The 109,415-nt window shown below is 33.7% G+C and overlaps 8 protein-coding genes across 12 annotated transcripts; 4 read left to right on the top strand and 4 right to left on the bottom strand.

Annotated features, from left to right (window-relative positions):
• Positions 1 to 1,895: 1,895 nt before the first annotated feature.
• LOC125060174 (charged multivesicular body protein 1b) lies at positions 1,896 to 4,080 on the bottom strand. The gene is made up of 4 exons (XM_047664941.1): positions 3,831 to 4,080; positions 3,457 to 3,701; positions 2,957 to 3,177; positions 1,896 to 2,398 (listed from the first exon to the last, which is right to left on the bottom strand). The coding sequence occupies exons 1-4, from the start codon at positions 3,850 to 3,852 to the stop codon at positions 2,275 to 2,277; spliced, it is 612 nt and encodes a 203-aa protein (XP_047520897.1). The 5' UTR covers positions 3,853 to 4,080; the 3' UTR covers positions 1,896 to 2,274.
• Positions 4,081 to 11,924: 7,844 nt separating this feature from the next.
• LOC125060245 (akirin-like) lies at positions 11,925 to 17,731 on the top strand. The gene is made up of 5 exons (XM_047665040.1): positions 11,925 to 12,354; positions 13,655 to 13,845; positions 14,064 to 14,189; positions 14,726 to 14,810; positions 16,372 to 17,731. Exons 1-5 carry the CDS (start codon positions 12,180 to 12,182, stop codon positions 16,380 to 16,382), a joined length of 588 nt encoding a protein of 195 aa, XP_047520996.1. The 5' UTR covers positions 11,925 to 12,179; the 3' UTR covers positions 16,383 to 17,731.
• Positions 17,732 to 19,021: 1,290 nt separating this feature from the next.
• LOC125060309 (glucose-induced degradation protein 8 homolog) lies at positions 19,022 to 20,697 on the top strand. The gene is made up of 5 exons (XM_047665160.1): positions 19,022 to 19,135; positions 19,251 to 19,396; positions 19,495 to 19,691; positions 19,987 to 20,184; positions 20,423 to 20,697. The coding sequence occupies exons 2-5, from the start codon at positions 19,264 to 19,266 to the stop codon at positions 20,597 to 20,599; spliced, it is 705 nt and encodes a 234-aa protein (XP_047521116.1). The 5' UTR covers positions 19,022 to 19,135; positions 19,251 to 19,263; the 3' UTR covers positions 20,600 to 20,697.
• A 145-nt stretch (positions 20,698 to 20,842) lies between these two features.
• LOC125060308 (nucleoporin Nup35) lies at positions 20,843 to 23,200 on the bottom strand. The gene is made up of 4 exons (XM_047665159.1): positions 22,925 to 23,200; positions 22,414 to 22,842; positions 21,825 to 22,002; positions 20,843 to 21,364 (listed from the first exon to the last, which is right to left on the bottom strand). The coding sequence occupies exons 1-4, from the start codon at positions 23,076 to 23,078 to the stop codon at positions 21,253 to 21,255; spliced, it is 873 nt and encodes a 290-aa protein (XP_047521115.1). The 5' UTR covers positions 23,079 to 23,200; the 3' UTR covers positions 20,843 to 21,252.
• A 445-nt stretch (positions 23,201 to 23,645) lies between these two features.
• On the top strand, positions 23,646 to 36,038 carry LOC125060233. The gene is made up of 11 exons (XM_047665028.1): positions 23,646 to 23,834; positions 24,006 to 24,217; positions 24,389 to 24,538; positions 24,809 to 24,900; positions 25,304 to 26,389; positions 26,934 to 27,087; positions 27,716 to 27,851; positions 29,270 to 29,395; positions 31,962 to 32,049; positions 32,586 to 32,678; positions 33,414 to 36,038. Exons 1-11 carry the CDS (start codon positions 23,709 to 23,711, stop codon positions 33,536 to 33,538), a joined length of 2,388 nt encoding a protein of 795 aa, XP_047520984.1. The 5' UTR covers positions 23,646 to 23,708; the 3' UTR covers positions 33,539 to 36,038.
• A 4,266-nt stretch (positions 36,039 to 40,304) lies between these two features.
• Positions 40,305 to 68,770, top strand: LOC125060110 (transcription factor RFX3). 5 transcript variants are annotated; one of them, XM_047664830.1, is made up of 16 exons: positions 40,305 to 40,511; positions 42,511 to 42,599; positions 45,117 to 45,212; positions 46,100 to 46,187; positions 47,033 to 47,086; positions 53,840 to 53,921; positions 58,574 to 58,794; positions 61,147 to 61,394; positions 62,274 to 62,434; positions 63,456 to 63,696; positions 64,223 to 64,414; positions 65,058 to 65,168; positions 65,835 to 66,007; positions 67,352 to 67,508; positions 67,627 to 67,766; positions 67,864 to 68,770. In XM_047664830.1, exons 2-15 carry the CDS (start codon positions 42,570 to 42,572, stop codon positions 67,759 to 67,761), a joined length of 1,989 nt encoding a protein of 662 aa, XP_047520786.1. In that variant the 5' UTR covers positions 40,305 to 40,511; positions 42,511 to 42,569; the 3' UTR covers positions 67,762 to 67,766; positions 67,864 to 68,770. The 5 variants fall into 5 exon arrangements, with proteins under 5 accessions (XP_047520786.1, XP_047520782.1, XP_047520784.1 ...); XM_047664826.1 differs by lacking the exon at positions 40,305 to 40,511 and adding an exon at positions 40,713 to 41,130; XM_047664828.1 differs by lacking the exon at positions 40,305 to 40,511 and adding an exon at positions 40,717 to 41,130 and having other exon boundaries at positions 67,379 to 67,508.
• Positions 68,771 to 74,857: 6,087 nt separating this feature from the next.
• LOC125060112 (interferon-related developmental regulator 2) lies at positions 74,858 to 85,269 on the bottom strand. Its single transcript, XM_047664831.1, has 9 exons — positions 84,988 to 85,269; positions 84,112 to 84,231; positions 82,579 to 82,826; positions 81,433 to 81,531; positions 80,259 to 80,366; positions 78,498 to 78,680; positions 77,887 to 78,084; positions 77,305 to 77,532; positions 74,858 to 76,935 (listed from the first exon to the last, which is right to left on the bottom strand). Exons 1-9 carry the CDS (start codon positions 85,016 to 85,018, stop codon positions 76,849 to 76,851), a joined length of 1,302 nt encoding a protein of 433 aa, XP_047520787.1. The 5' UTR covers positions 85,019 to 85,269; the 3' UTR covers positions 74,858 to 76,848.
• A 1,124-nt stretch (positions 85,270 to 86,393) lies between these two features.
• Positions 86,394 to 87,327, bottom strand: LOC125060113. Its single transcript, XM_047664833.1, has one exon. It carries the CDS (start codon positions 87,263 to 87,265, stop codon positions 86,501 to 86,503), a length of 765 nt encoding a protein of 254 aa, XP_047520789.1. The 5' UTR covers positions 87,266 to 87,327; the 3' UTR covers positions 86,394 to 86,500.
• Between the last annotated feature and the right edge of the window lie 22,088 nt (positions 87,328 to 109,415).

Raw genomic sequence — 109,415 nt, 5'->3', positions numbered from 1 at the left:
TCTATCATAAAATCAGACTTGCTTCTAATTAGATCCAAATATAATTTGCCACGCAGGTGAAAAAAGATATTCCATTATCGAATATAAATATCTATCGAAGTTAAAAAATGAGAACCATAGCTCAGTTTTCAGAGTATTATTAAGTGCAAATAGCTATTTAATGGCGTGTTTCCTAACAGTATTTTGAATACAAGTCAAAAGAGATCTTAATTTAGTATTAGCATTGTCTACATCACACATTTAGTCATTTGGTTTTAGGACAAAAACTAAGGAATTTATACAAACGATTAGGAAATCTATACAGACTATAATTTATAAAATTTAGTCTATGATTTATGTTTTCTAAATTTATTCAAAATTAACCTCTAATTATTCGTGTTTAATTCGGAGGTTGATGATAAAGGAATGCCATATTAGGTTGATTTGAATGTTAGGTTAAGATTAAAAAACGATGGCGCGAACTATGACTAGTGTGAAACCCAATACGTTTTTGACATCACTTAGCACTAAGTCTCGTTTTGAATCTCCTAAACTTGTAAAAACAAGCTTTAAAAATATGTATAGCATAGTTTTCTGTTCGGTTACCAAAGATCTAACCCTAATATTCAGAGTAGAGACTGCGTTAAGTTTGACACACGGAGTCATAGGTACTTCGCGATAATTCTAGACTCTCAACCTTTACCCTTAGTAAAATAAGTTCCAGCTTAACTTTCCAATAGTATTATCCAATTGAATAAGATTTTAAATATTAATGGTCGACAGTCCATGATTTTACACAAAATGTTTTACTTGTCTATAAAAAATTCACATTCAAAAGATTATTGGAAAGTTGAGCGTAAGTTCCTTCGTGACGATACTGCCATTAAACCATCTGTGCTCCTCTTACCATTGTAATTTGTTGTTTATTCATGTTATTATAATTATATCATCCAAATTGTGTTTTATTTTATGAAAATATCAAATCACTTTTGAGTGCTTATATAAGAACAAATTAGACAGCTGAAACCGGCGATTATGTCTGCGAAAGGCGCTAAAGGCTGATTTACACGTATTAAGTTGCCAAGTCTTAACTAAATTTCAAGTGATTTAATTTTAAGTAACCGTTTACACGTAAAAATACTAAATAATTAGTTAAACTCATTTATTCGCTCAAGATGGACGACCACAGAACAAAATATTATAGGATTTTCTCTTCCTGATTGGGGATTTACTGTATTGTATGCTCCAATACATGATTGTGAAGGTTCTGGGGACTCAACGTAATACGTATTTGAAGAAGGCGAAGGAGTAAAACGGCTACTATTATTCATTGGCGAAGGGGTTCTACTACTGTTCATTAATTGTTGTATACGCATTTCGGACAAATAGTTTTGGATATGTTTTTGAGCTTCCAGCGCCGAAAGCAAAAGCATAGCTTTGCAATGACTCCGCCAGCTTATGCTTTTCACTTAAATTTAACTAAATTTTGCCTGTCCAAACGTGTCAAGTGATTAGCCACGCCCACCAACTTAACCGAAAAATAGACAAAATTCTATTCTACCTTGTTTAGTTGCAACTAAATTTTAACTTGCAACTTCTTACTAAATTCACTGTCTACACGGGTCAAGTTACTTAAAATTAAGTTAATATTTAGTAAATTTTTAGTCAACTTAATACGTGTAAATCGGCCATAACACAATACTTAACTATTATTGTCATCCAAAATTGCTCTGGAATCGCGAACATAGGTCGTCGACTAACTTCCATGTAGTTACTAAACTATTATATCCTACATTTTACTGCAGCAAACTCTCGAAATATTTGTGCCTGATGATAATCACCTCCTGGGTGACACTAACCTAGTGCCAAATGTCAACTATTTTTGAATAATGATTTAGTGAATAAAACAATTCAAATAACTCAAAAGCTTTTAATTGCATATAAATAGAACCCTTTCATAATATTATAATACACTTATTACAAAAGGAAAATAACAAAATAATATCTTTTAATTCTATTAAGTTTTTATGTATAATCAGTAATGTGGAATGAAGTCATTTTAGATAATTGTACAAGGACTTTACTCAATTGAACTGAACTTTCAGAAGTCCAAATTAGTTGATTTTAGAATAGGTTAAGGATTATTATATACACTGTTAAAAAATTTATAAATAGGTAGTTTGCTCCAAATTCAACATGGTGTAGTCCAAATGGTAATTTGGGTCTATTGTAGACTTCATATGTTTATTGCCTGTATCACATAGTGGACTTATAAAAGATCTGTACAAGTATATATTATTCAGCCTGTCTTAATCTAGCAAGTCTCTGTGTTAACTCATCTTGTTCCTGTGACACAACTGTTGCTGTTCCAATAGAGGTACTTGGTATTCCAGAAGGCAGTTCCATGTTGAGCTCCAAACTAAAATGAAATGGTTTTAGTACAAACAATAAATATAGGGCAAACAATGTTTAGTATTTTGGAAATGATTTTTCTTCCCTATAGTATAGTTATTTAATACAAAATTAATATATTAAGTATAGTAATAAGCATAAAGGGGGACCACAAAAGAAGTTGATTGTTTTGACATAAATTCTGATAAGATAGTGTCTTATTTTTGTACTTGTGAGTCATTGTGCCCATATAATTAGAAGCCTAATGATCAGAAAAATTTGATTGATCATAGGTTAGTCCAAAAGGCTGTCTAGTCAAGGATCTATTCCAGCCCTACAAACACTGCACCCCATTCATGGTTACAAAGGTAAATGAGTGGGCCTCTCATTAGATGAACTAAATTTTTTTTTATTGTAAGTTGATGCGGGGACTTTTAACTACCACACATTAGAGGTTGCGTGACCTTGCAGGATTTTGCACAATGGAATGGTGTGTGAATTTACTAAGATTGTACATAAAAATAACTACCGAGAACATAAGACTTTAAAAAGAAAAAGAGGATGATGGAAATCTAAAAAGGCATACCCAGCTTCATCAGCCACTTGCTGCAAAAGATTATCAACATCACCCTGAGGCACTGTAGTTGTTGTGGTTTGTGACATAGCATTCTCCATGTATGATGATTGTACATCAAGATCCTCAAACTGACTCTCAAATTTGTCCATTAGGTTTGAAATTTTTTCCAAATTCATTGATTTCATTGCTGCATCCATTGCTTTAACAACACCCGCCATTGATGTTGTGACCTACAATAAAAAAGAAAATGTTACATTATAATCAAAGTTAAGCAGGACAAATTAAAATTGAATATATATTATCATACAATATGTGGTACAGACTATTTTGTGATTATATGTGTACATTTATTATTTGAAAAAAAGTTAATTAGTAAAAAAAATAGTTCATAAAACAGAATAAGAAGAATAAAAAAAGTATATATGGTCTTATTACTATATCTGATTTCAGTCTTAGTCAAATCAGAAATTTGAATTAGTAGAACTTTAATAAGTTCTTCTCCATCATACCTTTCTAGTAGTAAGAGCTGTCTGCACTCTACTTGATACAGCATCAACTCTTGCAGACATGCGTAGATAATTAAGAGCCTGATTCTTTTGACGTATTGCGTTCTCTGCATGAATTCTTGCACCCTCCATATTACCTTTTTGTATAGCCTTCTTCGCCTTCTCTTTTTCAATTTTTTCTTCCTTTTCACATTTTTTTGAATTTCGTTCTAACTCTTTCACAGCAAATTTTAAATTAAATAAATGTTCTGTTTATGCGCGTTAAGGAATCAATAACTGTAGGATAGATTTAAACTAGGATCAAAACATATGACTTACCTTTACCTATACCTCAACAATAAGTATAAAACTAAATAATACTACTTTAAAAAGGATACTTTCCATAGCGGATGAAGACATTTCGTTCCCCAGTTTGACGGCTTTATAATAACTTTGGACAAAAAAAATTAGGGCTCAAAGCCTTTTAGTGTGTAAAATACTAATAACTATGCTTTAATAAATTATTAGTTGTTTAAGTTTGATTACTTTAATCAACGAGAAATGAGTCACAATTCACATAAATATCGTAATTCGTAATTGGCAAGTGTAAAAAGTAACTTCTATGAATTGTTGAACAACAATGACAACTGTCAAATCGTTTGTCGACCACAAACAACAAACATTTGAATAAAACTGTAAAAATGATATATGTATATAAATAAATTAATGGAAATTGGAAAGGCTGTGTTAATGGAGGTCGGAGGAACGCAAAGCTAATTGCAGATGTCGCTATCATCGCTTGACCCATAACAATACGCTCTCAGTTTTCAGCAATTCTTACTTTAATCTTCAATACGATTTCGTAAATCTTAAAAAGTGTTTACAAGTGAAAACTGTATGTATGTATTCGACATGGACTGTTCCATAATATAAAGCAGAATTGAAGACTCGGGGCGCTTCTTCAAAAGGAAGAAAGGCAGATCTTGTCACGTTCTCATTCGACTCACATTGGATATTTTTAAAAATTCATTGAACATTTTTTATGAGGATAGGGATGAAGAATTTTATCAATCATATGTTAAAAGTATTGGACAAATTTTATGTAAAATATTTTAAAAAGGCCATACTTCATAAATATATTTATAACAATAACTTAGATACAATAAACCCACTGATAACTTTGGACTTTTATTCTACAATTCCTTCTTTAAAATTACATAGCATAACACAATTGAATAATTGCATCTTTTTCATCACTAACAGCTAAAAGGGAACTTCTTTCAGTTATTTGATGGTCACCGGTAGAGCACTGAACAAATGCCACCAGATTTAGCGCCCACCCATAATTTTATAGTGTTGTGGTGTTCGTAGCTACTAAATGTTAATTGTTGCCCTGTAGGGTAAAAAACCCTTGATATGGCTTGACTTTGATATGGGTATTTCTGTACCATCTATTATCACTCTGGTAGCTGGATGATATTGCTTAAATAAATCAGGCATATAATAATCAACCAGTGAGCGAAATATATATTCTTTCCATAATTCATAAACAAAATAAACTCATGTAACAAATGTATTCCCAACAGCCGAAGTACTAATGCCAAAAAAAATTGTCATCTCAAAAAGGTTTATTTCTTCTTAATTTAACTAACATCAAAATTCCACTGATGTTAATGACTTGGCTGCCCCTATAATTATATTATTACGATACTTGCTGTGGTAGTGGGTTCTTCCATGCGAAAACAGTTGGGATTGCAGTATTTTTCAAACATCTATGAACTTGTGGTCAACCTAAAATGAATGCACAATAATCAGTAGGTACTTGTTACATACCTTAGTACCTATACCATATTCATCATAATTTAATAGTAGTTTATGCAAACCTGTAGAGGAGCTTACATTTTTGGAGAAAATAAATGTTTTATCTTGTGTTATAATAATAAAGTAGGAGATTTGACGTTTGTTTTTTTTTTTTTTTTTTTTTTTTTTTAATATTATGGCAACAGCTTTAACTTTATGCCAGTTTCAAGTAAAAGGTTGGGAAACTACACGCGAAAAAAAATAAAGGGATAAGCTGGTTAAAAATAAAATATGTACATAAACATATTACATCTTAATATTATTATAGATTATGAAAGAAGATAATACATTATAATACAATAAAGGATAAAGCAAAAGGCAGGAGATTTTAGTCGGAAACGGAACATGAAGTGATTGTAAAGAATTCAGAAAGGAGGTACGGTCATATTGGGAACAAGAAAAGAAAATATGGTCAAGGTCACCAATATCTTCTCCACACTCACAAATATTACTATCAATAATACGAAGCCTTGCTAAATGATGAGGTGTACAAACATGTCCTAAACGCATTCTGGAAATGATAGAAGTGACAGTTTTAGAACTTTTAACCTCAAAGAACCATGGTCTACTGGGGATCCTGGGTTGAATTTCAGCATAATGTTTGCCTTTGAACTTGCTGCTTCTCAACCAAACATCATTCCATGACTCCCAAAGATGGGTTTTCGGAAGAGCAGCTAAATCATGACAATAATTAATGTATGGGACTATGTCTCCATCCTTTATAGCTTCTTTAGCAAGCTCATCGGCTTTCTCGTTTCCTTTAATTCCACTGTGACTTGGAATCCATGCAAAGATAACGGTGTAATTTCTTTGAGAACATATTAAAAGCTTATCACGTATTTCGCAAATAATAGGATAACAAAGTTTCATTTGGAAAGGAAATTTTTCAAGAGATTGTAGTGCACTTTTTGAGTCTGAAAATATGATTGTACTTTTAGATTTTAATAAAATAACTAGTTCTAAAGCTTTTAAAAGAGCAAAACACTCTCCAGTAAAAACCGAGGATTCAGGAGGAAGTTTAATCTTTTGAATTATTTTATGTTGCCAATGAATTAGACCAACTCCAACACAATCATCAACAGAGATTTTAGAGGCATCTGTAAAAATATAATCCCAACCTTCCCAATTTTGTTCCTCAACGCTACTCATGAAACGAATATTTGTTTCCAGAATATCTTGCTTACGGACGCCTATATTATATCTTATATCCGGATCAAGAATTAAAGAATTGAATTGTGTCATAAATATGGGTAATGATGGAGATCGATGAATGCGGCTGTGTAATGTTAAAAATTTACGAAAACTTATTATTAGACATGGTAATGATTTGTGACGCCAGTAACGGGATGTATAAATAATATTGTTCAATTCATGCAGCCTTCCATGTAGAGGGTGGTTAGAAAACTGCATAGATTTGAACAAGAATCGATCACTTAAAAATTGCCTTCTTAATTTTAAAGGAGGATCGCAGCATTCTACTTGTAAAGCATTGGATGGGCTTGATTTCATTACTCCTGTCACAATTCTCAAAGCTTTTGACTGAATGACATCAAGTTTTTGACTTCCCAAGACACTTCCTCCATCTAAGAGAAATGTGCCATAATCTAAAACAGATCTTATAAGAGCGTTATACACAAGTTTCATAGAAAACGGATGAGCACCCCACCATACACCTGAAAGGCATTTCATGATGTTAAGCAGCTGTGCACATTTCATAACAACATGTTCATAATGGGCAAGTCCAGACAATTTTGAATCCAATATAACTCCTAAAAATTTAATTTTCGTTTGGAGTGGCAAAGATTGACCATTGAAGGTCACATTTATTATAGGAGTTGTGCGTTTTTTGGAAAATACGACTATAGAACTTTTGGAAACTGATAGATCTAGGTCATTTTTAACTAACCAGATATTAAGACAATTAAGTGAACTAGACATGGAATTGCAAGCCTTAACCACAGATTTATCAACGGAATAAAAAAGAAGATCATCTGCATATTGTAGCACATTTATATGGGAATTTATAGATAGTTCTAAATCATACGTGTAAATATTATATAAAAGTGGGCTTAGTACCGAACCTTGGGGAAGGCCTTTAAAAACTGTACGCTTTAACTCGGTAATATTACCATCTTTCTGAACGATTAATGATATGTATCTGCATGATAGTAAATTGATGATAAAACGTATTAATAACGTAGGAACCTGTAGCTCTAATAATTTGCGTTGTAGAATAGAAATGTTCACATTATCATAGGCGGCAGAGATGTCCAAAAAGGCAGCAACAATATCTTCATCACGCGAAAAAGCTATGCGAATATCTGTGGTCAATATAGCTAAATTGTCTATTGTAGATTTTGACTTCCGAAAACCGTATTGACTATTGGCTATTAAATTATTGTTTTCTATAAACCATTCCAAACGATTCTTCACAAGGTGTTCAGCAATTTTAGTTAAAACGGAGGACAACGCAATAGGCCTATATGAGGCAACATCATTGGTAGGTTTGTTAGGTTTTTTAATCGCTATAACTTCTTGAGACTTCCATGTTTCAGGAATATTACCTGTGACCATGACGGAGTTTATTAAATTTAAAAAATACATTAAGGCAGTATCACCAAGATGAGATAAAAATGAGTACATAATACCATCCTGACCAGGAGATGAATCTTTAACATGTGAAAGCACACCTTTCAATTCATGTAATGAAAAAGGAGAGTTTAAAGAGGAAGTGTCATCTATCAAAGACGATTCCAAAGGAAAGTAGATCGATTCAGCAGCTGATGGAGGAGCTAATCTGTCTAAAAAGGCATTTGTTAAAAAAGGGGGAAGTGAAGACGATGATAAAGATTCTTTGAAAGCAGATCGAAAACGTTTAATACTTGTCCAAACTTCTGAAGGGCACGTAGAAGGAGATAAAGAAGTACAAAATTTTTTCCAGCCTGCCTGCTTTTTATCTCTGAGGAATTTACGTGTGGTACTAATAACTTCATTGAGAATATCTAAATTTTCATTGGACATGTCCTCAGCATAGACTCTCTCAGCTTCCTTTCTTCTGCTTACAGCAACCATACATTCTCTATCCCACCATGGAGGAAAAGGAATCTTATTAGACGGATTTCGTTTGACAGAAAAAATCTGATCGGCAGATTCTATTAAACATGTAGCCAAAGCTTTAGAGGAATTGGTCTCACCACCGCTAACTAATTCAGGCAAATCATTTATTTTAGATTCGACAAGGATTTTAAATGCAAGCCAATCAGCATTATTTAATTTATATTTCACACGAGGTTGTCGTTTTTGATAAGGAGAGCGTCTAATAGGTGAGGATATGATAATCGGGAAATGATCACTGCCAAAAGTAGATGATGAAGTGTACCAAGAACGAGAAGAAGCAAGATCTGGAGTACAAATTGATAAGTCAACCGCGCTAAGCTTTTCATTAGGCTTTGTACGTCTGGTTGGTGAGCCAGTATTAAGTAAACACAAATTATGTAAATCTAATATTTCAACTAAACGTACACCATTGGAGTCAGTAGTGCCACAACCAAACATTTGGTGATGAGAGTTAAAGTCACCCAATAGAAGGAATGGACGACTAAGTGAAGAAAGTAAATTATTAACGCTATTGAGAATAACAAAAGAGGAACGAGCTAGGTAAATGGAAACTATAGAAATATTATCAATTTTTATGCCGACAATATTAATGGCATCATTAGAGATTAATGAAGAAAACGCTATTTCAGAAAAATTAATTGAGTTCCTGACAAGTAACGCTACGCCACCATGGCCATCAAATCTATCATCACGCAAGCAGGTATATCCTGGGATCCTTAATAGGTACCCTGGCTTCAACCACGTTTCAGATAACGCGACAACAACGGGAGAATGTTTATTTATCAAATATATCAAATCATGTTTCTTTGGAACAACACTCCTGCAATTCCATTGAATTATCTTGGAATCCATTATTTTTAATAACATTAACTGATTTAATTTTTTCATTAATAGAGGCAACGTGGGACGGTTTCAATAAGTTTGAGTTTATTAAACTAGTTAATAATGCTAGTATCATTTCTAATACATCAGATTTTTCTTCTTCTTTATTTTTGTGTCCAACCAGAGCACTGCCATTTTTAGGCTCTGGAACTTGGAAATCTTTTAAAACATTATAATGAGCAACACGATCATAACCATGTTGTGGTTTACGAGGAGAGCGAGGTTTTAAGAATATTGTCTTTTTATTTGAGGCATTAGTAGAATTATTACGAGATACAGACTTCGCTGCGGAAGAATATACGGGTTTTGGTACTTCCGGAATTGTTGAACTTAATGCATCTGCGTATGAAGGCTTAATAGAAGAAAAATATTTACTGGCTTCGGCATAAGACATGCAGCTCTGAGCCATTTTAACTTTGATTTCTGTCTGTCTCACAAATTCTGGACATGACTTATCTATCGCTGAATGGGACCCTTCGACTTCACACATTACACAGTACAGAGGATCTTTATCTGACCTGTCACATGATACACCTGCATGTTGACCTCCACAGTTATAACATATTGGAGTCTTAGAACGACATTGAACTTTGGTATGACCATAACGGCAGCATTTATAGCATTGTATGGTAGGATAAATATATATTTCTACTGGAAGAGCATTATAGCACATGAAAATCCTTTTTGGTAAAACTTGCCCATCAAATGTTATTACAACTGATTCAGAGGGTTTCCAAGAAACCGAGTCATTAATTTTTACCTTGCGATTCAAACGTCTTATTTTAAGTATTTTGCCGCAGCCTATAGGTACGGATACATTTTGTTGAACTTCCTCTACACTCCAATCTACAGGGACCCCGCGAACTAGACCCATTCTTGTTACGCTGAAAGTGGGAATGAAGGCTTTTAACTTTTTCGTTTCCAAAAGATTGCAGTTAAGAAAATTATTGGCGTCTTTATAATCGGAAAAGCCAACTACGCACCTGTTTCTTCCTATACGCTTTACACTTCCGGGAATAATATTATTAAATTTGTTCTGCTTTAAAAAATTGCCAAATGTTATTGGATGGAGAATGGTCCCGTCGTCAGGTGAACTTTGAATACGTTGAACATGTATAAAATAAGGGGAAACATCGGTAGAAACATATTCAGTACGGCCAATCGAACGGGGGTCCGTATTGGTTACTGAAGTTGTGGTGTTGTTTAAATTTCCCGCGTTAGAGTCTTGAGAGATATTTGAATTTTCCGTGTAAGATGTTGATGGTCGAGAGGATGTGCTATGTGAATTATTATTATTTTGCAAGTGTGGAGATGACGTGGATTGAGATATAGGTTTTGAAGTAACCTTTTTAATTAACATTGACTCATCTTCTACATTGCATAAGCTTTCGCACTGACAGTAATCACCGCTAGAACCACTACCTTTCTTTTTCTTAATTTTCGTACATTGCCGACAAAGGCGCAAATAACGTGTTCGTTTACGACTTCCTTCACCTGTTTGAGATGATACCGAACAATCGGTATCCATTTTGTCAAATTCATCTTGTGAACCAACAGATACATTTGATCCCACAGGGAGATTCAAGCCAACAAGGCCATCATCCCCCCGACCTAGATCGGGGGGCTTGTTCATACAATATTTACAGAAATTACAAAAACTTACCGACTACACGATGACACTATACACAAATATGATATAAAGATTACATATAATACAAAAATTAAAACTACCAGCTTATCCTCTGCGTTTTAACTAGTAAAATTAAATTAAATATTCAACACCGTGAAAAATACGTCTACCATGAACGAAGTTTCCCGCGCTTTTTTCTGACGTTTGTTTGCATTTGTTATGAGTCAAGCGATACCAGCGCTCCTAGTGGCAAAATTTGACAGTTTTCTCCTCTATTATTTGAAAACTTACGGATGGCAACACAGAATGTCATTGAATTTCTTAGACTTTTAATTCTATATTTGTGCCAAAGGACTTTGTATTTTGGCTTATAAATAAATTTAAAAAAAAATGAATTTCTTAGTTTAGAATATGCTTCTTTTTTTTTCTATTATATATTTTTTCCGAATATTATCAGCCTAAGCATTGTTTTATTTGATAGAATATTTCGTTGCTTTCGCAGAAAATCTGGAGGATGTAGAAAGAGTCGATGCAATAGTGAGAACTATTGGTAAGCTCACTGATTTAGAGCAGAAAGATAGAATAAAATCCCAGAATCAATCGCAATTTTTTTGGAATCTGATTTTTATTATTACGAATAAAGTTGTGTTTTATAATAAATATAGTTTTAGTTATCCATGCATTGCTAGTCATTTTAAGTATCAATAGTAAAAGACTAAATACATGTAGTATTTAATTTCATAGAAATACAGTTACTATAAATGTAAAAATAATAAAATAAAATCAGTATCAAGTAAGTTTAATCCACAAAATATATCAAACTTTTAGGGATACCATATTAATTTTTTTTTAGATTTTGCCGCACTTTTTCGTTATTTTCTTTCATTAGCCAGACTCTATTATACTTGTACAACGTCTATGGTTATTATCTGTCTTTTATGTAGGTATGCTTATCTCAATTCTCAACTGATGTCTATGGTCCCCGTCGCTGTAAATTATGACGTTGACGTAAGCTGTGAAGATTGTTTTGGATTTTTGGATCTCGAGAATACAAGAAGGGAGCTGTGTTAAATTTTGTTCAAAAATCCGAAATATCAATTCGAATCCTTTATAATATTGTTTTAATCTTAGTTATTTTCAAATTTTGTTAAAGTTTTTTGTTAGGATATTACTATATTTTTGTAGAAATCTCTTATTGTGATAAATATAAATTAAACCGTATAGTCATTAGTCAAAGTACGTTGGGCGTAAAAAGAAAATGGCGTGTGCAACTCTTAAAAGGAACTTGGAGTGGGAAGCTCAGCCTGCTAAAAGGCGTAGATGTTCCCCTTTGGCTGCAAGCTCAAGTACAAGTCCTAGTACAAGTGTACGAGTTGAGTCTAAAACCGGAGTATTTGGAGAAACACTTAGTGCATCTGTGAAAATGACTCCAGGTTTGTTTATTTTTGTTAACGTTTTTGGAACTCAACGACTTATTTCTTTCCATGAATGCGTAAGTTTGAGTGTTAGCTTAAAATTATATCTAAGGAATCAGCTGTAATATTATCGATGTTATTATTCATGTTTTTTTTATCGTGAAAGAGTGAGACAGGTAGCAATGACCGTTGGGCGTTTTGCCCGTATTGTTTTTTTATTAAGTGAAAAGTTTGATCTAACAAAGAATGTTTGAAAAAATCTTGCAATGCTTAATATTAAACTGGTTTTCTCAATTATTGCTTTTAGTATTGACACCTAATCGCTTTCAACCTTTATTGTGCATTTTAATTATCAATTCTGTAGTTAAGCCTTGACCATCTTAATTTCTCTGGGTGATTTGTTGTTTAGATTTACTGAATGGACTAGTAACAGCAATAGCTATTTGGCATACTTGTTCAGCAAACCAGCTGAAAGAATTTGTAGTTGTTCTTTGTTGAGAAATTTTAAGAGGCTAGTAATTTCTTAGTACTAGTGTATAAATCATTTAAAATTGCCTTAGTATATAAATATTTTGTCATATTGAACATATTAAGGTTTTAAAGTAACAATATAAGATAATTTCTTTTTGCAAAAGATGCACAAAATGTCTGCCCCTCAGCATTGTGTGACTGTCAGTTTTGTGGTATTTTTTAGTGTCTTATACACTTAGTGATTTACTACTACTAAATACTGTAGAGAATGGTTAATTTAAAAGCAAAGGAAAATAGTAAGGTTAAACATTACTAATTTATACTTTTTAATGGGACCTTGTAAAATTTCTCTGTACTGTTGCAATCATTTTATGGAATGAATTCTTAATAAAACCTTTATAATGAAAGTTTGCTAGAATATATTTCATTTTCTACTATCATTAATACATAACTATTATCATTAGTCTAAAAAAATTTCATGGTTATCTACCTATAATACTTCCAAGTATAATGTTTGTGTGTATTTAATAAAGTGTCATATTTTTTTACCCAAAACAGAAAAGAAGAAATCAATAACTCATTTTCATGGTTGAAATTGTCTCAGTTGTGCTAAATATGATGTAGAATATTGATTTTACAAACTTTTAGGGTTTTACTTTATTAGTTACAGTTTCACCTAAATGTCTTAGCATTAACATTTCAAACCATACTTTGCTTACACAATTGAGAAGTTTTTGTATTATACAAGATTAAAACTCATCTGAATTAACTCTTGAATTTACCATGTTTTCATATTTTTGTGTGGGGTGGTTTTATGTAAAATTTGTGGTAACAACTGTTATTTCAGAGCGTATGGCGCAGGAGATTTACGATGAGATTATTCGCTTACATCGTCGTCGCCAACTGCGTATGGTATCTGGCGCTGCTGCCTGCTCAAGCTCCAGTGGCAGCGAGGGAGATGCTTCTCCACCACATGGATCTGCTCATTCCGAGAAGGGACGCACCATTAAACACAGAGCACTATTCACATTCAAACAAGTAAGTTTATAGCTGTGCTGTACTCAATATTCAAAATATTTTTTAGCGTGACCAATGTTTTATATTGTTCCCTGTAGTATTTTAAGTTTACTAACTCACATCATTGCTTCTTGTGCAGCTATAGTGATTATGGTATCTAATATATTCTCAGTACTCAAGCAATATCTTAATATTGTGAGATATGAAAATTTAACTTTTATTTTCTTGATAACCCACAGGTGCGTATGATTTGCGAGCGCATGCTCCGCGAGCAGGAGGCGGCTCTCCGCGCCGAGTACGAGTCTGCTCTGAGTACTAAGCTTCACGAGCAGTACCAGGCCTTTGTGTGCTTTAACCTGGATCAGGTGAGTACTTTAAGTAAAAATAACAAATATATTAAACGTAACAGAGACCTACGAGTTTCGACTGCTTTTATGTGACAAGATGTGAACTATAATACTATTAAAGAAGTAGGGATTGAATAAACCAAAAATCTAACATCTTTTAAGAAATATGCATCAAGGTACTAAAACTAAACCAAGATTCTGCACAATTAAATTTATGTTTTATAGAACAATAAAGATTTGAACTGTTACATTTAATTGAATCGAGCAAGCTTTTAAAGAGTATGAAGCCCCACAACCTTGCAATCATTGTGTTTGACTGCAACTTATCTTGTAATTTGCAGCAAATCCAAAGCAGTACTATCTTGTCAGACCAAAAAGGTCTTCAAAGTTTATTATGTTGTATGTTCAAAGAAATCTTTCCACTGGCGTTTAATGAAACTGATCAAGGACACACAATGCGCATAGCGAGCATAACGCTTCAAGAAATTTTTAAAGGATACTAAAGGATCTCCATAGCACTGTGGAGTAGAGTTAAATTGAATATGTCGTAACAGGTGCAGAGCCGACCGCCGCCTGCCACGTGCATGCCGCTCGGGATGGACGCCGAACATCACATGCATCAAGATCTTGTGCCCAGCTGTGAGTTATTACTATTATTCTTTTTATCTATGCACAAACAGTCGGTTCACAATACACAAATACTGAAAATATCATAATACCATTATACACACTAGTAATGGTGCCCGCGACTTCGTCTGCCTATGATTAATATTTCGTGTCGTAGAAAAAAGCTTTGACTATTTAAGATAAACATTTCCATCATACATTACGTACATGTGACTCTGGCGGTTTTGGTAACGCACGCCAGAATAGCTTGCAGGTGGTAGATATTATCCCACTTGATATTTTGGACAATTCACGCAATAACTTTATAAATTGTAGCCTATGTGTTATTATGATGTATAAGCTATATTATTGTAAAGTTTCATTAATCCATTCAGAAGTTTTTACATGAAATAGTAACAAACATCCATCCATTCTTACAAACTTTCGCGTTTATAGTATTAATAGGATAAAGTACAGATATTACAAATAAAAAGGAAGTCAATAAATAATAACATTCATCATATCCATATAAATAAAATAAAATTGTAAAACCAGTTTTTATCACCGAGAACCCTTTGCTGCTTACTAAGATTTCTAAGCAGCCTCATGTTTTAAGCTGAGATATGCAGCTTTGTGACAGTCTAAGCAATGTGTGCTACTAGAAACTAAAGTCCTATCCAGATTATCAAAATTGGTTCAGTAGTTTGTGGATATAATACAGGTATCTAATCAATAAAATTAACATCTATTTGAAGTCAGTTTAATTGTTAATTTTTTATGAAATAATTGTAATTTAATTGGAGTCATGGGACTGGTATTTTCAATTAACCAATACTTGTGTACGATAAACATTGTTTATAAAAATATGCAAATAGTTTAAATCAAAAAGCTAAGATTAAAAGATAAAAGCTTTTGTAATCTTTATTTATAAAAATGAAACCCGTTTTCCGTTGTCACGACATAACATGAAAACGGCTTGACCGATTTGTCTGATTCTTTTTTTATAATATTCCTTGAAGTACGAGGATGGTTCTTACGGAGAGAAAAATTAAAAAAATTGAGTGAAAAAGTCTAAAAACAACACTTTTCTATATTCCCATACAAAATATTCGTAATAATATTTAAAGGCAATTTGAACTTTAATACCATATCATAAAGTTCAAGTGTTAGTGGAGGGGTTCCGGGAAGGTAATTTTTTATTTCTTGACATAATGTTTTTGTTGTATTATCAACTTTCTTTTTTTTATCTTACTAGCTAGACCGATGTCCCGAATAGTATAATAAGTATTTAAAAAAAATAAAGAATCGACTGTTAGGCGGTACGATGTTCGCCAGGCCAGCTAGTATATTATAAATATATACCACAATACTTAACTTGAATTGTTATTCCAATTCGACTCTACAAATCGAAAAATACACTTAGAAAGCGTGCCTCTGTAAGTCGAGATTTAAACAGTTTAAGTGTTGAAATCTCGTTATCTCTCATATGTATCTCGAAGTTCTTGTTAAGTCGAGAACTCGAATTTTTTGCATTTCCCTTGACATTCGAGTTTTAAAGAGTCCACTGTATATACATAATGTATTTTTGTTTCAGATCTGTCCTAATAACACGAGCCATTGAGGGCTGCAGTTATATCAAGACAAACATATTTTGGTATATGTGAATATTATGGGTTATCATAACGATAGCCGTTTAAGACTTGTGATTGCTAGCGGAACTCGCCTGCCTTTAACTCGCCATGTCCACAGTATTATCTTCATTTCCTTTAGAAACATTGTCATGATTTATTCAAAAACATCTCTTAATTACTAAGACATTGTTAACTTTGAACATGATTTTCAAGTGTCCTGATGGAAATATATTAAATTTTGATGTTCATATTTGTTGCCATGGCAACGACGTGATTTCATCGTCGCTGGAGGATGATAACCTCGTTTGTCCCGAAAACCAAACATTACAGGAGACGAAAAAATGTTTCATTTCGTCAAATGTTCATTAAAATATTATTGTGTTTTTGTCTATAGTTTTGGATGGTAAAAAGGACTTATTTATTAATTAACATAAATAAGTCCTAAGAATGTACCAGTTAACAAGAGTCTAAGAATAAAAATAACGGTTTTTTGATGCGGTTATCATTCTACAGTGACGATATAAAAATGGTAACAAACACCATACTAACTTTATTCCAAATTTAAATTTTCTGTTAAAGCTGTCTAAATCGGATTAGTCCTCAGCAGCCGAGTTCTGTAGCTAACTTCATGCCACATACATAAATTAGCTTATAATGCTTTAGGTAAGATTTGCTGCGTAATTGTGTTCATAGACTGACGAGCGATAATTTGGATTGTTTAAAACAGTGGTAGACATTTGTTTGCCGATAGCCTTAGTACACAAAATTCACACAGAGTGCCTCGAACCCTTCTCCCTTCATTGTTAGCCATCATTTTTGTTAATTATAGTCTGGCGATAGTTCTGCTGTTGATCCGACTTAATTCAGCCCCGACTCGATTTGTGATTAGTCAATTCTGTTTGAAACACCAGAAGTATCGCCATTACGTCGAAATATAGTTATAGTTCTTAAATTAATTTTTTTTTCGTGAACGACAAATGCGTCGGATGGTCCGTCGCCGGCGCATTGGGATTTCTGAAGATCTATGAAGTTTGGTTCACCTCCTTAACGAAGGCTTTAGATTATTTGACTTAGCTTTATTTATATAAGTTATTCTCGATAATGTAATATGTGAAGATGAAACGCACTACGTTATTGGGCTTCTTTTCTACATTATTGTTTAGTTAGTAACAATTCATTGAATACGAAAAGGATTTAATTTGTTACCAAGCATGTTCAATAAAAATTAGGATAGGTCTTTTTTAAATTGTATTATCCGCTCATTACTAGTAGATTATTGGCGTTTAAGAACTGAAGAAAATAAACTAGCTAAACACCAATAAATTGTTTTTTATTTATCATAACCACTCCTTATAATATTTGTGTATCTAACAAGACAAAAAAAATTAATTTTATGTGTTTGGGTTAAAGTTAATTTAGTTTAAATCTTAGGTAGTAGAAAAATAAGTGATTTTTTAATTGCTTAAGATATTCCATCTTAAATTTAGGATATACAGTTTTTGTATGTTGTATTTCGTGTCTGAATAAACACATCGAAAATAGAGAGTTAGAGACTTGCGATTTCCTTCCCTCATCCAATGCGCGATGCACGACACAATGAACACAAATAAAGTTGCCACCGACATGAGTAACTCAATCTTATCGACTTCGGGGCCGGCGTCATTCGGCAAGCCGGTCTTCCTATTCCTTACTGAGACCAAGATATTTATTCCGAAAGACATCTTTTTCCCTTACTATACTGGTTATAAATTGTAACACAATTTTGTACCACGGGCCGGAATGTGTGTATATGTCCGAGATGACATTTGCTCTCGTCGCCTCTCGATGCTTGAAGGCTCTATACCTATCACGCCGACTGGCTTTCCTCAGCTACCACCAATTATGACGGAAAATCCTTTCACGAGTATTGGCCTGATACAAATGGTTCTTCGATCACGAGAATGTGGAACGGTCACGCTATAGGTCTGAAGATTAGGACAGGATGCATTATTTATTTGTCTCCTATCTATGGCGGCCGATATGTTTTAGACGGATTATTTTGATGTTGTTGCCCTTCGTCTTCGAGGTACGATGTGGAGTGTAGATTAGAGGTTAATAGTTATGATGAAGACGAACAAATATGCATTAGCCGTTAGAAAGTAATACGACTCTTCCTACGTGGAAGAGGAGTAGTAGCTCGATAGACGGGACTCTTCGACCCTGGAGCGCAAGCTGTATATGGGAGACTTCAAATATAGGATTTGAAAAATATTTTATACCTGTATGAATTCTCACCTGGCAAAATATACCAGATAGGTAGTTATATGTTTTTTTCATTCGTACAATTTTGGAAATTCTAGGAGGAATCTAAATACGGGAAAAAAATATTAAAATTTAAGCTCTCTAATTTCAACGTGAAAATTTCGAATTGTTATATTTTTTAAACAATAAAGCAATTTAAAATAATAATTATATTAATTCGCTTATTTATCGACTGCCTATGATTTTTTTAGTTATCTAATGCCGAAAATTATTTACAAATTCATTTGACTTTACTGTGTAGTAAAGTAAAGGTACAAGTAAAGGAAAACGGTCACAGATTAGTGCCTATTCGTTTCTTTAGAGCATTCATAACCGAGAGTGTGCAACACTACTGTGAGTTGTGACATCACTCATAATATTAATTATTATAGTCTTTGAATGTCATTGTGTGAATACAGTGTATTGTGATTTGTGAAAACTGAAAAGGTATACAAAACAAAAATTAGAGATTGAAGATAGTCCTTTCGTTGATAAATCGTTTTTAGATTATTAAGCTTTCGACGTTTTTATTACCATTGATTTTGTTTTATAATTTTGATAGCTTTTATTGAACGATGAGTTTTGATACTACAACCACCAATGGAAACGACAAATCCGAACGCAAATACTATGATCGCACAAAATCAGACGATTTGCAAATATCGAGGACAGATATGAATATGTTGATAATGAATTATTTGGTCACAGGTGAGAATTTTGTTAAGAGAAACCTTTAACCTTGGCTTATTGTTGAACTACTTTACATGAATGCATAATATTAATGTGCATATTTTTTCTTTGTTAAGAGGGGTTTAAAGAAGCTGCTTTGAAGTTTCAACAAGAAGCAGGTCTGCAAGAGCCTGCCCTATGTAGCTCATTAGATGAGAGGATAATGATTAGAGAGGCAGTTCAAGGAGGTCGTATATCAGAAGCCATTGCTTTGGTTAATGCTTTACACCCAGAGCTGCTAGACAATGACCGCTATCTATATTTCCACTTACAGGTACAATAAAAAATTAAAATTGTATGAGAATATAAAATGCACTAAAACACTAAGTTTCACTAAGGTGTTATTTTGTCAAAATCCTATTTTTTATTATACCATATACTGAGAATAACTTACATAAAATGTACCTTGATAATTATCCTGAACAATTTGATAGTTTTGTAATTAAGTATATACCTATTTTTATACATGCTCTGTTGACTTAAAAATAATAATATTTTTAATAATTAACTTCACTATCTTCCATTTATTTTGTATACAAGGTTATCAACTTGTGATTTAATTTTTACAGCAACTGCAGCTTCTGGAACTGATTCGGGCAGGTCGAGCAGAAGAAGCTTTAGCATTTGCTAGTGCAACATTAGCTGAGGCTGGGGCAAATGACCGTAATGCTCTGACTGAACTTGAGCGGTCACTAGCTTTATTAGCATTCCCTGACCCTCATGCTTCTCCCTTTGCCGACTTACTGCTACCATCTCACAGCCAAAAAGTATGATTATATGTTTTAATTCTCACTTATCCAGGTATTCTGTAACTATATAATGACAGACACAGATAGAATGACACACTTATTCATTTATTCAAAGTATATTTGTTACCCTCGGTGTGATATCAAAGAAAAATATAGAAACATAATAACAATTTACGTAATTATGACAACTCACTACACACATGATGACAAATTTGAAATATATTTAATTTGTATAATTAAATGTGTATGTTTTCAGATTGCCAGTGAATTAAATGCAGCAATTCTGAAAATGGAAAACCAAGAATACACAAATCCAAAATTATGCAGTCTTTTAAGAATGATTCTTTGGTCTCAAAGTGAACTGGACAAGCACAATGTTAAATATCCAAAAATGACAGACCTCGCTAATGCTACTATTGAACAACCTAAATGAAATAATAATAAGGATCATCATAATATGTATGTGGATGTAATCAGTGTTATGTTTTTGTATGAATGTTTATTTAAGGTAAATAAAAATTTAGATATTTATTTTAGTTTTCTTTATTTCAAATATGTTTATTTTAATTTGCATGGTTAAATAAAATAAAATATTAATACATCTTGTTAAGAGTTTGTCATAATAGAATGTAACATGGTAGTCTAATACAATAAAAAATCGTTATTTAAAGTTTAAAAATTTAAATTTTCTAGGTTTAACTAATTTATGTCTGATTTTCATGAAGTAGGATTTAAGTTGTTCCATATTAAATTGAATTTTGTAACTAACTATTTGTTTTCTTGTATCAGTAGGGTTCCTGTCCCTAAAGTATAAAGACTTTTATCATGAAAGCCAGTCAAATGACTTTAATCCAAAATTATGACAACCCAAAATGAAAGATATCACAAAATTTGGTTATTAGCAACTAATTCATATTGTCAATAATAAATACTTTTTAATTGAAATGAAAATATTTAAATTTATTTGAAATTCCCATATTCTTGAATAAACCTAAAAAGCTACTTACAACCTAACTTTTTTTCTGTTCAGGGTTGTTTTTTTAAGACTGGTTAATGTATAGTAAAGACTTCCATTTTGATTATATGTCACCAACTGAGAACATAGTCCAATGCTTTGGATATCAGTCCACTTGACCTTTGTGGCACTGGGGCTTGTGACATTGGAGTAGGACAGAGAGATCTTGCTTGAGTTGATTGTCTGTAACAATTGCATTTACATTTAGTTACAATTCAAAAACCTGACATCTTCTAAGATCCGAACCCCTGGATTATTAAAGAGATTATATTTTAAGGAATATTTTAAGTGCACTTTAGTCTCTGACCTTTTAGCATACTTTGAGTTGCAGTACATATTCTTTAATAGACTATTTATTAAGTATGAATTTATTTATGGCCTCATGTTGCTGTGTTTCGTGATAAAAAAGATTCTTAATAGGTGAGGAGCCTTCTAAGCCTGTACTTCTTTACTTTTTGAGGGTAAGGCTTGCTGGTTTGCTTCACTGTATGAGCATGTGTTATGTAATGCACACATAGAATGTTGAGTCCATTAGTGCATAGCCAGGGTTCAAACTAATGACCTCAGGGATGAGAGTTGCAACACTGCTAAATGAACATTAATTTATGTAGTCTATAAAAAAATAGAAATTTCCTCTAAGTACCTTTCTGGGAATGCACCAGGGCTTGGAGCACTTATCCTCGGTGGATCTTTACATTCAACAACTCCCACCATGATACCAGGTAATATTTGTCTCCCATTTAAAGCTAGTGATCTCTCTTTCTCTGCTCTAGTAGCATACCTGATGTGCGCCCAGTTGCCCTGAGTTGGGTATTGCTTATCTGTTAAGGTATCATAATGTATTAATTTCACATTTGTATGTACTTACAATTTTCTTACTTTCATATCTAAAATAATATATTGTAGGGCAAAGACAAAATAATATACTGATTAAGCAAGCTTTAATAAACAAGTCCTGCATTTTAAGCCCAGTACATTAGTAATTCTGGCTGAAATTAAGATACTTATGAGGAAATGCATGGCTTAATCTTACAGATGAGAGCCATACACTAAAGGCTAATCACCATTTTCATTGTAAAGAAAAATAATAAATGAACAAAAACAAAATCTAAGGAGATAATTTTGGCCTTCCAAAACACTATGAAACCAATAAAATATGTTTATTATGGCATATAAGATACAGGTATCACTTATTGTTATTCATTAAAAATCCTACTAACCTAATAACTCACCTAAAATAGCTCCACAATTGCTAAATCTGGCTAGTACAGTATTTGCAGCATTTGGAGGAAAACCAAACACTGTGATCCAATATTCATCTATTTCTTGACATCCATCTTGCCATTGTGACGTCAAAGAATGATTATTTAATGAAGCATTATTTACATTTGAGTTCTGTAGAAATGAATTGTTGTTACCATAACCAACAAAGCTGTGATCTTGAAAAAGTGACTTATTGATTGACGGTTCAGACTTTATAGTATCAAATAGGTCTTCAATAGGAGGTCCACTTGGTTTGGTAGAGAATGAAACATTGGGTGAGGATGGAATGTTTGAAAATACGTGTTGTTGATTATATATTGCTTGTTGGTGCATTAACATACTCTGACGATAAACTTTTTGATCGGGCGTGGAAGTCTGAGATGGACTTGTTGGTGAACCTAAAAAATGGTTAAAACAAGTTAAATATTTAAGAATCATTTCAATTACGAAATTAGAACATAGATAATAAGAAAAGCATACCAAAAGCAAGACTTCTTCCCTTTGTTGGTGATAAGCTGTTCGTTCGAGGTGTAGTTGGGGGATTTATTTCACCTAACAAAAAAGGAGGCAAGTAGCCCACGTTTGGACTTCCTGAAGGAGAATGTGTGGGGCTACCCAAAGCCATAGGTTCCATAGCTAATAGTAAAAGTTTATATAAAAATCCACAATTATCTTGTTTGAAATTTTAAATTCTACGCTCGTTTACCGGACAACTCTAGCAGTTCAAGCATCGACTTCTGACATTTAATTTAAAGCATAAATCCACAGATCCTAGCTAGATAACAGATCAAATATTGCCATTGTAAATATTGTAATTGAGATTTTGCAACAATCCTCACCTATTCACAATGGGAAACGTACAAAAAACTTACTTCTAGATTTACTTACTTATTTACCCACCAACTAATTGCAGAATTACTAATAGCAATATAAAATTTGGATCATAACAATACTATCTGAATACCACAAGTCACGATACCTGCTTGCTACGGAGATTAATCTTTCTGAATGAACAAGGAAGAGAATTTTTGATGGGCCGATAAAACACCACTCATAATAATGAGTAATAACTCATACTGTGTTTTTAGGATAATTTACAAGATTGATTTCGTCGATCTTGTAAATTTTTGTCTAATCTTTGTTATTTGACTAATAAACTAGTAATATTTATTATCTATGAATTTAAGAGCCATATGTCAAAACAAAAATATGAAGATCGAGTTCTCAAATCTCAATAAAAATTAAAAAACTCAAACAATAGAAAATGGATTCTTCAGAAGCGGAGGAGTCTGAAAATTTAAATTTTAAGCATGGTTTTTCTAATTTTAATAATCAAACATCAATCACAAATAGTAAAAATAATATTATACATAAGTTATTTAATAGAGAGGTACGTTAAAATTACTATCATGTTTAGTGTTCTAGAATTTTGTTTTCATCTTAATTTGTAAGTGATATTTACTTTAAAATACACTTTAAGCACAATAAAATTCTTCTGTAACTATGAAAAGATTCTAACCGTTAAAATACTGTTTTATTACAAGTCTCATTTATTTTTTAGGTATATGGTAGTACATCTAAAAAGTCGAATGAAAGACATCGTAAGGTATTAGACAGGATACCAGCGCGCCTGCGGTTCTGTCTGATGGACATTGTTCCTATAGAATGTTTAAGAAACCACATATTCATGGGATTTTCGCAATGTGGACAGTTCCTTCTTAGTTTCACGTTTAGCAGTAGAACACGAGGATTTGAAGAGAGTACCAAGTACACGTAAGTTTTTAAAACACAAATATACTTCTATGTTCAGCAGTTATTATCAGCAGCAGTTTTGAGAAGAGAAGTAAATATGTTTAGTGACTTAGGACTTCACTTGATCCATTGTTTTTAAGTATTACTATTGGTAATGATATCATAATTTAACTGTTTTGTTTGTATAAACAGATTACATTTCCTCTCATGGGTGCCTGGGAAGTTAGTGAAGCCAGTACATAGTGTGCCTCTTTTTGGAGACGAATGTGTGGACAGCAACATCACAATATCTATGGCTCAGTGGAGGCATAATACTAGTGTTTTAGTTGTCTATGGCATTGCGTAAGTTTTCTAATTTTCCTTTTTCTAAAATTCTAGATTTAGATAGTATTCTAGATCCTAGATAAAGAAAACCCCCATTTTACATTTTAGTGTTTCTTACAATATAAGCATGTTATCAGTTGTCTTTAAAGTGGAAAATGCAGTGTTTTATTGGGCATCAATCACAAGATGTTATACATATAAGTTACCATCTAAACCACACCAACTTTAAAGGGTCAAAAGAAAATTTAAACTGAAATAAATCATTATTAATTAATATTATTCTTACAGGAAACATGATTTATGTTCTGATAGATCCTACCTCAGTGTTATTGGAGTACCTCAATTAGGATGTAGGAAATGTTCATCTATGTCTAAAGAAGGTAAAGTAGATTTATATTTTCTTCCTTTTAGATCAAAAAATTATTGCCTGAGCAATCTTGCCTTCTGTAAAAATTAAGCAGCTATCATCAGTGTTTGATAGGCTTTAGATTAAACAACTGAACTAAATATATTTTGTTATTAAGATTGACACAATTTGGCTTCTCTTATGAAACTATAAATTTAGCCACTTGCCACATATTTAAATTCCATAATAAAATTTGAAATAAAAGTATAATTAAAATATACATACAGGCAAATGCAAGTTTGAATGTTTATACCTAAACCAAACTAGAATTTCCTTATTAAATATGTATGCAGACTATAAAACAAAATTATTAAATTATTATTGTATGTTTATAGGTATTTAATTAAATATGTAAAATAAAAGAACAATTATTACAGATGACCTCAGCTGGGGTCAACGTTGCTTAGAACACAACTTTGCCATTCACACAAAATTCTTTTGCACATCGGATAGTAATATATATGAACCAGTAGTACACCTAGCATATTCAAATCAAATTGTGATATACACAGACTTTATACATGTTCTAGAAATAGACTTTGTTAAGCCGGACCATGATAAAATAGATAACCTTGAAGAGAGAGTTGCTGTAGATAGAGAAGAAAATAGTTTGGTGGATAGTAATCCTGCTACACCACCTTCTGATTTTTCTGCTCCGTTCCTCTCTCCGAAATACCAGACCAACGTAGTGCAGAATATACTGGCAGATTTTTCCGACTTAGAAATGGAGCCAAATCAAATATCACGGCCGGTTTATCTACCTGATATGATGGGCCAAGAACTTTGCATACAAGCATCTTCAATATCACACTATCTAATGGAGGAATGGGAGGGACCCTCACCATCTATCAGGACCTTAATAAGCCCCCCATTACGGTCCCCAAGAAGGAACCCAGCCGAGAGTATGTCCAGGTTTAACGAGTCTCATAGAGTTATAGCTGATAAGGCATATGAATTTGTAGAAGATACAGAAAAGTGCGAGAAACTTAGTATGTTTAGGAAACGACGGCTAGCAGATAAGAAATATGAATTTTCAGAGGATAACAACGAGAATATCATTCCGTTTAGAGTTTTAAGAAGTAATAGAAAGTATTTCACTGGTTCAACGAGTAAGATTAGGAGGGCAAAGTCGCCATCAGTGGAAAGTGTGGTGTTAAGGGCTCACAACCAAATCAGTAGACCGCCATCTCCAACGACAAGTACAGATCTAAAGAATCCCAATATATTGATGGAATCTGACAGAAATAGTGAATCGGAGTATAGAGTCACCGAGATGTTGGACGATGGTTCTCTGAAAACAGTGTCTGTGCATGATAATACCTCAAAGACATTATCGGACTGCCCAGTTAGTGCTCAAGATCCATATTTAGTGCATTCAGGGAATTCTAAGTGTAGTAAACTGTTTACGCGGTATTTTGTTGAAAGTGACGATGAGATAACTTCAATTTTAACGGATTCTGATGGTAAGGATTTTTTCTATAATTTTTCGAAATTAATTTATTAATAGCAATACTAAAGTCTATGGGTCCATGAAGTGGTAGGTGATATTTACTTTTACCATTTTGCAGTTACATGTTTAAAGAGTTTGGTAAAGGAAAAATCGAAAATAGAGCTAAAATCTTTATATTTCTACAACTTGATACATTAGTAGTTTTTTAGTCAGGAACACGGCATATCTTATCTAATCTAATATGGAAACGTATAGAAGCAGACACAGAAATGTGTCTCCGTCTACAACCTTTAGAGAGCCCCAGATTTCTGTCGTAAAAGAGTGAACCAATTCTTAAAAAGCCGGCAACGCATTTGCGAGCCTTCTGGCAATGTGAGTGTCCATGGGCGGTGGTAATACTTAATATCAGGGTGCCTCTTTTCCGTGTTAAATAAAAAAAAGCTGATCTACCTACGTTTTTCGGTCTAATTCATTTAAATGCATAACGTTCCTCACGATGTTTTCGCGCACACCTCAACTCTTACATAAACTGAATTATTAGATCCTTATATTTCCAGACGATTGTATATCCGGGTACCACGTAGCGTTACCGCTGACGGGCCATGGAGCCAGCTATACCCCCCTACAGGCCATCAGCTCTGGGGCATGGGACAGATTAAAAAGCAGTTCACCCCCTGCCTTACCACCACTCACCTTGAGGGCGCAACAAAGGTAAGTTCAAAAATTTCATTTTAAGTATGTCTGTATGAACGCGGTTTACTTAAAAACTACCTTATTTTTGATAGTCTGATGAAGCTTTAGTTATAGTTTTATGTAAATTATCTGACAATTTATTATATTACTTAATTACGTAGGTGGAAACTAATATTTAGAAAAAAATATATTCAAAATCGTTTGTACTGAAGTTTTAAAACTAAATTCCTTTCCGCTGAACCGCTAAATATGCGGTATCTCGAAATATTTAGACTTTGTTACTCGAACAAAATGTTATTTCCCTACGAAGTATTGATAATACATATTTATACTTTAAAACTCGAATTTCAAAAAGGAGACTCCGTAAGTCGTAGTACAGTTTACTTCATTAATATAAAATTCGTTTTAATATGTAAAAAATATATACTACAAAACTTAAGTTGAATTGCTATTCAAATTCGACATTACAAATCGAAAAATACACTTAAAAAATCGCTCTGTACGTCGATATTTCAGCATTATCTTACGTATCTCGAAGTTCTTGTTAAGTCGAAAACTCGTTAACTCGATTTTTTTTTGCATTTCCCTTGACAATCGAGTTATAGAGATTCCACTGTATTTGTATTTAATTACTCAAATCTTGCAGATCGTTGGACACCGAGTTACTTTGCAACGAAGTATGCGGTAGACTATGTAAGATCTCGGGCAAGAAGTTCATATACTGCTTCGATTGGGGCTGTCATGTGATTGACGTGTGCCAATCTAGTGGCTGTCTTTCTGGGGTGAGTACCACTCGGTCAGCAGAGTTACTCTATAATCTCAATTGACTATATTTTATATCGTTAAAACAGACTTACGTATAAAAATATTAAAAAGCCATCCCTATAATGTGAAAATATTCGGTTAGAATTAAAACAAAATATCGATTGCAATAGAAAGGATTACATACAACTTTCACACTCCGAATTCCCGTTACTAAGGTTTTAAAAAGGAATTATTGTTATTAGGGCCTGTAAAAAGTCAATCGTGTGTTTGTTTATTAGAAGATGTTAAACGGATGTACAGTCACATCGATATATCTGCGAACCTGGCTTAATGACGTCATACAAACTGGAGAGATAGCAAAAAAATTGAAGATGTAAAAATAAAAAATATTTTATTTGTGTACTTATTTTTATTGATACTCGTACCTACTTGAAATTTACAAAAACTTATTATTTACATTATTTAAAGCAGAAACGCAGAATTATTTAAAGAAGCGCATTCCAGCGAGGTTCGCAGATATTTCCGACGGCTTGTATGTGATATTGGTGGAAATTATTGAGATGATCCATTTAATTTATACTGGTATTATAGCCGCACCAACAAGGCACACATAAGAAAAGTAACACACACTATAACTAATGTGTGGCCTACAATTTATTTATTCACAAAAATTGTGAATATACTATCCTTAAAGTGCGAAGCCAATACGATAATGTCGGATTAAAAATTAAATACATAGGATAATTGGTGCGGATAGCTCACAAATAATGCTTATTTTACTTAGATTTTTGAATCTGTTTCATGTTCATTGTCAATCTAATAGCAAGTAGGTGATCAGCCTCCTGTGCCTGACACACCATATACGTTTTGGTCAAAGGCAAGCCGGGTTCCTCACGATGTTTTCCTTCACCGTTTGAGCGAATGTTAAATGCGCACATAGATAAAACAAAAGTTACGAAAAAAAACAAAAGAGCCTCGTGTTACTAGAAAGTCCTTCCTATAATCGGATTCCAGATCGTACAGGCCATCCATCTATCCATAACATTCATAGGAATTATTCTAAGTTGCTTATTACTTAAATGTTATTTACCTTTTTATTAATTTTACTATACACAAGACTTCATTACGTACACTGGTAACTTTTTTTTTGTCTACAAGTATTTATTACATTCCTGTTCATATATTTTATGACTGAGGCGCAAACTAGCTGCTGTGCTCTCTGGCAGAATGACCAGCGCTGTGGGAACATTCTGCTCCTCAGCATAATGCTGAGCCAGGGCCAATTACACACGCATTACACATTTCAAACGAACCGAATGGGAAAAGGGATTTTTTTTATTGTTTTTGATGTTCTATTTTTTATTTTTTCTCTTTAATTATTATTATTTTGTGTGTTTATGTGTGTTGTTTGTAATTAAGTCTAGTTCTATTATAGCTTTGCGCCATGTGGTTGTGGGCGAGTGACCCGCGCGAAAGGGGCGAAGAGGACGAGGGCTGGTGCGAGGCCTGTAAGGATGCCGCAGGGGGTTGCGTCATGCATCGCAGGCAGTACACTGCTGAGGTACTATCGCCAACATATAAAGGCCGATTTACATTATCTTAGTGTTTAGGAGAGTGCTTTATTACAACTTGAAAGGCAAGTTCTTTAGCGTAGCGTTTACTAAAGCAAGTAGCGTTTACATGTTTCAACTAAAGTACTATCCTAAAGCACTCTCCTAAACACTAATGATAATGTAAATCGGCCTTTAGTAAAAGCATGGTCCATTATTGTCTAGTTCAGTTTTTGAAGTTATACTTCTTTAGGCGCGTTATGAAAAATTGATGAGAGTGAAATTTTACGATGCGCGCGCAACGTGACACAAAATTAACAGAATGAAGTTGCCCACGGAAGATGCTACGGCATTGGACATAATTTAAAAACAACATTCGAATAATAATAGAATTTATGTTACACTTAAATGTAAGAGAATAATAATATTTATTTATTAAATTTTTCAAATGTAAACTGAACTTTATTGACTATAGTGACTCCTTTTCCAGTCTTTGATTACTTAATTGTAATTAATTATTTGCATGCAATCAAAAACTATTTTTAATAATGCCAAAGAAGTATAACTTCTTACGTGCATACATAAGTACACGCACCCTTTTTATTTTTATAGAATTTGTTAGAAAATAAGGTGTAAAAACTTGCTGTAGCAATCCCGATTCTACTAAAGTTCTTTATTGATGAATTTAAATCTAACTTCCGTCGCTTATAAAAGAAGACGATAGTTTGTAAGAAACCAGCAGGGTTCAACAGATTTCTGTATCTGTTTCGAGATCTTTTTCCAATAGGCCTCCTTTCCTATATATGATAAATGCCTTGGGGTAATTTTTTTCTTAAGAAAAAAATTTTTTGTCGAACGCCGTAGAATACAAACAAGTGTTAAATGCGTACGTACACAGTCTATTGTCAAATCTACGACGGGATGATAGTCGCACGCTCGAGACACTATAGTCGTATTTTTAATTAGACGAAGTCAACTGACGTTTACGGTGTTGTCGGTTTTTAATTAAATAAAAATAGTGTTGTGACAAAGTAAAAATCCCTGAATTAATGATCGGTGATGGCACTAGTCGCCGCGCCGCGCTTTGTAATAAGCCGTCAAAAAACTGATTGTAGTTACATAGTACTAGTACCTAACTTATATCAGAGCACTTTTATACAATTTTCAAATAGAAATAATATTCTTTTATAGTTTGAAATGATTAACTATTCACACTCATTGTTCATTCATCTGATTGAACAAGAACTGAACGCAGCACTATTACTTTAAGGGTCGATTAGACCAAACTTCAATTTATACACGAGTAACTATACCGAGAATAATCTATTCCATGATTTTAATCTCGAGTAAATCCATAGTCGTTTGTCCACGTAATCGATAGTATAATTGTGCTTGGAATAACAATACGCGAATAGCAAGAGAATGGTGAACGAAAATAAAACTCGGCAAATAAATGTTGTTCCACAACGGGACAGTGTAAGAGCATACATCATGTCAACTCGATTTTGCCGTATTATAGTGTGAAAAAGTAGCTTTTAACAGGTGTCAAACGACAACAAAAAGTTTTTATTTCTTGTGTGTTTGAGGCTTTCGTCTAAAAAGGAACTTCTGTTGAGCCCAGTTGAATTTCATTCTAATATTATAGAAAATAAAAAATCTAAAAACAAATAAATAAATAATACATTGTTTAAACGTTTCATTATACAATGCTAGACTATTAATTTAGTGCGTTGCGTTGACTTGAAATTAAAACACAGAATACATATTTGTGAAATGACAGAAATCAGCTGATTGGACTGACTGACGCCATTAAATTATTCTAGGAATAGCTGTTATTCCGTGCGAAACGGCGGTATAGTAGCAATTCCCGAATAAGCCCACTATTCTTAGAATTTGTAGTTGGTAAAACGTAAAATTGATTTACTCTCGATTAACTGACGATTTATTCTAAGATTAAGATTTACTCTTGTTTGGTCGAATCGACCCTAAATATGGCAACATTATTTTACAAAGTGACATTAGCTACTGTCAGTTGGCTTCGTCTAATTAAAAATACGACTATAGGACTACAGGTCTGTATTCACTTTGATTACTAATCACTTGCACTCGCACTTATCAAAGTGAATACAGGCTTTACTGCGTAATATTTATCTCTTAGGCCGTTCATCGGGAAATAATAACTATATGCTCATAGATAATAAAAATAAAACGTAGATTGATGCAAACAAGTTTAAGTTAATTTTCAAGATTGTATTTAAGATAATTAGAGTACAATTTTAGGTTCCAACACCCGACATTTGCGTTGTTTTTACGCTTATCTTAATTAACACTACTAAAATCGAGCCCGTGTTTGTTTGTTCATATTTAATGATAAAATCACAAGATTCGCTTAGAAAAAATTAACTTTACGAACTAAAAAAAAATTTAAACGTAGACATGCATTTTATGTGATAAGAATAGGACGGAACTTATGGTTGTACTTTTGTCTCTACTCGCATTCTCGTACATTGCGATTATGGTAATTCTTAATAGAGATAAGAGAGTCGAGAGAATATTATGAAGTTAAATTAATTTCAGTGCCTATTCACATACAACCTGGTGAGTGGCGAATATCTGACTGAGAAAGTGGCCATGACAGAAGATAACAGCCAGGAAGGTTGTCGAGGTACGATTAACCTATTTCTATAAAGAGGTTATATAATTCGATTTTAGCTTAATAGTTTTATCAATTAAAAATAAATTAGAAAAAGAATTCATTACAAGGCCGGCAACGCATTTGCGATTCTGGAGAGGCTCCGATTTACCCCATGGTCTATAAAAAATACATTATAACCAGTGTGTGTAACGTCAATTTTCAATTCTGACACATACTAATGTATAAGTTAACGATTATCTAGTCGATAAAAGGGCCTGGGACTAGTGCTAGATAGGCTACCTCTAATTAATTTGCGATATTTGTTTTAAAATAAGTGTTGTTTGATGATTTGCTATTTTAAAAGAGTACCGAGAGTTTTTTACGCCGGCTTTTTCTCTCGGCCTACACCCTCTGTCTTCTTTGCTGATGAGTAGGGATTAATAATTTAATGAAGTGGAATAAGTGATACATGTATCTTATGTTCCATAATAAACATATTTTATTTTTTATTTATTTTATTGAAGGTAGAACTTAAAAATGTATTAAAAACTCTCTGTAATCCCCAGTATCGGGCGCGGTGCGCGCTCGTGAACTTGCAAAGGAACTTGGACCGATAAATTTCCCACCTCATGAGAACCGGCTTCTTTCGACGCTTACTGGTAAATATATATGTATTTTGTTTCAATTAAAAGTACATACTTGTTTTTAGGGCACATTTAAAAGAGATATTTATTTTCCATTTAAAATAAAGTTCACTTATACGAAAGTTGATAATAATGCTAAAGTATAGTAAAGGCTGGCTTGCAGTCAGACGTAAGTCATATAATTTAAAAAAACATTTCTAAATCTATACTAATATTGTAAAGGGAAAAGATTCATGTTTATAATGAAAAAAACCTGATTATATCATTACAATGCTACATTGTCTAGACATAAGATATATTTAATTCCAAAGCAATTTAAACGATAAGAGCGCGGTCACACGATGCGGTAATGGTGCGGTCCGCGCCGGAGCGGTGCCGCAACGTCATCCTACATACAAATTACTATACCATGTCACACCGGAGTTGTGACCTGCGAGACGAGGCGGGGAGGGGTAAAATATATTGCCACACCGCAACGCCCGTATGGTACCCCTATAGCTCGAGTAATTGCGGTACGGCGCCGCACCGCACCGTTACCGCATCGTGTGGCCGCGCTCTAACATTGAAAATCAACTACATATCTGATTGCACTCTTTTAAGTAATCTTTCGTCTCTTTTTGTCACATTGTGTTTACGCTGTGATGAAAAGAGAGGCGAGTACGGGGTTATATTTGTACATACAGAACATATTTACCATAGATTGGTTATCCTATAATATTAGAAATGTCTTTATTTATACAACAATTCTAGGCAACAAATCCCTCAGGAGATTAACAGATTTTGACAATTGTGTGGAAATAACGAAAAACCACGATGACAGCTCGGAATCGGAATCCTCTTCAGACGAAATCTCTCCCTCTGATGACGAAGACTGAACTTAGTGTTTAGGAACATTCAAATTGTATTGTATTTTTTACCGATTTTTATGTTTTGACTATGAGTTTGACATTGACACAAAGGAGCCAAACAGTAAATGAAAAACAATATACATTATGGGTATATAATTTCATTAATTACTAGAAATAGGAAAACGTATGGTTTTTATCCGGTAGAAGAGTCATTGTTATGAATTTGTTCTTTTGTTTTATTAATGTCATACTTTTTGCATCATAGATCTCTTTAGTGTCTAGTTCTGTATAATAAATAAATACCAGATGTGTTTAGAAATATAAAACGATAAATCAGAAATGATTACCGTTTTCTCATCCATTTTGTTTGTGGTATACTCAGAAATAAATACTTCTTGAAAACGTTTATTTTTGAAGTCTCTTAGTAATTACGTGAAATTTTTAATTAATTTTAATTACATTGGTATGTAATGTGATGAAAATTGGTGTATGTAATAAATAATTATATCACTAATTTTAGATAAAAGGAAATATGAAGGATATTGACAACAAACCCAACATTGTCGTTGGAAATGTTTACACACATATCTATAAGTATGATATCCTAAACACGATATCTTTATCTTTATTCAACGTTACCTTAAAGAAAGAGACGACATATCTAAATTTAAACAACTTATACCACATTCTAAATGTAAACAAAATATTTGTTTAATCTGTCAAATTGACATATTAATATTACACTTTCTTTCTGAGCATTTTATGGCACTTTTTGCCGCGCCATGTTAATCCTTTGAAGTATTTCCGAACCATTTGACATAGGTTTTCTTTTTTTAAAAAGTGCTTAGCAACTCTTTCAGATTGACAATGCACTCGAGAGACTTCTGGCGTTGTTCATGGGCGGTATCACTTAACATCACATCAACTGAGCCTCCTGACCGTTTGCCCTCTGTTCTATAAATAATACCACCATAAACAAGCTTAAATCATTTAGTATTCGGACCTTAGTTGGCTGTGACTTCTAACAAATTGTAAAACAGGACTCGAATGATATTTTTTTAAACTGGATAACTTGCTCTCAAAATAAGACTGATATAACATAAAGCAATAAATACGTCATAACAATTCATCCGTATTCAACGTAGTAATAATGAGAAAATCTTGAGGATACTGTTTATGAAAACAATTTCACTAAACCTTATCAAAATTTCAAGATAATATAACAAATTTAATAGACATATTTGATTTAATGACTAAAAATAATATTTAAAAAATTTTGTTGTATGATGTTCTACTTTTGATTAAACAGCTCTCATGCACTATATTGGATTTATAAGTAAAATAATAATGCTCAGTGCGTTTATTATTTGAAAGGGTGATAACCTTAGTTCGCATAATACATTTATCACAAAGTTATAAATTAGTGTTTTAAAAATTAATTATATACAGCATATAACATCACAAATATTGCTAGAAATGCAAATTTAATAACAGTTTATAAATAAGTACAAGAAATAATACGCTTGCTTAATAGTAATATAAAATCTCTGAAAATGTTATTGCCATACAATTTAATTTATAGCAATGCTCTTAGTATTAAAATGGTATTATAAGATTTTGACTTTCAGATATTTTGTCAAATAAAACCCAAGTTATACCGTATATTAGCAATATTTAGAGTGTAAATGGACAACGAAAATCTTACCTGATAGTAAACTTCTCGTATATTTTTGTCCTTGCCCGCATAAATATACTTTAAACACCAAGTTGCCATATATAAGAATTTGACCCTTATCACTCTAGGGCCTAGGCCGTTAAATAACATCACTAAAAGGTTTTTCTATTATAGATTTAAAGTATGTTTATAAAGTGGTAAATATGAATTTTGTTTACATTGATGTCAGACAATTAAAATGTATTAAACAATTTGATGTAAAAATGTTTTGTAAAGAAACAATAAAGGTTGTGTGTTTTGATACTGGTTATGTGTTTAATGATAGTAAGTTGTAAATAGCCTTGATCATCTACAATTTTGAGGTTCTTACTAGTCATTTAAAAAAGAAATATTGAAATTAACTCTTAATGCCAAAGCAACTAGCAGTTCAATGATGTTTTTGTGTACTTTTTTCAAATTAATATGAGGAATAAGTGAGTTTGTGGCTGTGGCTATGCAAAGCCTTTTAACATACCTATTGTAGACTCCTAAACTTATGTCATAAAAGTTTATTAACATACACCATTTTGTAGTAATGTGTCTGCTCCAGTGACACCTGGGTTCTCTATTGATAATCCTAATCATAATTACCGTGAACTGTATTTAACTGGCATATTTTTAATTTGCTAATTCTATAAGAAACAAGTCACAATTTTGTAGATGATCTAAATGTATGGAATTTAATTATTAAAATCTACTCAGCAATCCCTCAATGGATTAAGATATTGCATTTAATATTATTATGTAGTCGCAATATAAAATTGACTTGCCATTGATTGTATAAATAGTAATTGTAATAAATATTGAAATTATTTTAAGTTGTATTATTTGAAAATACAAAGTCCTTAATGTTTTTAATACGGTTTTAATAACTAAAATCTTACATAATATAATACATTACACTAAAACAACATAGGTATCATTTACTAAAACAATACAAATTATTGTGAGTTACTTATTGATTAGTGAGATTTGACACCTTGTGTACTACATATCAATTGAAATATATACAATTTGCACACATCATACCAGCACACTACATTTTAGACAAATGGTTGATGTTGATCCTCAAAAGACTAGCTGTAGGGTTTAACGTTAATTTGAACTGAATAATTACATAATATTAGCACAATTAAAATAGAAAAGTTTTTTACATATTAAAAATTTTGCAAATTTATTATTTGGAGCAAGCCATATTTTTTGGTCTTTATGGAATACACACCTAGCCTTAGACATCACTTTGTAAATTAAAAAACTATATTATACATTGAATTAAGATTTAAGTAATTTATAAATGAGCCCTCATGTTGATTCAAAATTTATTATGTAAATCCCCAATTTCTGCATATAGAGATCTAGTTACATCTATATTTTCATAAGCCAATATGTTACATGCAAGCCTTTCAATATCATCCCATGACATTTTGTCAAATGTTTCTTTTGCTACCACTTGCAAACGATTTCCGAGGCGGTTGGCTTTTTCATCTGACATACCCTTTTCCTTAAAATACCTTGCTGCTGCCTCTAGACCTTCGGGCTTGATAATTAATAGATGTATCTTGGCACCATCCTTAATATTAGGATATGTACTGATTGTTTCGTCATCAAGTAACGCCCTACCCATGTACAATAATTTCTGTGTTGAAACCCTTTGCTTGCCCTTAAGCGCAATATTACGTTTAATATCTATAATTTTCGTAGAAGGTTCAACCTTAAACAGAAAACGTAACGTAATCTAAAATTATTTAATGCAAAAATTTATACCTAATTATAACGAAGTTTTCAACTATATTTTTTTATCATAGTTATCACTTTCTGGCAAGGCTAAAGTCTGATGAACATACAACCTACAGATTTTCTAAATGACAACAATCTCGTGGTAAAATAAGATTTATTAAAATGCTATTTGTTGAGTCACTCAGGTTACAATAGGGACTTACATCAAAATTGAACTCTTCTTGAGTTTGCAACTTCTTAATTGTAATTTTCATATTGATATGAAATATGGACTAAATTAAATAAAGTTTTCGTCAAATCGTTATTTTAAATGTAAAGACTTATGATAAATTGGAAATTAAGAATATATTTATTATTTAATGCGACGAACACAGATTTAGTGATGCCATTAATTTATGCCAGCCCAAATCCTACAGATAACAGACAGAATATTCCGGCCTAGGGAGTAGGGGCTAGGACCAACTTCAAATACCCTTCCTTTTTAAAAATCAATTAAAAACCCTTAAAGTTTTTGCTGTACATTCGGTTTGAGAGATAATTTCAATGCATTGAAAATACATTCAAATAGTATATAAAAGAGATGTTATTTCGATTTTTATATCTTTTTAATATTACATTGGTTGGGTTTGAGGCTTCATATAAATATTATAGAATCGAGCCTTATTTAAGTAAAACTAAATAATACTTAAATAAAGTACCCCCTAAATAAATATTCTCACTATAGAACCCACTAGACATTTTAATTCACCCTAAATTTGGGAAGAACACTCCCAAGTTGGCATTACAGAACAGATTTAGTAGACATTGAACGACCAATGTGATATTTGACAGTTGTCACAAAATATAAATTTGTCTACAAAAAGCAGTATTTTTAACCACAGACGAAATTAAGGTAGAAAATATAAACTACATTCGACACTTAATAATTAGAAACAACAACAAGATACCAAAAAGCGCGGCATATTCAAAAAAACTTAGTATGGTATCCCTAAAAGTTTGATATATTTTGTGGCTTAAACTTACTTGATACTTGATTTTATTTTATTATTTTTTTAATTGATAGTAACTGTATTTCTATGAAATTAAATACAATATGTATTTAGTCTTTTACTATTGATACTTAAAATGACTAGCGTTGCATGGAAAACTAAAACTATATTTATTATAAAACACAACTTTATTCGGAATAATCAAAATCAGAATCCAAAGAATCAATATGCACAAATTCATCAGAGCCAATGCTGTTATCACTGTCTCTCACATTGATTATGAAACTTTCTAAATGTTCTTCTGTAGTCTTGTACCTTTCTTTATATTTATTTTCCTCATATACAACATGATCAGTCACTTTCTTCCACTCTTCTGATGTTACATTTTCAAATGACTCTTTAATCACTTGTTCTAACTGCTCTGTAGTAAATTTTTTCTTTCGTTTCTTTTTCAAAAATTTCCTGCGAAAGAAACGAAATATTCTATCAAATAAAACAAATACACGCAACCTTTTTTTTATTGATGTATAGTGACACCTACGTTCTATGGCTACAATAACTGCGACGACGTCATACCCTAAATCGCGCTAACCAATACAACTTCTCGACCTTAGCCTCGGGGGCCTTCGGTCGGGTGTGTCTTTTCGATCCTTTTCTTTACACAAATATTTCCTTAGAAAATCATTGGTAACTTGCCTTCTCTTAATGAATCTACTGCTTTGCGCCGCTAATTTTTCTTAAATTTGCAAGGAAGAGTTTACTGAGAGAAAGTCTTTGAAGAGTATGGCACTTCCAACATCCAATTACACATTACGTTTTATCAGAACTTACACTAAGTAAGATAAAGTCCGTGGAACAAACTTTTCTAAAGCAGTGGCGTAACTTCCTTCAGTGAGGTTCTATTGACCTTTAAATAAAATTAATTTATTGTACAAGATTCAGACTTTATCACTTTTTTCGCTAGGTTTTTTAGTTGCATAATGAATTCGAACTTTGGGTTATTTTAAAATTATAGCCTTTATTATGTAATTCAAGAAATGTTTGGTTATTAAAGTGCGATACGTTATAAAATAAGTTTAGACTTTCCTGCATTGGTAAAATAAGAAGATCTTTTTTATTAAGACTTCTATTTTTTACAAAATATTTTCTCACGAATTTCGCAAATTTTTATAACATCTTTTAATGGGTAACATAATCCCCCTTTGTCTTTTTAAGTTGTAAGGTAGAGTGAAAAAGTCGAAAATTTATTCAAGTGCTGGTAGCCCCAACGAGTTATAATCCAACTATTCACAAAAGACACGAAGAGTGGCAACTACTTGACGTAGGTAACATGATTCGCAATTTAGTCGGTTAGCACTGAAGACATTGTTTAAAATTGTCGCATTTACAGTTTTAATTCATTGAATATTGCTTATTATTGACCAAAATACACATTCGAATGAATAATCCTTGAACAAAGTTACTGAGTCGTGACAAAATAAGCTACTTACCGATGAAAGGTTATGTTTGGTTCTAAGGATATAAGGATAAAGTCTTAAAATATGGGTTTGGCTTGGGTTTCACAGATTTATCAGTAAGCGGTGAAAACTTATTTGCCACCAAGGGCTCGGTGGCATACAAATAAAACCCGATACGCAAATAGAGACAGACAAACTGATATTCTGTTTTGCTCGCACTTAAGTATTTCACGGCAAGGCATAAAGCCTCTTTAGTTATTATTGTTATTTTACAAGCTCATCTAGTTCTATACTCTTTCAACGGTGACACCTTTTATTTTTTACACGGTTTGCTTCAGTTCTTCTTAGTTCAAAACTTAAAGTAAATGTATTTAGAATTCATATAAAATTATTTTTGTAAGCGGTGTAAGGCCACATAGATTTTGACATTAAAAAAAATATTTTAATGCCATCACTTTGAAATAATTTATGAAAGGATAAATAAAATTAATTACCTAGGAGATACTACGAACAACCAAAAAACGATCATTAATTTAACGAGATGGATTTCAAAATTAATTCATTGTCACCATATCAAGACGATAAAGTAAATAATAACTACTTTGAACTTAATAAACCATTCGACTGTGATGTAATTTACTATTTCGATGAGAAGGGAAGTAAAGGTAAACAAACAGATTAATCTTACATTAGATATGTTATTTAGAGATCCTAAATAATAAATGAAATATAAATTTAATTAATTAAAATCAAGATAACAAACTCGTACGTTTTTGCAAGTATTACAAAGGCGGGAAAAATTGAATTCTGAAGTCTGGATCAATAGTTTAGGTAGAAGTTTTAAGCAAATTTGCCCAAGCGCCATCTCTTAGCATGTAATAACTGATATTTTTTTTCACTTTTCCGTGTGATATATCCGTCCGTAGCCTAGGAAACGGGTGTAGCTACAACAACATACCTTGTGTTACATAAAAAGTTAATATTCCACAAATTTTCTGTTAATTGTAAATTAATTATTCTTTAAAAAAAAGGATAGTCAACGCTCGTTTATAAAAACGTCTTTCTCGGTGGCAAATATATTGGAATAATAGTATGGCTGGCAGGTTGGTTTTCTTTACAATAATTTAGATATAAATTTTTTAAATCAATTATATTAGTCTTATGTAAGTAATGTGGTTGTTAAAATGCACTATCCCTAAAAAGCAAAGAGATTACATATTATCTACGCTATCGAAAAAGAGGGGTGATATAGTACCTGGCACCGACCGTTCTTATCACGCACACATCGAATAAAATATTTTCAATGGGGCGTCACATCAGTGATAATTAAGCATAGTTTTATCCTAAACAATATAGTCCAATATTGCTGGTGTAAAATAAATTAACCTATTGAAACAAATGACAATTTGCAATACCAATCATAAATAATTTACAAACATATAAGCTAATTACATATTACAGGAACTCAATAACATTTAAGCAATAAAATCAACATATGTATAGTTAGCCATGCATGTAGAACAGAGACAGGTGGTGTCACTGAAGCATAACACACCTGCACAACCCCACCATCACCGCGGTACACTAATCAGCAATGCAGTAACATAGGAACTGTTGTTTGATCAATATTGTTATAATCTAGCTTACCATGTACACTTGTGTATAACATTATTGTGTTGAAGATGTCTGAAATGGGTCTGGAGAATGTGTTTTATCTCGAAAGTGAGTTGATTTACCTGTGTAAAGGTGCGGAGGGATGGTGTTGCTTGGAAACACTCCCCGGATACTGGGCTCTTAGCCGGAGACAGATCAATAACATCTCCATCCGTCAGGATGGTGTTATGCAAAACATCTGCCTGTATAGTTTTAACTGCTTTATTTTAATAGTATGCATGTTCCTCTAACATTATTTGACTTAAAAATTAATTGCATGCTGTATTCTGATTTAAGTAATTTTATGATTTGCTTGAATTACATTCACTCCTTTTTTAAACGTATATATATACTTTTTTCTGTAGTATTCTTTTTTATATTGTCTATGTGAGTGTAATACAATGCAGGTGTATTATAAAGAGGGTTGTAAGCCCCAATTAATTAGTTTTGCTCTTAAGGGTATGTTGTCAGTTGCAATTTAATTTCCAACTCAAATTGCACATTATTAAAAGGCAAACACTATTCATATATTGTTACTAATTGTAATGAAGAATACACATAATTTAATTTGAATGTCTATGAATTAAAAAAAACTTAACAATTCATTATTAATAAAAATATTAAACATTTTGAATAATCATAATTTTGTCTTTAGAATACTACTTTCTCATGTAATGTAATTTGCAAATAATTTAAAAAATGAAATAATGCCATTGATTTTTTTAAATGTGTTTAAAATTTTGCAATTGGATAATATAAATTTTGTCATTCATAAAAGTCCGACGGCTTTTGAAGCTACTTATTTGTGTTCCCTCTAAAGTTTAGCCCCATAATTGAAAACATTGTTATATTGTCAAGTGCCGTTTAACTACAACATATATTTGAGATTTATCACTATGCCTATGTTTACACACGTAACTAAAACTTTATCGCATCGTCAAGTTTCCGTCCCTATATGAGTTTTATCTATACCATAGTATGAGTTCTACTTTCATATATATTTCGGAATTATTAAAATGTTATTGTTTATATATATTTACAAGTGCTTATGTAGCAAATTACGCTAAACATAGCGAAGTAACCAGCAGTTAAGAAATAAAAAAATGGTTATTTATGATTAATGAATTTGTTGACAACAGTTAAGAAACTCAGCTGGGTTAGGAATTTAAATAAAATATGAACTTTAACTGGATGACGGACGTGTCCAAGGTCCAATTGTGACAAATCACAATCAAACGATGGCGACATCGTCATATTTTGTTTTACATTCTCACCCCTTGATAGTACCTATTCTTTATATATCAATGTTCAAGAAAGGTTTAAGAGGCGATTCCGAATGGAATTTAAAACAAAAGACGATGCTTTATCGTCATTTGTTTGAACGGCTGAACAAGTTGGTAAATAATTTTACCTAGTATTTAAGCGATACATTGAAGTTGTGAATTGCAGGTTTTGATTGCGCGGGCGACGAGGTGCTTGTGGAGTCTTCGCCGCCCGCCTCTCCCGTCATGGCGGCACAGCTGGCACAACCCACACAGGTTACTTTTCATACAAATTATTTAAAATATATATTTTTAACACTTTGGTGAGTAGGGATACATGTTCTTCTGTCACACTACACTCAAATCCTTACTTTTTTGGGCTTTCTCTTATGTCGGTATTATCAATGTTTTTATAAGGGATAGTTCTATATATATATTCTATATGCTACATATGCTACATGCTGGTAACGTGAATAAGAGTGCGACTAGCGCTATTCAGATTTCAATAGGGAAATTAAATTATTTATGTGTTATATTTTTGTGTAACATTTGTCTCTCGTATCTCGTGTACTTATTATACTAGATTTATTCATTTATTAACACTTCGTTGCATACAGAAGTATAATACAGTTGACATAATTAAATTAAAAGGAGGGCAACTGGCGGCCTTATCGCTTTCGAGCGACCGCTTCCAGGCAACCAATGTGAGAAAAAAATCGACGGCTTGCACTCTGGGAGTGCCGACAGAAGTGAAAACTGAATTAGTTGAATATTAACGTTGTGCATTTTTGATATTTTGGAATGGTTAGGGAATAATTTTGCACGAATTGCTTTAATTATCAGTATAAAAGTACTATCATTTATGTGGTAGAATACAATATTTATTTATTGTGCTATCGTACATAAACATGACAATTTATACAGTGAAACCTGGTTAAGTGAGACATCAAGGGACCTGCAATGTCATTTCACTTATAGAGGTATTCCACTTACCCAGTGTCTCAGATATACAGGTATAAATAAATATCTGTCTCATTTACAGAGGGTTCTAGTTTTCCTTGTCCTTCAGAACATTGAGATTCAATTTTATGTTTACTCTGAATTATTCTACAAAGAGTAGATTTTGGCATATTAAATTCAGCACAAACTTCTTCGCTTCACTTTAATAAACGGATATTAACTTCAGTTTTTCACGTAATGATAACGATTGTAGCTTTCGTTTTGGCATTTTTCAAATAAACATCTGTATGATAGTAAAGCGAAACTAAAACTGAAGGTAACTGAAGCTCAAAATTACTTACGTACTTGGAATTACGTGTGGAATTTGTGAGTAGAATAAGAATGAGTAAACAAACAATGTTATCTCAGTTACAGAGGTTTATGCATATAAAATTTACTCGCTGTCTCAGTTATAGAGGTAACTATGATGATAAATCGAAAGAACAAATCCCAGATATAGAGGCTTACGTCGTCCCACTAACAGAGGTAATTCAGTGCCAAAGTGTTGGGACCTCAGCATGAGTTCCAGTTATGGAGGTTTCTCACTTATCCAGGTCCCACTTAACCAAGTTTCACTGTATTACATTAAATACGCCGCGCCAGCTGTTTACTCTCCGTCCGTCTTACGAATTTTCGATCAGGTCACGTGTCCTGACGCGAGTAACATTTTTTTACCCATTCCAAAAAAAGTGTACTACGCCGCTAAAGAAGTTTTCACTTCAAAAAAATTAGATGAAGAAGTGCAAAATACATGAGACATAGTTAATTAGACAAAACGAATGGAACAAAACAAAGCAATTAAAACTGATGTAAACAGTGAACAGGACATTATTAACAAAAAGGACACAAGAAAAAGAAAAAATGCACATGAATCGCGATAATTTTAGATCACTTTCACATCAGTTAGTACGAATGTTAGGGATACGATGTGGTTAGGTAATGTTTCTACAGTAGAGATACGTCTTACCTTATTAGTTCTGTCTTAATATTTTTTTCAACGGCGCGTTTTTTTTGTTTTTTTTTTATGGCTCTGGCACGATTTGTGCATTAGCCAGCGTTAAGTATAGAAACGGCGCGTTATTTTACAGTGACATTCTAGTATTTTTTTTAATACTTAATCTTCATTTGTTTTGCAATTGTATGAGATGGGTTCTATTTTATTTCTTTGTCACTATGGTTATAATACTCACACATTGATAGTTTATATATGTGATAATTAACAAATTAAGTAGTTTAGAGCTTTACAATAATTAAACCCCTAAAAGTTATATATCTCTTAAGTGATTTCTTTGAATAAAATTTATTGGAAAAGCATTGTAGTTAAATTTTGAGCTATGAATGTGAAACTAATGAATTGTTGTAGTTTTACTTTTAATTACAAGTTTTTTATTTATTTATAAGTAATCTTACAGCTATACATATTATAAAATAAATCATTTAGACAATATACAAAGCCAAAACAGATTACATTGTTAAACTAATATATGAAACAGAAAACATATCAATTAAGTACATTAATAGATATAAAAATGAAAACTGCAATTATCAATAAACTTAATATTTTGAAGAAAAATCTATATACTTGCTACTGCTAAATAAAGTCCAAAGTCTTCCCGTTTCTTAATTCCTCACATTCTTGGTAAGGTGGTAAATGGCCACATCTTCATAATTTGTTTTAGTTACCTCCATATATCTATTTCCAAAGCGCTATTCCAACTCCCGGACTTGATATTGTTTCATTGTCTTTTGCTTCCGAACGATTTTAAGATGCGGTTATTAAAACAACATTTCCAGGGCACCAGCAGTAGTACATCGCCGAGTGCCGTCCGGGAATTAATTGTGATACCAGAGATTAGCAACGGGATAAATTTGCAACATGCAATACAACAGGTAACATATGTATAGGACTTGGTATCACGTTAATCTTGTAAGGCTATACTCCCAGGAATACTCGAATTAGTAGTTTCTGAGATTCTACCAAACATGTTGCTTTATACTGTGTCTATGTATATACATGAGCAGAGGATAATGGGATGCTCAATTCTAAGATGTTCAGCTGTATGGATTATTTTATGAGCTATTGTACAAATGGATTATCCATTCGGAAATTTGTCTTGGATTTTAATCAGGATCGAGATCATCCAAGTAGTTGTCATTCGGGAGTCAAGTCTCATTTCTAAATGTCATATTTGCAGTCCACTGTTAAGGTGGTCTAGAATTTTATAGTAAGTTTACTGAAACCGAACAGTGATTACTTCAAATCGTTTTAATTAACGAAATTAGTATACAATTGTTGATAGGAGTAAATAGATAACCGTGTCTGCAAGTTAATATAATATAAATAACACTTTACATAACAATAACACAAGCAGATAAATAAAATTAAATAAATGATCAAAGGACCTAAATGGTCGGTCTTACTGCTAAGAGCAGTTTCTTCCAGACAACATAATTAAAAATATAAATTATCTATTTGAAGATATGTGTGCATTTCTGATATTCCAAAATCCTTAATTTTTCGTTATTTTTATGTAATAGGAGGCAAACGTACAGGAGGCTCATCTGATGTTAAATGATACTGCCGCCTATTGACACTCACATTGCATTGAAAAGGCTCGCAAGTGCGTTGCCGGCCTTTTAAGGATTGGTATGCTCTTTTCTTGAAGGACCTTAAGTCGAATTGGTTCGGAAATACTTAAGTAGGCAGCTGGTTCCACATAGTGGTGGTGCGCGGAAAAACTTTAATTGAAATTTTTATGTCTTTAAATATTTTTCAGGTGTCTACATCAGGCGTGGAAGTAAACGGAGACAGTTCGGGACATTCGAGCCCCAATAACGAGACACAACATACTTATATCGTAGCGAGTGAGTTTTTTTAATTGTGATATTATTTTATGTATGTATGTTTAAAGCTGTTTTAAATTTATTTAGGCACCGCAATGTATCAGATTTTTTAAAAGTTCGTTATGTTTAATTGTATGATTTATATGATGTGAACAGTACTATCTAGGATAGTAAGTGGGTACTTACGATAGTTAGTACCCAATATCGATGTAGTTCTTTGAATAATTGTATGAATTTGTGATGGTGTCAATTTGGGAGCAAACCTGGGTACAAAAAGTTTAATATTATTCGGGATTGCTATCGTTACTGGAAGTGATTAAATCTATGTAGTAAACCATTTTATACTAAAAAAAATTAAAATAAAACAATAAAAAAAGAATATAAGATGTATAAATAAGTCCAGACACATTTGGCTATATAATTTTCCAGATAGCTTTTGACAGCTCAAGTAATAACGTACAGCTCTTAGAAGAATTTTCACAGTAGTTACGTTATATTCGGATTCTCAGTTTTTGACAGATTAAACTACTTACTACGCGTATACTATCCGATATTTTGGGTAATATATATAAATATTATGAATAGTGTCTAATTTGCATAAAAAACAATTATTAAACAAGTTAGAGAGAAAATGCAATTTTTTTTAACGAGGACGAATCCAGCGTTTACTTCGAGGGCATCATCATGTCATCACGATGTTAGTAGTTACTGATTTAGATAATACAGGATCTAAATATCAAGTGTATAAAAGACAATGGTAAAATGAGACATGGTCTGGAGGTCATGACCTTCCTGGATCCGCCCTTGACTTATGAGTGGCATGGTGTTTCGCTTATTATATTTGCACTTTATTGTGTGATGCACAGACAATGTGAAAGAGGAGCCCAGTGAAGACTACAGCGGTGAAAGCTACGATGAATGCAAGTGTTTTTATTTTATTTTTGGGATGGTTTGCTTTGCTTATACTTATTTTAACATACTAACTTATGGTTTAACTAACCACTAGCAATGTGTAATGAAAAAGCGAACTAAAAAGTGTGTGCGTACAAAGTACACAATCAAGTGAAATTTCTTTGGCAAACAAATTTTTAAGTCTTCTTCATATTTATACAAAAACTTTAGATTTCCGAGACTAAGAGGGAGGGAAAAAGTAATATATGTTAGGAATTTGATGAATTTAATTGTCATAAATATTAAAAGTATTTAATTTCTCACTCTCTGTCAATCGGTCTCAATAGCTCTGTCCCTTTTCTTCGACAAAAACGATGCACATTTTCGTGACGTTTCGTCAAAATTTTACCCTCATGCTCCTAAAGAAGTTTCACTTCAAAAACAAATTTGGTATGCATTTGTGCGTCATTAATACCTCGATTAATATAACACCGCCATGAATTACATATATTAATTAAGAATGTTAATAATACGCTATTTGACAAGACTAAACATTTTTTAGATTATTAGTAGAGATGGAACATATTAATTTTTTGAATTAAAGAAAAAAAAAAACGCTTTTTACCGGATTACAACTATTTGACATAATTTTAAATTTATCCGACGTTTCGCGTGCTTTACAGCGTGCGTGGTCACGGTGACTGAAGACAAAAGATGTGTTGTAAATTTATAATAATACATAACTTTAATCCGGTAAAAAGCGTTTTTCTTTAAATGTGTAAGGGTTATGTTAATCAAAGACAATACTATGGAACATATACAGTTATGTATTTTTTGATTCTGTTGGATTTCAATATTCAAATTACATATTCGTAATTTCATGAACTCGCCAAACCGCTTCTCTTTGCTAAAGTCTCTATAACGTACCACTATTGTTAACGTCAAGTATTTTACGTATTAATTATTATTTTTATATTAATAAAGCCTTTTGATTCCAAAGATGTTACAATGAATGAATTAAAGATAGATGTAGTATAGAAACCTCATGATAGGATCCTCCAATTCCTTCCAAACTTCCCTTTCTTTCTGTATGTTTCAATCAGAAACAGTGTCAACGAAATTAAACTTCAAGATATCTGTGATTATTTTGTGTCACGTGATTGACGTAAAATTCTTTAAACAATATTTTCGAGTTATTTTACTTAAAAACGCTTTCAAAAACCGTGTTTTATACAGATTTCTCCCGATAACACTTTTTCAAACTGTCAAATGGCCTATTGTCTCTGTGTGCAGTCGACGAACAATATTTTGTTGCCATATAAAAACATTTATTCAATTCAAATTCAAAACTCATTTATTCATTTAGGTACAATTTGTACACTTATGCATGTCATATTTACGCCATCTCAGTTCTCACTATCTTATAGCGGCATTAGTGCCCACGCATTCTTATCATCTATGTATACCTGAACTTTGTAATTTGGTTTTTTCATTAGGATTTCCTTGATGTAAAGTTTAAACTTATGTAGCGGAAGTTTGGTTACTAGGGTGGTCCTTATTCCTAAGAAAAATTTTTTTTTTCTTTAATTTCGCGGGGCACCACGTAATTTGGATATATACCATAAAAAAGTGTTTCAGTATTTTTTTTGAAATTTTTAAATGATATCCAAGCTACCAAGGTTTGAATTTTAAATAAAAATTGAAAATCTGTATTTGTTAGAATTCTTTATTTTTATACCCAGGTCTTAAAAATGTTACGAAATTATTGTTATTGTTATTAATTAAGATATTACATAGATATCTGATTTGTTTATTTAAAAGATACAAGGGTTGAATTGTTAGTATTAGGGTACTTTATACTATACTCTTTGACTATCAAAAGCAAATATTGCTTTTGTTCTTCATTTGTGGTAGGTAATTAATTTTTTATATTCTTCCATTCCTCTCAGCTATGTCGTTCACTACTCGCAATGAATGAACGATATTTTTGGCAGCTATATAATCAGCGTCTTCGTTCCAGGTTTCGACGTCTTTTAAAAAAAACATGATGAGAGATCTAGGGTCTGGAAGATTCTTAAGGAATGACTACTCACGAAGTTTTTTATTTTTTTTGTCGATATGTGCGATGTCAAGGTTTATTCGTTTTAAGCAATCTTCTGTGCCTTAAATTTTGAGTACTTCTACCATTTTTTTCTTTTCTTGAACTGAAACTTCGTCATTGAAAAACGCAAGCGAAACTATGTCTTCTGACAAATAACAAATTATTTAAATTCTTTATCAGCGCATCAGTAGCTATATTTTTGTTGAAGCTTTAAGGTCTATTAATAATTGTAAGTCGTTTCTTAGTGCTGACTGACTCGAAGACTGCTTGATCAATATTTGACATAAATCATCACCGTGCAAATACATATTTCTCTCACAGCCTTTTCGTCCTTCTTCGTTAGCTTAAACTGATGCTTAAATAAATACATTTTTAAACTGTACAAGGCTCTTGCCATCCACCTAGCTCGATGAACACCAGCAGGTCTCTGAAATGAAACGCTTTTGTCAGGAACACCTCCTAAGGAAATGATAGTAAGATTCAACCGTTCTCTGTAGTCATGTCGAGGTTCATGTACTTGAAGTTGCTTTTATGCAAACGAAATTCTGTCTGCGGCCACTTCTGCAAGAATATTTGCCTCAGCGTCATCAGCTGTTATTGATTTGAAGTCGCTTTGGTCAATAGTGTTACAATTGTTCTTAAATCTTTTGAATAATTGTATTGGAGCACTAGATGGGGCAAGCGATTGATCCACTACAGCTGACAACATAATTTCCATTATGTGGTGACAACGAGCAAACCAAAGCTTATTTTTATTCATTTTGAGCTCTAGAAGGACGAATACTCCACGCCTTAAGCCGATATTTACAGCAGTAGTGTCAAAACATTGTCTGACATTTTACTTTATAGCTCAAATTCCATGACTTTATAGCTTCATAGACAGCTGGACGCACAAGCTTCGCTTGTTCCACGTTCCAATTTTGGAACAGCGAGTAGTTGATAAACTCCATATCCTGATGTCAAAATTGGCAGCCGATCTTTAGTTTTGTGACCAGTAATATCTTCTAGAAGTTTGCCGTCCCAATGAATTGTTAATGACGAATTAGGTTTAAACTCGCTTTTGAGCGAATCTGCACAGCTTTGCGATTTTTGACCCATTACCGACGCATAGTAGATCTATTGACATTAAATTCTGATGGACCATAGCCTGCTCATTTCAAAGTAGATGTCACGTAAATAGTTGCTTGTCTGTCACTCAATTAGAGACATCAAGACTGGTATCTAATTGGCTGTTAATAATATAAAAAATATTTTATTTGTAAAAATTTTGACAGCTGGTAGCGACCTCTAAATCTTAACAAAAACAAAAACAAAAAAACACGTATTTCATATTTAGAGGTATATAATCAAATGAGAAAGTGCCCCGAGGATAATTCAAAAGTCGAATAAGGACCACCCTATTGGTTACATGATCTGGAATTTTGTTATATATCTATATACATTTCCCCATAAATGAGTCAGCAGTTTTATGAAGTCTGAAAGCTGGAAAAGCAAGTCTATTCCTACTTTTGTTTAAATTGTGACAGTCACTGCGCTTTAGAAATGTATTCATGTTTTTATAAACATACACATTTCGGGCAACTGTAAAATACTGATTTCTTTAAATAATTCTCTTAGCGAGCCTCGCGGTTTCTTTAGACATTTAATATGTTTTTTCCTTACTAATATACTAAAGGAAACCTGCAATGTTTTCCGTTGTTATGACCTGCGTAAGAGTCCAAACAGAAGTCGTATCAAACAACCCTCGACATTAAATATCTGATTATCCTGTCAAACTGATACCTATTAAATCTGTGTTTTAAATTCACAGAAATGTAACCGTTACATCATGCACCTTAGGGCTTCTAATGCCGTGCGGTATTAATTGGGGTGTTTCAATAAAATCCTTAATAATAGATAATATGCCCCCTCGGATTATTTACCTGAGTGATCACTATCAATGCGCATTGTTAATCGAACCTGCTGCACTTTGATGTGATGCGGACCAGTCCTTTTATGTAGGATGATAATGTTGTGCGAATTTGGCACGTGTCGTGTTATTGAGTTTCATAATAAAATGCTTATAAGAAATAAAAATTGGAATACAAAAATATATTTTTTTTAAACACAATCATATACTTTAAGGAATTCGGTAATATAACTGATGATAAAAAACCTTTTAATTCATGCTTTTTACTGATAGAAAATATTTTCATTAGATATAAATTGAAGTCAAAAAAATAACGGGTATAAACGCGATTTTTTTCGTCACAATTGTGACTTTTAAAATGTTTGATTTGAATGTGTAGCGAACTGGTAGTAAATGTAAATTTACGATTAATTCAACTTGACGATTCAAAAGTGTACTTGGTTACCCACTTGTATAAAGATATTTCGAGTTTGAGTACTCGAAAGATAATTAATAATTAAATGTTTAGTACTCGCGTAAATTTAAATTGTACGCACTTAGTACACTTATGAACGTCAACAGAAAAGATTTTAAATTGGTTTTAAATTTACATGTACTAACAGTTCGCAAGTCAAGGGCTAACACCGGGTAATATCTAGAAGATATCTTAAAGTATATACTCTAAATTATTGGCATTATTTTAATTTGTACAATGTTTTTCATAGAAAAATATCTATTGCAAAAAACACCATGTATTGAAAGAGGGATCATTTAATGTATCAATTACTTGTATTAATTGGGGTGTCTTTTCACCCTTTGGCAAAAAATCAACCTGTTAAAATGTGAAATTATAGACCATAGTTATACAGTAGGTATCAGTGGGCGTGGACAGGTAGGGTGTGAGACATCGTCGAGTGGGAGTGAGATAGACGCATCCTCTAAATACTGTGGTCCATGGGAAGCTGTACTATAAGCGATATGATTTTAAGAGTTTCTAGATTTTTTTATACAACAATTCAAAGAATATTGCTATTTATTTGGGAGTCGTTTATAGTTAAAATATGTCAGGTATAATGTAAGTGAGACGTAAAATTTGTCGGAGTGTAATTAATTTTTCAGTCGTTCAAGGAAAATTATCTCAGTGCAAATGAAATTCGCGTTAAGCTTTTCTAAACGCGAATTCTTTCAAAATATCAAATACGATATTATCTTAGTCCTTGTTTCAGCAGTTTTGGCCTGGTGGCTTCAGCGTGCTCTCCCTGAGCAGAACAATTTGATCACCAATATATTGTTCATGCATTTAACACTCGCTTGTACGGTGAATGAAAAGATCGATAGAAAACTGAACTGACGGCGTGGGTTAGGCTGATTTTGATAGACATGGCATATCCTATAACCCGCACATATTATTTAAAATTTTAGAATTTAGTTTCTTATCCCACATTAGCCACTCTACCCTGAGGTGTGAGTTCAAACCAATAGACATATGTGCGCAACGCTCGTTCGGCTCTACTTGCCAATAAAAAAAATCGAAATATATTTCGTTCGTTTTCCCCTAGAAGGTTGTAGTGCCACTGGTTGTATGTACTTTTTTTTATATAAAAGGGGGGGCAAACGAGCTTGCGGGACGTCCAAAAAGGGCCGTGTCTATGGGTTGCGATGACTGCCCATTTTTAGTGGGTGCGTTGCCGGCCTCTGAGGGAGGAGTATACTCGTTTTTTGAATTTTTGGAGGTCGTATCTCTCCACATATATTCTCTTAAAAGAGCATTTAATATAATTAACTTTTATAATACTTCAATGACTTGGAAAATATTATATTAATGCAATTATAGATATAACTCATTAAAAAATCCAATACAATTTACCATCATAATAATAATGTCGTAAATTCTCGAGAACGTTCGATTTTTTATTATCGCTTCGATTTGACACAACCCTATACATGTGGGTGGAAACTTTCTCTCTCGGTCTGGGAAGCTGTCGAGCTGAGTTGCCTGGGAGACCTCTGCGGGTATGGAGGTGCGGTACCGAGCTTACTACCCCTGTGAGTACCGTCGTCAAGGCGTCATATTACGTGAACTTGAACTAGCCTTTGTTTCTAATACGTCTTCGTAATTTTCGCCGTCAATAGAATTTAATTTTTAACCTTTGGTTTCACGCGAGTTTTATAGTCTGTGTTTTATACGCGTTCGGGCGAAGTATTAAGGAATACCATTTTTATATTACTAACTGCTTTATTAATTTTTTAATTATAAACTTAATAATAACTATTTATCGTTGCGAAAGAAATACAAGTTTTTTTACTTGTAATATATTTTCTTTGTCGCTTTTAATGTCGCTCATATATGTCCATTTATTCAGGTTTATCTTAAATCTTATAATTAATTGACATATTATATATTTTAATAACATTTTGTTACATACTACTTTACTTAACTATTAACATATTTTTATCGACTCTAAAAATTAAGCCCAAAATCATACTTTAATCCTTAGATAGCTAATCAATAGTTTTTAACGGATCAAAGCTCGATATAAAAAAGAACCTAAGTGCGTATTTGTTACCATGGTTACCATTTTTCATGGCCATGGTAACCATGGTAACAAGGTACTCTTAATAAGGATCTTAATAAATCAATATTTCTAACTTATTCTGCTTATTGTGCGAATTTCCTTAGAAGGCTATAAAGCACTAGAACGATTATAAAATATCTTGTTTTTTTTTAATGTTTGTAAAAACTATGGACTTAGGAAATGCTGTTAGTAACGTGAGCAGGTATGTCTGTTGCAGGTGAAGGCGGGAATGGCGTAAACTATCACGTACAATATGTGGAGCCGCAAGAGATATACGCACAAGGATCGCAGCCGCATATGTAATTATAATTTTTATTTTAAAATTATTGAAGTTATACTTCTTTAGGCGCGTTATGAAAAATTTAATAATAATAATAATAATATAGCCTTTAAATTCCGAAACTCTGTCGTTTTATATATCTGAACTTTAATATATTTTCACTCCAGTATATCTCAGAGTTTGGTGTGCCTCTTGGCAAAGGCCTCCTCTAACTTTTAAAGTCCTAGTATTGAGCGATGCTATCATTATATATTATGTTTTTTTGTTAGAGGGTGGTGGTCTGATCTTCCCGCGGCGACCAACCGTGGTGGGAAGGCTTCTTGATTAGGTTGTTTTAGAATGTGTTTCTTCCATATTTGTTTTGCTTTTCCGGTTTTAGTTGTTGTTGTTTTTGTTTTGATAGGTTGCTCGCGTGTGTTTGTTAGTTTTTTGAAATGTCGGAGGTCGAAAACGATCTATCTCTTCCTATATATTGTAGTATGTTTGGTTGTAATATTTCTTTTTGTCCTACATTGTTAGTTTTAGTCGATGTGTTTTCAAACTTGTTAGATGTGTTCTGTTTTTTCTGTGTAGACAAGTTGGGAGATACAGTTTTATCTCTCTTCCTTTTTTCGCGCTGGTTATCCTGCAGTTTTTTAATCACCAATTGGTCTCCTCTCAAAAAAGATTTGTTTCCCTTTTTCCATTCTTCCTCTGCTTTTGGCTGTAGTTGTTTTCTAGTTTCTAGTACCTTCTTGGTGGGGTTCTCTTTTTCAAATGTGCCTTTTAATACTATAAGTTTGTCGTATCTTATGAAGGCAGTATAGCCTTTCTCTTTTTCTTTCTGTAACTGGACTTGGAGTTCCTTCCGCCTGTTAAGGACTTCAATGGGATAGTCCTCCTTAATGTAATACTGAGTATTTTCTAGACAGGATTTTTTTTTCAGAATATGTATCTTGTAACTCATGCTGTTAAACGTTATAACAACTGGTCTTATGTTATCACCTTTCTTTCCCAACCTTCTGACAAGTTCAATGTTATTTTTGTCACATTGAAATTCAAAGAAATTGTTTATTATATTTACTATAATATTCTCTAATTCAAAATAAGTATTCTCACTCTCTTCTACTCCGAACATGACAAGGTTCTTTCGTCGTGAATGCCTTTCTAAGTTATTTAATTTGACTTTTTGTTCTTCAATAGTTTTTTCTAATTGTTCGTTTTTCAATTCAAGGTTTGCAAATTTCTCGTGAATGTTGTTAATTATTATGTTTTTTAAATCCTCTTTCATGTCCAACATATCTTGTTTTTGTTGTTTGATGTCTTGCTGTAAGTTCAGTAACATTTGATGAATTTCTTCCATAGTGTATCAGTGCCCTCTATCCGAAGAAATATGAATTTTTCAACGAAGTTAAAATTATTATCGATAAATTTATATTTTCCTAATTCTAGAAATTTTACTAGATGGCGGTGTTTTGACGTATTTATCCTACAATATTTGTTCTGCATGAGCAAATAAAATCAATAAATAGTGTAAGTCAGATTATTCGAACTTGGACCGCTTGTCACGTAGTCGATACCCTTATATAAGTGGCTATCTGAGATTATGATGAAATGAACCAATGTTTGGTATAGTAGATAATTTTGTAACCAGTTCATATGGATGACTAATGTCTGTTTAATATTTGTATTTCGTTTTGCACTAAGATTTTTCAGAAGACACTTTAGTCACTTTTAGCACTAGACGTCACAACCTCACAAAAATGCAACAGTGTCATGAATCCGTTTGATTGTTGAAAGCGTGGCACGTCAGTTGAAGCCTCGTCAAAACACTTTAAAATCCTGATGTGTTTCGTTCTCTTGAGCACTGACTATACATTTATCTATTACTTTGTAGTATTATTAGACGTTTTAACACTTATTAAAGTCGCATTGATCACAAGTAGTATTTTTTAAAAGAAAGACAGCACGGAGCCTATGTAGGTAGTTGCGCCGCGAGCAACCGTCACTCGAGTACTGTCTATGAAAAATTTATGAGAGTGAAATTTTACGATGCGCTCGCACCGTGACACAAAATTAACAGAATGAAGTTGCCCACGGAAGATGCTACGGCATTGGACATAATTTAAAAACAACATTCGAATAATAATAGAATTTATGTTACACTTAATGTAAGAGAATAATAATATATATTTATTTATTTAATTTTTCAAATGTAAACTGAATTTTATTGACTATAATGACTCCTTTTCCAGTCTTTGATTATTTAATTGTAATTAATTATTTGCATGCAATCAAAAACTATTTTTAATAATGCCAAAGAAGTATAACTTCTTACGCGCGTACATAAGTACACGCACCCTTTTTTTATTAGCGACTCTAATCCCCGGCTGTGCACCAATGAACTGTCTTTCTAAATGGTTATTTAAAATTCGCTCGAACGGTGAAGGAAAACATCGTGAGGAAAAAAGCCGACGGCGTGTCAGGTACAGGAGGCTGGTCGCCTACTTGCCTATTAGACTGATGAATGATCATGAAACAGATACATGAATCTGAGGCCCAGACCTAAAAAGATTGTAGCGCCACTGATTTAATAGGACGGGTCCAAGTCTATGGGGCACTTATTATGTCCCGTTTATGTCATACAGTTATCATAACTGATAATATGTGTATATTATAGATAATAATTAATATGTGTTACACACATTTTAATTTCAATCTCGTCAATATCGTACTTGGAAAAATGATTTGACAGCTCTTGAAGTTTGACATTTTAATACTCTGAGGCTAATAGTAATATTTTTTTCCCTGAAAGTGTTAAATAATACATATAAATGCAAGAGGATTATAGTTAAGGCAGTTACCGCGCGTGGGACCAGTGAACCACTGAAGTATTTCCGAACCAATTCGACTTAGGGTCTTTCATAGAGCGTACCAATTCTTATGCGAGCCTTCTGGTTCATGGGCGGTATCACTTGACATCAGATGCTGCTGCAACTTTGCCCCCTGTTCTATTAAAAGGATTGTCTATACACTTCTAATTGGTACAGATACTTTTCTGTTTGCGTGAATGATTAAATATCGTATCGATCATGTGTTTCTTTGTTTTGGTTTACAGCTTTTGATAATTATAAAATCGCCCAATTGGCAGGATCTTAGGAATGTCGTTTTTTTTAACTCTTTCGACTGAACATATATATACATATTTATATGTATATTCTTAAGTATTACGATAGTTACCTATTGAAAAGCATTAGAAACCGCTACCTCAATAGAGCTATAAATATATATTACGAAACTAATTAAGGTGACTTGAAATGCTTTGACAAAGTGATATTTCGTTTTACGTTTTTCAATAACTTGTCCACGTAGGGTTTCATTTTCCTTGAACTTGTTTCAATTAAGAATTGCGCAACTCATTTTCTGTCCTTTACATTAGGTGGGCTTTATGTAATTTAAAATATCCACGAGCTAAGGGTTCATAAAACGTGGGCGTAAATAAACTTAGGCGGAAACATTGTCGGAGTCCGCCCACTATGTTCTATTTATTGCAAAAGGATTTAATGGTTGAAATAAAAAGCATTTTTAGTTAAAAAGAAAGTGCACTACCGCACTAGGATTCCCTGTGTCGTGGGCAGCTCTCATTATACCACATATTAACGGTACTTGACGTAATAATTTCTACATAACACTTACAATTTTATAACTAAACTAGCTGACCCGGCAAGCGTTTGTGTTGCCATGTATTGAAATAACTAAAAAAAATCAGTGGCGCTACAACCTCTTTAGGTCTTGGCCTCAGATTTCTGAATCTGTTTCATGATCATTTTTAAATCTAATAGGCAAGTAGGTGATCAGCATCCAGTGCCTGACACACGCCGTCGACTTTTTGGGTCTAAGACATGTAGGTTTCCTCACGATGTTTTCGGTGAGTTGAATTTAGATATACTATGGTACTTCGACATACGAGTTTAATTCGTTCTGTAACATTGCTGGTCTCAAACCAATTTCCCCGTTGAAATTAATAGATTAGTTTTTTTTGTGTGTTTTTGAATAAGAAAAATGTGTTTACAAGAAGAAACATTTATTTAAAAAAAATATTTATTCTATACTGAGATTTAGTCTGAGGCGGGTGAAACTTTTAGACGACTCCAATAAGGGCGTATGTTGGTGTGGTGTGCGTTTCGTCGTACCTCAAATCTGAGAGCAAAGTTTCTCTCAAAGCATAATATCGCTTGCTCGGCTGTTCGTATGTCAAAACACTCGTATATCGAGGTTTTTATTGCATTCCTTATCATATTGATGCATAATATAATAATAAAATAATACGAAATTCCACCCGTATCACCTCGACGTCCGCCGTTCCAAAACTGAGCGTTTTCTAAGGCAGTTTTTGCCGCGCACCACCACTATTTGGAACTATTTGAAGCTGCCCACTGAAGTATTTCCGAACCAATTCGACTAAGGCTCCTTCAAAAAGAGCGTACCAATACTTAAAAGGCCGGCAACGCACTCGCGAGCCCTCTGGCATTGAGTGTCCATGGGCGCCGGTATCACTTAACATCAGGTGAGCCTCCTGCCCGTTTGCCCGTGTTCTATTAAAAAAAATATTAGGGCACTCGTATATCGAGTTACCACTGTATTTATATATTGAAATGTGGATAATAGGTACAGCATTTAATTGTTCCTTAGGGAGACACTTCGAGCGTATCCAGTATTCGGAGTGGCGAATGTCGAGACAGTGGGTGAAGGGAGCGCTGATAATGAATGGGCGGGCGAATTCTCGTTCACTGACAGCGCGGGAACCTCGGGCTCGAGCAATGAGCAGCCCACGTCTCCTGCCCCACCTGCTCGAATGCCGCCCGCCACTGTGCAGTGGCTGCTCGATCACTACGAGACGGCTGAAGGTAAGGGCAAGTAAAACATCTAGTGATTGGAAAGATTTTTGTTGTTTGAAAATAGTTTTAACAAATTCTCAGGCACTCTGACTTATTCAGTGGCTGTTATACAAATTTTCAAGTTATAGGCTGTGAAGTTTTGCCGCCCTCTACAATTGTGATATCCAAGATTATTTTTATAATCCAAAAATTTCGTTGAAATTTCAAGTAAAATAATGTTATTGGGTTTGATTTTTGACTATACACAAATCAGTTTGTAGCCTCCTCTAAATTATGCAAGTTTGCTACACCAAATGTGGGAGAGGGGAAAGTCGCAGACTTCTATCTGTAAAACATATTATGATGCAGAAATCTTTTTGATTTCTAAGCAGATAGCAAAAAAAAAAAAGGTTGCGTGTACTTATGTACGCGCGTAAGAAGTTATACTTCTTTGGCTTTCTTGATTTTTTTTAAATATAATTAATAAATAATTAATATTTAACGTCAACAATTTAATAATATTTAGTATATTATTCAATTATTAATTAATATTATTAATAATAATTATTATTATTTATTATTTTATTATATTATTTATTAAATTTAATAACTTGGTATGTTTCATAACTTTTAACTAAGTAACAATAGGTCTTTGTGAAAAAACATTGCTAAATTTCTTTGAAAAAATAATTAAAACTCCTTTATTTGTTTAAAAGGTAAATGACAAATGTCATTAATCATTATGGTCATTCAAAGTTTGCGATCTTCGAACTTCACGCATATTCTATTTCTTTTTACTTGTAGATTGTCTTATTCCCATCTCGCTCGCGCACGCTATAATCACACTGACAACTTTGTGTCACGGTGCGCGCGCAATCGTAAAATTTCACTCTCATAAATTTTTCATAACGCGCCTAAAGAAGTATAACTTCAAAAATCCCAAACTTGCCGTGCCAAAATTCTGCCGCCCTAGCCAACAGCCTACTCAGCCGGCTGGTAAATCTATTAGTACACACAAAATTGCTATCCACTGCAGTACACGGTTGACTAGAAACAATCCCTTTTGTACGCCTCTCACGTTTGTGCTGATCGTTGAATGGGCCTGTTAACAGATTGTGTCGGATTGACAATTAAACAGTAATAAATGACTCGTTGGACATTCAGCAACTCCATAGAGACCTTTTGCTGAATCGTTTTAGAACCTTTGTGTTAATTATTTGCCTGGATCTGATAAGCGCTGCGCTCGTGAAACATTTTTGGGTTGATGTTTTTTTAGCTTTTTTTAATAAGTCACAAATGCATCATCAAACGTTTATGAAAAAAAGTATCTATTTATATTAAACACGTTTTCGTTCACGTTAATTTATAAGTATTAAATATTAGAAAGGGTTCCCAACCATTTTTGTGCTATGCTCCACCTTAGCCTACCTAAAATTCTTATGCAATATATAACATAGGTTAATTATATATTAAAAAACTTAATTGTTCACTTAATTTAGTTGAAATATTTATAGGTGTATAATATGAATTTTAGGTTTCAGAATTAAATCATTAGGAAATTGATAGACTAAATTTTCAAAACGTATTGAAATAATTTCAAATTCCAAATAATTTATTAAAGATTTATCGATATTAATTTAGTGAGGTCCTTGCGCTTGATGCTTGCTGCATACAGATTTTATATTGTTCCTTTAGTCCAATTTGGTTAGCTTTAGTCTAAAGTCTCAAAAAAATCTAATAAAAAAACCGAGAGCGTTTGTACGATCCTATCCATACATACGAAATGGTCTGAAAATCAGGGCTGTGGTCTCAAGGCGCTTCATAAGCATACAGCGAACGTACTCATCTCTGATTTTTTTTGTATTTTGTTTTATCCTATAACGTCTGAAAAGCCCACGTAATCCTAGAATGCGAGGCTGTGGCTCACCAACGTACAGAAATCCTCGGAGCAGTGAGGTCGCTCCGTGAGGCCGTAGTGCCCAGGAGACTTCTCTGCTTCTGGGAGGAGCTAGGCGAGCTTAGTTAGCCAGGACTTTACGTACAACAGACCTAGTGAGAGTCTAAGTGCAGAAACTGAGTCCAACCTTTTTAACCGTCTGAAAAGGGCACATACGATTCGCTGTATTACTTTAGTTAAGAAATTAACATGAGTTAATGGATCTTTTTTATTGTACGATGAGTTAACTGACAAAGGTTCTATTATTTGATTCTTGTAGTTAATTTTTTTATTATGTAATTTTGTTTTTCCTAATCAATTTTTTATGCTTGTTTTTTGATTTGTGTGTAATTTTTTTCATTGGTTACGCATTTTTTAAAAATAAATAACATATTTCTCTGTAAATGTGTTAATAAATGTTTCTGTATTTTTACTAGATAATTTTGTCTTAGGCGTGTCTCTTCCCCGTTCGACTCTTTACGCGCATTACTTACGGCACTGTACCACACACCGCCTCGAGCCAGTGAACGCGGCGTCGTTCGGCAAACTCATACGTTCGGTGTTCGTTGGGCTGCGTACGCGCAGGCTGGGAACCCGTGGGAATTCGAAGTACCATTACTATGGGATACGGGCTAAGCCTACTGCGCCGAGGGACTCGCCCACGTTCCCTAATAAGTTGGATATGGATGAACAACATGAGGTAAAAATTTTTTATTTATTAATATATTAATTTCTTAAGCAATTTAATATTTGATTCTTTTGGCTAGTCGTTGCACTTTAAAAATAAATAATATGTGGGTAGAAACAAAATTAATTATAGACCAAAGGTAGTTGAAAAAGATTCTTCCATATCCGACGCTTCGGTGACGGAGAAATTTGTGTTCCAACTTCCAGCATCACATAATTTTTTTTTTTTAAATTAATTATTAAATGTGTGTAAAAATAATATATGTATTAATCAATAATAAGATAAGATACAAGTAGCGGCACGAAACTCTAGCGCTGACCGTTATTGCGCAGAAGTAAATATTGGTTGTTTGTAAAGTAGGTTTACGATCGAGATGTTTACGTGATAACGTCTTATTGGTGATATAAGTTTTTGGGAAGTAAGGAATTAATGAAGATAACAATTTTTTCAAATTTTAAATTACATCTATCGTTTTATTCACACTTTTGATGATAAATTTCGGGTGTAAAATGACAAGTTTACTTATTCGACTATGATATACATTTTTCTTCATACATTCACGGAATGACTGGCAGCGCTCGAGATGAGACGGGAGATCGGTCCGTCTCTCTCTCGTTATACCTGCGATCGCGCTCGTGAGGTTTTGGTGTGACACAATTTTCTGAACATGTCACCCGACTAAAACGATTTTAAAGACGTTATCACGTCAAAAATAAGGTACCTGAGGGGGGCGGAATGAAGAGTTTCGATTGGCTCTCCAGTCGCATTCCGTCCCCCGCGCGACAGTACACATGCGCAGCAATCCCCTCCACGTATCGGCCAGCGCTAGACTTACGTGCCGCTGCCTATACCTCAGACAATAAAATTTGTATAACTGTTTTTGTAATTTAGGATGTGCGTCGTGAAGATCAAGGTCCGGTGGGCATAAGTGGGTCAGCTCACCGCCAGTACCTGGGAGCCGTGATCCCACCGGACCCACCAGATATCTTCATCGACGATCTGCCTGATGATGTGCCGATCAATGCTGCACAGCTTTTGCAGATTCATCATCGGTAAGGTTTCGTTAATTTTGAACTTGTTTAATCTTTATTTTGAAATAAAAACGCGGCTTTAATATTTAATATTAAGGCAGTGCTACAAAGAGGTTTGACATTTGACAGTGGTCAAAACTTTGTGACTTTAGTTACAAACGTCAGGGTATTGCCATGGTGAAAAGGTTTTCCCCCCCAAATTCAGGGAGAAACAAGATGCCCACGGGTTTAGGTCTCGAACCCAAAAAATCAATACGAAATATTAACTGAAATTTCAAAAGAATTTTAGAGAAGCTAAGGGTGGCCATGGCCCAAAAAGGGTTGGGAAACACTGTCTTAAACGACTTTAGGTGTTTTTGAAGTGAAACTTCTTTATCGGGGTTGGAAAAAAATTTAGTGTAACATTTTTTCGTTACGCGTCACATTTTTCCGTTACGCGCCATCTTTTGAAGTGAAACTTCTTTATCGACGTATGGGAGAAATTTTGTAGCAGGTTACGCGCCATGTTGCTTTTTGAAGTCAAACTTCTTTATCGGCGTTGGAAAAAAAATTTACACACATTTGTCACCTTTTTCGGTTACGCGCCATCTTTTTCTTGTCCCTACCACGGTTGATCCGAAGAGATTCGAAGCCATTAGTAACAAAAATATATAATAACGATAACAATGATAGTAATACTAATAATTCTATTACAATTAATGAAATTCTGTAATAATCTTAGTACTACATAGTAGTACAGTAATAAGTTAAAATGAAATAATTGTATTTGTATTCCTGTCTATGATAATAAAAGCCTTTTGTTAAACTTTATCTAATTTAACTTTATTTAACCAATTTCTGTAAAGTTAGTTGCATATAGATAATTTTTCGAAAAATAAGGTCATAAAGAAGTTTCACTTCTTACGTGTGTACACCTAGTACACGCACACATTTTTATTATTTGATATTTAGGGGTATTTAAAGTTGGCCAGAGTGAGAATATTCTGTAGGAATGTGATAAATACGTGTATGAATCCGTTAAAACAGTCTCCTGTTCGTACAGAGAGCATGGCATAGAGTTCCTAGAAGCCGTCGCGGCGTTGGACACGTCCGCCGTAGAGCGCGCTCGACGCAATTTCTGGAAGCGTCCACCGGGCGAACTATGCCGACGTGCTCTATACAAATTGGCCGCACGACGGGATGTCGCTGTGTGGCTGAGGAAGGCCGAGTTGCAGTTGTACCAGAGAGCTGTGGATCTGCTGTTGCCTGATGTGTTGCGGCCTATACCGTCGCAGTTGACTCAGGTGGGTCCAGTGTCAGTTTGTAGATAATCATTCAATATACTATAATATGTTCTCACCTCTCGGCGAGTGCTCCCCTACTACCAGCTACTAGCGGAATCGTCGAATCTTGGCGTAGTCTGGAGATGTATGTTTCTCTGCACCTTCTACTGCATTTACAATGGAGAGTGTTCAGATGAGTTGTTCCGATTAATACCTGCAGCTGACTTTCATTATCAGTCAATTTGTATGACACAATACTTGGCGATTAAAAAGAGTGTCGGAAAGCTTCTTGCCAGTTCTTCAAGTTGAAGTCTTCTTGCCCGCTCTACGCCTTTAACTTGCGAACTGGTAGTAAATGTAAATTTATAATTAATTTAACTGCTTTTGACGTTCATAAGTGAACTTGTTTAGCTATATGAATAAAGATATTTTGAGTTTGAGTCATCGTGGCATAATACGATATTTAAGGAACGTTTTGTGTGCCATATATGATTATATCATGTGTATTAATCACCGAAGCACCAATTAAACGAAACCTTTTTTATAGGCGATCCGTAACTTCGCTAAAAGCCTGGAAGGGGCTCTGGCGGGTGGGGGCAGTGGGGCCCCACCCTTAGCCCAACGGGCCCAGAGCTCAGCAGCGGCAGCCTTGGCCGGGGCTCTGAGGCGGTACACTTCGCTCAACCATCTGGCGCAGGCCGCCAGGGCAGTGCTCACTAATCAGCATCAGATACAACAGGTAAAAAAGCTTTTATTTTATTTTTCATTACGTCACGCAATTATTGGAGATTATTTCCCTCCCCCCCCCCATGTAACGCGCCGTAACGTTTTTCTGTACCCAATCGTAAAACGTTCCTCCCAGTGACTCTTTATATCTAAAAGTTACCATTATGTAAAGAACTGGAAAGTTAAAATAATATTAACAATAACGCGTATTTCAATCCCAGCCCCGAATCGTAACGTTTAAGAAGATGACCCCTCCCCCCAAATTCGTTACGTAATACTTGAACGCTCCCTAAGTAATTGAAACGTTAATCTTTTTATATATTTAGAAAAAAAACAAATATGTATAGAAAGTGTGTAAGAAAAAATTATTAATTCTGTACATTTTATTAAATTATAAACTACGAAATAATGTTTTCGAAAGATTTTTTCAAAAACTGTTATTATTTCTTATAGTTTTAAAAGTAATATAAAATAATAAACAAATTAGAGGATTTTATTTTTATTATATTAACCACTCGCGTACAACAATAGAATAAAAGCGAAATAATGAAACGTTAATTGCTATGTAATAGTTGAAGAGAGTGCCCACGTCTGGCTAATCTTACGAGCCGTAGCTCCGACTATTTAAAAAATCTGAAATACCTCTTTCAATTCAGATGGTGTCAGACCTGAGTCGCGTGGACTTCCGTGTGGTCCGAGAGCAAGCGGGCTGGGCCTGCGCCTGCGGCTCTACTCCAGCAGCTCACAAGCTGGAGGCTGACTTCAAGGTGATTTCTTTCAATACGTTATAGGAAACGTTATAAGAAAAACTAAATCATACTATGTCAGCTCAAGGGCGTATAATGAAAGAAAAGAGTCAATTACAGTGTAAACTCTTTATAATGTTATTCGTTATAACAGATAATTCTCTATAACGTAAAAAAAATTAATTTGTTTGGTTTAACACAAAACCCACATAGTAATTTACTCTTTATAACGCAACACACATTCTCTATAACGACGAAATATTTTCATATTTAGATATCGACAACATACTTAATTGTTTTTATAATCAGCTTACAAAACTAAACTTTTAAGGTGCTGAAATTTCTAAGAAAGGTACCTTCATAACAGCCGTCTCGCCTTTGTTATTATTAATTGCATTAACACGTGTGCCATTATTCTTAGATTACATTGCCTGTAGGAAATTTTGGTCTCAGTTACTAAACGCACCATCGTCACCTATCAATTGTATATATGTATATATAAATTATTATAATTGGTTAATTTGTTTTTTATTCTCTTCCCTCCCTATAACGAAAAAAAAGTTCGGTCCCTTGAAATTCGTTAGAAAAAGTTTACACTATATGTCAGTTCTCAAGGGCGTAGAACAAAAGAAAAGAATTATATTATATTAATTTCCAAAATATAAAATAAAAAAAATTGACTGGCAGGCGACATTGGGCCGCGGCGCAACCCTAGAGCAATGGGCGTCGTGGCTCGAGGCGTGCGTCCGCGACGCCTTAGCGCCGCACGTCGGACGTCCGGACTACACGCCGCGCGCGAGGCGACTGCTGCTCGACTGGTCGTTTTACTCCTCGCTCGTTATTCGCGAGTTGACGTTGAGGTATATGAGGGTAGTTTGACCCTGAGATATTTTTAAAAATTTACTGAAATTCATATTTTTCATTAAAACTCAATATTGTTACTAGTAAGAAGATAGAGCAGTTAGGGTTGCCATACCTACTTTATAATAAAGTATTATACTTTAACCTTTATGAGTACAATGAAGTATACGAAAATGCTCTATTTCGCCTGATGTGATTCTTTAGTCGTATTATATATTAGTAAATATTTTTTCGTTAAACGTAAATTATCGATTGGCGCTGAATCTAAATTATTGATTGTAAAGATAATATGCAATTGTTTAGTTAAGATATTAATTTAATATTATTTTATAATAAATAATATATTTTTTAATATAACAATAAAGAGAAATAAATACTTTACTTTGGCACTCTTTTTTTCTTGTGCAACCAATGTACTTTATTTTCAAGATGGCAACCCACAAGCTACTAAGCTTCAGGGGTTTACTAAAAATTCTGTGGAATTTAATTCCACTCAAAATATATTATTAATTCACAAAAATTTTACACAGCAAATTACACAGGAGAGTCTCCTGATCGTATAAAAAAATATAACTATAGCGATGGCGTAGCGTAAAATTATCAAAAACAGTACATTAATTTAAAACTAAATAATTTAGCAAATAGGAGGACATTAAGGACATACATACATCACTCAGCATATAAGAATAATTATGTATGTAAATATATATGTTCGTCAACTTGTCAAGGAATATATTTTATTGACATTCTACCTAACGTGTATATTTTTTCCATGTCTGATGCATTTCAATCATAAGGTATTTGTATTCGCAGTGTTGAAATGGTTTTCATAAACAATTTTTGATCAAATTTGTCATCGTATGTGTTTACTTGGATTTCAGTTTCATTTCAGAAATGTCTAAACTAAACTAGAATTATTACATAAATAAACTTTAATTTAAAAAATGGTTCAACATAATATTATTTCTTAGGAGAGATTTCTTTAAATAATTCTAGTTTTTTGTAAGTTATAAAATTTCTCAAACTCACAAAAGACATTAACTTTATATGTCATTTGAAACTGATATATAATTTTAAATGTGGGTAGTTTCAGTACCCATCTAGTACCCACTCAAAATGGCAACATTTTTTTCATGATAATCAGAGTTGATGGTCAAAATGTGGTATGAAAGTACATACAACATTTCAAAATTCTTATAAAACTTTGTGAACTGTCAGAAATGTGGGTAGATATGGGTTACTACCCACAATTGGTATTTTTATGTATTTTAGTGAAAATGTTTTAGTTTTAATTTAACACATATGTAAACGAGCACAAGACAGATAGCGCACGTAGTGTGTAGGTTCACAGACGACGGTGTTGTTCGCAGATCGGCAGCGTCCTTTGGCTCCTTCCACCTGATCCGTCTGCTGTACGACGAGTACGTGGCCTTCCTCATCGAGAAACGCGTGGCGGCCCATCGCGGGGAGCCGCCTATCGCGGTTATGCAGCGGGCTTCGGTATGACGATAATAATTGACTGTTTTGAGTTTTGAAACTATGTTTTCATGACCTCATTTCGAAATTGTTATATTCACTATAACCAGAGCCTCTGCTTCTACCGTGAGATCGTTTTCAGGACGACGACGACGAGTTGCCCGAAGAGGTGTCCCGCGAGGAGGAGCTGGAGGGGGAGGGGGAGTGGGAGTGGGGGGAGGAAGAGGAGGACGAAGAGGACGAGGGGGAGCCCAAGAGGGCGCGTCTCGATGAATAGCTAGGGTCAGTATATAGGTGTATAAAGTATTAGGGTGTGTTTTCTTATCATCCCCTTAGAGGCATTAAGTTTATTTAATTTAATATTTATTTTTCTTTTCAGATTTCCCGATTTTCTTTGCTTGCCTATTTTGTGAGCGATATGTGTATTTGTGCAATTTTCAGTTAGAACACAGAAATTGTTTAAAATTATATAAATTTCAATGTTCTTAAAGCATTTCGACTAACGTTTCACAGAGTTGCTTTGAGATACATATTTCTGCGTGTGAACCTTTTAAACGAAGGTTTTTTAACATTATTAAAATCAATTTTAAAAAGGCATTAAAATGGCCACCTTATTAGGCACGATAATCGTTATGATATAAATAAAACACTTTGTTCGATTCATTTAGCCAAAAGATTCGAAAAAATTGTAGGTTTGTGTCCGTCATACGATGGCTTCACATATATACATATTTAATAATTATATTGTTTGTGGGTAGTTATAAAATATAAGATTTCTAGTCGTCTACCTTTGCAGGTTTTGTATAAATCGTATATGTACGGGTAACTGCAAAATTTGACAAAAATAAGTTACTATACGTAGAATTTGTGTTTAGATTTTCATTATTCGCTACTAGGAATACTATAACTATTAATGGGAATGGAAGGTTAATCTTGGTACCGCAAGTGTCAAGCGTGCTGAAATTATAAACTTAGTCACAAGTATAAAGTGAGACACGAGTATAAAGTGGGACAGGAGTATAATGTGAGACACGAGTATAGAGTGAGGCACAAGTATAATGTGTCCTACGAGTATAATGTGTACCACGAGTATAAAGTGGGACAGGAGTATAATGTGGACCATATAAAGTGAGTCACCAGTATAAAGTGGGACAGGAGTATAATGTGAGACAAGAAGAAGAAAGAGTGCTGCAAGTATTAATCGAGTTCTTGGTATATATACGTGTCGCAACTATAAAGCGGGTCGTAAGTATAAGGAGAGCTACGTGATTTCAAAAACATTGTTGTTGACCAACACAAAATACACTTGAAATTGAACGGAAATCCCTTCCAATCTCATTTATCTATTCCGATTAAAGTATTTGCGATCAGTAGCGAATAATTTTAAGATATTATTTTGTCAAAAATTTAATTAAATATATTTGGGAACACCGTTCATGGCATTTATTTTATGAACCAAAGATAAAACAATAGCACAAAGTATATGTAGTTTTGTGTATATTATGGTAAAGGTTACGCCCGGTTCCTATATCGTACCAATCGTCATTGCTACGAACAGATTTATTTTTACATTTGAAAGTATATTTTCTAGAGAAAGTTACTAACGCTCGGTTTATATTGATATTGTCTTCCATTTCTTAAATGGACACAGCGTTTGATAGCCGGTCGTATCTACCCGTAGCAATTACGTCTGGTATTTTAAATATGGAAACCAGGAGTAAGAGTATTCGTCTAACTATACTTAGTTGACTCAATGACTTAAATGAGTGAATTGTTTGTTGTAATTAATAGTTAAAGGTAACTAGCAAAAAAAGTTCAACATATTGGAAGTTAACAAAATGATTTTCACTTGAATCGTTTACTAATCAATTGAGGAGTTAAATTTCATAGGTGGTCACAATTTTATTTAATATTCCAATAGAGAGATAGAATTTAGATTTGGATGTAGACGGATTTCTACAAACGCGGAGAGATACGGTATATGTATGAAGTATTGAAAAAGTAGCCTAAAGGGATCTTCTTAACTTTATTTATTTCATATCATTATTCTATCTTTACAGTTATTACTGATTCGATAGAACGACACAATATTTATGTACGCGCGTAAGAAGTTATACTTCTTTGGCATTATTAACAATAGTTTTTGATTGCATGCGAATAAAACATTACAATTAAATAATCAATGACTGGAAAAGGAGTCATTATAGTCAACAAAGTTCAGTTTACATTTGAAAAATTAAATAAATACATATTTATTATTATTCTCTTACATTAAGTGTAACATAAATTCTATTATTATTCGAATGTTGTTTTTAAATTATGTCAAATGCCGTAGCATCTTCCGTGGGCAACTAATTTTGTGTCACGGTGTCCGCGCATCGTAAAATTTCATTATTTTTTTCATAACGCGCCTAAAGAAGTATAACTTCAAAAATATATTTATATACCTAACTAATGGAAGCAACTCTTGTGAATTCAGCCAGTGTATATGAAGAAACTATTTAAGACATTTTTCTTAGAAATAATTAAAAACATAACTACAATATACTGACACGCGCTAAAACGTATTTGACCGCTATCTCCAACTCTCTAAAGCTGCGTATACATTAAGCGCGGCAAACCATCGAACATTGGCGCGCGCGGCGGCCGCGCTCTATGTAGACGGGGTCGCCGCGCGCGGCGACTCGAACATTGCCGCGCTCGAACGTGCCGCGGGTCGATCCGCTCGATGTCGGTTTTTGGGACCGCATCAAAGGAGCTTCAGTCTTTGGCTCGCGCGCAGTTGGGACGGTTATAGTTTTGGTGATTTGGCTCGCGCGGCGAATACGTAAAAAAGGGTGCGTGTGCTTATGTACGCGCGTAAGAAGTTATACTTCTCTGGCATTATTAAAAATAGTTTTTGATTGCATGCAAATAATTAATTACAATTAAATAATCAATGACTGGAAAAGGAGTCATTATAGTCAATAAAGTTCAGTTTACATTTGAAAAATTAAATAAATAATTATATTTATTTTTCTTTTATTTTTTTTACAAATAAGATGGTGAATCACAATGAAAGCGGCAGCCGCCCGACCACGCGCGTCCATACTCGCAGGTTTACAAGAGTGAACTGGTCTATCTGCCGCGGTCTGTTTGTGATCGATCGCCTGCCGCGCGCGGCAGTCACGTCCAACTAAATTTTCATCTTCTTATTGGCTCGCGCGGCAAATGAAGGTCAACTCTGGTGGAACATTGGCTCGCGCGGCTGCCGCGCTTAATTTATACGCAGCTTTAGCCACTGAGGTATTCAGATCAGTCACTAGTTACACTGTTTGATGACCCTTTAGATTGAAGAAGGAGCACACCTTCCTTTCTCCATATATATTTGGAGTCGCTGATATTTGTTAAAAGCTTAAAGAATACGAGTATGTGAAAAACATTAGGTTTTTTGCTGAAGTCATTGAGTCATAGAATAAGAGAAATAGTTTAAAAATATATATAAATAATTTAAAATACGTATTATTTATTCGTACATTTATCGAGTCAATGTTTAGGATGTTCATTGAGACATGTACTTAGTCATAGATTAAGACTATAAATTATATGTCTAAGGCACAATTTCGGCGCATTCAATATTTAATAAGTTCAGAAAATTAGTATTCATTATGGTCTAAGATCCCGCTATACAACGACCTTCACCGAGATGCTTATTTAATGAAACTTATTTTATATATATTTTAATATGTCAATAAATATAATCCATATGGGTTGCCTAGCAAATTTCAGTCCAGAGTATGTTTAATTAATTTAAAAAAAAAATATTTTTTTAAACATTTCACCGGTATGATTATTAGATAAATTCTATACCAATCGAAAGTATGAAGCCCATAGAATATGCAAACGTTAGGTTGTTTTTAATCAATTAATTATTTATGTGTATATTTTTTATGTGACACTAAAGTATATATACATCTTTAGTATAAAAGATGGTTATAGTGATACATATATAATACTACACTGATTAAAAATATTGATTGAAAAAAGTTCAAAAAATTTACTACATGCAAATTATAAAAAAATTTTTTTTTTTTAAATATTAATTAAACATACTCTGGACTGAAATTTGCTAGACAACCCATATGGATTATATTTATTGACATATTAAATTAAATATAAAATAAGTTTCATTAAATAAGCATCTCGGTGAAGGTCGTTGTATAGCGGGATCTTATACTATTAGATTCGAAATAGTGTTTGCTGGCATGTATACATTAGCCGTATAAATCGCCTTTTGTTTCTGTAAAATAAAATTCACGAGGAAATGGTATATTTTTATACACAAAAGCCTTTGTTGTTGCCTTACACGTTACCTCTGATGCGTTGAATCGACGGTTGTGTTTGAAGCAAATGAAGTTGTGAATTTGCCTCTTAAGAAATTTGTATACGTAGTGTAGTCGTCTGTCCAATACACGTTTGCTAAGCTAAAGTAAGCCTTATTTCTGTGCATTTATGATGACAATATTTAGATACCACCCGGATATCCGGTGCCTATAGTCGGTAAAACGTAATGATGATTTTTCGATTTCAATGAGATTTATTTTTGCATTGTCTCGCACTATATGTAGTAAATGTTGTGTAAGTGGAATTGTGTTGGTAAATTAAAAGTTCACGATGGGCGTAAAGTGTGTTAAGGATCCGAATTTCATAGAACTTCGAATTTAGACGTCGAAAACACACTTTACGTGTATTGTTAAGTGTTAGTGTAACATGTGGGTGCAACTTGATATTTGCTGGTGTGCCTGTTTTGATGCCTTTATCCTGCTCTATTCTCCGTCTGTCTCAGGACACTAGGTTGAGACAAATAGTTGTCTGGATTAGCTCAGACCAACGGGTAGGCGATCCCCCCAACTTCTGCCATCACTCCTTCCAACAGTACGAGTTTGTCGAGACTATCCGGTTCTCTTCTGGAAATATGGCCAAGTATCTAATTTTGTAATACCAAAATTCTGACGAGCCTGCTCTTAGGATTCGACACGTTTCTGTTTTGCCATATTCTGGTCAATTTGGATATTAAGTTCCCCATCACATCCTCCCTGGTTGCTTAAGAGTTATCTCAAATACAAAGTCCCTTCTCAAATTCAAGATCCACCACTTCTACAGGATGTGTGAGCATTCCAGCCCAATGAAAATTATGATTCGGCTAGATATGACTTTGTTTTCAGCCTAATAATAATAGATACATCGATCATTTCGCTTGCTTGCTTAACTCTAGTAAACAGTTTAGCCAGTGCCCATTCCGGAGGAGGCACATAACGTCGTGTTTTCTGAGTACCGGATGCTTGCTAATATTGTTGCGTCCAATCAAAATGTCTTCATCCCATTCTTTCAGCGCTACCTCGAGTATTCTCTATAAATATTAAACCGAAAGAGCTCCTTGCTGTTTGAAAGTCGCGGACTCTTACTTCGTTTAGTCTGACAATTTCATTTAGATTCTCCCTTCTCGTCGCTGGCAATCAGCGCCACTAAGTTTTCTGGAACACCCATCTTCCTGTGCATATGCCACCGTACGCAGAATGCCTTGAAATAATCATATTTTTACGAGTTGTCTGACGTTTCCAATCTAATACTAATAATAGTTGTTTTTTTATACTATTAAACCAAATAGGGTATAATAATATTTTTAAGAAAAAAATATTGTGTTACAAGGTGGCCGCAATTAAACGTCAATTTCATTCCCTTCTTATTTTAAATTATGCAAATTTCAAGTTGGAAACACAAGAAGTAAGAGCTTATTTTATATTGAGATGTCTAAGTATTAAACGCAACGAATTGAGCTGCGTTTCTTCGTCACAAAATATCTAGTTGATCCTTGTCCGGGTCATTATTTTACTTCAGTTTGGTCTTTAAAGGCAAAGAAACGCAGTTAAAAGGGTATAACCAATAGTTGCTTAGTATAATCTATGGAAGTCGATGTCTACAGACCGTATGTATGTCGGAAATAAAGCTAGTCATGTGTTTAAAGATGTCTTTTATTTATACATTCCTTAATTTCGCTTCCGTTGGTCATTTTGACACTAACTTTAGTACACTTAAGACAGTAGAAAATATTTTTTTCGGTTATACTAGTGATGCAACGAATATCTAAGAACATGAATGATTCAACAAAGCAATAATTAATATAGGTCGGTTATCGAAAGCTGTGGCGGGTTCACAGTACTCACACTAATGCAATTTCACATACAGTATGTTTCAAAATATGATTTTTTTGCCATGCTATACATTTTAGTCCACTCTGGTTTTAGTAAGGTTGGGTGGGTTGTAAATAAATAAAAATGTGTCAAATACATATAAATATTATGTGTATACGAGGGTGGATCCAAAAGTTCTAAGCCAGACCAAGAACGTGAAAGAGTAGTTCGTGTAAATAATTTTTCATTTTTCGACATAAGCTCCATCTAGCTCAACACACTTCACTTTTACTTCACTAACTATTCTTTCAATACTCCTCTTAGAAACCCCAGTCGCATCTGATGTCAAATTAAATATAACATTTTTTCATTAAACTGTTTTTATTAAGATGCTTAAAATAATTAAAAATATTGTGCACCATTTCACGAGATTGCCCTGGTAATGTTTGAAAAAAGATCAACATGTATAAAATAATAATAATATAAAACAGTAAAGATCAACATAAACAGTAGCAAAAGAAAAGCAATAACTGTCTCTTTTATACTCATAAGCTTGGCCGAGCGCGAGAGAGACGGACAGTCTTTTCATGATGTATTTGTGATTGTATTTCAGTTTGACATCACGTCTCCGCGCTTATTCACAGACACTACACAAGCACAAAGTGTAAATGTGTTGAAGCCGCCAGCTTTAGATAACATACCTATACACACTAATACTATTTTACGAAGATATTTAATAATAATTAATATTAACTACTGATATCTCAAAAAGCATAATATATGTAAATTCTCAGTCGTTAAGCGATTTCATTTCCCTGTTTGTACATTTCCACCGGTCGAAAATAGTCTTTCTGAAGCCAAAGTAGGTGTTGATGAAAAATACTAATGAGCCAGTTTTTTCATCTTCGGGAAATATATATTCGGCGAACAAACTTCACATACAACATAAATTCACTTGTTTAAAGTATTTACTGGGGTTTTTAAGTGAAAGTTAAATAGTTTCCTAGAATAGAGTAAAATTCAGGAAAAAATGGGTAATTCGAAGCGTAACTCCTTAGGAAGTTATGTCAAATCAAATGTTATTTAATTATGTTGGTACTATTACTAACGCAGTCAACCGCGTTGTGGGGGGTTTACTGTATATATTCATGAATAGGGTTGTAGAACAAACGCACTTAGAGGAATTAAATAATAAAACAGTTCTCGTGGGCCACGCTTTAATTAGAACAAGCAATATACAGCAAAAAATATTTACAGAAATATTATTCAATAATAAATATTGCACTGCAAATACCTCGAGTACAGCACACGAATATAAACTAAATAAAACCAAAAATCTAGCGACACTAGATCATTTAAACGATAGAACAATAAAATAGCAACACTAAACGGCAGTTAATCAAGTGCTTAAAGACCGTCAACATGGGTCAATAAACATTAAATTAAGTCATTATTTTCTAAGCAACAAAATTAGAGCCAATAACAGACACCCCGTATTATCGGCTAAGCAAGCATTGAATATCCCCTTACTCTTAGAACCTTATAAGGGGTAGAACTTGTTACAATTAGCAAAATATTTTTTTTGAAACGTTAAAAAACATTAAGGGCTAAGAAAGTGCGTGAAAACTAATTTGTGAGTTAGCGTGTGAGCCCGTAAAAGATATTTTAGATAAAATGTACTCATTACTCAGATTTGATGATAAAATTACGTTTTACATGGTATAGTTTACTATGTATTTTTATTTTGTTGTAACACTTCTTACACTTTAAAACGTAGTAAATCAATGTTTGTATGAAAAACAAAGCAGCGCCGCCCATGGAAACTCACATTGCCAATAGGCTCGCAAGTGCGTTGCCGGCCTTGGATTTGGTACGATCTTTTGTTGATGCATGCGCATCCCTTCAGTATGCATAGTAGTTAAGATCAATCTAAATTATTCGTAAATTAAAATGTATGAAACCACCAACTCTCCTTAAGCCAATATAGAGAATGGCGTTCTTCCAGTAAACTATACCATTGTATGAAAAATCAAACAGCTGTCAAAAACTGACATTTGCATATTGACGTATACTTGACAAAACGTAGTTGATTTTTGTATGAAACAAGTCATAAGTACATTGCCTTAGGCCAATGTGATATTCCTAGAATATGAAGGCGGGTCAAATCAAATTTCTTTGGTACCTACGTAACTAAAGCCAAAGGGAATTTTGATATTTACACTAAACCTATTCTAACTAGAAAGGTTAAAAAAAACGTAAATATTGTAGTATATTTAGGTAAAAAGTAAAATTTATTTTTTTACGAAAGAGGGTAGATTTAAAATTTCAACGGATTTAAATCAATTAATCAAACCGTATAAAAATAATAATATCTCACTGCTATAAGTTTAAACAAAAAAAATATAAAGCCGTTAACTTAATATCCAACAGTTATTCATTAGAATCAAAATAAGTTACATGTTAATTCTGAATTTGAAATTCTTAAAAGAATTTTCTGAAAAAACAAATTTAGAAAAATTATAGCAGAGAGGATTTGTAAACAACTAATATAAACATATTAAAATTTTCTAACATTAAACTTTGAGACTACAAATCAAGAATTGCCAACGTCATCATGACAAATATCTTGGCATTTTGGATTTTCAATCTCCATTTTTCAAGAAAAACATTCATTTCTGTGCATGGTCTAACACAATAACACAAAGATAAACGCAATTAAAATTAACGAGAATTCAAATAATTAGAAAACATGTGTGTAATTCCCTAGTAAGTCAAGTCAATATAAACACTGTGATATGAGGGAAATATAATTTTTTTTACAGAAAATAGTACCACAATCTTGACCATAGACTACAAACAAGTTATGGTGATATGCCACTATGTAATAATTATTGAGATAGTTTAGTAAATCAGTCTGTGATCATACAAATTTTTACTTTTAATTTTAATACACAGAACATTTAAAAGTACATAATTCCATTTTCGAAATTTACTTAGCACTATGGCATTTATTTCGAAATATAAAATTCCATTTTTGAAATTAGAACAAAACATTTGTTTGTATCCATTTTTTATTAATTTATCTATGACACGTTTGTCACCAGCATCAGTTATTCACTTGACTTACAGAGGAACGACATTTAACACTAGCGCTGTGTATTAACCGGATAGTTTCTGATTATTTTGAAGAGTTCTTAAATTGCGAGAGCGGCTGATCGTTTGTCTCTGTTCTTATTCCGAGCGACCGTTCGGGCCTTGCACGCAGCTGTATTTTGCAAGTGCTGGAAATAATGAAAACCAAGTTAAAGTATGCAGTACTAATACAAATTTCATATTAATTATCCCTTATTCATAGAAAAGTTTTAAAATGCACAGTTAGAACTAAAGCTGTCTATTTTTATTACACAGTTTGACAGAAAGGGACATAAAAAAAAAACTTTTTTTACTAGTAAAGAGTATGTATGAAGGATATGCATAATTAGCATCTTTACTTTTTAAATATTAGACAAAAACAATAATTGTTCTAGATTAATGTGATTGGCAGCCCTCCATAGGTTTTTCTTTTTGGGGGGCCAATGCAGTTTTTTATTTATTAAAGTTGAACACATCATACATAGTACAAAATAAGTAAAAATCTCAAATCAACTTACTCGTTGCAACTTATTCTTCCTCGAGTTGTTATGCGCCGGCGCAGGCACCATCGGCGCCTGTGGGTCCAGACCTAGGGCTGCTCTGAGCCTGCCACAATGAGGCGACAGGGACTGCAGTCCCGCGCCTAGGGCTGCCGCTAAGGCGGAATAAGTCGCGCGACTCGACCAAGTGTCGCACGACACACTTTCCACGCCGATGCGCACGCGCAGCTCTGGCACGTCACCTTCCTGGAATCAACGTCACGCCAATAAAGACAAATTGCACTTTTAAGAACACTAAATTAAGCATATAGACAATATCTGTTATATTGCCTTGGAGACGTATCTTCTCCATCATCATCTTAGGGAGCGTTCAAGTATTACGTCACGCAATTTTTGGAGATTATTGGACCCCCCCCCCCATGTAACGCGCCGTAACGTTTTTCTATAGCCGTTACTTATGTGGTGTAAAGTACTGGAAAGTCGAAAATAATATTAACAATAACGCGTAATTCAATCCCCGCCCCGCAAACGTTATACAAACACCCCCCCCCCCCAAACTCGTTACGTAATACTTGAACCTTATCAGTTAACACAACTTACCTCAAAGTACTTAAGGATATCCCTGAAGGTGGCCCTCTGAACCTTCCTGTCCCGTTTGGCCCTGAACTTGTGCGAGTCCCGGGCCAGGTCTTCCAGGCGAGGCAACACCATCTCCACCCACTCCTCGTCCCCTTCCTCATCGTCGTCCGTCACGCGCTCGTACGCGATGGCCACCGCTCCGCCGGCAGCCATACGCACCTGAAAATTTAAACTGGGTTACTCAAGAATAATTAAAATAATAATAGACATAACATTTATTACTAACAAAAATAATAATAATACAAAATATATACCAATTTTTTCCCCTATTCCCTTAAGGAGCGTTCATGTATTACGTATGAATTTGGGGGGGGGGGGTCCTTTTGTTAAACGTTACGATATTATTTTCGACTTTCCAGTACTTTACACCACATAATGGTAACTTTTAGATATAAAGAGTCACTAGGTAGTCACGAAACGTTTTACTATACTTGGGTACAGGAAAACGTTACGGCGCGTTACATGGGGGTTTCAATAATTCCAAAAATTGCGTGACGTAATAGTTGAACACTCCCTAACGAACAAGGTTCGATTTAAGTGTGTAATGCGTGTGTGCTGTGGCTATGTAATACCTCAAGACTGCAAGCTTCCAGTAAATCAGCCAGCCGGGCAAAGGAAGGAGGATTATCCTTGAGCAGGGCTCTGGCGTGGTCTGCTTCAGTGAGAGCCAGCAGCAAGGCCCAGCCGTCTATGGCTGCCGCGTGCCACGCCCCCTCTTCCACCACAGAACCCGATACTTTCACGCTGCCGTCACCCTGAGAAAAAAGTATTCTTTCACCAGGACTCGATTTATGCCATAAGTCCTCCATCACATAATGGGCTGTATTCAAGCTGGCTAGTATTCAATTAACATAATATTTAGCTCTAACCATCAAAAGATACGTGTATAAATTTGTCGACTGTGGTACTATTAGTTTGTATGATACACTATTTTACAAAATCGCTGCACATCCTCGTGACGTTTTTTAAAAAAATTTACCCTCATCGTATCGCCTAAAGTTTCACTTCAAAAAAAAAATACAAATAAAAACGGCATCAAAATGACGTTATATCATAAAATGATAAATTTTCCGATGTGACAGCGACATTAACAAAATATCTATGACTAAGAAATCGTGACGTCTCACGTAAGTGTCAGTAAACTTGTGACCTTGAGACGGTCACACGGAAATGTTTGGAAAAATCTACGTAATATTTTGTATGCGTTATCAATTATCAAAACTATATATGGACTTTTGATTTTAATTCAAATAGATTGTTAAATATTTTTTAAAATATAATTTGTGCTTCACACTAATATTATAAAGAGGATTATTTTTTTACTTTTTGTAAAAATATAATTAAAAATAACTCCGCAACAAAACAAATGAACGCGGATGGAATCTTGTAGTCGACGCGTTATGGCTTCGGGTCATAAATCATATTTATTTCAAATAAAAAGAGTGGCAGAGAGTTTATTGCCAATTATTCTTATCCGTTCTACGCTTTGAGAACTGGCAGTAACTACATATATGAATAAATGATTTTTGACTGTCTGTCTCCCTCGCACTTACAGGTCTTATGGAGAGGTGTAGTGATGTGCGTTAGATTTATAGAGGTGCATATCGATAAAGGGATAGGTATGATCGATATGCTAAATTATATTAAGTATTAATAGGAATAATGTTTCTTTCTGAGAAACTATATTGTAATACGGCCCTGAAAAGGGTAGTTTTTTTTAAGATTTCTTACTCCTTCAAAAATAAAGGTGACGCATGATGTTTCGATAACATTCCTACGGTCAGTGACATTTAGTGCCAGATGACTAAAGTTTAAAATGCTTTTACCTAATTGTATTTTTATAAATCAATATTATTTCATTTGTATTCTGATATCTGTAATAATAACTATTACACAGCTGTTATTCACATTAAACACATAACACCAGGTAATTAATTTAAAAAAAGTGTGCGTGTACTAGGTGTACACACGTAAGAAGTGAAACTTCTTTATGACCTTATTTTTCGAAAATGATCTACTATATGCAACTTAATGAAATTGGTTAAATAAAGTTTAACAAAAGGCTTTTATTATCATAGACATGAATACAAATACAATTATTTCATTTTACCTTATTACTACTAAGATTATTACAGAATTTCATTAACTGTAATAGAATTATTACTATCATTGTTATCGTTATTTTGCTACAAAATCTCTCCCATACGTCGATAAAGAAGTTTGACTTCAAAAAGCAACATGGCGCGTAACTGAAAAATGTGATGCGTATCGAAAAAATGTTACACTTAATTTTTTTTCCAACCCCGATAAAGAAGAATAACTGTTTTGAATACCTTGAGATAACTCCCGCTGAAGATGGTCTCAAAGAGCCGCATGACTTCCAGTACTTCGGCGAGGTCATCTTCCATCAGGTAACAGAGGATGGCCAAAGATGAGCAACACTGGAATATAATATGAAACTGTCTATAAGGTAGAAATGGTCTGAGAAGTCAGATATTAAATAAAAAACTACTTTTATATGCATTTGTCACGCTCCTAAACGAGAGTGCTATGGTTACATTAATACTATTAATTCTAATGTCTAATATTGTGATTATATTATATTATTTTGTAAAATAAAGAAAAGAATAATAACCAATTATAATATAAAAAAGTCACAATTTTAAAATTATTTATTTCTCATTCAATATGTTCACTTTTTTAGTGTAATCTAAAACAATTATAACATGAAAACATTGACATTATATTTTAATTGATTTAACCTCAAAAATATTGCCGTATAACCTGCATAGATTATTTTAAATGGCAATATTAGAATTCAGTTCCTTATCCCACATTGGCTAATGTCTCATGTCGAAGTGATTTAAAACCAAAAGACTCTCAAACAAATAACATCACTTGTGCGGTTAATTAAAGACAAAAAAAAACCTTTATTACACGGGGCAAATGGGCAGGAGGCTCGCCTGATTTTAAGTGATACCATGGAAATCTGACGACAAGATCAAAGTTGTAGCACCACTGGTCTTTCTTTAGCTATGAATCAAATGTACTGTTCGAGTTCAGGTTACAGTCACTCTTAAACTACAAGGCTAACAGAATATATAATATATATTTTTACTGGCAGACTCGGCCAAGCGTTGCTGTGGCTAAGGTTTTATTAGGTTCTATATTATATAGTGGTAAACTATTCAAGGGAAACGGTAAGGGAACACCAGTCATGGGGACCACCATGCTTTTTGGTGGTAATGCCATTAAATTGTAGCTTATGTGAAACGTTGGTACTTTCAACACAGCGCCATCTGTTAGAATTGTGACTATCAAATAATAAACAAATATTTTGCAATAAAATAATATTGCGGGTATAAATTAAGATGTAAGCTATCCAATCTTTTAAGTTAGATCAAACTGAACACGGTGTACAAATTTGATTGAAATCGGTCAAGTAGTTTAGGAGTCCATAGCGGACAAACAACGTGACGCGTGATTTATATAAATTTTTATATGTACCTCAGTGCGTGTGTCGAGTGAGGCAGTCTTGTCAACAGCGGCTGCTGCTAAGGCCGGCCTCACCTCTTGCATAAACTCTTCCACACCCTCTTCACCGACCTGGAATTGTTGTGATAAAGAAATTATATAACAACTATAGATGGTTGTGTGATCTATTTTCAGTATTATTTAAGGAATTGTGGAAAATTATTATGCAATGTGTATAATATGTACCTTTTTTACTCATCTTTGACATGTTTTAATTGTCATTCCATAAAGTATTTTTTTTATAAGAGTACATTTAAATAAACCTCTAAACAGATAAACGCGCATTTAAGGTATAATTACATCTATTAATATATAAAATTCTCGTGTCGCGGTGTTTGTAGTTAAACTCCTCCGAAACGGCTTGACCGATTCTCATGAAATTTTGTGTGCATATTGGGTATGTCTGAGAATTGGACAACATCTATTTTTCATTCCCCTAAATGTTAAGGGTAGTCCACCCCTAAATTGTTATTTATTTAATTTTTAGATAAATTTTATTTGTTTATGATACAGCATTAAAACTACATACAACACCTCATTTTCACCCCTCTACGATCAACCCCTATTTTTTATTATAAATGATATAGGTACATGGAAAATCGACGTTTGCCAGGTCAGCTAGTAATCCTATAATACCCTAATATATCTGCTAAAAAGCACTTTAAACAGAATTATGTGAAAATCTGAAAAACATTCCCGTAAAATACTGTTATCATAAGTCCTAAATAGTTTGTATTAGCATTTTAGAATATATTATGTAATTTATTTCCAACACATACATTAATAATAATTAAAAATTAATAAATAGAAAATTAAAACAAATTTAAAAAGTTTGGTCCCTGCGGCAGTGTACCTTTACTTAAATTAAATCTTTAATTGAACCCCACGGCTTAAAAGGGAACAAAATCAAAGTTGGTCTTATATTTGAGCTGGTTATTATTTTACTATTTTAGATAATTATGCATATCATTATTGTGTTAATATAAGTATTTAACTACTAACAATTTTTTATTTCATTTTTTTTTTTACCGAACCGAACACCTACAAAAACGACGATAAAACAATATTTATTCAGGCTATTGGGGAATCTAAAAAAAATATATATTTACACTACATTACCTGTAACGCCAATATTGGAGCAACAGCAGCCGCTGCTTTCTTCTCTCCATCCTTTCCTCGTCTGAGAGCCTTAGTAACATGGTCAGCCAAAGTCGCCCTTTGTCCGCTCAAAAGCACCGCCAAGTATCGTCTTTGTAAAGCAGTCCGTAATGAAACCAACGCAGACGCACGTGCTGCATTCGCTCTAGCGCTCAGTGCATCAATTATTTCCAAGACTTTCTCTTCAAATTTCTCTTGTGCTTCACTCTCTGTAAGTGTTGTCAGTTTTCATGAAATAATAGGTTTTATCATAATTTATTTCATAAAACTAACATATCTGATTACAATTTAGAAGACATATTGTCAAGCTTAAAACAAGAAAATAATTTTATTCCAAAATATGAAAATTCTTAAATTTGTTAGTTGTTACATTGGTATGGGGTTTTTAGTCTATGTAGACAAATGAATGTCAATCCTAGGTTATTAATCCTACCTTATTAAACTATTGATGGTGTCATCAAAAAATAGTGTTTGCAAATTTTTTATGCAGTATTAAGCTTCATATATTTGGCTGTTATCACATTGACCTTCAACTTAAATTATAAGATAAAAGATTAAGCTTGTCCAACTGGATTAATTTATGAAGCATACATTGTGTCATTGTTTGCCATTGATGTTTACATCAATCTATTTATAAACATATCACCTTGCATAAAAGTAAAGGTCTATATAACATTCACAGTATGTACGAGAGTATAAAGTAATATTATTGAAAGACATATATTAAACCATGTCTTATAGTCAATTTACAGTGATACCTCAATATATGAGTACCTTAATATACAAGTGTTTGGAGATACAAGCAGTTGAGCAATCAATATTTTGCTTTCATATGAGAGCAAGATTTGTGGTACAAGGAATCTTAACACTACACTAACAGTTTCTCCCACCTCAATAGACCTCAGCCTGTTTGCTTGTTTGCCTCATTTTCAAAGCATTTTTTATAAGTTGCATTATGGAACAAATTTTGTATGCCTAGGTACCACTGTAATAGATTGTAAATTGTAGTTAAAGTCGAAAGGAGTCCTTGAATAAGGTTTAAACGAACACTACAAAAGAAATTGTATAAAAAGAAATGGTAACACAAGAAAAAGATTGTTGCAGGTGGAGTTATCTCAGAGGTATCTCATGCTGCGTGTCACCAGTACACAATTACATTGTGGAATGCGACTTGATATTACTGATGATATTACAGATCCAAGAACCGAGTAAAATCAATGTATAAGACCAGAATATAGAATTAAAGATAGTAGTAAGTTGCAAAATCATTGTTGTGCAATATACAAAACCCAAAATACATTTAAATACAATTTGTAAGTAATGTATTAGACATTTGACTTTTTTTAACTAAGATATAATGGCACTACCATTGAAAACAATTTTACATTAATATTATAATACTTTATTTAAATTCTTTTATGTAAATTTGTTTAAATCTTATCACAATTTATATGTGATACATAGTTATTTTAATAATTATATTTTGTACCATACCTGCTTCATCATGGATACTTTTAAGATCAGATTGTCCTGAAGTCTCTGAACAGTTGTCATTTGTCATATCAATCCCTGCATCCTCATCGGAAGAGTATGGAAGCTCTGTTCTTCTGTGCTCTGTAATTAATATTGAAATGGTATAATAGGAACTGAAGTCTCTCTCTCTCTCCTCATTCCAGTAACCAACAAAAACCTTAACACTATGAGTTTTTATATATTGTGCAATATTATAAGATAACAGCAATTTTACTTAACAGCGAGTGTTTATTGCTTTTTTACTTAAACTTATAAGAATTTTATATAACAACATAGAACTAGAAGACTTGTATTTCTTAGTTAAAAAAAATCCGATGTTTTATTTTTTTTTTTGTTTCATTATCAATATAATAAATAAAGCTTAAATATATTGCAATTGTAATTTTTATTGTTATGAAAAAATATTCAAGAGATTATTTTTTATTGAAACGGTTTCGTGTTTAACCAAAAGAGAATAATAAAACTTACATAATTTTGACATGCGTAATCTACCAGGTAACAAGGTCGTGCTTGTATAAAATTTTAACGATTATAAATAGCTACAATATGTGACACTAGTAAGGTTACATACAGGCATGAGGCATGTTATGAAATAGTGATTGTAGTGTTACGAGTAACTTGTGAAATGCGGAACTACAAAGAGTTAAGATATATTTCTTTGTACCATGTTTTCTGTGTACCATTAGTGCTTTGTGTTTATTTATACGTGGACTGTCATTAGCGAGAATATTGCGACCACAAGGTCGCCGCGTGATCTCATTTTGAAAAAATTCCAGCACACTCATGCAATTTTTGTTCTATTCATGATTTTACATGGAATAAACCACTGAAACTTACCAAATTTTCCTTTTTTCTTTCCTTTAGGCATGTTGATTTCTGTTTCTCGACGAACGACGAACCACTAACAAAAAAAACTAAAATATTCACTATTTATTTTGCTAAATTTCTCACTTAATCAAGACGGAGAAAAGTTTAATATATCAGTTCTTATAGTATAATTGAGACACCAAATGGAACATAAAACTAAAATTTCAGAAAAACTTTTTAACATGTTTTTAACCGTGTTTCATGCACGCGCGCCTCCACTGATTTGCTCGATTTTTCTGACAACTTGTCAATTTTATCCGCCATTTTGCGCATGCGTTGTGAAACATTTTGGTGTTGCCAATAAGAAAAAATATTAAAACCACTGGATTTATTTGCTCTAGATTTCCTGTTCCTGTCCTTCTGAGCCAAATAAATTAGAGTCAATTGATATATTTCAAGATTTTAACGCCACAATGGCTTAAAAAGACTACTAGTCTCGGTAATTTATGGCACACAGTATAGATATAGTTTTATAAAAGTTTGACTAAATTATGCTACACTGCACTGGCAATCCGTTGTCAAAATATGGCGCAATGCTACAAATTACAATAGAACTTATAAACTTTGAAAACTACTCTGAGTCATAAAAAAATGTGTAATTAAATAATCTTGAGCAATTTGGTAAAGAGAAAGATTTATGGTTAAACTAAGATTTAGGAAATTTAAATTATTTTTGTTTACGTTCTATTTACTATGTTTACAAAGATTTTTCAAAAATAGAATCTTTCCTTCTACTGTGATTTTGTTTCCCTTTGGAATGGAGACCAGAGCCGTGGAGTACAAGTAAACAGGCGCTGATCAAAGATTTAATTTGGCGCCTAGTAGGAACGGGGAAACTGGTGCTTTTCACGCTCCGCATATAAGTATCGAAATTCTGCCAGCATTAATAATAAAGTAATACTCTGTGACAGGGGGCAACTTTTAATGTTATTATTCTAAATTATTTTTATTATGTTTATATTTTATTCTAAGTTATTATGTAATTATTGTATCCAAGCTGTCGGTATCTATTTGGTCGGTTTATAGGTATATGGTTCATGCGTTGTGATTGTTTTGGGTTCAATTTATTAATTATTCACACCTAGGTAGGTACATATAACACACCGTAGATTTGTTGATAAAGTCTGGATTCGATAGCCTGGTGCCGGCGACTTAATAATTATTGTTTCAGTTAGTAGGCACAAAAGATTAATCACCTAGGTACTTAGTCGCGAAATAAATCAATGAAAGAGATTGAAAAATATGTCGATTGTGCAATTTAAATAATAAATACATATTTAAAACAAACCTTTTACTATTCGTTGTAATTTAATTTGTAACGTTTAATTTTTTTACAGGACAATTTAACATAAGATTTATAGAAAAACACAATTACATAAACGTTTTTCTTTTTAATTTAGAAATCTTTTTTCCTCTTTAAATATATTTTATCTTTAAAGTAACAAAGGAACACAAATTTGGTTATGTATTACTTACAGTTAATTTACAAGAACTTAAATACATATGACATAAAAATAACGTAAAGGCCACTGTATAAAGTCGCAGCTCCATTTCTTTGTTCCTGTGGTGTTTCTTCATTGTGCATTTCCTTCCATCGCGCCTTACCCTGATTAGACCCAGACAATTTGCCAAATCTATATTCTGCACACTGAATCGTAACTGTCGGAGGTATGCCAAGGAAATGAAGCCGTGAGCTCTTTTTCTTGAATGCAAGAGATCCTCTCATCTCCTCCATCTCTTGTCCATTTATGTACCAGCGAATTTCTGCTCCGGGCGCACCGCGGCAATATGCTTGCATATCGTCATCTTCACCAAACTCCTCTGCCAATCCTTCTAGAACCGGTTTCCTATGCTTATGACCATGCACCTCCATGTAACCCGTACGTGATTCAAACTGATAAGGCGGCACTTCCTTCTCAATATCGCACTTGTAGATACCAGTCGCTTCTTCAGTCAATGCACCCAGCCTTAGGCGACAAGCTGTCGGTCCACAGTGAACTAATTCAATTCTTCCAACCCCCAAAATCGGGAACGATCTCGTACTTGGCGCAGCACCGGGTTTGTATCTGAAAAACTCGGTGTTCCCTTTGAACCAGTTGAGCAGAGTGAAGTTAGCGTCGTATCGGCACTCAATTTCGATCTCATCTTGGCCAGGTGGCACTATGTGAGGGATTATTAAGTCTGTGATATTAAATGGGCGAGACTCGACAAGCACGCTTGCGAATAAGACGAATGCGATCGCTAGCATGGTGTTGGGATGCGCGCGCGCACGACACTGCTCCCTACGACTCTAACGCGATCTTAATTAAACAGTTTATTAAACTCCAACACTTAACCGTTGAGCTGATCCCTCGGGATACGACGAATTTTTTGTATTAATTGTTAGACAAATGTATAATTGAGTTTCGCCAAGGGTGGCTGTTAATTTGGGGTCACCCTAACTGTTTTGAATTATGGTAGCTCATATAGAATTAATTTACGATTATTATAAGTGTAATTTAATTGTTTTAATAACTTTATCTAAAAAGTAAGTATTAAGTCTTTTAAAAGTCCGTTTTAAGTCCAAGTGTTTAAACACCTGTGTACCAATTCTACTTGTAAATTGCAACGTTGTAGGATTTTATCAACATCAGCAGTGGAGGGTTGAAGGTGGCAGCTCATTGTGCGAATCATCTCAAAATTACGCTTTATGTGTCATTCATTTTGCGAGATTAGAGGCACGTTTTGCCAAGTATGTTTCTAAGTGACAAAATACCTATGTTATATTGGCGTAAAATTAAGGTACATTTCAATAGGACTGAAGATCAGTGTTGGCCTAGTGGCTTCAGCGTGCGACTCTCATCCCTGAGGTTGTAGGTTCGATCCCCGGCTGTGCACCAATGGGCTTTCTTTCTATGTGTGCATTTAACATTCGCTCGAATAGTGAAGGAAAACATCGTGAGGACACCGACATGTCTTAGACGCAAAAAGTCGACGGCGTGTGTCAGGCACTGGAGGCTGATCACCTACTTGCCTATTAGATTGAAAAATGATCATAAAACCGTTTCAGAAATCTGAGGCCCAGACCTAAAGAGGTTGTAGCACCACAGATTTTCAATAAGACTATCTTCGATCGCCCGTTAGCTAAATTTGACTATTCTTCTGTGAATTATAATCCAATCGGCCAGTAGAATACGTTAGTAGACAGATAAAACATGTTTAGATAACTTTCTATAGAGGTATGCGTATTATCTATGTTGTACACGGTTAGGTCCCGATAGCAGAAAAAGAATAAGGCAGGTTGCTTTCCACTGAGCGTTGTGACAAGAAGATGACGACAAAGCTTCCTGACGGTCTCCAATTGTAACCAATCTATTTATTTGTAATGTAATGAAATAAACTATTTACATTTTGAGATGTACACTTGTGTAAATCTGAGGATCTTGTGTAATCTGTGATCAGTGATGTTAATTGACATGACCTATTTCTTTACAAAACGAATCAAAGAGAATTGTCTTTGGTCTATAGACAGTTATAAGTGTGATTGTCGGATGTAGAATATTTCCTACGTGCGTAAGATGACGTGTTTGTTTATTTTAAATTAATCTAGAAACTTACCGTTTGAATTGAAAAACATTCTTCTTTAATTTATCTAAATCGCAGTTATTATATTAAGGAGAGAACAATTTCATCAGCAGTGTGATGCTTACATTCTCCATTATTTTTCATCCTTCGTCACAAATCACATATTTTGGAGCCACTGGCTATAGTCTATGCTCTTCCAAAATCTATATCCTTAAATTCTCATAACTGACTCACTTCCCGCCTCTATCCGCTTAGCTCTTTCTCTATCTTTCTTTAAATCTCTCCTTCGTCACAAGTCACAAATTTTGGAGCCATTGGCTACGCTCTTCCGAAAACTATATCCTTGTAATTTCATAACTCACTCACTTCCTATCTCTATCCGCTTAGCTCTTTCTCTATCTTTCCTTAAATCTCTACTGTACAAGCATTACCTGTCCACATCGTATCCATAACTTTCGTACTAACTGATTTGAAATTATCGTGATTCATGTGCCCTTTTCTTTTTCATATGTCCTTTTTTATTATTGTCTTGAGTTTAAATTATTAGACAGATTTATTTGTTTATATATGTGGAATTGTTTGTAGCTTATAGCTTTTATTTTATTTAGGAAGCTAACAGCTTTTATAAAAATTACAAAACCAAATTAACAAAGAATTGCTATAAACGTCCTACCCTAGTAAATATTATGAAATTGGAAGGCAAGTTTTAACAATCAATTCACATTTCATGCCGGTTTATGTCAACAAAATGGAAACCGTCTTTGGGAACGTTCAAGTATTACGTCACGCAATTTTTGGAGATTATTTGACTTAGGGTCCTTCAAGTAAAAACGTACCAATTCTCAAAAGGCCGGCAACGAACTCGCGAGCCCGCTGGCATTGAGACTGTCCATGGGCGGTATCACTCAACATCAGATGAGCCTCCTGTCCGTTTGATCCCTGATCTATATAAAACAAAAACGTGTGTGTACTTATGTTCACGCGTTAGAAGTTATACTTCTTTTGCGTAACAAGATAGAAATCTTTTCAAAAATTTTATTGTACGATTGTAGAAAAAACGACACTAGACAATAGACAAAACTAAAATGTTGCCTATAGCTAACTTCAGGGTGTCTGTTTTTTGTGACGGTGTGCGCGCGCATTGTAAAAAAATACTCTCATAATTTTTCCCTAACGCGCCAAAAGAATTACACCTTCAAAAAAAGGTTTGTGATAGTTCGTTCCGTCTTATTCCATTTTCTAGCCATAATTATTATATCCACATTGTCATATATGTATATCTACACACTAAAATTCTTCAATAAAACCCATATTAATTTCCCATTTACATAGTAATTGATATTTAGGGGTCGGGAGTGTCTTGGGCCCACGCGTCGGAAGCAAGACATTACAATTTTATTAGCGGTAATCTTCTTAAGTGTTATCAGCCTAATTGAATAATGCATCGCGATCGCTATGCCTAACGTCCATTGTTTTAATATTCAAGAGTCATTGGCAGATTTGCAAAAGAGTTTTGATTATATTATCAAAATCAGTCAGCAGTTACCCTGCGCATGGGAACACGAAGCGGTATTCCTATGTAACTTATATTATGTAGAGATATTAGAGCGACTCATGGCCATGTGTAATACCTTTCAGAATCCAAAACTTATAATACAGGGTCACTTTTCGGTGGAGTAATTTTTTTTCACAGTGGGGTCCGAAGTAAACAAAAAGTTTTGAATTGAAAAAAATTTGATTAAGATGGCGCCCCACTGCACAGTTTTTCAAGCTGAATTGACGGCACTACGAAACGCGACTAGCCACATAAATAAAAATAAGCGTGATGCTAAAATATACAGTGATTCTAGGTCAGCATTAGATGCTATTGTGAGTGGACGATCTCTCGATCCCCAGGTAGCCGAGATCCGCCGGAGCCTGGAAGAGTGCCGCAAAAGAGGAACCCATATAAGCCTCTTCTGGGTAAAGGCGCACGTTGGTACGCCAGGGATCGAGAGGGCGGACACGTTAGCAAAAGAAGCGGCGGAAAGACTAAGGTCAAAACCTGAATACGCCGCATACCCCCTGTCATATGTAAAACACAGGGGTGAAACAGCTGGAACTACAAAATTATTCATCGCAAATGTTAGAACTGCGTACAAATTAATAAAAGAGAAGCGTTTCACACCCCAGATGGCGCAAATTCTTACAGGGCACTGAGCCTTTGCACATTACCTTCATAGGTTTAAAATTAGGACAAGCCCAGCATGTGACTGCGGCGATGAAGAACAAACAGTAGAACATGTGCTCCTACATTGCCCTATATTCGCATCGTCCAGGCACGACCTGGAGCAACAAATGCAGATGACTGCAGACCGTAACGGCCTACAGGACATGTTAATAAAGCACAGATCGTGCCTGGAACGGTTCTGCCATAAAATTGTGGAATATATAAAGGCGGCAAACAAAACCCCAAGAACGGGTCTCGCGAGAAATTGCGTCCCGGCTCGCCCATGAATATTGTAAACAAAAATATTACAGATGTAGCCGGGGCGTTTTTCGCGAGACGTGTGATGTGCAAAGGTCCCTGGACACAATGGCAGGGGAGTAGAAAAGTGATATATTATAAAAAAAAAAAAAACTTAATATTATTTTCAATACACTCAATAAACAACTATAAATAGCATGTCTAACGCAAGAACTCATCAGTACCAATCTAGTCGATATTATGAAAAAGAATTAGTAACTAATTTAATAAGAATTAGTAAAAAAAAGTCAATTTTCTTATAAAACGCAAAATAAATTATAACTTAAACAGGGGTTGAGCGTAGAGACCTCCCAACAATTTTATGCAGCTGCTGACCACATCTATCCCCTATTTGTGTTTGATCCACGACTTTTTGGCCACCCTGTATACGTAGCGATAACAACCTATACATATCCTAAGGCCTAATGGTTTTAGCGCCTTGAACTAATATCTATTTACGGACAGTATAACAAATCTAAGATTCCTCATTAAGGTTATAAATGACGGAGGAGTGTGTACGTTTACTATATCTATGTATTTGTCTCTCTTAAATTGGCATCTCACGTCTGAGCGACGTGGTCAGCAAGGAAGCACCTGGAGGCTGGAGTGGACTATCTCGTTCCACCGGTCTCAGCCAGCGTCTCTCTTTTGACAGTGTATAGTTTTGAGGACGAAAAGTCTTTCACTTGATCGGTCCATCTGGTTGGTGATCGGCCACGTGATCTTTTGCCTTCTGTGTTACCAACCACGATCAGTTTCTCCAAGTTCTCATCGCCTCTGCGCATTGTATGGCCAATAAGATACAATTCGCTTTCAGCATATTATGGTAGATAGGCGATAGGTATTGGTGTTGTTCTTATTTATGTATTACAGTGATGTTGTTTGAATAATTTCTAAATAAATATACCAAAATTAATACCCTTAATAATTGTATAGTTTCAGCTAATTAATAATCTTAGTATAAGATGGTTTAGTGGATGTAGATTAGGGTCACAGAATAGACCATTAATGTATACAAAGTAACATTAGGATATCAAGAAGAATTAGACTAAGTAGTTGTTAGTCTAATAGCTGATACAGGATGTCGAGGTTACAAGAGATCATTGAGCGATACACTTTCATACAATTCACTTAATATGTACGAGATCAATCTCTACAAAACATACAACCCAATCTACAAGAAATACATTGAAGCAATAGAGAACTTAAAAAAAAGTTTCTTAGTATATTAGCTCTTGCGAGTACTTTCGCTTTTACTATTTCAGGCCACTTCTACATACAATACATGGCAAACCCAACTATTTCAAATTCCTTGGTCTAATACAAACTATTTACGTAACTCATTCATATATCGAATACCTTCAGATTATAACAGAAATTACCAGCAAATGTAGCTAAAAAAATACTTATAAAATAATATAAAAAAATCCTTTATTAGATATAATGGCTTTATTCAATTTGAGGGCCAAATTGAAGATTTTTAGAGGACGCAATTTTATTTATGGGGCATGAAGTCATTTCAAGCTAAAACCCAAGAAAAGAGACAACTAGGTAAAACGGTGCATTAGACTAATTAATTTTTCATGAATAATATGGTCGGTTATTAGCCGAATTTAAAAAATTGCAAAATCTTTTGTGTTGTCAATTCGGCATTTGTTTTGTCATCAATTATAAAATACTCAATGTAAGAAACTTTTAAATATGTATTATGACATTAGCTATTCAATTTACAAGATAATTAAGGAATTGTCGGTACATTTTTGATGTCATGTGGGAAATAGCAGTTAATTATAATTATCGTCGTAATTAAATTAATTTGGTGTGATTTGTCACGCGCGTTGGGTAAATTCAGACCCTTTTAAATTAATTCTTCCTAATTTCCGTCGGCTTCACCGTTTTTAATGGAAATATAAGTTTATTGAAGTGTATCTTAATTAATATAAAAATTCTAATTATTATAAAAACTAATTATTTTTCATCTTAGTTATATAAACAGAAAATAGGAATAAGTACATGGAAATTAGACAAAAATTTTGTTTATTCCTTCTTCTTAACATTATTATCTATATATATAAAAATGAAACCCGTTTTCCGTTGTCACGACATAACATGAAAACGGCTTGACCGATTTGTCTGATTTTTTTTATATAATATTCCTTGAAGTACGAGGATGGTTCGTACGGAGAGAAAAATTAAAAAAAATGGGTAAAAAGGTTTAAAACAACACTTTTCTATATTCCCATATAAAATATTCGTAATAATACTTAAAAGGCAATTTGAGCTTTAATACCATATCATAAAGTTCAAGTGTTAGTGGAGGGGTTCCGGGAAGGTAAATTTTTATTTTTTGACATAATGTACGAGTAGCAGAATAAGTATTAAAAAAAAATAAGGAATCGACGTTAGGCGGTACGATGTTCGCCAGGCCAGCTAGTACCAGTATATAATCAAAGTATTATTATTAACGATATTATAATAGAAGTCATTTAAAATATTTTTAAGTCGTTGAATCAGGTATAGCGACATCTTTTGTCTTTATAAAAACCTTTCACAGAACAACTTCAAGCCTTGATTCGTGTTATCACTTGTAATAGTTAGAGGTTTGGTCGATAGATGTCGCTTAAATCCATTGGAATAAAAAGCGATAAAAAATAAGAATGATTCGTTATAGACTATAGTATAATTAAATAGTTGTCTTTTTAAATATTAGTATTATTAGACAGAAATATTTCTATATCTATAAAAATGTCTAAAATAATCGACCGATTTAAGTAAGCATTCGTCAGGTCTTCTTTTCTTTCTTTTCTTTTGCTGAATTATAAGTCTTTACTAAATAGCTGTTGACTTTAATGGACGACCCTAAGTTCAGCTCTCAGAGAGTTTTTCCTTAGTGCTACATGTGCTAGTTTTTACTTTGAACTAAAAAGGCTCATACATTAGTTCGTGTTACATTTTCTTCTCCCATTCGGCTAAGTGCACGTGCGGGGTGTTATATCCTCGTTAGGCTGGTGGAGTGTCAATTTACGGGATTTATGTCGCATTCCGCGCCCTACTGCACGATTTATTATGTATTCTAACTTCTTCTAGTAGCTTATGAGCTCCTAGTATCCCATTGTCCGTAAAAGGCTCCGAATCGCTTATAAATAATATCAACATTTTCCGTATTTACAAATAATATTTGAAATAATTATTATTCTTAATTAATACGTTGTTAATAGTTCATTATTACTGAATCAAACAACGAAAAATTTACGAGTTTTCAAACTCTAATGTATGCACAGATATTCATTCTATTTAAATATTGAAATATGTACATATTTAATGGCCGGCAACGCACTTGCGAGCCCTCTGGCATTGTGAGCCTCCTGCCCGTTTGCCCTCTGTTCTATAAAAAAAAGGAAAATTTTAGATTAAAAATCTATTTTTTTTCTATTTTATTATTATGACTTTATTTTTGCTCTTAAACAATACACATGCTACGAGGACAATCAGATAATCACTTAGGAGGAAGCGCTAACCAGATCCATGCAACTTCCTCACAATCGAGTACCCCGCAATATCGCAGCACACAACTCACATACAAAGGGTCCCCTTTGTATGGAAGAAGTCGCTGTCAACCGAATCATTTATGGCAGACATGTTTCTGGGTCCATTATTATAATTAAGCACAATCTTGCAGGCAAAGCAAGGCTTTGGTTCGCCGGGATTCGAACCTCCAAGTCAACCATAAGCATCATGGGCTTATGCTTATAAAAACTGTGGGGTTACGTAACTTTTTAATTAAATATTTTATATGCCCAAAGATATATGCTTCAAAATTCAAATATATCAGAAATTTGACTTCATAAATGTAACACACAAACACATCAATTATATACAAAAAAAAAATTCAAACTAGCAAGAAAAATAAACACAAGCAAACAGAAAAAAACTATTAATCACTATTTAATAGAACATTTCGTGCATACAAAATAAGCAAGCTGAAATAATACAATACAACTTGATAGAATAAACTTTAGCATGGAGCCAAAGTTGGTGTAAAATGGTAACGAGCTAGGAGACATACCTTAAAATTCCTGTGAAATGCAACTAGCCGGTAGCGGACAGTTAAGTTCCTCTTAAATTCTAGTTTCATGTAGGAATGTTACGAAGCTGGCAACACAGGTACGGATTTGAAACTATAAGGCTTTGAAGCTTAACATAACGCCTCTGAAGGATAGACTAATTAGTCCGCAGTTTGATTTTCAAACAGTTAGTCAACAATTTTCCATCCAATTCATGTTGTGAATATTACTTTAATTATTTGTATTTAATATAGTTGTGAATATGGCCTTTTTTAAATGAAAAGTTTTTGATACATAATAAAGCATTCGTTTAAAGTATTATAATCTTTATATATATAATTCTTCTGTGAGTGTGTATGTCACTGAACTTCTCTCAACGACGACTGGACCGATTTTGATGAAATTTTTTGTGTGTGTTCAAGGGGATCTGGGAATGGTTTAGATTCACAAATCAGCCCGCCAGATGGCGCTGCAGTCGGTACTTTCATACTTTGCTTTACTAATCGCTTGAAATATCATGCAGGACAACGTCTGTCGGGTCCACTAGTAGCTTTATATTATATAAAAGATCTAGGGAATACGGTAAAATATTTTTTATGAACATAGGATGATTTGTTACTAAGACTTATTAAGAATGGTTATCTTCACAAGGTTCTAACGCCCAAATTCCACACCAAGAGCATCAAACTCCGTATTTACAAAACAGTTATAAGACACATACGGATTTGAGACTTGGACTGATCAAAGAAGAGGAGAAATTATTAGTAGGCGAAAACGTTATGCGGAAGATTTTTGGCGCGACAAAGAGGATGTAAACTAGCGAGCCAGGAAAAACAAGAAAATCGAAGGATCCATAAGCAAACCCTACATTTGTGAAGCTAAAGCTTAAAGACTCCGAAGGAGTTTAAGAGAATGGCAGAAGATTGAAGAGTTAAAAAAGAGTTTCACAGTATACCAAACAGCGGCAGCGACAGATGTCGCTGGAAAGACCCAATGAAGAAGAACCGTGTGGATTGTGGTAGCGTGGGATTGGTTGGTGGAGTCTCTAGTTCCGGAGGCCTAGGTCACTGTGCAGGCTGCGCCAGCGCAATAAGTAAGTCCTGGCCTATGTTTTAAGCGCGCAACTGTCACCTAGTAGTGCCTTGAAATCTCCTTGCGCCAATTACCGCATGCACATTTAACATAACGAATAAAATTATAAGACAACTGAGGCAAAAATCAAGGGTTAAATCCACAGTTTTTTGATACGAAGTTATGATAGAGAACTCTTGATACAGGGGTTCAACGCACCATGCGTTTGGACGGTTAGTATTTAAGAACCCGTAAATATGCGCGTCATTGATATTACGTAATGGTACAAGTCCGCTCCTTGAATTATCTAACTGATCGGGGATGCTGTCAAACTTCGCCATTCCATTATTGCAGTTGCTATGAAGTCGGACGAAGCAATTGTACATAGTTTAGTAACGAGCTGGCGTCTTCGGGATGCCTCCTGTCCGAATCATTGCAATTTGGCATTTAATCTACAATACTAGGAATACTTGTAGCCGACCAAAATTAGTTCGGACAATATAATAATACCCAAATTGATATTAAATTTAATAGTTCGAGATTATTTTGATAATTATACTAGTGTCTTTTTGATTAAATTGATGTCCTAGATTGTTTATATAGACCGGTTTTTGGAGATAATTTTGGCTATTTTTTTTTTTTAATCGAACGTACGAACTCAGGGATGAGAGTCGCACGCTGAAGCCACTAGGCCAACATTGCTCTATAGAATAATGAAGCCATCAGTATTACATATTATAACCTTTTCGCTGTGCGTTCGGCTCGCACTGTCCAGCGACAACAAGCGCCCATTCCCCGGTTACTCTCACTACTTAATGGGTTTCTCGACTCTTCACCGGAGAGCGACCTGTTTGGGAAGCTTATGGGGGTGGTATACTGTGCTTTCAGAGTGTACCGGGAGGGGATAAGAGGGTAATGCTACCCTGTACTGTAAATTGTGTAAATCTTAATTGTATTTTATTGTTGTTTTTAGTCTAAGTTTGGCCATTGAGCTGTTAATAAATAAATAAATATTTAATCAAATACATTTGAAGCCGTGCGAAGGGCCTTTTTGAGTTAAGTTTTTAAGTTCATATTAAAACAGAAGCAAGATATATAATGAAGTATATGAGCAAGCGGGCATTACTCATAGGGTAAATGAGCATTCCTCCAGGCTCTAGGCTGATCATAGTGTCTCTATCCCGATTGCGTGACGCACGCGAGATCGCGTGACTCAGGTGACACGGCTCAGATGAATGGTAGCACCGATTGGCCTATTATAATCCTTTTGTTATGAAACGAGTATGTTTCGTACAATTTAATATTATTCTGTTGCTTTTTTTTTTAAATAAATTACGTATATAACTTTTATAAATACTTCAATCTAGCCTTCTGCCTTAGGCCAAAAAAGTCGGCGTGTGTCAGGCACATGGGGCTGATCAATGGATATTGGATTGACAAATGATTATGAAATAGACACAGAAATCCTAGGCCCAGACCTAAAAAGGTTGTAGCGCCACTGGTTTATTTATGTACCTGATGGGTACGTCAGAAAGCGACATCGTCCACCGTTACTCCATGTGCCCGCGGCTAGGACTAACCTTCTGAAAAGGGCACATATGATTCGGTGTATTGGTTTAGTTAATGAACTGCATAGGTTAACGGACCTTTTTCATTCTCCGTTGAGTGAACTGGCAAAACTTTTATTATTTGTTAGTGCCTATACCTAGTGGTTAGTTAATTTTTTTATTATATAATTTTGTTTTTCCTGATTGATTTTGTATGTTTGCCTTTTTTGTTTCGTCTGTAAGCTTTTGCTCACTCTTGTCAATTTGGGGTCGCCTGTTAGGGCAGGAGTGTTGTTATAAATAAATAAATAAATAAAAAAATGTCTTCTATAAAACTATAGTACATCACTTTGCTTTATTATCAATACTTTCCGCAGCGTATGTGATATAGGGATTTTTTTCACACCTTGGGTAACGTTCAGCTTCAAATGTATATTAAATGAACCTTTCATTTAACATACATTTGAACTTCCGAACATACCTTTTTTTATAGAACAGGGGGAAAACGGGCAGAAGGCTCATCTGATATTAAGTGATATCGCCGCCCATGGACACTCTCAATACTAGAGGGCTTGCAAGTTCGTTGCCGGGTTTTTAAGAATTAATACGCTCTTTTCTTGGAGGACCCTGAGTCGAATTGGTTCGGAAATACTTTAGTGGGCAGCTGGTTCCACAAAGTGGTGGTGCGCAGCAAAAACTGCCTTGAAAAACGCTCAGTTGTGGAACGGCGGACGTCGAGGTGATACGGATGGAATTTCGTATTCTGCCTCGACGTTCGATGATGTAAGATGTGTTCTCGAAGTAATTTAGACTATTTCTGACCCCTTAACCTAAGACATTGTTAGATTAATATATTTATTTATTTCGTTATCCTATAGCTAACAAAAAATAATATAGATAATTTTTTTTTAAATTTAATTATTATTATGTTTTTAACATAATGTAAATGACAATTATTTTTTTAGCTGACCCGGCAAACGTTGTTTTGCCATGTATTTAATTTCTAGGAAACATTTTTTTAGTTCAATAAAAATAAATGTAAATGTAAAATTGAGAGGTACAAAGTATGTCAATAACTTTAAATGCGTACTTCGCTTTTTAAGCGATTTTTCGATTCGATTCGGTTCTTTAATTTTTTCAATCGAAAGTCGAACCTTCCCGCTGAAAACTCAATTTCGTTAAGGTATTTTCTTATAATGTCCTTTAAAAACTCATTATAGTAGTCAAGTTACCAATTGTAAACTTTTTAATTCTCTTATAAGGGCTACGAGAACAGCGGTTGATACAAATTTTGTACACAAACGTTTTGTCCCTATCGCTCTCGTGTCACTTGTGTATTTAAAAACGTGACAAGAGAAATTAGGTTTATGCTACCCTTACGAATGCAGTAAGTTAACACCTATAAACAGTATGATGACGTAAGACCCTGTACTTCACGACCGTAGCCACTAGGTATGCCCGCGCGACCAAGCATAATCAAAATCAGGGTAAAAAAACCGCCTTCACCGGGGAAGGCCTTTACTTCGTACTTCACTCCAGTGATCTTCCGTCCTACCCTTTAGGAGATTGATCACCCGCGACGGCCCAACTCTCTTAGAAGACGCCCTTGCGCTAGTCGCGGGTAAAAGCCCATTCCGGCCGAGTTGGGCTCTCCGAAATAGCCCGAGCTGAGCTGTCAAGGCCTTAAGGCCAAAAATAGCCGGGCCTTCTGGCCAGCCAGTACTTAGACTGGTCGACGTTCAGGTTGAGGTCCGAGAACGAGCAGCCCCTTCCTCCACAATAATATGTTAGTGCGCGATAGTGAAGTAGAATACAAAGTGTGCATTATCCTAAGAGGTTTCTTGGAGCTGGAGATGCCGTCTGCTCCATAAATCTTTACAGAGATCTCCAGCAGTCACCGTTGACTGTGGTTGGATAATTCCAATTCGAAGGTCCTCAAATCTGTGGAACGATAATTGCTGAACTGGACATACAGGATATTAAGAGACATTATTGAATCACACAGATATAAGCATGCTTCTTGCCATATTGGGTGGTTACAGAAGGAATTATAACAATGGCAACACTGACGGGCAACACCATGAAATTTTTGAAGTTATACTTCTTTTGGTGCATTAGGGAAAAATTATGTCACAAAAGTCAAAATCATTTATTCATATATGTAGTACACAATTTACACTTAGGAACGTCAAAAAATAACAATCAAAAAACCGACACCCTGAAGTTAGATATTGTCAACATTTTAGCTTTTTCTATTGCTAGTTTAGTTTTTTCTACAAACGTAGAATAAAATTTTTGAAAAGATTTTTGTCTTGATAGCCAAAGTATAACTTCGTTTTTTTTCTTTAAGATTTCTTTTTGTATATGACTTTTTTGACAAATAAGGAAAAACAAACACGTGGAACTGTTAATCTCCCACGGATTTTACAGTTAAGAGTATTAGATTGCTTGTCTCATAGCTCCAATCCAATCTATGCATTACAAGTTTGTGTACGAGGTCTCCAAGTTACTCCATATAAATGATAATGTCGCTCCAGGAATCCTGTTTTTATGGAATGTTTTTCAATTTAACCGCCTTGATAGGAATTTGAAGTTAAGGTCGGCCAGAAACAATTCTTTAAGTTGCGCAATCTACGAGCTAACTGGATGAGTGGTTTTGATAACAGATCGTGATGTCTGGGGTTTATATCCCGGGTATAAAATGTAAAATGCAATCTTTCCAAAACAAAATATTTGTTGGTCTGGTTGAGTTCATAGGAGCTTTAGTCTTAGTTATAATCATTAATAATAATAATAATAATAATACAAAAATAAAAATTACCAAAATATTATGTTGATACATGTGTTTTATTGTTATTTTGTGTCTAGATACATATTTAAGCTATTATTATAATGCCCGTTGGAAAACATTTTTTTAAAATAAATAATTAAATTAATAGGTAAGTATAATAATCTTATATATATTATATATATATAAGTAGTGCGATGCTATGTGCTACGATTGTTTAAAAGAATTATGTTTGGAGACGCTTTTCGTTCTTTACACCTTGTTGTTGATAATGCTTGCTAATATATCATATATAGTCAATAATATCAAAACTGATTACATTGAATACGTGTAAAAGAAGTAGAAATTTTCTTACAAATTTTGTAGAACTTTACGAAACACAAAATAACTCAAACGTTAATGGCGAGACGAGAACGACGTCCTATACGAGTAAAAGGGTACTTTTCATACAAGTTCATCTTCTATCACTAACTTTCGCTCATATGGAGTATTCAGCTAAATTACCAATGCTATATTACTACTAGATAACCGAATTTACTTCTAAATATGTTAGAATATAATTATGTGTGAGAATATGTAATCTTATATAATGTATGTATCTGTGATACGTAAGTCAGTCTTCGATAGAAATTCGTCCAAATTATTAATAATTTTTGTTGTAAGTGTTTTGGAAATAACATATATTGATTTAGGTGGAAGAATAAAACAAATTATGTAAAAGGATTATTTACTAGAATACTTTAAATTATTCCTTTGGTATGGACAAAGTTACCGTATAAAACCAGAAAATTTCGAATTCAAATACTAACAATAAAATGAGAAAACTACGGAGACTATATTAATATTAATTTACCGATAGAATGACGCCAACATGCCAGGCATTTTATTAAAAGCTTGATATTTATTTACTAAGCATTTACAAGCAATAGGTATATATTTTAATAAAACTTCACTCTTTTTCAACTTCACGTTTTTTTATTATTTTTTTTAATAAAAAAAAAACAACTGCATTTGTAACGCCAAGTAAATTAAATAATAAACTATTATATTAGGTATAATATTTTTAAATAATTTGAAGTTCATGTTCAAATGTTTAAACCATTATTTTTAGTATAATCGTTGAAAATATTATGTCGGAGAAAGAAATCCACATGTATTCACAGTTTTTAGCTGATTTGAATTTGACGCTGCTACTTTATGAGCTCTGTGACAGATGACAGCTGACAGCAATGCCATTGCTCTAACATATATTATTTAAGTTGGCTGTAGGAAATAAATTCATGTTTCTATATAGAGAAGTTTTATTTAAATGCCTACATTTTCATATTTTAGGGCCATATCTAGTATTCTCAATAGTTGCTTAAAACTTGACTCACTGTTTGTAATTTTAAAGGAGAGTACACGTAGCTTTCACGAGTGTTGGTTGCACACACCTAATGTGTGTGATTAAGTCCCCCTTGATTAAATATGTACAATGGAAATGTGCTTTAGAATTTAAAAATCTTTTCTTAGCGCGATTTTGAGATGTGCCACGCAAGGTATGGATTTGCTATTTTACCGCATTTTTACGCATATTATAAAAAGAAAAATATTACATTTTTGACATAGAATGTCGCCAACTATTAAAGAATTTTCCATACCTACGAAGACATTGCTTGCACAATGATTTCTGAGGACGAAGTTTTTTGTTAATCTGTATGAAAGTGTATTGTTTCTGTTATAGTTTTCACGATCTCCTGTGTGACACAACACACGTAGGAATTTAAATCTAAGATGATTATCTCTATATGTTATATATGCTATAGCTATATGTGATAACTCATTAACAGACTAGGACTGATTTTAAAATTCCTTTTCCTAATATAGATTTTTCCTATGATTTATTTTGAATATATTAAATAATTTAATATGGTTTTACTTTTCAAATATTAAACAGAGAGAAACATTATAAATAAAAAAACCCGCGAACACAGCCGTAATAAAAGCTAGTTTAAGACTTAGATACAATAAGGGTACAATGCAAGGAAACTCTCTTTTACAAATAAAGGCACGCGGCGATGCTCTCCCTCCTGCTCCCGACCGGATATCCGGTCTGTCTGGGGCTGTACAATAGATGACGTCACTATTAATCTTATAGTACCGTAAGTGGCTTCTTATATATTTGATAGTATATTTAGTTTGAGATATTGAACGTATTATAAACGTATGTTGAGACTATGTTGATAAAATATATGGAGGAGTATATTTTTAATTTTATCAACAGAGTAGTATACCTTTAACTTGAAGGCAGGATCCTTGAGTAGTCGAACCACAGATATCCGGCCCGAAGGATCCATTGGCTGAGGTCGAAATATTGTATATATCTTTAGCGGTCGGATAGAAAATACTTTCAATCTCACAGATGTATACGTGTTGCAAATTTAATATTAATAATACTAATTAATTAATGATTTAATTATTTTGAGTATAATTATTAAATATAATTCACATTCAAGAACTTTTGAGATTAAGAAAAAATGGGTTTAAGTACATCAATTATCTTTCCGCGAATACGACTCAGGTTTCTTCAAAAAATGAGCATACCAATTCTCTCACGAGTCGTTTGACATTAAGAGTGTCCATGGGCGGCGATATCAGGTGAGCCTTCGTATATAAGATCATTAGATACCATTAATAACCGAATACAAAAAGAAAATTCTGCCAGAAAACTTTTAAAATTATATTTTTTAAATGTTATAGGAGGCAAACGGGCAGGAGGCTCACCTGATGTTACGCGATACCGCTGCCCGCACAGTTACATTGCCAGCAGGCTCGCAAGTGCGTTGCCGGCCTTTTAGAATTGGTACGTGTCTTAAAGGAGCGTATGTTTCTTAATGTACCGTCTAGATTAAGTTTATTTAAAAAAAAAAAAATAAATATTTTTATTGCCCATGGGCACCTATTTTATTGGGTGCCGACGTTTGAGGAGTATACTCTTTTTTTATACAATTAGGGGTCGTATCTTCCAGGGAAGACTCCCACCATTAGTCGTCTACACAGTTCGCTAGTTCGCAAAAAAAGTGTGAATCCACTTCACACTTTTTTTCACTTCACGTGCAAGACTTCCAGCCATCAAGGTAATTCGGATTATAAGTAAAAATTCCCCACAAGAATCACTCATCAGAATTAATTGCAGAATCATTATTATCGTCAAAAATAAGTCAAACAGAGTCCATTACTCAAAAGACGCGGACAGGCGATCAATTACTCAAAATTTATTGAAAAAGTTTCTTAGCTTTTACGAAACCCTAAATTAAGTATCAATATCTCCCCTGTGTCCTGATCAGTCCCCTATCATTAATTTTTTGCCGAGCTTCTAAGACATTTCCTTTTCGGAATTGATTGCGTCCAATCAACTCGGATATATGCCTTTTAGATGTAGGATAGCTAACGTATGAAGATAATGAGGGTATTGGGAGAATTTTGTATATAGGAAAAATATTCATGCCATCAAAACAAACTTGTAAAAAAACATGTATCACAACGCTAATATCGTAAACAGTTGTGGGATATAATACCAAGTCAGTAAGGTTAATTTATTTAAAAAAAAAAACGACGCGTTGCACTCCGGGAGTGCTGGCAGAAGTGAAAACTTGAATATTAATGTTGTGCATTTTTGATATTTTGGAATGGCTAGGGAATAATTTTGCACGAATTGCTTTAATTATCAGGATAAAAGTACTATCGTTTATGTGGTAGAATACAATATTTATTTATTGCGCTATCGTACACAAACATGACAATTTATATTACATTAAATACGCCGCGCCAGCTGTCTACTCTCCATCCGTCTTACGAATTTTCGATCAGGTCACGTGTCCTGACGCCAGTTTAACATTTTTTACCCATTCCAAAAAAAGTGTACAACGCCGCTAAAGAAGTTTTCACTTAAAAACTTAGTATAATTGTTTGTTTTTATATTTTTTTTTTGTTAGCTATAGGATAACGAAATAAATAAATATAACATAACAACGTCTTAGGTTTAGTGTAGTTTAGTCTTTAGTGACCGTATCAATATTGGAAATCTTTTGCTTTAAATTAAGCCGAGTTCAAGCTTCTAATTTTATCCACAACAAAGTTACAGGGGGTCAGAAATGGTCTGAATTACTTCGAGAAAAGTATGGTACGACCTTGCTCGACTTGGCGGGCGCACTATCATGCCCCCAGATACAAAACGTGAATGTTGTTTTTGAAGTTATACTTCTTTAGGCGCGTGAAATTTTACGATGCGCGCGCACCGTGACACTAAATTAACAAAATGAAGATGCCCACGGACGATGCTAGCTACGGCATTGGACATAATTTAAAAAGAACATTGGAATAATAATATAATTTGTGTTACAATTAATGTAAGAGAATAATAATAAATAATTATTTATTTAATTTTTCAAATGTAAACTGAACTTTATTGACTATTATGACCCCTTTTCCAGTCTTTGATTATTTAATTGTAATTAATTATTTGCATGCAATCAAATCTATTTTTAATAATGACAAAGAAGTATAACTTCTTACGCGCGTACATAAGTACACGCACCCTTTTTTTCGAATTTCATTTAAATATTTATTATGACGGTTTTACATGTTATGCTTCTTAAAATATATTTTCTATTTTATTTAGACCTCAGCTAGCCTGAATTTTAAGCTTCTTTCTAAGGCTTATGCGAGCTTACGTGCGAGGCACAACACGTACGTCGCACGGTAGTGGCAGTTTGGCAGAGGATAGAAAAATACAGTCTGCTGTCAGACTGTCGCGCACACTACATTCAGACTACACACAGTGTAGTTTAATGGCGAACATTTATCTAGGCCAAGCGTCTTGTTTAAACACGGTATTAGAGATAAAATTATGTGACAGAATTGTGCCGTAGAAAGAGAAGAAAAGCATGGTTTTTGTTGTAAAAATAAATAAAGGCTAATTTTTAAACTTTTTTAGGCTTGCTACCTTTAAGTTTGTTGTTAGTTTCTTTAATTAATTATGTGTACATAAACATTATAAAAAATAAAACACTAAGACAATATACAAAGCCACAATAGATTACATTGTTAAACAAAATATACGAAACACAAAAAGTAACTCAAATAGGAACATGAATAAATAAAAAAATAGTTTTTTATTTATTTTTATTTATTAACACTTCGTTGCAAAAAACAATAAATCAAACACAATACAAAAAAAAAATTATAAGGGATGCAACGGGCGGCCTTATCGCTAATAAGCGATCTCTTCCAGGCAACCCTAGTTAAAGAAAAAACTAAAAAAAATAGAAACATGATTCGTGCGAGAAGTGCAGAAACAAATGTTATATAAAAATATATAATATATATATATATACATAGTACCTTAATCTAAAGTAATACAAAAAAAAAATATTAACAACAGACTAAAAACTTAAAAGCTAATCTTACAAATACATGGACAGCAAATAGTGATGTAAAAGGAAACATAAGATTTATACAAGTCACGATTGATCAGGATAGGATAAGGTTAAGAAATGATTATACAGAAGAGTTTTAAAAGATGACAGAGAGGTAGCCAATCGTACGGAGTCGGGCAGCGTATTCCACAACTTAATGGCGGAGATCGTGAATAAATTGCCTAAGAAGGATGAAGTGTGAGATGGAATTTCCAATAAACATCTATTAGAAGAGCGTAACATATAGTTAGAAGGACCTAAGAATTTAAAGTGATTTTTGAGATAAGAAAGGGTTTTCGGATTGAAAAGAATTGAGTATAGGAGTTGAAGAAGATGAGCGTGACGTCTGAATCGAATAGGTAGCCACCCCAGCTGCCTGCGGAATTTAGACACATGGTCATATTTCCTAAGACCAAATATGAACCGTATGCAGAAATTCTGCAGGCGTTCGATCTTGTCAAGTAGCTCTTCGTTCAAATCAGAGGAGCATGAGTCCGCATAATCGAGAATAGGAAGCAGAAGAGACTGCGCTAACATAGTTTTAGTGCGGATAGGAAGGAAATTAGAAAGACGTTTCAGAGTAAAAGAAGCGGCATAAAGTTTACGGCTGATCTCCTTTACGTGATGACCCCAGGAAAACGTTTGGTCGAAGAAGACCCCAAGGTTTTTAACAGTCTTATTGAGGGCCAAGGCCACACCGTCAAGGTAAACACCAGGGAGCTGAGCCCATTTGACTCTTGAAATAAAGAAAGGGCTTCCGATGATGATGACTTGACTCTTGGCAGGATTAATTTGAAGACCAAAGTCTTTACTCCAGTTGGCTATGTTTTCAAGATCATCATTCATCGCCTGTATTGCAAGAGGAAGCTCATCCAGTGTAGACTGAACGTAGATTTGGAGGTCATCAGCGTAAAGGTGATAACTAGCGGATAGATGTGCAGTCAGGGTGTTGATAAATATAGAAAAAAGAAGAGGTGAAAGAAGTTTTTTTTTCTGTTTCTTTTTTCTTTAATTATCAAACTAAAAAGAAAAAAACCCAGAACTACCTCTGGGATGACAGTCGCACGATATTGGTTTTATCATTGTTTGAATGCTTTGTTTTATATTATGAACATACGATATTATCTTTGTTTTCGACATTTTTAATTACTTGGTTTACCAAATGTTTTAAGTCAAGTGAATTTCCTCTTAAAGAGAAACAAATGAGTCCTTTTTTACTATCGAGCACTGAGAGCCAACGTCGGTTGTAATGCTCCTCTAAACAGATCTCTATCTGCAGTAAACGACGCTTTGAGTACATGCGCAGATCCTTTTTATGACAGTATCCACGTATTCAGGCGTAAGATGCTGCAGCCACTGTTGATCCGTCACCAGTAATAGAAATTGCAAAGTAGAAATATATTTAATTTTAAATTGCATATTTGTTGTGTTGTCTTGTATTTTAATTGTATAATTTCTTTTCTTTTATAATTGTTTTTTTCTTTGTAAATGTTGTGCACACTTGTCATTAATGCACATGGCTGTATTGTGTTTTTGTGTGTCGTTTATTATCTGTAAGTGTTATTTGTGTGTTTTTTTAAATAAATAAAATAAAACCCTCGCTTTGTAAAATACTAGGTGTCTTATATGCAGAATAATACACAAAAATGTATTTTAGTTGGATGATGCTGTAGTCTGTATGTCAGATTCATGTTTCAGCCATCGGTCCGGTAGACAGGTTGACGAGGTACTTTTTCAAAAGCCAGCGCCAGGTGCCGTTCATAACTACGTATATTACAACCTGGCTTGGAAATATTTCAGCAAATATAGTTTGTAGCGAAACTATTGAGAACCTTAGAACAAACGTATTAGGAATTCGGTAAGGAAATGTTGCCAGTGTTATTCACGCATATGTTATGTTAGTGAGCAGTGTTGGCCTAGTCGCTTCAGCGTGGGACTCTCATCCTTGAGGTCGTAAGTTCGATAGCTGTGCATCCATTCGCTCGAATGGTGGAGGAACATCGTGAGGAAATCGGATTGCCTTACATCTAAAAAGTCGATGGCGTGTGTAAGGCACAGGCTAATCACCTATTATGGTGCCACTGTTTTTTTATGTTAAGTAAGATTTTGTTTGCTAGTCTTCTTTAGTTCGCGATTCTCCGTTATCTTTGTATATGATATACTTTCTTAAAAACTGTAGGAGGTCTTCAAAAACTTTATAATATGTACTTATGCCCTCAACCGTAGGGTCCGTCCGTATCCGTAGGGATATTTAGTTTTTATATTTTGGTGACTTGTAATAACAGGTTTTCCCAACCTTATTCAAGCACCAATCTCTCACAATAATAGATAGCATTAAGTTTATTGTTAAAAAAGAAAGATGGTAAAATACCTGTATCATGAAACTCGTACAATGCAATATTAGATTAGATCAAATTAATTATAAATGTTTACTAACCGCACTTTGTACCTAACACTAAAATTGTAGACCAAATTAAACAATATTGAATAAATATGTTTAATATAAATTTAATCTACGTCATTCGTAACTTAAAATAATGTTTTTGCCAATGCTGAAAACCGTAAAAAAAATATCTTAACATTTGTCAAATTATTATTACCTTATTTTAAAACGATGTTTGTTTCGTAATTAACGAATGGTAACCATAGCTACAGGACTGACTTTAATACTTCAAATAGAACCCAATGTCTTTTAATTTAATTTAAAGGTGTACAAAAATACTTTTGCTCTGAAAAGCTTCCGCGTGGCATAAGATAAGCCACGCTACAATCTCAGCTATTGAGACGAAAAGTAAAGGAGAAATATTTTATCTCAAAAATGCCTAACGTCTCGGAAACTAAATATTATTTGGAAACAAAGGAATAAATTCGACAAATCGATCCCATACATCTCTCAATCTTTATACTTTAAGATTTACTTTTCAATTTTGATATCGATAGGGCTGTACAAACCCATTTTCACATCACATTAATAATTGTATATTTCAAATATATAGATGTCACAACCAAATAGCTTAATTAACCGTTTAATCAACAGCCTAGCCGCTTTACTAAACAGTGCCATTTAACTAGCAGCCTGAATGAGTTGCATATTATGAGTTGTTAAATTAAAAATTATTTAATTTTTTAATTAGTTAAACTTAAAAATATTTAAGTTTAAGTAAGTTTTGAATTTAAGAGCTTTTTAAAATATACATATTCAATAATCTTGATCCGTTACATTAATCAATAAAGGTTATAAATCAGGATTTATAGAAAACAACTACTGCGAATATCATTCATTTCGCTAGTACTATTTCTATATGCATTTGTCGCGCTCCTACACAAGACTGCTCTTGTTACATTTATCCAAGCCAAAGTGATTTTCGAATGGTTCCCTTCAATCAGTAGCTCATGACTGAG

Source organism: Pieris napi, chromosome 21 (genome assembly GCF_905475465.1).
Source record: "Pieris napi chromosome 21, ilPieNapi1.2, whole genome shotgun sequence".
NCBI lineage: Eukaryota > Metazoa > Arthropoda > Insecta > Lepidoptera > Pieridae > Pieris > Pieris napi.
This window is presented reverse-complemented; position numbering and strand designations above follow the sequence as displayed.

Bases quoted from the DNA above. Each gene is read 5' to 3' on its own strand.
- LOC125060174 (XM_047664941.1), bottom strand. From the start codon at position 3,852: ATGTCTTCATCCGCTATGGAAA. The intron at 3,702-3,830 runs GTATCCTTTTTA...GCGCATAAACAG, and splicing joins GTCTTCATCCGCTATGGAAA to AACATTTATTTAATTTAAAA. The intron at 3,178-3,456 runs GTATGATGGAGA...TTTTTATTGTAG, and splicing joins CAGCTCTTACTACTAGAAAG to GTCACAACATCAATGGCGGG.
- LOC125060245 (XM_047665040.1), top strand. From the start codon at position 12,180: ATGGCGTGTGCAACTCTTAAAAGGAACTTGGAGTGGGAAGCTCAGCCT. The intron at 12,355-13,654 runs GTTTGTTTATTT...CTGTTATTTCAG, and splicing joins ATCTGTGAAAATGACTCCAG to AGCGTATGGCGCAGGAGATT. The intron at 14,190-14,725 runs GTGAGTACTTTA...ATGTCGTAACAG, and splicing joins TGTGCTTTAACCTGGATCAG to GTGCAGAGCCGACCGCCGCC.
- LOC125060309 (XM_047665160.1), top strand. From the start codon at position 19,264: ATGAGTTTTGATACTACAACCACCAATGGAAACGACAAATCCGAACGC. The intron at 19,397-19,494 runs GTGAGAATTTTG...TTCTTTGTTAAG, and splicing joins AATGAATTATTTGGTCACAG to AGGGGTTTAAAGAAGCTGCT. The intron at 19,692-19,986 runs GTACAATAAAAA...TAATTTTTACAG, and splicing joins ATCTATATTTCCACTTACAG to CAACTGCAGCTTCTGGAACT.
- LOC125060308 (XM_047665159.1), bottom strand. From the start codon at position 23,078: ATGGAACCTATGGCTTTGGGTAGCCCCACACATTCTCCTTCAGGAAGT. The intron at 22,843-22,924 runs GTATGCTTTTCT...ACCATTTTTTAG, and splicing joins GGGAAGAAGTCTTGCTTTTG to GTTCACCAACAAGTCCATCT. The intron at 22,003-22,413 runs GTGAGTTATTAG...ATACCTTAACAG, and splicing joins CAATTGTGGAGCTATTTTAG to ATAAGCAATACCCAACTCAG.
- LOC125060233 (XM_047665028.1), top strand. From the start codon at position 23,709: ATGGATTCTTCAGAAGCGGAGGAGTCTGAAAATTTAAATTTTAAGCAT. The intron at 24,218-24,388 runs GTAAGTTTTTAA...TTGTATAAACAG, and splicing joins GAAGAGAGTACCAAGTACAC to ATTACATTTCCTCTCATGGG. The intron at 32,679-33,413 runs GTAAATATATAT...CAACAATTCTAG, and splicing joins GCTTCTTTCGACGCTTACTG to GCAACAAATCCCTCAGGAGA.
- LOC125060110 (XM_047664826.1), top strand. From the start codon at position 41,091: ATGTCTGAAATGGGTCTGGAGAATGTGTTTTATCTCGAAA. The intron at 66,008-67,351 runs GTATATGAGGGT...CGTAGTGTGTAG, and splicing joins ATTCGCGAGTTGACGTTGAG to GTTCACAGACGACGGTGTTG. The intron at 67,509-67,626 runs GTATGACGATAA...GATCGTTTTCAG, and splicing joins CGGTTATGCAGCGGGCTTCG to GACGACGACGACGAGTTGCC.
- LOC125060112 (XM_047664831.1), bottom strand. From the start codon at position 85,018: ATGCCTAAAGGAAAGAAAAAAGGAAAATTTG. The intron at 78,681-80,258 runs GTATTCAAAACA...CTTTTTTCTCAG, and splicing joins TCAGCGGGAGTTATCTCAAG to GGTGACGGCAGCGTGAAAGT. The intron at 76,936-77,304 runs GTAAGTTGATTT...CATTATTTCCAG, and splicing joins GGAAGAATAAGTTGCAACGA to CACTTGCAAAATACAGCTGC.
- LOC125060113 (XM_047664833.1), bottom strand. From the start codon at position 87,265: ATGCTAGCGATCGCATTCGTCTTATTCGCAAGCGTGCTTGTCGAGTCT.